The sequence below is a fragment of the Juglans microcarpa x Juglans regia genome, chromosome 3D (assembly GCF_004785595.1).
Source record: "Juglans microcarpa x Juglans regia isolate MS1-56 chromosome 3D, Jm3101_v1.0, whole genome shotgun sequence".
In the NCBI taxonomy this organism is placed as follows: Eukaryota; Viridiplantae; Streptophyta; class Magnoliopsida; order Fagales; family Juglandaceae; genus Juglans; species Juglans microcarpa x Juglans regia.
In genome coordinates this window covers 32,823,881-32,968,059 of record NC_054598.1, presented here as the reverse complement: position 1 = coordinate 32,968,059, position 144,179 = coordinate 32,823,881, and the positions used below count along the sequence as shown (strand labels likewise).

The window sequence follows — 144,179 nt, the reverse complement described above, 5'->3', positions numbered from 1 at the left end:
CGAAAAGGAAACCAGGGAGGAGAAAAAGAAAAAAAAAAGAAAAGAAAAGAAGAAAAGAAAAAGAAAAGGAAAAGAAAAATAGAGGGAAAAGAAATGAAGTCCAATCTTCATAACTTGGGACACGAAAATGATCCAACGGAAACGATTTTAAAACAGCTAGTGAAATAAAATATTTCAAACACAGTGATTAACATGAAAGTAAATAATTAAACCCAATAATAAGTTAATTTAATTCGAGAAGAAATTTAAACACATAACAATAATTAATTTAAAGAAAGCACTTCGAAAATAATTTTCGTAAACTAAAAATCATAAAAATAACCCAATTAAAAATCCAATAATTTTAAAATAAGATAATAAAATTTTGAATCCATAAAAATAATTCCTTCAGTAAAAATACACTAAAATACGGGGTGTTACATCAAAGCATTTTGCAATGAAGGATTTGGGAGCTGCAAAGCAAATCCTTCGCATGAGAATTGTCAGAGACAGAGTCAGAGACATATTGAGATTCTCACAGGCTGAGTATGTGAAAAAGGTACTTAGCAAGTTCAATATGGACAAGATCAAGCCAATTGGCACACCCTTGGGTAGTCACTTCAGACTCAGTAAGGATCAAGCACCAAAGTTAGAAGAGAACAAGACTATATGAGTAAGCCTCAACTATTAGTTCACTTATGTATGCTATGGTTTGCAATAGACTAGATATTGCCTCTGTAGTGGGAGTTGTGAGTAGATACATGAGTAATCTTGAAAAACAACATTGGAAAGCAGTGAAGTGGATTTTAAGGTACCTAAAAGGCTCCTCAGAAACATGTTTATGTTTCTCAGGAGAGGGCTTAGAGGTGCAGGGCTATGTTGATGCTGATTTAGCTGGAGATACTGATAGCAGAAAAAGTACCACAAGGTTTGTTTACACTTTGGGTGGTACTGCAGTTTCATGGGGTTCCAATCTATAGAAGACAGTTTCTTTATCTACTACAAAAGTGGAGTATATTGCAGTTTCAGAAGCTGCAAATGAGATGGTTTGGTTACATGGCTTCTTGGAGGAATTGGGTAAAAAGAATCAGAATGGCACTCTCTATAGTGATAGTCAGAGTGTCATATTCCTTGCCAAGAACCCAGCATTTCATTACAGGATTAAGTACATTCAGATCAAGTATCACTTTATATGATCATTGCTTGATGATGGACAGTTGTTACTTGAGAAAATTTGTGGAAGTAAGAACCCTGTTGATATGTTGACAAAGGGTGTTACACTTGAGAAACTGAAGTTGTGCACAACTTCGGTTGGTCTTCTAGCATGAAGATAGGGGCAATGAGTTGCAGAGATGGAGGATATCATGTTTGAGGCAGAGGGCGATATTGTAGGTGTACCAGTCTCCAAGTGGGAGAATTGTTGAGTATTATGGAGTCTGGTCCACACCGCTCGAGCGAAGTGTATAGCCGCTCAAGTGGCTACAAGTCAGAGAGTTTCACTCAAAGACAGCTCAACAGACCGCTCGAGCAAAGGCAAGTCAGAGAGTTTCGCTCGACATTGCTCGACATACAGCTCGAGCGGAGGGAAATCAGAAAACTTTGCTTGAAGAGACGCTCAACACATGGCTCGAGCGATTGTGGGAAACAGGTTCGTCGATGCGGGCTCGACATGGCGCTCGAGCGAACATCACTATTTTTGCTATGTATAGGGTTTCTACCGCATGACATATATATATGTTTTGCTTTTGGCTTGTGATTGTATCGGAGTGAACAGTAGTCGTCCCATACTATTGTATTGTGATTCCTCAAGAAATAAAAATCCTATGCAGCTCCCTGGACGTAGGTAATTTGCCGAACCACGTAAATACTGTGTCATGTGTGATTGCTTGTTTTCCTATGTTTGATTTTACTTTATTGTCATCGTTTTCACAATAGTATGGAAGACCATGATCATGTCCTAGCAAACAGAATGGTTGTAGTAGATATTTGGAGACGTGTATCTCTACAGTTGGGGATGTCGTATGACCCTAGTAGATCATGGAAAGAGGCTATGGAATTATGGTTTCGGTGAGCTACTCATTCGACTCAAAAAGGTACTTTGCTTGCTCTTGTTCCTATTATTGTGACTTGGTCTCTTTGGGTTTGGAGATGTAAAGCACGTATGGAAGGTAGAAGGATTTGTATGGGCTCTCTACGGGGTTCATTCAAGGCTACTATTGCCTAGGTGGGACTACGATTACATGCTATTAACAAGATGAATGATGGAGATGAACAAGTGCTGAATTTCTTTCTTCTATCCCTATTAAACCTGTTAAGAGACACCGATCTTGTCTTGTGAAATGGATGAAACCAGTCTCGGACTGGTTTAAATTAAATGTGGATGGGAGTTCTTTGCGAAATCCAGGTCATATGGGTGCAGGTGGTTTAATTAGAGATGAAAAGGGGAATCTTATTCGGGCTTTTGCTAAAGAACTGGGGCATGGCTCCAATAATGAAGCAGAGCTCATTGCACTTTTCTATGGTCTTCAATATTGTAAGGATTTGGCAATTCGAAGAGTGGAGATTGAATTAGATTCTTTGTTAGTGGTTCATTGAATAGAAAAAGGGAGATGCGGTATATGGTATCTTGAAAATTATTGGGAAGAGATACAAACTAGTCTTGCTACCTTAGAATTTAAGGTAAGACATATTTATAGAGAAGGCAATACAGGAGCAAATTTCTTGGCACGTTGGGCTTCTGAATAGAAAACTAGTACATGGAATACTTATAATGAAGTGCCGCATTTGCTCAAAGGGATTCTCAAAGTTGATAAAATTGATCTTCATGCTATTTGTCAATAAGAGCGTTAGATGTTTTTTATTCAGGTATTGGTTGGTTTTTTTCAGGCTTGTTAGTTTCTGGTTTTGTTATTTGTTTTTTTATTGGCTTGTTTTTTTGACACTTGGTTTTGGGTTAGTTTATAGAGTTATATCTTGTAAACCCCCAAGTGTAATAATGTTACCATGGTATTCATCTACTACAAGTGAGGGTTAACTAATAAACTTGGGAGGAGGCCGCTATGTGTGTGGCTACAGGCACTTCTTAAAAAAAAATCTAATTATATATGAAAAGCTTAGTAAGAAATATAGAAACAGCAAAAATCAAATTAAAAAGAAGGTCTTTAATAATTATCAACTTATTATATATTGATAATAGATTGCAAGATTTAATATCAAGTTCAACGTCCAAATTAAGAAACAATTAATTACCAATTATTGGGAAACTACTAATTGTCACACTTTTTTCCTCAGTCAATCATCTTATAGTTGCTTGTGGCTAACTCACTACAATAAATTATGCTTTTTCTTGCGAGTGATTTTGTTGCAATTAGTCAATATTCTTGTTGTAGCTGACTCTCCGGAAATCAATGGTAACATATAGTACTTAAACCTGTGAACTTACGACTCTTTAGAATTACTATTTTTTCTGGCAGGAGGTGATCATGAGAAAAATACTGTCATACTTTTTTCCTCTGTCAATCATCTTATAGCTGCTTGTGATATCTCGTATTTTAGTGTATTTTAATTGAATGAGTATTTTAATTAATTTAAATATTGGTTGTCTTGTTTTAAGTTTATTGGATTTCTCATTAGTTTACGTTTATGATTTTTAAGTTGTGAAATTTATTTTGATATGCTTTCTTAATATTAATTATTATTTTTCATTTAAGTTGCTCTTTAATTCAAATTAGTTTGTTTGTGGGCTTTAAAATTATTATGTTGTTGAATTTTTATTATTATTTTATTTTAGCTAGTCACTGCGTTTAAATTATTTTATTCAAGTTAATGTTTTGAAATATTTTTCGTTGGATCAATTTTGTGACCCAAGTTGTGAGGATTGGACCTCATTTCTTTTCCTCACTTTTTCTTTTTCCCCTTTTTCTTTCTCCTCTTCTTTTCTTCCTTATTTTCCTTTTTCTCCTTTCCATTGCTTCTTTCGTCTCCCGCGCACACGACAACCCCACCCCTCTCCCTGTCCGTTTCTTCGTCCTCCTAGATCGCTGATGTGCACCATCCATGGCCTCCGCCGCCCCTCACATTTTCTTCCCCTCCGACCGGCGACCATCCCTCTCCATTTTTAGCTCCTCCCTTGCCGCCGTTATCATCCACACGTGGCTTCAAGCCATGGCACCCATGAGCTCGTGTGCTACCGTCGCGCCACCATTGGCCACCATCTTTTCACCACACCACCATCGGCCCTTCAGATACCTAAACCACCCAACCTCAGCCTCGATCTGCCACCGTTGAAGCCCCTCTATCTCATTTTCCAATTTGGGTGTTTTGGCCTTCAACCGTTGCCCACGCTGCCACCCACGGCCAACCACTACCACCATTTGCTTCAGCAACGCCCTTAAGCCCTTCCCTAGCCATTCCAAGTCTTTATTTGTCCCATTCAAAAGTTGGGTTTTTTAGACCCACGACAATTGTTCATTTTGTATTGTTGCATTGCTGTGCCGCCACTTCTAGCACCTCCGTGATCCTTCAAAAATTATATTATAGCGCTGTAAGTATATTTCTAAAGACTTTTGAGATTTAAATGTATTTTTTCGCTAAATCATATTTATTGTGAATTTGTTGGTTATGACGAACTGAGTCTGAGGAGTAAAGGGGTCGGTTGGATTGGAGGATATAGTTGTTTGTGGGATTGGATTATGCTGGGATTTGTTGGCTGTGAATATTTGTGTCGTGTCATGTTTTTTACAATGCGGCTTTTATTTGTCGACTGTTTTTAAAGACTCTTTTAATTTTGTTAATTTTTGTGATCATTGTCAAAGGGTTGGCAACATTTCTAGGAAGCATGAGATACCCTTAAACAATATTTTAGTGATTGAATTATTTGATGTTTGGGATATAGATTTCATAGGTCATTTTCCATCCTCATACTCTTAACAAATTGATTTTCATTGTTGTAGATTATGTCTACAAATGAGTGGAAGCGGTTTGTTTTGCCAACAAATAATGCGAGGGTCGTAGTGAATTTCATGCGAAATAACATCTTTTCCCGATTCGGCTCTCAGAGGGCCATAATCAGTGATGGTGACAAGCATTTTTGTGATTAAACACCATTAGTTGAGTGAAAGTAGAGATACTTTACCGCGATTAGTATGATTTTCAAGAAAAATCCAAAGACTTAATGAGTCTCCAATTAATTAAATTCACATAGAGATATGGAGTTATTAGTTGGAGATATTTTTGGTATTGTTCGAGAGAAAATATTGAATAGTTAAGGGATTTTTATTATCAACTTGAGATAATTGGAATTCTATAACAAGGAAAAATAAATTGTGTTGAATTTACTAGGTGAAATCAAACGCTCTAGATCTATTCTTATTATCTTTAAAAATCTTAATTTTAATGCATTTGTCTTCAGTTTAATTTAGATAATCCATTCGTCAAATTTCGGTTTTCCAATTTCAATACTCAATAGCATAATTATTCTCTGTAGGTTCGACATCCATTTTCTTTAAAATACTTTACTACTTATTACGATTTTGTACACTTGTAAATATTTTCAGCACAACAAACACCTACCAAAACAACTTCTTCCAAGCCAAAATGAAACAAGGACCTGTACTTTCCAAAATCCATACACACTCATAACTATTACGCGTCAATCTCATGCATCTTTAGCCAAAACCAATACTCCTCCAAATGGACAAGTGATCAATCTCCAGAATAGATCAAGCGAGCGTACCAAGTCTACAAACTAAGAACTCAAATCTTATTATAACTTAGTCCTTCAAATCTGCAATTCTACAACCTTAAATTACATAAGAATCAATATCTGAAATATGCAAGCTCGAAGACCTTAAATCTAAAACAATTGCCTTAAAAAAAATTGTAGATTCCAAAGCCTCAAATGATACCAAATTGCTTATCCGAGTCGGTAAAATCTAAAACTTCTAATTTAATTAATCCGTCAAATGCTTGTTGAACCTACCACCTTATATCCCATAAACTTATTTCCTAAAAACTATAGGGCCTCAAACCTTAGATGAACTTCTCATAAATTTGTCCTTGAAGTTTATTGAACTTACAACCTCCTACTCCATAGACTCATTACGTAAATTCTACGGAACGTAAGACCTCAATTATCCTAAGCGATTTAAAGCTATTCCCTCCTCAGTTGCGACTTGAGTTCCTACTCCATAGAGTTCACCTAGACCATGTCGTTCCCTTCGAGCCTTGATGTTAAAAACAAACCAATCGCTAAGAGTTCAGGCCTACTGCACTAAATGTTCATGCCTAACAATGGCATTCACGGTCGTACCATCTTCCTGTCATAGCGTAACCCTTAACTGACTTTTCAACTATGGACAAAACAAACAAAATAAAACAAAACAAAATAAAATAAAATAAAATAAATTCCATAAATATAATAACAGACAACACAATGAATAAAACAAATGAAGTAGTACACAATAAAATAATTAAAACAAATAAAATAAAACCAATAAAAATAACATACTTTAAATGAAATAATTTCAATTTACAACTTTAAAAGTTTCAAGTACTTCACCTACTGGACATATGGTTTTAGCTTTAGCCAAACTGCTCTGATACCTCCTGTGATGCCCCGACTCCCACGTACCGAAATGCAAGAATCGGGATATCGGGATAATGACAACACGGGTTACGCATCCCAACGATAAGTGCTCAAGTCTGTGCAGCATGCAAAAAGTACACAATAAAAGTCGCAGCGGTTAATTAAAAGTAAGCCAACTAAGTACTAGAAATTTAAATACAGATTTCCAAAATAAAATATCTTTAAAAAGTTATACAATAATCCAATATAAATATAATACAAACCAAATACATAAACGAGTGGGAAACAAATCCCATAATCCAAAGTGACCACATGTCACTCCTCCGATGGAGTCGATTCATCAGGCTCGACATCCTCATCTGCATCAAAATCTAAGGTACCATAAAACGATACCGCAGGGTAAGGAATACCACATGAGATATGAATCTCAGTAAGTAACAACCCAAACAACCCAAACAACCCAAGAGATAAAAGTGCATTAATGCAACTAACAGATATGCATGCATATGATGGAATATGCATTATACCCAAAAACCTCATTTTCCCCAAAAATGAATATTTTCCAGCACATGCCAAAATCTCATTTTGGCCCAAAACATTCCATTAAAACATTTCCCGCCATTTTTCATGAAAATGACCCAAAACAATATTCCACTATTTTCCCAGAAAATGGTTCACACAGAATCCTTTTTATCCAAAACATGTCATTTTCCCAAAAAATAGCCCAATAATCCATTTTAACTATATGCACCATGATCTCCCTTAGGGACCATCCGCACACCCTGACTCCTTTCATCACACCACGGGTAACGACCGTACGAGTGACTTCATAAAGAGCGATGCCCAATTCCGCGCCCAGCACGTTCGTGGCCAAGCATCCTCTAACCCCCACCAGCAAGAGGGGCCACGGAGTCGGCACGAGAGCGTTACCATCCTGTCCGATCCCGTTGTCGCCCAGCGACAACTCAGGGGATATCACTCAGTATATTCCGCTCCCGAGTAACCAGATGAGCTCCATTGAGATAATACCCCATCTCGGCTTGGGGTCGTGATACACACGTACCCAAAAACCATTTCGCATATGAAAACCCAATTTTCAAATATGCACAAGAACATGTATGCAATTATGCGAAAACTCAATTTTCATTTACTAACATGAACATTCGTACAATTATGCAATGTACAAGACACGACACAAATATCCAATAGCCAACAAATCCCAGTATAATCCAATCACACAAACAGTTTCATCCTCCAATCCAACCGACTCCCTTACTCCTCAGACTCAGTCCAGCACAACCACCCAATTCACAGTAATATGAGTTAGCGCAAAAATACATTTAAATTTCAAAACTTACTTGGAAAAATATTTATAGCGTTATAATATCATTTTTGAAAGATCAAGGAGGTGCTAGAAGTGGCGGCACAGAAATGAAACAGTGCAATTCGGGCTAAAGCCGTGGTTCTCAAAATTCCCAATTTCGAATGGGGACAAACTAAGACTTGGGATGGCTAGGGAACAGCTTAAAGGTGTTGGTGAAATTACTGGTGGTGGTGTTGGTGGTTGGCCGTGGGTAGAGGCGTGGGAGGCTGTTGAAGGCCAAAACACCTAAATCGGAAATAGGGATAAAGGGACTTCACCGGTGGCAGATCGAAGCTGAGGATGAGTGGGTTAGATAACTGGGAGGCCGCCGGTGCAATGGTGAAAAGATGGTGGTCAACGGCGATGTTGGAACACAAAGACTGCGCAGCTTAAAGCCGTGCGTGGAGGAGATTGGCGGCGTGGGAAGGGCTAAAAACAAAGGGGGGTGGTCGTCGGCTGAAAGGGAAGAAAGTGGGATGGGCGGTGGCGGCCACAGAAGGCGAATGATAGCTCTGTGGGCAGACAAAGGAAACAGAAAGGGAGAGGGGAGGGGCTCGCATGCTGGAAGAGAAATGCAGGGGAAAAAGAAAGGAGAAAAAGAAAGGAGGAAAAAGAAAAATTAGGAGAAAAATAAAAAGGGAAAAAGAGAAAGTGAGGGAAAGAAATGAGATCCAGTCTTTCAACTCGGGGTCTCGAAACTGATCCAACGAAAATGATTTTAAAACGACAATTTAAATAAACTAATTTAAACATAGTGCCTAAGTAAAATAAGATAATAAAATCCAACAATAAACTAATTTAAAATAAAGAGCATTTTAAATAATGAAAAATAATTAATGACAATAAAACATATTGAATTAAATTTTTCAGTTAAAAGTCATAAAATAATAGCATGTAAATCATCTAAAATTCAAAACAAGAAAGCCCACTATCCTAAGAAATGCAATAATTACTTAGTCAAAAAACACGTAAATACGGGGTATCACACAAGGTGGTGGCGGAGGATATGGGCTCAAACTCACAGGTTGGGTGGTTTTGTGAGATGAGGACGATGAGTAAGGGAATGTGGGTGCTCGGGGATGGTCGCGCGGCCTTGAGAAGGTAGCTGGGTGCGGCTGAGCATGACTAAAACTCTCTTGAAGGCTTCGATAAGCAAATTAAAGGATGGGGTTTCACTAGATCTAGGCTTCAAGATGGAGAGAAGCTGGGTTGGGATGGGACATAAGGTGGAGATCTGACATATTTGTGGGTTGTGGAGCTCGAGCATGATGGATGCAACCCTAGCTGCAATAGGTGGCACGGGACGGTGGGGGAGGTGGCACTTGACACAAAGGGCTTGACGCGGCGGCGGGTGGCTATCGGCATCATTGAAGAGGGAGAAAGAACCAGAGAGGGGGGGGTTTTGCAGACGAGGATGGGAGGCAAAGCTGGACTGGCAAAGGTGGGTGGCGCTGCAAGAGTCATGGGTGTGTGAAGGGAGGAAGAAGAAAGAAAAGAAAGGAAGGTTGCGGCGCAAGGAAAAATGATGAAGCCCTAAGGGTTGTGCCAAAATGGCACCATTTCGAGGAGGTGAGGGCTGGGCTTCACACACACACGACTGGTCCCATTCACACACCTCATTCAACCCGCAAAACACAACACACAAAATAACTCCTTCACTTAACCCACCACACAAAAACAACTCAAACTAAAAAAGAAAAGACTAAAAATAAAATAAAAATAAAACAACCAATAATAATACATATAAATAATGAAAACACTCTAAACTTGGGATCTCACATAAAGAAGTCAAGAAAATGTGCACACCATAAGGAGATATGTGCCAAGCTATGCCTTACGGTGGGTGGACAACGGTGTATCACATTGTTGTGCAATGGAGGTGCTATTCTCGAGATGGAAGCATAAAGGTGGCTCGTGGAAGGATGATAGTGGTGGTGGTGTGAAACTTGACCCTCGTCAACGACTGCAACAACACTAGGACAACGACAGTTTTGTTTTGTTTTTTTTAGATCAAAAGCACAATACGTTAAAAAGACAACAATGTGGTGGTCATCTAAGAGCATACTGACGTTGATGGGCTGTTGTGGTTGATGGCAGTGGCATCTGTGGCGATTGAGAAAAATGCGCAAGTAAAGGATAAACCACATTCTAAGATTTTAGGGATTTTGAAATGTTTATTTTTAAATGGTATGGGGTCTTTGTATAAAGCTCTCCCCTTTTGTTTTAAAAAAATAAACAAAATGACATGGCAAGTTGATATTGCCTGCCATGTCAGCCGGTGTAAAAAAAATGCAAAACCCATCGTGTGATATCCCATATGATATGAATAAGAGTAGGTGATGTATGAGATCCCACATTGCTTGGGAATGAGAAGTTTTTGCTCTTTATAATGTTCCAATAGAGCTCCAGTTGTATCATTGACTAGTTCTTTTGGAGTATAGGCCATGTGGTTTGAGTCTTCCATTGAGGCGTTATAAATTGTATCGGAGCCTATTCTAACTAGAAATGTGGGACTTGAGCCATGCCACCTACAATGGACAGGCCCGATATCGTTTGTAACGTCCCAATGGAATGCCCAAACCACATTACCTATACTCTAAAATGACTAGCCAATGATAAAATTGGAGCTCCATTAGAACCTTATAAAGAGCAAGAACTTCTCATTCCCAAGCAATGTGGGATCCCGTACACCACCTACCCTTATCTATATCATATGGGATATCACACATCGTACGGGTATCACCACTCTATATTTAAATTTGTAATGATACCTACACAATAATACACTTCACAACATATTTCATAGCACATGTTATAAAATAAGGATTTTTTGATAAAATGATGTTACTTTTACAAGTTAGTTTACAAAATTAAAATAACCTTCCTTTTAAAATATTGTTGTGTAAATTGTTGTAAAAAGTACTGATGTGTGCTATCATTTTTCTATTTAAATTCATTACCTCTAGGTACATGGAGGCCTAGAGCGCTCAGGCAACTTTCTAAAAACGCACCCCAACACAAACCTTGGGGAAGAAGGGCATGAAAATCCCTGCAGGCTAGTAAAAGGTCCGAAAAATTCAAGTCTAATTGATTTAACTCGGGGAAAAAAGCAATGAAATAACAACTTGCAAACAAAAATCTATACGAACTTGAAATTAGGAAAAGAAGGGAGAAAAAATAAAAGAGAAAAAAAAAGATGGTACTTGATCGATACTTCTGGATCAAAAAAGAAGTGATGGTTAATAAAAGAGAAAAAAAGATGGTACTTGATCGATCTTCTGGATAAAAAAAGAAGTGATGGCTAATAAAAGCAGAGAGAAAAAAAGATGGTGCTTGATCGATACTTCTGGATCAAAAAAGAAGTGATGGTTAATAAAAGAGAGAGAAAAGATGGTACTCTATCGATAATTCTGGATCAAAAAAGAAGTGATGGTTATATTTTTGTTTTCGTGTGACTCACTTTATCGTACGTCAACTTTCATATTATTTGATCATGCCAATGGCTCCAACTTTCGTCAATTGGGCAAAGTTTCGACAACTCACATGATGAGTCAGTGTCAGGTCGTCGTATTGATGATCTTATCCTTGTCAACTTTGTGTTTTAATTTATTTTCATTTTGATAAAATCACACGTAAAAGTTTTTATTTATGTTTTTATTTGAATATAAATTCATTTATAGATCAGTTTCTTTTCTCAAATATTGAATTCTTTAATCAGACAAACACGCTTAACACTGGAGAAACTACAAAAACAAACAAGCTGTTAAGAATAATATATAACTGATCTGACCGGGACTATTATATTAATCCATATCCGCTAGAACATGCAACGTCAGATTTAGGTGAGACATATGCAATCTTCCAATTTCCATCTATTTGTTTTTCTTAAGCTTTCTCTCTAAATTTAAACTCTTCTACTCTATCAAATGCTCCCTACCAACTGCCTTTATCTCTTCATTAATGTTAATTACCATCACTTGCATTAATATGGTCCTCAAGAATTTTACGTAAACGATATTCTTTGCTACTCAGAAAATGTCCATTGCTAGGTTGCCAACAGTTTTAGGTCTGTCGAAGTATAATAGGGAAGTATTCATGGTCTAAATACCCAAAAGTTCCCTGCACCATTGACATTGACATGATCCATTGGTTTGTATTTGCTGAATATATGACTGGTTTGTATGTATTAATACAGATTGACATCCATTGGCCGTTTGCATGTGTTGAGTATTTGATTGGTTTGTATGGGAGTTAAATCACAGAGAGATTGTTAGGCTAAGGCTCCAAACTGGCTACAATGCAATCCACCATATCCACAATATCAGAAATATTCAGCTTATGGACATGCTTTGGCTGAACGTGCATGCATGCTTTATATGTTTGTAGACCAACCAGTTTGGGTACATTGGTACATTTGTGTAAGCGAAGGGCATCAACTGAATTTCGCGAGGGTGGGGGGAATATTTGTGATAGAGCTCTCTCAATTTGCATATGTAAGCTCTATTACACTTTGGTTCTGTTTAATTCAATGCTGTCTTTATCTTGGAAAATTTGCATGGATTGCGGTCCAGTTCTTTATTAAGGTGTGACATCAATAAGTTCGAAGGTTGAGGAATGTAATATGATTGCGTTATGTGTAATTGCTTAACTGTGATTTATTTAAGAAATGATAGAGATCCTGAAAATACCTCCCATGTCGTAGCGAAGGTGGTGTTCAAGGAGCTTCAAGAAGGTCGGGGTATGCAACAGAGAATTGGGCAACTCACTTATTCCTGAACCATCAATGCATGTCCTCCCATTTGTCTCTGAAAGTTTGCACAGATTAAGCACAAGACCAAAATGAAATGTACAAAGAGAAGTGTGCAGAATCAGAAGAATGAAAGTTTGACAGCAGGCCTGCAGCTTGCTATAATGAAGAATCAGAAGTTATATGAGGAAAGAATGGAGCTCAAGTTCTCAGAAATGGAGAAAACCTATTGCCAAGTTATATTTATATAATATATATATATAATATAAATAAAAGAAAGGGTAATATATAAATTAAGACTCTAACCAATATTGCTCACAAAAACAGAATGAAAGACAACACATGACTATATAAACCATTCTTCTGAAGAACATTTATTAATGGTAATGAAAGACTTTTACAGAAAAAGAAAAGGAAGCTATGCGGCATGCAAGAAGACTGATCAGACATGACACATGACGAATTCATCAATTGGTATAAATATATGTGTGTCTGTGTCATGTGTAGACCGTGGACTAATTCATCATCAGCTGCAATCGTCCAATGGTTTCAAGACTTGGTTCCTCATGCTTTCAAACCCAACAGCTGTGATTTTAGAAGAATAACCAAAATCGACGTCAATGCCAAAAGAGTGTGCAGGTGAACTGAGTAAGTATTTAGTGATCTCTTCCGCACAGAGCTCAACCTTTCGCTAATCACTTCCGCAAGATTAGCAACTTCATGTATCTCATTAATATTACCATTACCTACATTAATATAGTCCTCAAGAATTTGTCGTAAACAATCTTCTTTTACCGCAGAACTAAAGAACGTTGCCAAACTTCTATCGCTTTCAGGCCTATCAAAAGAAAGCATGCTTTCTTACCACTTAATAACTCAGCCACAACAACACCAAAGCTATAGAAATGGATCCAAATTAAACTCTACTAGATCAATTCTTCGATCCTAGAATTTACATTCTCTAACGCAATGGTAGTAGTACTTGATATTGATGAAGAGCCTGAAGGATTTACACAGCGACCCAAACCCCTCACGTAGCCCGAACGTTGACCCAGAACTTGTGTAAAAATTTCAACATTACTTGTTGATGAATTATGATTTGATGCAGCTTCAGCACGAAGGGCAACCATTTTATCCTACACACAACATATAAAATTAATATTGACAAAATAACTTAAATATGGTTAATTAAAATAAATTATAATACTTACATAATTCTCACCAGCATCTGGATGAGTCCACTCTCCATTACTATTAGTATGTGATGCAGCATATAATTTTGTCAGATCATAATTGGTGTTTGACTCTTGCTACAAGAGACATTGTTAAGATATAAAGTCTATATTAAAAACAAACTACATAGAATAAAAAATAAATAAATAAAAAGTACATTACCAGAATAAAAAATAAATAAATAAAAAGTACATTACCTATTTTTGAGATAGGCGATGGAAAGATCTTGAGCCTATATGATGATGAATCTTTAACTTTGATCTATTCGTTTTGTTTATAGAACTTCGCTCCTGCATAGAAGTTGTAAAAGTTAGTAAGTGAAAAATTACAAATATGACACATAAAGAATTCATTTAATTTATCTTATATGATGGATCCTCAAACATGTTGCAAAGTTTTTCCCATTCTTCAGCTCGGACATCCTGAAAAGGATGCTGGCGTGCATCTTCCTTGTTCTCGTACTTCTTGTAATGCTCGTGACATCTTGCCTTATACTTGCGTAATGCATTACACATAAGCTCTTCGACAGTCCTACGCTCCTCTCTCCGACCAAAATTTAGTTCGAAGTCATCATTGAAAAAGTATATACAAAAAGATATTATCATTTAGAGTATTAAATAATATGAAAAAAGAATATTTTTATTTAAATATTACGTACCAAACAACGCTTCTTTATAAGCTCTTTCACATCTTGTGGGACTTTATGTCATGAACTCGTAGCCAAATGTGCATAAGTCCTTGTAAGAGCACCCACATGCGAAGCAAACCAAACTGCTTGTTGTCCCTCACCTTCGGTATGTTCGTCAGGAATATTAACCTTAATCTTACCTACTTTACGATATTTCTCTAACGTCACGCCTTTAGTAATGCCTCGTCCGTGACGAGTACTATGTGTTATCTCTATAAAATAATATTAGTTATTTACCTTGTATCATTTATCATATATCTTAATTAAAAAAATGAGTATTAGCTATTTACCTTATTCCGTAGAGTCAGTCTCTAATGGTGAGTCAGACGGAGAGCTAGGAACAGGTGGAGATGGGATGCGAACTTCCTTCCTCTTTGGTGGCATAATTGCGAGATACTGTATAATGTGAACACAAAACCAATCAATCATCTATATCAGTTTCATCTATAGATTCGCTCTCATCATCTGTAGATACTTCAGATGAGTCAACACTTTGATCAACTGTCGCTTCAACTATTTCAGCCTCAATATCTTCCGTATGTAATGGGATCATCTCATACTGGCTCAAATCCACAAAAAAGTTAATGGCAGGTTGACTCTCTTGGTATGCTTCTTGAGTAGAGGGATCATCATCTTCTTCATCTTGTACCTCCGCCTCAGGGATAACGTCAAAAATATTTCGTGGAGAAAACTTTTGTACTACTTGCCATTGATTTCCTAATTAAGGATCGTCTAAATAGAATACTTGAGATGTTTGGGAAGCCAAAATAAAATGATCATCTTCATACCATTTTTTTGATGTATTAATACTCAAAAAATATTCATCCTGGCATTTTCCCCTTCGAGGATTGCTTAAATCCCACCAATCACACTTAAATATATAAACCACAAGCTCCCCTACATATCTCATTCCAATTATATCTATAATAACTCCGTAGAAATCAACATTCTCTCCATCATGACTCATTTCGACAAGGACACTACTATTTTGTGTTTTCCTATAAAATTCTCAATCAATTGTGTGATATCTACATCCTTGAGAAATACATGCAGAATATCGAGTAGCGCGCCTCGAAGGGCCACGCGCCAGTGCATATAGTTCGTTTGATATATCGTTCGGATTACTCGCATGCATTTGTACAATCTACATATTAAATAAAGTATAAACATTCAACCGTTAACAGTCATCTCTATTTAACTCTTTGATAGTAAAATATCATGATATATAATCTACTATAATAGTATATATATTATATTAATTTATAGGATTATAAATATAATATACATTTAATATTAAATTTTACAAAACTTAAAACAAATACCATTTGAATGTTAAATATTAACATTCGAACAATATTGTAAAACCATTCGAATGGTAAAATATAACGTTCGAACGGTTATGCACATATAAGTTATCACGGACAGATATTTCTCTCACGCCGCCGTCCCCACCGTTTGAAAACAAGAGAAAACATTTGAACGCCCATCAATCGTCGCCGTCTGCCGCCGTAATCAGCACCTACGTTAAACACACTTCCCACCCAAGTGAAGATATGCATTTTATAAGCCATTTTACCGTTTATTTTATGATTTTATGGTTTTATTCATTTTTTCTAGAAAAATTATATTTTTTCATCAATAGTCACCGTCAAACACCATAAATCTACCGTAGGATGTTTAGAAATGAAGACTAGTATGTGTTTCGTCAAAGAAATCACGGAATCGATGGATTTTTGGGTGTTTTTATGGCCGCTGAGTTGACTCAGCCATGGTCGAGCTCGATCTAGTTTCCATTCGAACGCGTTCGAACGATTTAACCCTTACGTTCAAACCCTATATTAAGCGTTCGAACGGTTTTCAGTTTCCGTTCAACTATATATTATATTCGTTCGAACGCTTTATATTAAATTTGAACCATTTGTTTATATTAGCTTATTAAATTGTTTTCATCGTTTCATTGAATTGTTCAATCAATTAATTTATTAAAGCATATAATTTTGTAAATCTTTTCGTCGTAATTAGATTTTATCACTAATATTGAATATATATTTTATTTTTATAATTTCAATTTTATAATAATGTCTTATAGGGGCCACAAACGTGGTAGATCAGGGGAACCTTTCATCCAAACAGTTTGAGAGCGAACTGTTTTACTTGAGCGACAGGTAAAACTATCTGATTTTGTGGCTCTAATATGGGAGGGTCATTCCCTCCCATCAGTAGTCAATGATCGTGGTTGGGCACCGATCTTAGATCAACGAGAAGAAGGAATGGAGCTCATTTCCTACATTGAGATCGTTATTGAGTTCTATAAAGAGCTCGGTGGTGCTAGCCCAGACGATGGAGGGGCATACAGGATCTATGTCCGAGGAGCTCCTATTATATTTTCAGCGGATAGACTTACTACATATCTGGGTATTCCTAGGCTTCTTGATGCCTATCCGAACCTGCAGCCTAGAGAGTCTGATCCTTCGAGTGATGCAGAGATGTCTCAAGATGAGGGACCAATTTATACAGATGAGATCGATACACTTGTTGATCATGAGGTCAGAGAATTGATTGTTGGTCTAGATGTTCCAGTATACGACGGGATGAAAAGTATTAGGCAGGCAGATTTATCTTCTTTTTTCAAGATCATAAATTTGATCATCACCAACAATATTGACCCTCTGCAGCACAAGACCGAGGTCGGCATGGATCGAGCGAGATTTATGATACGGGTCGCTCGTGGCGTCCCAATCGACCTCGTGGGCTATATATTTGATAGGATCTGATCAGAGGTACGGTTCATTACGACAGATATACTGCCGTTTGGGATCCTCATCACTCGATTTTTGCTACATGCCAGGGTCATGCTCGAACTTGCCGAGTGTTCCCGAGAGCCGATGGGACTGATCAACAACACCACCCTGTCACGGAGCACGGGACAGTCGAGATTCGTTTTCGTGGAGCTGTTCCTGACAGGGCTGAGATTCAGAGAGATGCACAGTCGGGAGATATTGGAGTACCGGCTGGTGAGACATCTGCACAGACCGAGACATCACGCACATCTACTCGTGAGGAGATGACCGACATATTGCGTGCTGAGATCGGCGTACACACATCAGCAGTGATTGATGCAGTGCATACTGCCATGTCTGAGTTGCGTACAGAGATTATGGCTACCGTCTCTGGGTTACGTATAGAGGTTAATGAGTTACGTATAGAGATTAATGACAATAATGCAACTCAGGTCATACTCAGTACTCGACTGGCACAAGTAGAGAGACAATTAGCAACAGTCGAGGATGTGTGTAGAGACCTCGCATCACAGTAGTTTCTATTTTTTATTTTTGTTATAGTTATGGACAGTATATATGGTGTTTTCATAATTTGTTGTATTTGTAAATTAAATATTTTGTCTTTTTTGGAGTAATTATTGATTTATATTACGTGGTGTATGGTTCATAATATTTATTTAACTAAAAATCTTATTTAAAATAAAAGAAATCATTAAAATATTTTTTAAATTAATTACATAAAATTAATTAATGAATTTGTTTATATGATATATATTTTTTATATTTTGAGTTTCGTACCAAGATTAATATTATACATTCGAATGTATAAATGTGGTGCTTGAATATGTTCTAACTAAGTATATTCCGTTCGAAAGGTTTAGAAACCTTCCCGCTATGTTTTGCCATCAAATATTTTCCGTCCGAACACAACAAATTTTCGTTCGAACGGTTGTGAACTTTCCTTGCCATAATAAGTTACTTCTCCGCGAAGATTTTAATGTTCGAACGTATTTTTTACCTTTCAAATGGGAAAAACTTTTTGAGACGATTTAATTCATCACATGAAATTTAAATTTCTTCCCAAAAGATGACTTTTAAGGACGAAATTTTTTTTCATCCCTAAATAATTTCGTCCCAAAAACTCAAATTTGTTGTAGTGCCTCTAAATATGGTACTTTATTATGTTATATGTAACGCCCGGTCCCGCAAGGGTCGGAGAGTTACTTCCTATTACTTAAATTCACATTTCAACAATATAATAATAGACTCCAAATTCCCAATATCATATAAAAATTTTGACTCAAACTAATTTCTTCAATAAAAGTAATTTTCCAAAATGCCAAGTCATCATATCACAATAAAATTTCCTAATAAAAATCGCCAATACTCGTAAAAACTTTCTATGCTTAATCTACTATACTTAAAACATCTAATGTCTCGTAATCTTGATCCTCAGTTGAACCATCAAAATATCTGAAAAATATTGTGGAGATAAGGGATGAGTTATCAATAACTCAGTAAGCAGAGAACATATACTAGAATGTAAACATGAGCATTTATAAAGTCTAGTATGCAGAATAAAACATTTACTTTCAGAATGCAGAAACAACATATTTACTTTCAGAATGCATAAACAAAACTTGTTACAAAACATCAGAGCAAAACTTTCAGAAAAACTTTCTTATTCAAAAATTGTTCGGCATATTATAAACTGAGACATCATCTTCATATCATATCAGAGGATTGCATAGGGACAAATACCATGTTTAACCCTCGTGGTAGGGTTATAAACCACCATTATACCCGTGGCTGGGCTGTATACCATATTTCACTCTGTGGTAGGGTTATAAACCACCATAATACCTGTGGTTGAGCCTTAACAAAAATAGAACAAAACACTATCAGAACCAGATCATATTCAGATACAGAATCCGAATTTCTTGCCAAGGTTTTCAGATAACATATCATATCAAAACAAATATTGAACATCTTCAAATCATTTCACATGTTTGAAATAAACAGAATCAAAATATCTTCATTTATTCACAGCAAAAACTTCAGATTTTCATATTCACTCTTTTTGCATAGTTCAAAAACAGAATGCACAAAATTAGCTCATGTCTACACCAGTAATGACAGAAAATATTTTCTATTATATAAAATTTATGCATATGTAGAACAAACATCTGAGGTCGTTTTCAGATATCTTTTCAAAAACAAACATGCTTATTTTCAAAATCAACCTCATTTCATTTCTTTTATGCAAAACTAGTATATGAACCTCGCTTACCTGGACTTCTTAAGTACTATTCTGCATGTTTCCGCAATCATACAGAATGAATGTCAATCGTCACCTATACAAAACACTAAGCGTTACTAAACTTCTAAAAGGACTTACTAAAACTCTCCGTTTACTTAAATTCATGTTACGGAAATATTATCGCTAATATCTTTATCCAAATAAGCTCATGCCTAATTTAACAATACTAAAAACAACCCAAATTTAAAAATTAAAAAAAAAATTAGTCCCTTAATACAATAAAATAAAGTTCAATAAAAATAAATAATGTAAAAATACAACAAATCTATTTTAAACATCAAGCTCATAAGAAGTTAGTTCATTTAAACAATATTTCAAGAGTTTCTAAATATAAAAGCCAATTTACACTTACAATTTGCAACTTATTAAAATATTTATTTCAAATTCAAATAATGTAAAAAGCGGAAAAATCATTTAGAAACATATACTCAAATCGATTTTAAAGCATTTAGAATAGAATAAAATCTTATTATTAATTTACTATTGAAAATAGTTATAACAATTATGACTATATAACTTAAATTTTAGATCTTTAAATACTATCTACATAAAATTATAATTTCACGCTAAACATAACTTATAAGAAACATCTCAAATAAATCAAACTCAATATCCAAATAAACATCAAAAGGCAAGAAAGCATATTGACTTATAAACTAGATGTTGTAATATAAATATACTTAAAACAAATGAAACCATCTAAATGAGAAGGGTGTTTTGGGAAAAATTCATAAACAGAACAAGGAAATAAAAAGAAATATGAGATTTTAACACTTCCAGACCAAAACCGTGCGCAGACTTATAGAGGAGAGTCTCTACTCCCCGAGAGAGAAGGAGAGGTGCGACGGGCAGTGTGGTGCGCGGAGGTCAAAGTTGATCGGCGCAGCAGCATGGCACTAAGAGAGGGAGATGGAAAGAAAACTGTCACTCGATCATGGTGGAGAGAGAGATAACGTAGTGAGAGAAAGAGAGTGAGAGAGGTTGTTACGTGTATAGAGAGAGAGAGAGAGTTTTACCAAGGCAACATCCAAGAGGGGTGGATACTGTGTGATGGCAGTTCACAGCGGCACGAGGTTGGGCATGGTTGCTCGGGATGGTGTAAAGGCACCGTGGACTTGCTGGCTTCTTAGTCATGGCGTTGGCGGAAGCTTTATTTTGAGTGCAGTAAAACAGGGGTGTTTTGGCTTGGCAAAACCGTGGGTTGCTGTTTGTCGTGGCTGTGGGAGGTGGTTTCCAGTGGTTGGCTTCTGTGAAGGAGCAAGGCACCTCACGTTAGGATAATGGTGCTTACTAGCTGTGGTGCAGTGTTCGCTGCACTTGGCCCCATGTTTCGGCATCATCTTAGGGAAGCCTCGGCAGACTGACCAACATGTAACGGTGTTGACGAGGGTCACTTGTGATGACGCCTTGGTGGTGATGATGCACAACAGGGTGGGAGGGTGATGCTGCTCTGCAAGGAAGGGCTTTGTGATGGTGGAAAAAAATGCAAACTACCAAAGAAATGAATGGGCACTAGTGAGAGGGATTTGAGTAACGGAAGAAGAGAAGAAAAATCCGAACCGTGTGGACGTGGGGAAGATGGAGATCGGGGTGGAGTGATTTTCGGTTTGAAGAAACTGACAGAGGGAGAGGGATTTTGGGCATGGGAACGGGCTATCTAAGAAAGGGAAAAAAAAAGAAAAAAAAGAAAAGAAAAAGAAACTAGAAAGGGGAAGACCACTCACCTCAAGGACACAGTATCCTGGGTCTTCAGAAGTCGTAAAAGTATAGAAAAAAAATAATAAAATAAAATAAAATTGTGGGCCTGGGCCTTGGGGCTGACTATTAAATTCTCCCATTCTTATAAAGAATTTCGTCCTCAAAATTTGCTGCACCTAACGTAATCTGTTTCCATGCCTAATTTAGTCCTCAATAATTATGTTGAAACTAACATCGCTTAAAAAATTACACACGTCCTTGGAATCTAAACCTCAAGGATGTAATTACAAACCTAATAATAAATTTCACGTTCTTCACGTAATATAATAACCTCATACAAAAGTAAAAATAAACTCTCAAACCTTCATATTATCAAAAATCACGCTTCTGCTACGCACTCTGACAGCTTATAGTCCTAAATACATTGTATCTCACTCATACATTTGAAATTAACTAAACCCCCCATCTAACCATTCTCTAGAAGTACGCCTACCAGAACCAAAATCTCAGATGTCATAAAAAAATCATTTCCTTAAAATATGCAAAATCTTAAACCTCAGATTTCGCGGAACTCATTCCATAGGTTCGAAAGTATTAAAACCTTACATATTATCAAAAATCATATCCTGGAGCCCGTAGAATTCTACGACCTTAAATCTCATCAAAATCACTTTTAAAGTATTTACCATCTCTAAACCTCAAATCTCCAAATATTCAATCCATAAAATCTAAAGAATCTCAAACCCTAATTATCCATATAACCATCTCTTAGTCCTAAAATTTCTACACCTCAAGTCCGAAGTTACTTCCTAAAACCATGGATATTTAAAACTTTATATGTTATAGTCTGCAAAACCTCAAACCTGGTTTCGGTCAAACTTAAGTCAACTTCAAAATCTTAAATCATATCCAAGTCGTATCCTACAACCTACAGAATAAGCCAGTTGAATCTAAAACCTCAAATTCCATCAAACTCCTCATTATAGGATGCAGAATCTCTAACCTGGCTCTGATACCAACTGTAACGCCCCGGTCCTGCAGGGATCAGAGAGTTACTTCCTATCACTTAAACTCACATTTCAACAATATAATAATAGACTCCAAATTCCCAATATCATATAGAAATTTCGATTCAAACTAATTTCTTCAAGATAACTAATTTTCCAAAATCCAAGTCATTATAACACAATAAAATTTCTTAATAAAAATCGCCAATACTCGTAAAAACTTTCTATGCATAATCCATTATACTTAAAACATCTCCCCTAATGTCTTATAATCTTGATCATCAGCTAAACCATCAAAATATCTGAAAAATATTGTGGAGATAAGGGGTGAGTTATCAACAACTCAGTAAGCAAAGAACATATACTAGCATGTAAATATGAGCATTTATAAAGTTTAGTTTGCAGAACAAAACATTTACTTTCAGAATGCAGAAACAACATATTTACTTTTAGAATGCATAAACAAAACTTGTTACAAAACATCAAGGCGAAACTGTCATAAAAACTTTCTTATTAAAAAATCGGCATATCATAAACTGAAACATCATCTTCATATCATATCAGAGCATTGCATAGGGACAAATACCATGTTTAATCCCCGTGGTAGGCTTATAATTCACCATTATACCCGTGGCTGCGCCGTATACCATGTTTCACCCCGTAGTAGGGTTATAAACCACCATTATAGCCTTGGCTGGACCATAATAGAAACAAAACAGAACATCATCGGAACGAGATCATATTCAGATACAGAATCAGAAATTCATGTCAAGATTTTCAGATGCCATATCATATCTAAACAAGTATTGAACATGTTCAAATCATTTCACATGTTCGAAACAAACAGAATCAAAACATCTTCATTTATTCACAGCAAAAACTTTTAGATTTTCATATTCGCTCTTTTTGCATAGTTTAGAAACAGAATGCATAAAATTAGCTCATGTCTACACCAGTCATGACAGAAAATATTTTCTCTTATATAGAATTTATGCATATGCAGAACAAACATCTGAGGTCGTTTTCAGATTTCTTTTAAAAAACAAACATGTTTATTTTCAAAATCAACCTCATTTCATTTCTTTTCTGCAAAACTAGTATATGAACCCCGCTTACCTGGACTTCTTAAGTACTATTCTGAATCTTTCCACAATCATACTGAATGAATGTCAATCGTCACCTATACAAAACACTAAGCGTTACTAAACTTCTAAAAGAACTTGCTAAAACTCTCCGTTCACTTAATTCATGCTATGGAAATAATTTTTAAAAAATAATTATTAGCTATCAGAAATCTGACAAAAATACTATCGTCATTCAAAGGATATTCTTAACTTATTATAATATAATTTTATCAAATATGGCAAAACATACTTAAATTCATTTCGAAAATTAACTTAATAATATTTAAAACTCATCTTTCTATAAATTATTATTAAAACGATAATTTAATACTACCAACATATAAAGTAGTAGGACATCATAAATTTTTTAAGCAATAGTAATACATAAAATATCCTTAATAATATTTATACTAAAATTCGTGTAAACTGCCAATCATATCTACATTAAACCGTCAAAGATTTATTTCTATATAATAGGTTTAAAGTATTTAATACTAAAAGATTGAACACTTACTATATGCTACCAAAGTAATTATAAAATTAATACTAGATAATTTTATTAAAGTCTTTAAATATTATCTGTAAAATCATGATTATGGCTAATATCTTTATCCGAATAAGCTCATGCCTAATTTAACAATACTAAATACAAGCCAACTTAAAAAAAAAATACATTAGTCCCTTAATACAATAAAATAAAGTTCAATAGAAATCATTAATGTGAAATACAACAAATCTATTTTAAACATCAAGCTCATAAGAAGTTAGCTTATTTAAACAATATTTCAACAGTCCCTAAAATACAAAAGCCAATTTACACTTACAATTTACAACTTATTAAAATATTTATGTCAAATTCAAATAATGTAAAAAGCGGAAAACTCATTTAGTAAGATATACTCAAATCGATTTTAAAGCATTTAGAATAGAATAAAATCTTATTATTAGTTTACTACAGAAAATAGTTATAACAATTATGACTATATAACTAAAATTTTAGATCTTTAAATACTATCTACAGAAAATTATAATTTCACGCTAAACATGACTTACAAGAAACATCTCAAATAAATCAAACTCAATATCAAAATAAACATCAAAAGGCAAGAAAGCATACTGACTTATAAACTAGATGTTGTAATATAAATATACTTAAAACAAAGGAAACCATCTAAATGAGATGGGCGTCTTGGGAAACGTTCATAAACAGAACAAGGAAATAAAAAGAAATATGAGATTTTAACACTTCCAGACCAAAACCATGCGACAGACTGCATAGGAGAGTCTCTACTCACCGAGAGAAAAGGAGAGGCGCGAGGGGCAGTGTGGTGGGCGGAGGTCGAAGTTGATCTGCAAGGTAGCATGGCACTGAGAGAGGGAGATGGAGAGAAAACTGTCGCTCGATCATGGTGGAGAGAGAGAATGTAGTGAGAGAAAGAGAGTGAGAGAAGGCATTCCGTGTATAGAGAGAGAGAGAGAGAGAGTTTTACCAAGGCACCGTGGAGATAATGTGTGACGGTAGTTCACAGTGGCATGAGGTTGGGCATGGTTGCTTGGGATGGTGTAAAGGCACCGTGGACTTGCTGGCTTCTCAAATCCACCATGAAGAAAGTCTGGAGGCTTGAATAGAGGGTTCGTTTTCGTGACTTAAGTTCTACCCTGTTTCTTGTTGACTTTGATGACCGAAAAGATAAAGAAAGGGTGGTTCGAGAGGGTCCATGGTCTTTTGACAAGCAGATTGTTCTGGTAAAGGAGATTGATGGTGGACACCAGGTCAAACAAATTCAATTTACCGAAGCCTTATTTTGGGTTCGTCTGCATGATCTTCCCCTTATGGCTAGAAATGAATATGTGGGGCAGTTAGTAGGGAATAAAGTTGGCCGTGTTGAGGAGGTTGATCTGGAGGAGGGCGAGATTGCATGGGGGAAGTATATGCGCGTTCGTGTTTCTGTTAATATTCTGGAGCCGCTGTTACGAGGGACAAAAATTTCCATTGGTGCTGGAAAGTCTTGTTGGATTAGATTCTCCTATGAAAAACTTCCTAATTTTTGTTATGGTTGTGGTCGTCTAGGACATGTTGATAAAGATTGCAGTGAATGGAAACAACTGTCTATGCTAGCTGGTGGTTTTGGTTTTCCATACGGTGCATGGCTCAGAGCTTCTGGGTTTGGGGATCGTAGGGTTGGCTTCAAGAAGAAGGAGCCTGCTTCTGTAAACCAGCTGAAAATTATGAGGGAATCTCATCGCCGGTGAGGGATAGCGGCGAAAGTCGAGGAGTAACGCCGAATGGCGAAACTACGACTGGAGGGGAACGTGGCGTAAATTGCAGCAAGGAAAATCACGATGTTTTCCTAACGGTTACGGAAACGTTAATAGCAGTTTCAAAAAACAAAGACACGCTGTTAGCGAGTATACTAGCAACAATTTCGGAGTAAGAGGTTGATGTGAGCAGAGAAGCGTCTAAACCATCAAATGGGCTGGAGATAGGGAGTGATGAATGCCTACTCAGCGAAAATGGGCTGGAGATAAGTGGGCTGGCTCATATGGATATCTCTAAGGGGAAGTTTGAGGTGGAAAACCAATGTGAGGGGCTTTCGGGGGCCCAAGGATTTGTAATGAGAGGCTTAGCCCAGAAGGGGAAGCCAGATGGACTTCATAGTCGAAGGTGGAAATGGGTCTCCTCCATCCACGAAACAGCAGAACACGTTAAGGGCACAATACAAAATGTCTCTAGTTCAAGGAAAAGGAAAGGCCAGGGGGATGATGAAGTGGGAAAGGAGTCTGAGTGTACTTCGGCAAAAAGACCTGCTCTCTCCTTGTCTACTGCAGAAAAGGATGAGTTTTCAACAATAGATGGAACGGTGGCCACTGGGATCAAGCACCGCCGGGATCAATGAAGATCATGAGCTAGAAAGCTCGTGGGCTTGGGAACCCACGTGGCATTTGTACCCTCTGCAACTTGATCAAGAGGGAAGGTGCTAATGTACTGTTCTTGCAAGAAACAAGGGTCACGGTTCGGGAGTTTGAAAACTGTAAGTTCAGGTTTGGTTTTTTAAATTGTTTTCCGATTGGTTCTATTGGAAGGAAAGGGGGTTTAGCAATGCTTTGGGGAAGGGATGTTGATTTATCTATCCTCAATTTTTCAAATTCTCATATTGATGTTGTGATAAACTGTGATTCTGGAAGACATAGCTGTCGGTTTTTAATAGGAATATATGGCAACCCAGAATGTAATTTACGATACAGAACATGGGGTTTGATTCGCTCCCTAAGCCGCAATAATGGGGATCCGTGGTTGTTATTAGGGGATTTAAATGAGGTTTTACATCATCATGAGTAGGGGTGGGCTCCGACTCCGACGGAGTCGGAGTTGTCATTTCCGACCTCCGACTCCGACAAAAGTCGGAGTCAGATTTTCCCTCCGACTCCGACTCCGAACGTAGTCGGAGTCCGATTCCGATCGGAGGTCGGAGCTCCGAACTCCGATCGGAGGTCGGAGCCCCGACTCCGATCGGAACTCCGAACGGAGGTCGGAGCCCCGAACTCCGATCGGAACTCCGAACGGATGTCGGAGCTCCGACTCCGAATAAAATTTCCGAACTCCGAACAAAATTTTGTTCTTTTTTATTATTATTATTTAAATTTTATTGTTCAATTTCGTTTCAGATAGTGAGCAACATATATATTTTTTTTAAAAGTGAAACGATCTACAAATATTTGGTTTATTCAAGAGTTTTCAATAATTTAAATATTCGTTCTGATTTTGTTACTGAATTTTGATTATATCTTTAATTTGTTTTATGTCCGCCTGAAATTTAGCATTAAAAGTGCTCATGACTCATGAGTTGAAAATTACATAAATTTAAAATTTTATAAAAAAGAATGATGGTACGAATTTCTATAATTCGATTAATTTCAGTTGGATAATAAATTCTAAACGTTTGAGAGAGGATGAATAAGTACTAATAGAAATTATAGAATAAAGAGTACTCATCTCACGTCTTTGCTCGGGATATAACTACATAAATATAACTATATAAATAGTTTAAAAAGTAAATAACATGTATGATGTAGCCATAAGTTATAACAGTCTCATTTATAACGTAATAACAATATGACTATAATTTGAAATATAACTACAATTTGATTAAACACGGATTTCAGTCAAATACTTTTTGTTCCATTGGTCATGCCTGAAATGAAGATAGAAAGTAGCAATCAATAGATGAAAAAAAATTGATAATAAAAAATTGAATACGGTAAAAGAATAATTTTATTCTTACCAAGAAAGGAGGTTCTCCCAACTCCATCCCAACTCTCAAGTAGCGTCCGTTACAGACTCTCAATCATCGGTAATTATGTTAGGGTTCACAATTAGATCTATAAAATCATAAAAATTAGAAGTTAGAAACATTAAAAATAATTAAATCATCATTTAAAAGCATATAAACTTACCCGATTCAAGCCTATAGCTCTCGGCATCAACGCCAACGGTATCTAGTCCAATAGGCGTTTCACTTATCCAATTCTGTGTGCAAACGAGGGCCTCCACGGTTGACGGTGACAATGAACTCCGATAAGCATCCAACACGTGACCTCCAGTGCTAAATGCCGACTCTGAGGCAACTGTAGTGACAGGAATGGCTAGCACATCTCGGGCCACACGGGAAAGGACTGGATACTTGGTGGAATTAACTTTCCACCAAGTTAATAACTGAAATACATCACTAGGTGCCTCGACAGCTTCTATAAAATATCGTTCAACCTCAGATATACAATGCATAATATTCCTTGTTGACATGAGTTGATGATACTGCTGTATAATACGATTGCCTCTAACCCCTACAGATGGGTCAGTATCACCTGAGGAAACTGTCAATCCTGTCGGCCTCAAATGTGAGGAGCTACCAACTGCGGATGAAGGCTGAGCACTAGTACTGTAGTGATGATATAAGTCATCAACATCACTTTTTAGCAATTTAATAAACTCTGCAGCCTTCACTACCCCGAGGACAGAATTTACCCAAAATTCTAGAACGGCCAACTTAACTCGGGGGTCAAGGATCACAGCCACAAATAGCAATCTATTTATCTTCTCAATATTCCCCCAATATTTATCATATTTGATCTTCATCCTCGTAGTCATAGCAGATAACAATCCAGCAGAGTCAGTACAACTATTTTCCAACTGGAAGTGAAGCTCCGAGAGCTCGTTGAAAAATGAGTTCGCAGTCGTATATTTGGATCCAGATAGCCGCATGGTTATCTCATAAAAAGTTCTTAAAAATTCAACAAAATAACTCACACTGGTCCAATCATGTGCGTCCGGCGCACCGAGCCCCTGTCCTGCTGGCTCCAACAAAGCATACCTCAGACCCCCATCCTCGACCTCCATCCGCTCGAATGCTTTTTGGTACTTCTGTGCCACATCCAACATCATGTATGTAGAATTCCATCGAGTCGGAACGTCCAAGCACAACATACTAGAACATTCAATCTTCAGATCTTCTGCTATTGCCTTAAACTTGGCAAGCCTTTGAGGGGAACCCCTCACATATCGTACAATGTTGTAGACTCGGGTTATGGAATCATGACCTCTTTTAATCCCTCAACAACTATGAGGTTAATGATATGAGCACAACATCGAACGTGAATAAACTCGTGGGCCCGAATGACATCATCTCTCACCGTCGTGTTCCGCTTAAACCAATCAATTGCTGTTTCATTCGCACTGGCATTGTCAACTGTAATACATAGCACTTTTCGAATTTCCCAGTCCTTTAAACAATCATCCATCTTCGCCCCAATGGATGCACCTTTATGATCCACAATTTCTTTAAAACCAATAATTTTTTTATGCAAAATCCACTCACTGTCAATGTAGTGTGCTGTGATACACATGTAGCAGACATTCTGTATGGAAGTCCATGTGTCAGTCGTAAAAGACACTCTCTGGCCAGTGGTAATAAACATCTTCCTCATCTCCTCCTTGTCCTTCGCATGCCTCTTCATACAATCTCGCATCACTGTATACCGTGATGGAATGGGAAATCGTGGCTCAACAAAATTTAGAAACTTTCGAAAGCCTCTTTTCTCGACTGTGGTAAATGGCATCTCATCAGTAATTATCATCTCTGCAAGCATGTCCCTCAACATCTTCTCACTGTATTGAGGGATGACCAATTTCTTAGTCTGTGTACCATCAGTGGCCGTAGAAGTTTGGTAACTGAGGTTGGTCTGATCAGTGGCTTGCAATCCCTTCGCTATCTTATATCGTTGACAACCATTTAGATGTGCTATTAACACACTGGTACCTTGCTTCTTCGAATGGCATCCACAAAGTGATCCACAGTAATGGCATCTTGCTACTGGGTTCGCAATTTCACCAGGAATTTTGGTGAAATGCTCCCATGTCCACGACCTCTTTTTAGAAGGTCGTGGTGGTTGATCTTGCTCAATGGGCATCTCCTCCTCTTCGTTGAACATATCCTCATCCTCTATATCAACTGGGAGTGGGAGTCGACTACTTGCATAAGATGTAGCTGCTCTAGATGTAGCTGCTCTAGATGTGGCTGCCCTAGATGTGGCTCTAGGGGTGGAAGTACCCACCGGTGTAGGAGTTGTAGCATTGGCACCCGCCACATTCCTTTGTGGACGATCATCTCCACTATGTCTAGGATCCATATCACAATCAATGAAGCTGAAAAATTAAATTAGAAGCAAAAAATTAGATTAAAAATAAACTAGGCTATTGTATTATACAATAGGACATGTATTATTGTATCATAATATATTATTGTATCGATGTATTATTACATCGAGGTTCGGTTGACTTGCGCTCGACTCAGCGGAACCCATCCAGAGAGATTCGCTCGACGTGCGCTCGACGTGGCGCTCGAACAGAATCCATCCAGAGAGGTTCGCTCGACTTGAGCTCGACGTGACGCTCGAGCAGAATCCATCGAGAGAGGTTCGCACGACTTGCGCTCGACGTGGCGCTTGAGCAGAATCCATCCAGAGAGGTTCGCTCGACTTGCGCTCGACATGGCGCTCGAGCAGAATCCATCCAGAGAGGTTCGCTCGACTTGCGCTCGACGTGGCGCTTGACCCAATGTTCAATACAACGTGAACGTGCCCTCGACTTGCGCTCGACACCTCGCTCGAGCAGAACCCATCCAGAGAGGTTCGCTCGACGTGCGCTCGACGTGACACTCGAGCAAAACCCATCCAGAGAGGTTCGCTCGAAATGCGCTCGACATGGCGCTTGAGCAGAATCCATCCAGAGAGGTTCGCTCGACGTGCGCTCGACATGGCGCTCGAGCAGAATCCATCCAGAGAGGTTCGCTCGACTTGCGCTCGACATGTCGCTCGAGCCAATGTTCAATACAACGTGCGCTCGACTTGCGCTCGACACCTCGCTCGAGCGCAAGTCTGCAATACATTGTAAAATTCAGGGTTTTGAGCGCCGTGTTGGGACTATATTGAATATTCAATACAACCAATTCACAAGAATCACAACTGCAGGCTCCAATTCATAAGAGACATGCTTGAATTAAATTTAGGGCTCATAAATTTAGGGCTCACCGTAGGTGGAAGCCGAGTAGAGGAGCAACGAGGAACGGCGGCACGGAGGAGCAACGACGAACGGCGGCACGCTGGCACTAGGACGGAAGACGCGAGAGAGAAGGGATGGTTCAGTCACTGGGAGTCTGGGACGGGAGACGCGAGAGAGAAGGGAGAAGGAAGAAGAAGAAGAACTGGAGAAGGAAGAAGAAGGGGAGGGAGGAGAAGGATACCTTAGGAAGACATATGAAACGACGCCGTTCCATATTAAGTGGAACGGTGTCGTTCAATAATTTTTTTTTAAACCCAGTTGTAAAACGACGTCGTTTTACAGTTGGGTTTAAAAAAAAAATTCGGAGTCGGAGTCGGAGCTCACTCCGACTCCGCTTCCGAATCACTAGTCTGAGTAGTTCCGAATTCCGACTCCGAATTCCGACAACTCCGACTCCATCGGAGTCGGCGTCGGAGCGGAGGTCGGACGGAGTCGGAATTCTCGAAATTTTGCACACCCCTAATCATGAGAAGAGGGGTGGGCGTCCTCGTCCTGAGAGGCAAATTACAGCTTTTCGGGAGATAGTGGATGAGTGTGGGTTAAGGGATTTGGGTTTTAATAGGTATCCTTTTACATGGTGTAATAGAAGAGAAGGGGTGCACTGTATAAGTGAGCGGCTAGATAGGGGTCTGGCTAATTCTGCTTGGTGTCATCATTTCCCTAATGCTATTGTCACTCACGGTTTGGTGGCATATTCAGACCATGTCCCTATATGGGTTGATGTGGAAGGTGTCCGGGAGTGTTCTAAGAGGAGGCATATGTTTAAGTTTGAGGCTATGTGGGTAGGCGAGCCAGCATGTGAGGAAATTATCAGCAGAACATGGGGAAGATGTACAGGTCAAAAAAATATGGATGAGGTGATGAAGCTCATTAAGTCGTGTGGTAATCAATTAGCTGTTTGGAACAGACACTCATTTGGCCACGTGCAAAAGAATCTGTCTCAAGCAAAACAGAATCTGCTAAAGCTTCATGAAAATGACCACTTGGGGAATAATAGAGAGGAATCTGAGGCAGCACGAGCAGAGGTACAGAAATGGCTTGAAAGGGATGAGGTTATGTGGAGACAACGATCAAAGGCTCTGTGGCTCAAAGAAGGCGACCAAAACTCCAAGTATTTTCACATGAAGGCTTCACAAAGGTGAAGTAAGAATAAGATCGGGAAACTCCAAGATGATAATGGGGTGTGGCATGAGTCAATTGGAAGAGACATGCTTGTTATTGAATATTTCATAAAGTTGTTTACCATTTCAAATCCGAGGGGCTCGTTGAATTTTCTAGAATCTCTTGCTGGTAGGTTGGATAACAATATGAATGAGGAGCTGAGTAAAGTTTATTCTGCTTACGAGGTGAAGGTAGCTTTACAACAAATGAACCCACCAAAGCCCTGGGTCCAGATGGAATGTCCCCAGTATTTTTTCAAAAATACTGGAATAGGGTGGGAGAACCTGTGACCTCAGGGGTCTTGGATGCATTAAATACAGGTTCTTTTCCAGCCTCCTTAAATCATACTTACATTACTCTTATTCCAAAAAATAAGTCCCCTTCAAAAGTTAGTGATTATAGACCAATTAGTCTTTGTAATGTGGTCTATAAATTGATTGCAAAGGTGCTTTCCAATAGGTTGAAGTCTGTTATAACCTGTGTTATTGGAGAGAGTCAAAGTGCTTTTGTCCCTGTCTGTTTAATAACTGATAATGTGTTGATAGCTTATGAGTTAGTCCATTTTCTTAAACAAAAAAAGAGAGGGAAAAAGGGATTTATGTCATTGAAGCTAGATATGAGTTAGGCATATGATAGAGTGGAGTGGAGTTTTATAAAATCAGTGATGGAGGTTATGGGGTTTAACCAGAATTTTATCAATATGATTCTGTTTTGTATCAGTTCAGTTTCTTTTTCTGTATTAATAAATGGTGATACAAAAGGGCCTATAGTTCCTAGTAGAGGATTGAGACAAAGGGACCATTTGTCTCCTTATCTCTTTCTTATCTGCACTGAAGGTTTGACTATGCTATTAAAATAAGCAGGGCTGCGAGGGGAGATTTCAGGGCTAAAGATTTGTAGGGGCGCTCCAAATATTAATCATCTGTTGTTTGCATATGATAGTATCATTTTCTGCAAAGCTGAGGTAGGGGAGAACAGAAGGGTGCAAGAAGCTCTAGAGAGATATGAAGCAGTGTCTGGTCAAAAAATTAATAAGGAAAAAACCGCCATGGTATTTAGTGGAAATGTAAGTAGGGAGGCCAGAGAAGAGATAAGATTGCTATGGGGGAATAGTGAGATACAACAATATGAAAAGTATCTAGGCCTCCCACCCATTGTGGGTAGGTCAAGACATCGAGCATTTCATTCCATTAAACAAAAAGTTTGGCAAAAGCTCCAATGTTGGAAAGAGAAACTGCTGTCACAAGGAGGGAAGGAAGTACTATTAAAAGCAGTGGCACTTTCTATTCCAACTTATTTGATGAGCTGCTTCCTATTACCTTCTAGTCTTTGTTCTGAATTAGAAAGTCTTATGTCAAAAGTTTTGGTGGGGACAAAGGGGTGAGGAGAGGAAAATTCATTGGCGCAGCTGGTCTAAAATGTGTCAGATGAAATCACGTGGAGGGCTGGGGTTTAAAGATCTTAGGGTCTTTAATTTGGCTCTATTGGCTAAACAAGGATGGAGGCTAATGAATGAAGATACTTTTCTGATTTTCAGATTGTTAAAAGCTAGATATTTCCCACATTCTAGTTTTCAGCAAGCTGGCTTGGGACGTATGCCATCATACACTTGGCGAAGCATATGCGAAACAAAAAAATGGATGTTTGCAGGTTGTAGATGGAGAATTGGAGACGGAGGAGCTGTAAGAATTTGGAGTGATCAGTGGATACCAGGGCACACTGAGCTTGCTTCCGAAGGGGTGTTTAGACGAGAAAAATGTTCCAGACGAGGTGGTGGCTACACTTATTGATAAAGATACAAGAATGTGGAATGTAAACAAGCTTGGAGCTCTCTTCAATCCAAGTGTAGTGGCCGACATTCTCAAAGTAGTGATTTGCCCAGGAGTTACAAGGGATATCAGAGTTTGGGCACATGAAAGAAGTGGCGTCTTTAGTGTAAGGAGTTGTTATAGATTTATAAAGGCAAGAATGGATTCGGGTAATGCAGAATCATCTACGGCTGGAACATATCAGGTTTTATGGAAACAACTTTGGAAGATGAAGGTACCAAGTAAGATAAAAATCTTTGCTTGGCGTGCGTGTAAAGAAGGGCTCCCTACTACAGAAAATTTGTTAAGACGACATGTTTCAGTTGAAAGAAAGTGTTGTTTTTGTGGACTTGAGGTAGAGGATACTCTTCATGCTTTGATTAGCTGTTTTTGTCTTCAAGGCGTATGGAAAGAACTGTTGCCAGAACTAGTGACACATGACAGAATGAGTTTTTCTGAGGTTGCATTGAAGTTTTTTGTGGGTGCATTAAAGGAGAAGTTGCCACTATATTTCTGCTTGACTTAGAGTTTCTGGTATAGATGAAACAAGATGGTACATGAGAAGTCGCTGTTGAACCCCAAGATAGTTGCAGAACATGCTGTCACGTTAATCAGAAATTTTAAAGAGGTCAGATTAATATCAAATGTTCAATTAAGTACCAATATCGATGAAGCCACCTCCAGTACGTGTGTTAAAGCTGAATGTTGATGGTGCCATTTTCGAAGATCAAAATAGATCTGGTTTGGGTGCAATTTTGAGGGATGATCAAGGCAATGTGTTGATGGCAGCTAGCAAGGCCAAGCATGAGGTGGAGGAAGTTGAAGCAATTGAGTTAACTGCTATATTTCGAGGCATGCAGATGTGTGTCAGTATGGGAATCCCAAAGCTTTTAGTGGAATCTGATTGCTTGTTGGTGGTGGAGGCTTTATAGCAAAATAAAATGGAGGGATCACTACTTGGGTTATTATACAGAGAAATACAAGTTCTATCATCCTATTTTGTTTAGTGCGAATTTGTGTATGTGCGTAGAGAGGGGAATATGGCAGCACATAGGTTAGCAAGAAATGCTAATTATGTGGAAAACATTGCTATGCGGTGGGATTATATTCTAAATTTTCTTTCTCAAGCCATATGGTTTGACAAAAGTCTGTAATGTTTCTAATGAAGTTTTCTTATCAAAACAAAAAAAAAAAAAAAAATTAATGCCCTTTATTTCTAATTATTTGTTTCATATTTTCTTTATTATGACAGCCAGTACAAAACATGCAATAAAATCTGTAACCGAATGTCTTGAACTGGAACATGACTTCCGCAAGTTCATCGAGATATCTTTGAGAACCATGAGAAGAGCATCTAATCTTGACATTTGGATTGAAACTGGAAATGAAAACATTCAAACTTAAAAAAAAATAATAATAATAAATAAATAAAAAGATAAGATAAGAAAGAATAACCGAGTTCCGGGTTGTAAACCCGAGTTCCGGATTTACAATCCGGTTTCAACCGGATTCTGACTCGAGTGAGAATCGGAATAAATAGCCCTACTTGAAAGGAAAAGAAATAAAAGAAAGAAATAAAAAAGATGGTACTATCTGGATCAAAAATGAAGTGATGGTTATATTTTTATTTTCTTGTGACTCACTTTATCGTACGTCAACTTTCATATAATTACTCGATCATGCCGATCGCTACAACTTTTGTCGGGCAAAGTTTCGACCACCCACATGAGTCAGTGTCAGGTCCTATTGATCTTATCAACTTTGTGTTTTAATTTACTTTCATTTTGATAAAATCACACGTAAAATTTTTATTTTTCTTTTTTCTTTTTTTTTTTTAATATGAAGTCATTTATAGATCGGATTCTTTTCTCAAATATTGAATTCTTTAATCAGAATAACGCTAATACCGGAGAAACTACAAAAACAAACAAGTTAGAATAATATAAACTATAAGAGAAATTGTTTTTTGGGACGAATCATTTCATCCCAAAAACTCTATTTTCTTCTCCAAAATTTTTTTGTGAAGAAAAATAAATTTATCTCTCAATTGTCTCAAAAAGCCCATCTCAAAATATCTTTTGAGATGAAATTTGATTTTCGTCTCAAAAAGTACTTTTAGGAATAAAATTGAGCGGAACTTGCCAAATTAGTTTGAACGGGAATTTTTTTCTGAGTCAAAACATTTTCGTCCCAAAAACCCATTCGAATGGAAATCATTCAGTTTGAACAAAACCAAATTGTTCAAACAAAACAGAAACTTGATTCGAATGACCGAATAGATTTGAATCTATTCAAACGGATAGAGTATTCGAATGGTAAAATTGTTGTTTGAAAACAATTAATATGAATGATTGCTGTCAATTCGAATATAAAATGACTGTTCGAACGAGAGTCTGTTCAAACTCTAGGTTTTGCAATTTGAACGGACTGGGTTTTTCTCAGGTTGTTCGAATCTAGTTTGGGGAGTGAGATGAGAATTTTTTGTTTTAGATGAAAGTTTAAAATATTATTTTTTAATATTAGTATTGTTTTGAGATTTGAAAAAATTGAATTGAGATTTAAAAAAGTTGAATTGTTTATTATATTTTGTGTGAAAATTTAAAAAAGTTATAATGATGAGATGAGAATTTTGTGTCTTGTTTTTGCCCCCAAATCTACCGTTTTCATGTTCGAACGCAAGGTAAAAAGATTTAACGTTCGAACTAGGTATTTTCTGTTCGAACGGTACTCATGATACGGAATTGATTTTAATTAAAAATACGATACGAATATTAAATAATATAATTTAAACATTACATTTGTTCAAATGTTCTGGGACAGAATAATAAAAAGAAAATTAAAGAAAAAAAAGTTCTAGGATTGTGATGGCGGCAGAGTTTTGGGACATCATTGATTGCCACTGTCCAAACATTTTTAGGGATTGAATCTCCAGCTTCTTCTGCTTGTTTTTTTCTAATCTTGCCTCTAAATCTGCGGCTTGATCTAATTGGATCAACAATTCTTTTTTCTTGAACCTCAAATGTTCTATCTCAAGCCTTGCTTCCTTTAATTCTTGAGTTTTGTCATTCTATCTGACTTCAAAAGAAGATGATGATGTTGAGGATGACTTCACGTAACGTCGTCCTAAGTCCTTCAAATATTCAGAATGTGGTCCAAGAACTTGAAAAAAGATCTGAGCATCGTTGACAGATGATTCATTAGATGGGTCCACAGCCGTTTCCTCAAGTGATATCATCTCAATTGAATTAAAAAAACTTCAACTTACATAATTTGCTTTTGCTTTGGGACTAGTCCAAACACCTTTATGATTTTTATTGTTTTAGCATACAATTAGGTCAGATTATAGTTAGTAGGACTTTCTTCTTGTTGCAAAAGAGAAATCTATATTAGAACTTAAATCAGAAGCGTATATATGTTAATATTTAACGGGGACTAGTATAATGTTACCATTTTTTAGATAAACGATGAAAAGATAGAGAACCCGCATGATGGTGTATCGTTAAATTTGATCTATTTGCTTTGTTCGCAATACCCCGTTGCTAAAAAAAACATTATGTCTATATGTTTAATACATCTATCAACTATAAAAAAAGATAACGGTGAAATTACCTGATGAGCAAGATCTTCAAACATAAAACAAACATTCTCTCATTCGTTTGGTGGCATTACTTTGAATGGATTTTGACGTGCCTCTGTTGCAGTATTGAACTCCTGATAGTGTGCATGGCATCGACCTTTGTACCTCTGGAATGCATTGGACATCAGCTCTTCAATTGTTAGTCGATCATCTCGCCAGCTAAAATTAAGTTCAAACTCGTCCTTCAAAAAATTATAAATAATTACTATAAATACAAACTAATATTAAATTAACATGTTATACTTAATTTTTTGCTAAGTTATTACGAGACAAAGATTTTTGATGTGGTCTTTCACATATTGGGGAACTTTGTTCTAGTAAGGGTACCAACATAAGAAGCAAGCCAAACTGTCGAATCCCTAGAGGCACTGGTGTGATCATCAGGAATATCAACTTTAATTTTTTTCTATTTCCTTACTTTCTCTATGTTGACACCCCTTATAGTGTCTCGACCTCGACGCTAACTTACAATAGGTATATAAACGTACAGTAATTAAAGTACATTTTAATTAAATGCTAATATCTTGAAAATGTATATTACTTAAATCGAGCAATAAATGTAGTGTTTAATTTGGTAAAATACCTTCTTTTATGGTGATATTGGCCCATAATTCATGGCAGGTGAACCAATTGGGAGTCGGTAATGAATGGAGATGGCACACGAGTTGCTTTGCGTTTGGGAGATATATTTGTTTGAAACTGTAATAAATTATTAATCTAAAAAGAGTTACAGATATTTATAACAATGAAACTTACACAAATATTAATTTCATTCACTATCAGTTTTGCTGGACTAGTCGCCCTCATTCTCACTAGACACTTCAGTTGATTCATGTTCTTTTGACATTCCACCCTCAATTAGTTCTGGTTGAACATCTTTGCTACACAATGAGATCTTGTCATATTGGCTTAGATCAACAAATAAATTGATGTCTGATTTGTTTTCTTGATATCATTCTTCATTTGTTGGACTATCAAATTCTTTATATTTTTCGTTTGCCTCTGGAATGTAATCATATATATTTCTTTGTGCAAACTTCTCCAGTACTCGTCATGGGTTACCATACTCCAGATCATCTAACTAAAAAAACTTGATTCGCTTGGCAAGCAAGAACGAAGGGATCGTCCTCATATCATGTGCGATATGTATTGATACTGACAAAATATTCATCGTTACGCACTCTCAACCTAGGATTTGAGACATCCCATCAATTACATTTAAACAACCAGACCATATATCCCCCCACGTAGTTTAATGCTATGATATCTTCTACAACTTTATATAAGTCAATGTTATCCTCCCCATGGCTTCATTCGACTACGATCCCACAATTTTAAATTTTTCTATATCGTTTTATATTAGCCGTGTGAAATCTATATCCACGTACAAAACATTCTGAGTATTGGATGACGCACCTAGATGGACCACATGCCAGTGCATACAGTTTTGGTGAGATTTCTTCAGAATTTTCACCATATTTGGATACAACCTACATCAATAAATATTATTATAGTTATATCAATATTAGATAGAAAAAAGTGGAGTTTAGTGGTATGAAGTTCAAAGACAATAAGATATTTTTACAGTAATACCGTATGTTCAAACCATGAGGCGAATTCCTCTTTGTGCTTCTTTTCTACTTTAGTTACACCATCCAGACAAAGTAGCTTTATATGTTCGCTGCTCATGTTCAAGTTAACTATTAGTTTGCATCAAGTTATATTATATTATATTCCATGAACTTAAATTTATATTGATACGGAGATTCATCATTAACCTCCAGTAGTGGTCAATCTCTATGCAGTTATTCAAGACATACTATCGAGTTCTATCAAACTCTCATCCACATAGGTCATAGCCCCCTTGTGCGCCTATGGGAAGTACAGTTAGAGAAAATACGAAAAATGATGATGTGACTCCCATTTGTCCACTTTCATAATTTTGGTCCAGTCTCGTAAATCTGGTATCAACCCCACGAAAATACATTAAATAAAATGTATGCTATTCATTATCAATGTATGACTCTGCAATCGAATCTTCTGGACGAGCCTTATTCACCACAGATCGGTTAAGTTTTCCCAAAAATCATTCAATAGGATTCATCCATCTATACTGAACTGGCCCAGCGACTAAAACCTTACGAGGTAGGTGCACAGCCAAATGGACCATTGGATCAAAGAATGAAAGTGGGTATAAACTCTCTAATTTGCACAATATCGCTGTGATGTCTTCCATTTTTATTAATGCATGAACTTTCAAAGTTCTAGTGCAAATATCCCTAAAAAATCTCCCTAATTTTGTCAGAGCTGTACGAACATCCCGACTAAGCTTTCCATGCACACCAACTGGCAACAAATACTGCAGAAATACATGGCAGTCGTGACTTTTAAGACCAGTTATCTTCTAATCGTGACTTCACACACATCTTGACATGTTTGAAGCATAGTCATCGGGTAATTTTATTGTCATGAACTAGTAACAAAATTTCTCTCTCATCATTTGAAAGTATATACTATCCAAGTGACATATAAGCTGACGACCTATTGTCTTGCAAATGCAACTCCGGTCTTATTCCCAACACCTTCATAATATGTGTGTTTGTGTCATGTGTAGACCGCAGACCAATTCATCAGCTACAATCGTCCAATGGTTTCAAGACTTGCTTCCTCATGCTTTCAAACCCAACAACTGTGCTTTTAGAAGAAAAACCATAATCGACATCAATGCCAAAAGAGTTTGCAGGTGCACTGAGTAAGTATTTAGTCATCTCCTCTTAAGCTTAAGCAAGATTAGCAACTTCATTTATCTCATTAATATTACAATTACCCTCATTAATATAGTCCTCAAGAATTTTTCATAAACAATCTTCTTTTACTGCAGAACTAAAGAACGTTGTCAAACTTCTATCGCTTTTAGGCCTATCAAAAGAAAGTGCTTTCTTAGCAGTTAATAACTCAGCCACAACAACACCAAAGCTATAGAAATGGATCCAAATTAAACTCTACTAGATCAACAGGGGGTTCGATAATAGAGTTAGAAACATTAATATATCATGAAAATAAATCATTCGTGGGTAATGATTTTAAATATAACTGTGTCTTGGGGGCTTCAGCCTCCATGTCAAAAAAACCCTCAAAAATTTAAGTTTTTTTAGATTCATTTTGTAGAATATACTTTATAAAAATTAGTTTGTCCCGGCCCCCCAGTACCCTACTTGTAATACCCTGCTCCTTCCTTCTTACGTACGCTTCTCTCTTTCTGACGTGCGTTCTGTCTTTATGACATAAGTAAATCTCGTGGGTAGAGATTATGTGATCGTCTGCCCTTCTCACTAATGACTGCCAATCTCATCATGCGTGCCAAATCTTGATGTCATGTCTCTCAAGAAATTAGGTGACTTCTAACGCACGCCCAGTGTTTTAAATGTACTGGAAATATTTATAAGGAGTATTTCCAGTGTTATTGAACTAAGCTTGATTTTTAAATACGACAATTACGATATTCTTGAAGAGCTCCAAAAATATTATAATTGTTAGAAATCATTTTAATATCATTATTAAAATGATTTCAACTATTTAAAATATTATGAGATTTAAATTATATTGAAAGCTTTAATTAATTAAATGGTTTTATCCTTTTAAATATGTTAAATACGACTTCATCATTTATTAATTATGAAGAAATATTATTTTATAAACTAAAGTTAGTTTAAATAATATTCTACCTTAATTCCTCTAAGTGCTTTTAATTAAGTTAATGTTTACACATTTTCAAATCAGTGTTTTAATCTCTCATCGTTAGATCGTTTTGATGATCCCCAGATGAAAGGACTGAATTAAATACCCAGACCCCCTCTCTTTCTCCCTCACTTTTTCTCCCAGCCCTTTCTCTCTCTTCCCTCTCTCCTTTGGCGTACATTGTACGCAGCCCCTTTTCCCCGAAGCCTCCACCTCACAGCCCGACGCCGCCGTGCGCCGGCAGGTCTCACCTCCACCATTGTCCACCTCCTCTCACGCCGGCGACCCCTCACTGGCAAAGCCAGCCCCCGTTGTGTGGCCACCTTCCCCACACATGCACACAGCTCTCATGCACGGTTTCACCATGCGCGACGCCCAACACCACCGTTGCAGCCCGCCACTGGCCACCAGCACACTTCCAGCCACCACCGGCAACAACCCCACCAAACCTAACCCCTCACGGCAGCTCTCTCCCTCTCTTCCCGAAATGGGTCTAACACACGGGTTTTAACCCATTTCCCCACTGTTCACCACCGTGCGCGACACCCACGGCCACCAGGCACCACCATGGACCTCCCCTCCCCTTTCCCTTCCTCCTCCACGTGACTCGAGGCCTATAGCCTCTCCTCCACGCACGGGCTTTCCTTTCTCTCACGCCCGGGTTGCACGTCCCCCACCGCCGTGCGCCGCAACCCACGGTAGATGACCACCATCTCCAGCCTCCTCAGGCCACCATCGAGCTATCCCAACCGCCCATAGCCCTGATCTGCCACCCATGCACGCACACTCTCTCTCACTCTCCCACGGCTTCTCCTCCACTATACGGCCAGATCTGCTGCCGTGAGTCACAGTGGCGCCACCTCGACGCCACCACGAGTTCCACCGCACCTCCCTTAGCTGAGCCCCAGGTCCAAACCACCACTTTATGTGGTGGGCAGCCACTGCACGTGATGGACAGCCATTGCGCATGGCTGACCGCCATTGTACACGGCTAAATCCGTCGTGTTACGCTCCTTGCCACCATCACATGGCCACCACGAGCCCTTTCAAGACCACACCTAGCTATCCAAATGCCCAAACAGTCACTGTATGTGAGTTAGCCGCCACGTACGACACTCCCGACATCATTGGCTGTGACGATCAACGAGTAATGCACGGGTTATCCCGTCATTGGTATAACCCTCTATCCCTCGTTATTTATGTTAGATATTGATTAGTGGATTAGGTTGTGGACTGTGCTGTTAGTATTTGTGGAGTTCGCGGTGTTGTGATGTTCTGTGTAATGAAGTGTTGGGCATTTTGTGTAGTGAAGTGTTGGGCTTATTTGTGTAGTGCGCTGTGATGTGTGGAGCATAGTTGGGAATTATGCTGTGCAGTGTTGTGGATTGTGCCGTGTAGTGTGGTTGTGGAGTATGTGTTGTATTGGTGACGTGGCAGTTGGAATGGGAACAATACACGCTGAGTGTATTCTGTGTGTGGCGTAGAGTGAGATAAGGAGAGTATATGTAAAATATACCCTCCTAGCGTATTGTGGAACGGGACAAGTACATGTGTAGTGTACCATGTGGTGTAGTGCGTGTAAAATGGAGTACACATGGAATGTACTCCATGTGGTGGAGTAATGTACCATATGGCGTGTACGCCATAATGATGATGTGGAGTATGTGAAGGGAGTACATATGGAATGTACTCTATGTGGTGGAGTAATGCACCATATGGCAGGTATACCATAGTGGTGATATGGCGTAGAATGTGTGAAGGGAGTACACGTGAAGTATACTCCATGTGGTGGAGTGATGCACCATATGGCAGATATGCCATAATGGTGATGTGGTGTAGTGCATGTGAATGGAGTACACGTGAAGTGTACTCCATGTGGTGGAGTAATGCACCATATGGCGTGTACGCCATAGTGGTGATGTGGCGTATGTAAAGGGGGTACATGTGGAATGTACTCCATGTGGTAGAGTGATGCACCGTATGGTGGGTATGCCATAATGATGTTGTAGCATGGTGTGTATGAGGGGAGTATATGTTGAATGTACTCCATGTAGTAGAGTGATGGACCGTATGGCGGGTATACCATAGTGGTGATGTGGCATATGTGGAGGGGGTACATGTGGAATGTACTCCATGTGGTAAAGTGATGCACTGTATGGCGGGTATGCCATAGTGGTGATGTGGTGTAGTGTGTATGAAGAGAGTACACGAGCAGTGTACTCCATGTGGTGGAGTGATGCACCATATAGCGGGTATGCCATAATGGTGATGTGGCGTAACGTATGTGAAAGGAGTACACGAGAAGTGTACTCCATATAGTAGAGCAATCCACCATGTAGCGCGTATGCCAAAATGGTGATGGGTCATATTGTGTGAAAATGGAGCATACGTAGTGTGTACTCCATATGGTGGAGCAATGCACCATATGGCGGGTACGCCATAGTGGTGATGTGGCGGAGTATGTGTGAAGGGAGTATACGTGGAGTGTACTCCACCAATCAACGACACTCCATGTGGCGTGTCGCAGAGATAAGGATGGTTGTGATTTTTGGGCATGGAACGTGATGAGTAGTGTTGGGAACTGTGAAACAATGTCCCGAAGTGGTTATGGTGTAGCCTGTAGTCTGAGGTGACAAGTGTCATCATAATGGACTTATGGCTAAGAGTATGCGTGAAGTAGTAGAACAAGTGTAAGAGTACGCAGCGGAAGCATGACTGGGCAACGTCATGAAGTGACGTGGTTACTGACAGTCATGCTTATGATGGGTGAGGAGTTAGTGCATAAATGTTGTGGCAGGGTCGTGACAAGATGTCACGATGAGACAGGAGTACGTGAGGAACCGTACTCATGATGAGTTAGGAGTTGGCGTAAGAATGGTATAGTGAGATGTCAGGTGATGTGACAAGGCCACGGTGTAGCTTGGGAGTAGTCTTGAGCTATATGACTTGACATAAGACGTAGTTGTGAATGGAGTCTTGTCATGTCAAGTGTTGGGATGAACTGTCAAAAGAGAAGGGTAGCATGGAGAGTCATGCTAGTTGGGTTAAGGGAAGGTTGGTATCGGAGTATGGTGCTTCTTTACACAAGCAGGTGATCAACGTGTTAGATGTTGATCTTAGGTGATAAAGGGGTAAGGTACATGTGTACTCTGGTTAGACACATGTGCCGGGCGGATTCACCATATGTAATGGGTAATCTGTCCTTGGCACAGGTACACCGTGCTTAAGCCTCAGAGTTGGCTTAGAGCCGTGTGGCTTGTATGGATGGGAAAGAGGATTTAGTATGGGCTGAGGTACATGGAGGTAGTGATGGGTGTATTTTCTAGGATTGAGATGCGTGATTCCATCAGTCGGAATCATGCGTCGAATGTGGTTAGTAAGAAGAGTAAGACGAAGGTCTTAGTGTCTTAATCCTAAGGTGAATCATGGGTTCACTTTAGTGGATGAGCACTTGAGGCAAGACATTGAGTTGGAAGATATGGTGACCGTAAGTGGTCCCTGATGGTCTTAGCATAGGAAATGGCACGTAAGTGCACGGAATAGAAGGAGAGTGTTCCAAGTATAGCATAGTTCTATTTGTAGTTTAAGTTGCTTATGCATTAGATAGAGAATGATGCTAAGGTATGTGTATGCATGTAGGTTGCCATCTGACAAGCACATGAATGGACTGCATGATATGCAAGTAGCATGGAGTCCAGGTAAGTGTTACGTTCATACTCTTCTAAAGTTTTCTAAAATATAAAGAAACGAAAACAAAACAATTTTCTTTAGAAGCATTACTAAACGACATGAAAGACGTTTTACTGAAAAAAAAATGCTAAGTGTTCAAAGGTATACATATGTACGGCCCCTCCTTGGCAGCCCATGTTTACGCAACCAAAAGTATTAATTGTACGCATGTGAATGGATGACTATACACTGTATCTATTGTATGTTTTCTAAAAAAATCCACGAACTAAAGGAAATGCATGAACATCATGAAAATGGATGCTTTTATGGATCCTACGAACCGGCGCTTTCATGTGCACCATGAGGTGATGCTCATGGATGTCATGAAAGACGACGTTTAAGGTGATGCCTATGGATGCCACGAAAGCTGACGTTTAAGCCCATGTATGTTTTAAATGACATTTTCCATGAATGAACTATTAAACGAATGATAGAACTGAAATGAACTGAAAAATGAAAGACGATTTTCGGGCTTACGCCTCAAATGATGTTTTTCTCATGAAAAGAAATGCTTTCTCATGAAAGGACTGTTAAATGAAAGAAAGAACTAAATGAAAGCTCCAGCTCTTTAGAGCTGACATGAATGAATAAATGAAAAGCAAAGTGTGGCGCCCCCAATCCCACTTATATAAATACACAGGGATCGAGACGCCAGGATGGTGACAACCCGGTCACACATCCCAACGAAGTGCCAGTGTGTGTACATGCGACAGTGTTCAAATAAAATAACGCAGCGGATAGTCAACTAAGTACAGAATTTATTTACAATCAAACATCAGTAAAGATTTAAATAGCAGTTATACAGTCATCCATAAAATAATTTACAATAGTTTTGAATGTACAAACGAGTGATCCCAGATCACTCCTCAGGCGGAGCCGTCTCCTCAGGCTCGCCCTCCTCGTCCTCATCTGCATTAAAATCTGCGATACCACAAAATGGTCTCGCAGGTAAGTATAACCCAAACAACAACGTAATATAAAATGCATTAAACGCAACTAACATGCATGCACATGAAAACATGCATTTTTCCACAAAACATCATTTTCCCCGAAAATGATAAATTTTCCAACACACACCAAAATTTCATTTTGGTCTAAATTATCCGTAAAACATTTTCCCAGAAAATGATTTACCCAAAAATCAACTCGCACTATTTTCCCAGAAAATAGTGCATTAATCCCAAATGCACCATGCATTATTTCCATATGCACCATGGTCTCCCCTATGGACCATCCGCACGTCCTGGCTTCGCAGCGGTGCTCAGTTCCGCGCCCAGCGCGTACATGGCCAAGCACTCACACTACACAACGAGCGATGCCCAGTTCCGCGCCCAGCGCGTACGTGGCCAGACATCCTCTAGTCCCCGCCAGCAGAAGGACCACGGAGTCGGCACGAGACCATCTCGTCCGATCCCATTGTCGCCCGGCGACAATCCAGGGGACGTTACTCAGTATATTCCGCTCCCGAGTAACCAGAGGAGCTCCACCGAGTTAATGCCCCATCTCGGCTTGGGGTCGTGATACACACGCACCAAAAATATTAACACATAAAATCATAGCTATTCAAAGCACATGAACACGAATGCAATACACGAAAACCCAGTTTTCTTTTACAAACATGATCATGCATGAAATAATGAAATGCACATGTACCAACACAATGTCCAAACCAACAGATACCAATCCAATCAAATCCAACCAAACAACTCCAATCACAAATCCATCCGACCCCCGAACTCCTCGGACTCAGTCCGGCATGCCAAAAACACAGTGAAATGGGTTAGTGCAAAAATACATTTAAATTACGAAAGTTCTTTGGAGAAATACTTACAGTGCAATATAATAATTTTCCGAGGATCACGAAGTTGAAAAAGGCGACGTTTGAGCAACACCACAGTGTAAAATACACTGTGACCGTGGGTCACAAATACCAACTTTCAAACGGAGGCAAACGAAGACCCAAGATTGATAGGGTAGGGCCTAGGGAGGTCGGTGAAGCTAGTGGTGGTAGTGGTTTGCCGTGGGTGGCGGCGCAAGGGGTGGTTTTAGGCCAAAAATGTGCAAATCGGAGATGGACTTGGTGGGGCTTCACCGGTGACGGATCGGAGCTGGGGTTGGGTCCAATGGGTTGCTAAGAGGTCGAGGATGAAGTGGTAGGAAGATGGTGGCCGGAGGTGGCGCGGCGGCGGCGCTGGAACGAAAGTGACGCCGCGGCTTGAATGGGCTCGTGGTGGCTAACGGCTGCGCGAATGGAGCTGGAAACGGAGGTGTGGCGTCGCCGGTGGCTGGGGAAGCTGGGGAGCCGGGCGGTGTCGACCACCGCCGGCGCACGGCGGCGGGCTGGGGGAGAGATGAATGCACGGCGAGAGAGAGAGAGTGAGGGGGAGCTGGGTCCACGCGCGGGGAGGGGAAATAAGGAGGAAAAAAAGAAGAAAAAAAAAAGAAAAGAAAGAAAAGAAAAGAAAAGGAAAAGAAAAAATAGAGGGAAAAGAAATGAGGTCCAATCCTCATAACTTGGGTCACAAAAATGATCCAACGGAAACGATTTCAAAACCTCAAGTTAAATAAAATAATTTAAACGTAATGGTAAAATCAAATTGAAATAATTAAATCCCACGGTAATTAATTAAATATGAAAAACAATTTAAATGCACAACAATAAATAAATATTAAGAAAGCACATAAAAATTAATTTCCACCAATTAAAATCATAGAAATAAACTCATTAAAAATCCAACCAATTTTAAAATACGAGAATAAAATTTAAATAAATAAAAATAATCCTTTAGTAAAAATACACTAAAATGCGGGGTGTTACATCCTCCTCCCCTTAAATAAAATTTCGTCCTCGAAATTGGCAAGGTCAACATTAAGACTAAGACAGGAATAAAATTCAACTAAGAGCAGACTAAGAACATACCGCCAAAATAGTTCGGCAAGGCCACTCTATAAGCAACAAGCGCAACCTTCTCTACGATCTGAAAATGGCCAACATATCTTGGACATCAACAATCGCCCAAATTGAGTTCTTCCCACTAGGAGTCCTCGGCAACCCTACCACAAAATCCATAGAAATATCATCCCACTTCCACTCTGGAATAGGGAGAGGTTGAAGTCTACCTTGATGCTCAACCTTAACTAGACGGCACGTGGTACATTTCTCAATGAACATGGCAATATCCAATATACTCGTTTTAGTCCCCCAATGACACATCACGACCAGTATTCCTAGAGTGACTGCTATCCAAAAATCTCATTTCCTCGAGAACCTTAATACAACATCCAATAAATTCCAATGATCAAAAGCCCTTACAATAATATGTGCCAACTGCAATCAACTCCTATGCTCCAACTTCTAAACCTTTATTGAATTCTACTATTGGAAACCTAATAGCCACTTCCAATGTTAACCATCACAAATTGCACAACCAAATGATTAATCTCCAATTACAAATATCTTCTCAAAATTCAAGTCACCATTAATTCTTCAAATCAGCACAATTTGAACTCCTGACTACAACAAAAATACCACGCTCCTGCTGCGCACTCTGATATTCGCCACATGCATAAAACATTACGTTCTCATGAAACTAACACCATCGAGTACAAGGTGGCTCCATTCCTACTAACCAAAACTCTTATCACAATTTGGTAGAAAAACACTCTCTCTCCCAAAACCACGAGTTATAACTCAAATTCCTCAATTAACTTCTGCTGCCTTGATCAAAATCAAATTCTATAAAATATAACCATGATCAAAGACAGAAACCCAATATCAAACAACCTCAGCATCCCAAATTGAAAATAAACAACCTCAACCCAAAATACACTCATCTCCTCTAAGATAAGAAACATCCTTTAAAAGACTCAATTCCAACCTAGCGAATCAAAAAGAGTGCCTAGAGACTTCTACCTAACAACCTAAACCCGAAAGCTCACCATCTACATTCTAAACATCATCTAATCTAACGGTGACTAAACTCACAGCGAACCACCATTGACTTCACCAAAACATTAACAAAACTTCCTTGGTAACTCGCCCACCTATTTCTACTCCAATAAGCTAGTATTAACACAACTAGTTCCTTCAATAGCACATCACTATTAAACCTCAGGGCAAACCATACTGATCAAATCTTCAATCTACCAAAAGCCATTGCAAAGCACCCAAGGATCCTAATGCTTTATTAACTCACATACTTGATCATATCATTCATCGCTAACGTCTAAACTTCAACTTCCAAGATCTTATCATATACCGTACGTGACATCCCATCAATCTCTCTTCAAGTTAAATAACAATGTCCTTCATTCAACCAACTAGATGCTCAAACTCCAAAAGAAAGTATAACCTTAAAATTTAAATTCCTAGGTAACCTCGAGTCACAATTAATTCCTGAAGATAATCACAATAACTATTCCCAACCATGATTCATTGAGTAACCCACTTCAATTGCACACTTCGATCAACTCCCCAAAAACTCCAAGCCAAAGTCTCTTGAATTACTACTATTGTGTCGACTCCTCTTCCACACCTACCAAAACCACTTCTTTCAAACCAAAATGAGACTAGGACCTATACTCTCCGAAATCCATAACCACTCACCACTACTATACATCAATCTTACGCACCCTTAGCCAAAACCAATAATCCTCCAAACGTGCAGGTGGTCATCATTACCATTTCCATCACTAAACCTATATCCTCGAAATCAATAAGAATCATTTCTTTAATCGTCACCATCTATTATCCTTAAAATTGATATGGATTAAATCCTCAACCTGACACTGTAACCTCATGCTAAAAATAATTATTAACCGAACTAGATCAATCCTATTTTAATTTAGCCGTTCAACTCTGCAATTCTAAAACCTTAACCCAGATATAAATCATTTCCTGAAATCCTCAAGATCGATGAACTCAAATCTAAAACATTCTCCTTATAAAACTTGTAAATTCTAAAACCCCAAATATTATCAATTTGCTTATCGAGGATGGCAAAATCAAAAACTCCTAGTCTAAGTAATCTCTTAATTGCTTGTTGAACCTATCAGCTTAAATCCCATTAACTTATTTTCAAAAACTATGGGGCCACAAACCTTAGATGAACTTCTCATAAATCTAACATTGACATTCGTTGAACTTACAACCTCCTACCCCAAAGACTCATTACCTAAATTCTACGGAACCTAAATCCTCAATTATCCTAAGCAATTAAAAACTATTCCCCTCCTTAGCAGCAACTTGAGTACCTAATCCAAAGAGTTCACCCAGACCTTGATGTTCAAGCCTTGATATTAAAACAACCAATCACCAAGAGTTCAGGCCTACTATACCAATGTTTAAGCCTAACAATGGCCTTCTCAGTCGTACCATCTTCCTATCATAACATAACCCTTAACCCGCCTTTCAATTTCGAACAAAACAAAATAAAATAAAATTTCATAAATAAAATAACATACGACAAAATGCATAAAACCAATGAAGTAGTTCACCATAAAATAAAACAATTAAATTAAAATGACATACAAATAAATAAATAAATAACAAAATTATTATACAATAAAATAAATAAACACCAAAATTATTATACATTAAAATAAATAAACAACAGAATTATTATACAATAAAATAAATAAAGCCGATAAAACCATACTCAACCAAAGGTAAACACTAATTAAAGCAATAAAATCAAATAAATCAAATAACATCAATTAACATAAAATAAAATAGCAATAAACTCATAATATAAAATAAATAACTTAACTTACACCACTTAAACAAAAATTTTATTATTTTAAAATAATAATAAAAATAATTTTCTGGTACCATCCTAAGGGACATGTGGTTTTACCCAGAGCCGAACTGCTCTGATACCACCTGTGGCGCCCCCAATCCCCCTTATATAAATACACAGGGATCGAGACGCCAGGATGGTGACAACCCGGTCACACATCCCAACGAAGTGCCAGTGTGTGTACATGCGACAGTGTTCAAATAAAATAACGCAGCGGATAGTCAACTAAGTACCAGAATTTATTTACAATCAAACATCAGTAAAGATTTAAATAGCAGTTATACAGTCATCCATAAAATAATTTACAATAGTTTTGAATGTACAAACGAGTGATCCCAGATCACTCCTCAGGCGGAGCCGTCTCCTCAGGCTCGCCCTCCTCGTCCTCATCTGCATCAAAATCTGCGATACCACAAAATGGTCTCGCAGGTAAGTATAACCCAAACAACAACGTAATATAAAATGCATTAAACGCAACTAACATGCATGCACATGAAAACATGCATTTTTCCACAAAACATCATTTTCCCCGAAAATGATAAATTTTCCAACACACACCAAAATCTCATTTTGGTCCAAATTATCCGTAAAACATTTTCCCAGAAAATGATTTACCCAAAAATCAACTCGCACTATTTTCCCAGAAAATAGTGCATTAATCCCAAATGCACCATGCATTATTTCCATATGCACCATGGTCTCCCCTATGGACCATCCGCACGTCCTGGCTTCGCAGCGGTGCTCAGTTCCGCGCCCAGCGCGTACATGGCCAAGCACTCACACTACACAACGAGCGATGCCCAGTTCCGCGCCCAGCGCGTACGTGGCCAGACATCCTCTAGTCCCCGCCAGCAGAAGGACCACGGAGTCGGCACGAGACCATCTCGTCCGATCCCATTGTCGCCCGGCGACAATCCAGGGGACGTTACTCAGTATATTCCGCTCCCGAGTAACCAGAGAAGTTCCACCGAGTTAATGCCCCATCTCGGCTTGGGGTCGTGATACACACGCACCAAAAATATTAACACATAAAATCATAGCTTTTCAAAGCACGTGAACATGAATGCAATACACGAAAACCCAGTTTTCTTTTACAAACATGATCATGCATGAAATAATGAAATGCACATGTACCAACACAATGTCCAAACCAACAGATTCCAATCCAATCAAATCCAACCAAACAACTCCAATCACATATCCATCCGACCCCCGAACTCCTCGGACTCAGTCCGGCATGCCAAAAACACAGTGAAATGGGTTAGTGCAAAAATACATTTAAATTACGAAAGTTCTTTGGAGAAATACTTACAGTGCAATACAATAATTTTTCGAGGATCACGAAGTTGAAAAAGGCGACGTTTGAGCAACACCACAGTGTAAAATACACTGTGACCGTGGGTCACAAATACCAACTTTCAAACGGAGGCAAACGAAGACCCAAGATTGATAGGGTAGGGCCTAGGGAGGTCGGTGAAGCTAGTGGTGGTGGTGGTTTGCCGTGGGTGGCGGCGCAAGGGGTGGTTTTAGGCCAAAAATGTGCAAATCGGAGATGGACTTGGTGGGGCTTCACCGGTGACGGATCGGAGCTGGGGTTGGGTCCAATGGGTTGCTAAGAGGTCGAGGATGAAGTGGTAGGAAGATGGTGGCTGGAGGTGGCGCGACGGCGGCGCTGGAACGAAAGTGACGCCGAGGCTTGAATGGGCTCGTGGTGGCTAACGGCTGCACGAATGGAGCTGGAAACGGAGGTGTGGCGTCGCCGGTGGCTGGGGAAGCTGGGGAGCCGAGCGGTGTCGACCACCGCCGGCGCACGGCGGCGGGCTGGGGGAGAGATGAATGCACGGCGAGAGAGAGAGAGAGAGTGAGAGGGAGCTGGGTCCGCGCGCGGGAGGGGAAATAAGGAGGAAAAAAAGAAGAAAAAAAAAAGAAAAGAAAGAAAAGAAAAGAAAAGGAAAAGAAAAAATAGAGGGAAAAGAAATGAGGTCCAATCCTCATAACTTGGGTCACAAAAATGATCCAACGGAAACGATTTCAAAACCTCAAGTTAAATAAAATAATTTAAACGTAATGGTAAAGTCAAATTGAAATAATTAAATCCCACGGTAATTAATTAAATATGGAAAACAATTTAAATGCACAACAATAAATAAATATTAAGAAAGCACATAAAAATTAATTTCCACCAATTAAAATCATAGAAATAAACTCATTAAAAATCCAACCAATTTTAAAATACGAGAATAAAATTTAAATAAATAAAAATAATCCTTTAGTAAAAATACACTAAAATGCGGGGTGTTATACAAAGAATGACATGAAAGCATAAAATGTATGAAAATACATAACGGCCACATGAATGAATGAAAAGGGTACCAATGAATGGGCAGATTGCAATGCTGGGTAAGTAGTACTTGTAGTGCACCATGAAAGGGATTCCCAACCCGTGGCCATGGGCGGGATCCGGGTCCAAAGGAAGACCGCTAACCCTAACACACGGGGCGTAACAGTGTGTGCTGGCCTATGAAACTGATAAGAAAGAATGTATGTATGCATGAACGTATGAATGGACGTATTCTTTAAGAAATGAAGGCACTGATGGGGGACATGTTCTAAAGAAAGGAAAGCTATTTTAAAAAAAAAGACCCCGTCCAATGATGTTTTTAAAAGAACGCACGTACGCACACAAGCATGCACGTATAGTATGTATGAATGATGAATGCATGAATGAAAACCTATGTTGCTATATTTTAACTATATGAAATATTGTTTACGAGTCTTCGACTCATTTTAGTTTTTATGCATGTCCCTCCCCCTCACAGGGACGGAATGAGAAGTATGCGTGAGGACGGACACGGCCCATGGGGAAGAGCATGGAAGTCTAGGCATGGGTTTTAACAGCACGAGAGACCTTTTTATTGTTAGATTAATGTTTTCCGCTGTAAATCCCTTTTATTCTAAAGCACATTTTATTTTATAAACGTAGAGTCTTGCACCCTGAGTATGCAAGTGAAAAGTTTTAAATCGAACGGTAATTCCCGTCGTCCTTTCTAAAAACATTTTATAAAAAGTCCCACCACAAGGACGGGCATTACACTACTCCTCTCTATAACTTGTTTTCTTAATTTGCCTCGTTTCTCAAACACAAGCACAACAATCGTGACATCGGGATGATGACAACACGGGTCACGTAACCCAACAATAAGTGCTCAAGTGTGTGCAACATGCAAAAAGTGTAGAACAAAAGTCGCAGCAGTTAATTAAAAGTTAGCCAACTATGTACCAGAAATTTAAATACAGATTTCCAAAATAAAATGCATTCAAAAGTTATACAGTTGTCCAATATAAATATAGTACAAACCAAGTACATAGGCAAAAAGGGGGAGACAAATCCCAATACACGAGCAAGTGATCCCAAATCACTCCTCCGGCGGAGCCAAAGCCTTAGGCTCGACGTCCTCATCTGCATCAAAGTCTACGGTAGGGTGTCGAATACCATGAGATTGTGAATGTCAGTAAGTAATCATCCAAACAAACCAAGAGATAAAAATACATTAACGCATCCAACAAACATGTGTGTACATGATGAAACACAAATGTGACCCAAAACCCTCATTTTTCCTGAAAATGATTATTGTCCAACGTACACCAAAAATCCCATTTAACCCAAAACATGCCATGAATAATATTCTCCATTTTCCTAGAAAATGGCCCAAACATAATCAACCATTTCCCAGAAAATGGTACTCGTAACCATTAAATCATAAACTGACATTTTCTTAGAAAATGGCCCAACATAATCATTTATCGGACACTGTAGGCGGGAATCACAGGCGGGACTCTACCACTATCCCTACTTACCACCATCCCTACCGCGTGCACCGTAGACGAGAATCATAGGCAGGACTCTACCACCGTCCCTGCTTACCACTATTCCTACAGTTCCTTTCCACACAAGGGGTACCTATCAGAGCACTATAGGCGGAAATCACAGGCGGGACTCTACCACCATCCCTACCACGTGCACCGTAGTCGGGAATTACAGGTGGGACTACCACCATCCCTACAGCTCGCGCTGTAGGCGTGACTACCACCATCCCTACTGTCTCTTTTTTCTCTCTCTCAAACCGTTCAATGCATTCATTTCAAACATACCCAAAATCAACTCACATGAAAATCCAATTTTCATTCACAACGAATGAGCATGGATGCAATAAATGCCAAACACAACATAAAAGCATGCGAGCATAATTCAATTAAATAAACAACTCATCCTCACATCTAATGGACCCTCATACTCCTCGGATTCAATGTCTGGCACAACCAACCAAATTGCAAAAGATTTGTTAATGCAAAAATATATTTATATTTCAAGAAATTCTTCGAAAAATTACTTACAATGCTAAAATATAATTTTCGAAGGATCAAGGAGGTGCAAGAGGTGGAAGCGCAGCCACGCAACAGTGCAAATTGGGCTATGGCCGTGGGTCTAAAAAATCCAACTTTTGGATGGGGACAAATGTAGACTTGGGATGGCTAGGGAATGACTTAGGGGTGTTGATGAAGCTACTGGTGGTGGTGGTTGGCAGTGGGTGGCGGTTGGAGGCTAAAACACCCAAATCGGAAATAGGGATGGAAGGGCTTCAAGGGTGGCAGATTGGAGCTGAGGATAGGTGGGTTAGGTAGCTGGGAGGTCACCAGTGATGTGGTGAAAAGCTGGAGGCTAACGGTGGCGCGACGGCGACGCTGGAGCACAAAAGCCGTGCAGCTTGAAGCCTTGTGTGGAGGCTCATGGTGGCATGGGAGAGGTTGGGACCTTAAGGGGAGGGTCGCCGATCGATGGGGAAGAAGATGGGAGGGGCAGTGACGGCCACGACGGTGCACGGCGGCGCAGTGAATTTATAGCCCGTTCGGGCTCTACATGGCTAGGAGAGAGGAGGGGGCGCGAGGGGTGGTGGCTGGGGTGGGTGAACTCGCTGAAGGGTGGGGGAGGTCGTGGGCTAGGCGGTGTCGCCAGATGGTGGCGCACGGCGAAGCTGGGTGGAGGTGAAGAAATATACACAGGAGGGAAAGTGAGGGAGAGGGTGTCGCGCGGGAGAGCAGAGGAAAAAGGAGAAAAAGAAAGAGAAGAAAGAAAAGATAAGAGAGAAAAGAAAAAGTGAGGGAAAGAAATTAGGTCTAATCCTCACCACTTGGGTCACAAAATTGATCTAATAAAAAGAATTTCAAAACAGTAAGTTGAATAAAATAATTTAAACGCAATGACTAATTAAATAAAATAATAATAAAAATCCAACAACACCATAATTTTTAAAGCCCACAAACAAACTAATTTAAATTGAAGAGCAATTTAAATGCAAAACAAAAATTAATATTAATAAAGCATATCAAAATAAATTTCACAACTTGAATATCATAAAAATAAACCTATGAGAAATCCTATAAATTTAAAACAAGAGAACCAATATTTGAATTAATTAAAATAATCCTTTAATTAAAATACACTGAAATTTGGGTATCACATTCAAAGCTTCAAGAAATACTATATATATATATATATACACGTACGTACTACAAGAAAACTACTTATTTGCAACCAGTTAATTCTAGCGAAATGATTATTTACAACTAAAATTGGTTGCGAATAGTCTTTTGATTGCAATAAATTTATCACAGAAGCCTATTTTTCTTGTAGTATATGGAGGCATAGTAACTGTAAGGGCTTCGCTAAAGCCGATAAGCACAAAACCTAGAGGAAAAGCAAGTTTTTGTGTTTTCTTTTGTTAACTTTTTTTAATAAAACAAGTCGCCACGTTAGTTAGGGTGCGCAAATTCGTGCAGCAATTCGTCTGTATGTAGCAGAATTGAAAATGAATATCATTAATTACTCAATGTCCAATAAACTACAAAGATCTCTTGTTGAATGGTGACTTTATCTATCCTAGTCTCCAAGATGTGTGACGTCACAACCTAAATTAGTATTTTAAGAAAATCTAGTTGTGTGCATCTACAATTCCATGGTAACTTTTGTAAAATCACAACTTATCCAAAAAATGTAAGCTAATGGAAAGAAGTAGATTTTATTATTTATTCTATATCTTAACAACTTTGATTTGATGTTCAAGCTGATACAAAGTGTATTTGGCATATTTTAAATTACAATGGGAGGAAAAATACAAAGACTAGCTTGAATCCCTCACTACAAGGAATTAGGTCTTTTCCAGCGTTCAAAATCGTCGTAAATACCTCTATTAATCGCTGCATTTGAGTATTTTCAACGATTTTTAATCTGCTGCATGTTCAACGAAATTAAAGTGTCTTTTTTGATCAATTTCAGCAATAGTACAAAATGGTCACAAAAAACTACTATTTTCGACGATTTTTGTGCGTCGCAACTGTCTAAAAAATTGACAGAAATGACATTTCCGTTCACCATTAAATCTTTGAGAAAAATCAATTGCGGCGATATATATATCGTCACAAAAGGTTGTTAAATCACCACAAAAGACTCGTTATTTTTTATAGCAATTAATATGTAGTCCCAGCAGTGACTGTCGCCGAAATATATTATTTCCAGCGATTAAAGTCGCCGGAAATAAGTTAAATCGATGAAAAAAGTATTTGCGGCGTTATTTAGTCGCCGGAAATGGTTTTCAAAAAAGAAAAAAAAATACACAAAAATAGAGATTGACGTATAGTTTGGGTATAGTTCACCTAAATAGTGCATATCTAATGATTGAACCTTGTTACATTCTGCATTATGTTTTAGTAATAACTAAGTTATGGTTTATGGGGAATTGATATTTATGGATCTCTTATTACCCTATAATATGTAATGATATATAATGTAGCATTCCTAACCCTATGGGACTTGAGCACTACAGAACTTCTACCCACCTTTTAGGCTTCTCTCTACCTCTCATGTCAACTTGAAATTATATCACTCTTGCTCATGGATGCATTTATAAATTTGAATTTCACTTGAACTCATCTAAAGCACAAGTCAATCATCTTAGGGGATGAGAAAATAAAGAGAGAGAATACAGAATACTTATGGACATGCAAGTCATAAACTCTCTTCAAGGAGGGGAGAAATGACACTTTTACCACACAAATATCTCTCAATAGAGGGTGCAATCAAGATAAAGAGAACTAATTTGGATTATCCACCAATTCATCAATGTTACCTACAAAATAAAAAGAAAGAACTGTTCAAAAAATTCATCTATCTGATTAATGACTCATAAGACAAGATAATTCAAGGTTCAGGTGGTTATTTAGACTAGGAAAGTCTAAGTTAAAGATTCAAACATGAAAATGAAAATAAGAACATTTACACAAGACAATAACATAAAAAGAAATTATATGGGAAGAAACCATAAACATAAAATCATACAAAATTAAATCACAACACAGTACTCACAATTGTATTTAGTCCATCCAATCGCTAGCTCTACAAGATCATATAAAACTAGCTTATTTGAAGGCACCGAATCTGCAATTTGAAACAATGGGATAAGTTGTTTAATATAATCTTAATGCATACGACACAATATAATTTGATTCTATTTCATTTTATGATTTATTATATAGGGAACCATTAATCATGAACCATTCCATTATTTGTTAATGAAGCTCCACAGAATAAAATTAAGTGTCTAAAGAGAATAGATATCAGCTTTTGTACAGAGTTACAGCTGATTGCAAACTAGGGGAATTATTTGTTGAGACAACAGTATAATTTCAAAATATATCTCATGACAATGACAGACAAAGAAGTGTGTCTGGAAAGCTTTTTGGATCTCTGGTTATTTTCTAATAAGAAGATAATGATATAATCATTATCTATATGATTGTGATCCTCATTCTCTCGATTTCTAGTAGAAACTGAAAATCAGAAGAACTCTTCACCGAAAAGAACTACATATTTATCAACTTAATCCAAGATAACTAGAAACATTAACCAATTGATTTATAAGTAAATGTAATTCTAGACTGCACCTCCCAAAAGAGTCATTTGGCTTCTATCCTTGGATTGTATCCCACTATTTTGCCATCCATTTAATACCGCTGCAACCATTTGATCCATTTAATACCACTACCATAGACATGCAAACATCAATCTACCAATTGTATATAAAATGCATCTGTATACACAATATGTTATAGATAAAACGCATGTTCCTACCATTAGTTCCCATAACAGCAAATAGCATTGGAATTTAAAAAGTAATGTTCAATTATCACCGAATATGCTGCATATATGACTTTATGCATTGATTAGCATCAACTATCACATATAAATTGACAAATGAAGTTTCAAATTTATCTTGCAACAAGTTTACATGTAAATGGTAATGTCATGTACAATATGACATTACAAAGCTATTAGTCCAGTTTATATATTAAACTTTTTGGCATGGTTACTTAGTATTTAACATCTGATTTTAGTTACTTCTCTACTGGGGTTATTTGAGTTGTTCCTCAAATAAAAACTTTTGATCAAAGACAAAATTTCTGTATCAGTAAGTCTGCTTCTACAAGAAACACACAATGGGATCACAGAATCTGAAACAACAAACAAAAAGTTTCTTTGAGCTGAGTAGAGGAAGAGAAAAAAATGAATTGCTACTTGTCCTTACCAAATTCATCCTGCAACTTTCTTTTATGATGCTCATCCAGGAAAAATGTTTCATCATAAAGAAGCCTTTTCACCTGAGATTTAAAAAGTTTGATTAAGAAACATATAACAAAACAAGCCAAATACAATCAAATATGTTCATTCAATCCAAATAAAGGAGAAATTTCTCTATGAGATTGAGTACAGAACTTGGCGTGGAGTGGTGGCTCGGGAGGGAGGGAGAGCTGGTGGCCGTGGGTTAAAATCATTCAATCCAACCAGACAGGATTAAAAAAAATCATTCATCTGAAAATAAATGTATATGTAGTCAACAAAATCAAGAAAAATGAGGATGTAGTAGACAAACTCTAGCTGGAATCTATGCTATCTTTAAACCATACCCTATCATATATTTATACAAGAGACTAAAGATGAATAATCACACATAGCAAAAACTTCATTAGATAACCAGAGGGCTTTTTTACAACATGTAGATAGTCTACACATTATGAACCAGAACCTAGTCAAGCTATAAATAGACACAAGTGCATGTAGAAGATACATATTCATTCTTCTACTACCCTTTCCTGCAACCAAGTAAGAAGGCAGCAAAATAAAAGTTTTCTCACTTAGTTGGACTCCCAGCCTTCTGCACCCCATATCTGAAGAATCTGAAACCAAAATGAATTGGAAACAAATACCATGATCACTTATTTGATTTCTTCATCTACTAATCAAGAACCATTAGGGAATGAAAAAGAATCTCTCCAAACAAGAAGCAGGTAAAGTCTATCAATGCATAGACATATAAAAAATAAAAAATTGTTATTGCATATTGATTCAATAAAAAAAGAGCAACCATGTGAAGAAAATATGCTTATTTATGAAAATCACAATATATAACTCAACATACCTAAGTAGTGTGCAAGCGTTTTAAGTTCTAAAAAATGCAAACTATTACAAACTGTGTATAAGCCAACATGAAAGATGAGTAAAAATCTCTTGGTCATGTCCAATCGATTGTAAATGAAGCCAAACATACAAAAGTTTAACATTTATCGTTGACCTTTGATGTGCATATATTATTACTTAAACAAGAAGCTGAGTTTTATGCAATTGTCAATTAAATTTCAAATATCTTTTGTTTAGTAATAACTTTCTCTGGTATTATTGCTTTCTTTTCCTTTCTATAATTAATTTTTTCTTAAAAAAAGGCACTAGTTGAAATGGAGGTAGTGAAGGTGAAAATGTGAATAGAAAATGGAGTGCATAAAGGAGTGGAGAAAATTTATAGAAAGAAACCATGCATATATGATTAGTATCATCCAAAATGAATGTGTAAGGTTTTGCACAAGTGGGAAACACAAAAGAAATAGATGTTTTAGATTTTCTATTTGGCATCAATTAATTAAAAGAGCACGAAGAATAAGTGTATAAGGTAAAGACATGAACACGCTTAAAATAAAATTATATAAGCATTCATGGATAAATATAGATGAGAAATATCAGCTTTTTTTGTAATCACTCATTGTAAAGATTATGTGATTACAAAAAAAGAAAAGCCTTAATTACCAACTAGAAAAATATGAAACAATAAAAGAATATTTATACCATTTAATCACCTAACCTTTGAATTTAGAAACTTATGCTCGTAATCAATAGAATCTTTGTACTCTTATGTATTTTGTTCCTAATTAATTCAGACAAATAAATTATGACATTGAGTTTTATGCAGATAAAATTGCCCCCCCAGCTTCTGCCACTGCATGTGTGAATGGTGGGAGAGATTTTCATACTTGAAAAAGTATTGATATATATCACTATTATTGATCTGTCAAGTTTTAATTATTTTTTGTTTTTTAAATTATTGGTAAAAAAAATCTCAAATTAGATCATTTTTATAACCCTAGTGGCACCTCATGCATATAGTCTTTCGATGGTGCATGTCCAGAGTGAGGTTTAAATTCCCCTTTAACCAAAGCTGTTTGAGAAGTATGTTCTTGTGAGGTTTAAATAGTATATAGTATGGAAATTGCCAAATAAAAGAAAATGTTATATATTGTGTTAGAGAATCCAATTGTCTACAAACACATGGACAAAAATGAGAAAAATATACAAATTCAGTCAACATCACAGTAAAACAAATTTCAAACGCCCTTACCTATTTTTCCCAACTCACAGCAGGATGTGCTGGTGCTGCTGCGATGCGCTGCTGCTACTACGGGCTACTGCTGTGAAGAAACCCAATTTCAAAGTGAAATGGGACGATTTTATTTCCAAGCAAGAAATAGAGCCTAACTAATAATTTATTAATAAACCAGATGAAAAATGAGTTTTCTAATCCATACAATCAGTCTGAGGTTTATGAAAAATTAATTACAAACCAATTAGAGAATCCGAAAAAAAAGAAGCTAAAACACACAAAGGGGGTCACGATTTGGTCAAATTAGATGGGTAGGTGAGGAGGAGGGACCTTGAGTTGGGCCTTGGCTGCATTAAGGCGCCTCCGTCTCTGAGCTGCTTCAATGGCTTCTCTTTGTCTGCCTTAAGTGGTGCTGCGTCGACGAGAAACAACCTATACAACTTTTGTGCGAAGGAAACAGACACTCTAGGGCGGAAAAATGGGAGCAAATGGCTTGAGTGGCTTTCGTGCGAAGGAAACGAGTGAAGTGATCTCCGATTTTGGGCTGGAAACAATGGCCACTGATGAGAGGGTGGGTATCAAAGCGATTGTAGGTACACGGGGATGGGGAAGAACAGAGTAAAAAGAAAAGAGAGTGGGAATGTGTTTACATTTCGAGGGGAAAATTAAACAATCTGTAAGTTATGGCGCCCCAGAGATGAATTGCAACGATTGTTTGCCCGTCGCAAGAATTTTTTAACTTTTTAGCGAAATAAATTACCACAATATCTACAAAAATTGTTGCAAATGAGATGCACCGTGATCCACTCCTAGTAAATCGAAAGGCGTTGTTTACTCTATGTGACGAAAAATAAAATCGCCACTAAAAATGACCAATTGCGGTGATTTTATTTGCAACAGATGAAAAATCGCCGCAATTGACCCTTCTTCTTGTAGTGCCTTTTCTTTCTTCATATTTGTTATTTATTTAAAATCTAAATGTTGGTGTGATATGAATATTTATTATTCAAATTAGATATGGCTTGAGTTTAATTCCTAGCTATTACTCGTCAGATGTGTATTCGAATTTGTTTCTCACATGGAGTCCAATAATAGAGTTAGAAAGATTAATATAACATGTTAAGCCATAGCTGGGTAATGAATTTAAATATAATTGTTTCTTGGAGTTGGGAAAATTAACTTTGTCCCCCACCCACCCCAAAGTTAGAAATTCTAGTTCCACCCCTAGCCAGCTTCCATGCATCCTTTTAAAAGTCTATATATCATCTGCAAGAAGTCTTACAAGGGAGAACTACTTGTCCTCTTACTTCTCTGAAACAAAGGGGCAATGGCTTTCCGTAGGATGCTCTTGCAAGTGACATGTACTGTTGTTGTGATGTTATCAGAAATTGCAGCTGTAGCTGTAGCACGTCAATTAGCCAAGCCAAACTGCCAGCACCAGTGTGGAGATGTCGAGATTCCTTATCCATTCGGTACAACGGAAGATTGCTACCTTAACAACCATTATTTTATCAATTGTAGCGATTCGTCCGGCCGATCCCAAGCACTGGCCGGAAGTTTGACTGCCACCAACATATCCATCGACGGCGAGATTGAAATCTTGATGTTTATAGGCAAACAGTGTTTCAACAGTAGTGGTGCGCTTTGGTTTCGGAACAAACCCTGGATCAACTACCCGTATTTCACAATTTCCAACACCAAAAACAAGTTCGTGACCGTCGGCTGCGACACTTACGCGTACCTCTATGCTTTCCGAAACAATGAACGCTTCACCATAGGCTGCATGTCTATATGTCAAAGTCCCAAGAATGTCGTCAATGGATCTTGCTCTGGGATTGGGTGTTGCCAGGTTGACATCCCAACAGGATTGAAGGACTTTACTTTGGATGCTCGTAGCTATAACAATCATACAAATGTCTCTGATTTCAATCCATGCAGCTTTGGTTTTGTGGCTAAACAGGACGAGTTTAATTTCTCCACTAGCTATCTTGATAGCCTGCAAGAGAATGAGACCTATCCGATGGTTCTTGATTGGGCAATCGGTAATGAAAAGTGTGAAACTGCTCGGAACAAACCAGATTTCGTATGTGGAGGGAACAGCGAATGTTATGATCCCAAGAATGGGGATGGGTACCGTTGCAAGTGCAAAGAAGGTTATGAAGGAAACCCATACCTCCATGATGGTTGCCAAGGTACGTACGTATATACGAGTTTCACATCTGACAAAAGATTCTCATAAATTGTAAGGAGAGATGTTTCATGTAGAATATTGAAAAATATAGAAACTTTGCAGCTTAATCTCAGTTATGCGCGCTCATATCGTCATGATTGATTATATGAAAAAAGATTCCTTTAAGGTTTCGCCTTATAAACTTGAGGTCCTCAATTTGGAGCAAGAATTTGAGTGAACCTTGATCTTGACCGTCGAATCATGCATCAAAATAAGATGATTCTTTTTTCATGATAACTAATATAAAATGATAGAAGAGCTAAGCAGTAGTAAAACCAAAGAAAAAAGAAATGGAAAATCTATTAATACTGCTATATGATGAAAAAGTTTTAAAATCTTATAACGACGTCGTTAAAGAATTGAGTGGGTTTATTCTGGTAGCAAAGAGGATACAATGTAAGATCTTTTTAATTAATATATGGATGGTTGGAATAGTTTAGCTAAACAAAATGAACTGATGAGGCGATTTAATATATATTAGAATATTATAAAGAAATGTATAAAAAGTTATATTGGCGTAATTACTGATATATTGAAATAATATAGTACCTCGTTCAAGTCAGTTTTTTTTTTTTTTTTTTTTTTTTTTGGTCATGAATTCATACTCATGTGTTTCAGATATTAATGAGTGCCAAGTTCGGAAACGAGCTTGCAAAGCTCCCGCGAAATGCACCAACATTGAAGGGAGTTTCACATGTACTTGTCCCGACGGATACGAAGGCGATGGAAATATTAACGGAACAGGTTGCAATCCTAAAGCCAGCGGCAGCCATGCGAAGATCATTATTATTGCACTAATTGGTACGTATCAATTAATAACAGTAATATTTTTTTTTTGCTTGGTAATTAATTTGTTCACTCACATGAGTTGATTGAATTAAACTAACAGAAATGTCTGGTCTTTCATAAATAAATCCTATAAACTGATTTACAGGCAAATTACTTTTGTAAGATATATTAATTATAAACCTAACATTTATCTTGAATTAATCTTTCATATACCAATTCCTAGCTAGGGTATGTATTCAATCTCATACAGTGCTTAACTTTTATTTGGTTGGGGATTTTTCATGTTGGCACTTTTTTCTTTCTATTATCCAATACTTATAATCATGATCTACTTAGTATTTATGATTGATATATCTATGATTGATATCATGATAAAATCTTATCAACTGATCTTATGATTGAGATTTAAACAATTCTAAATTTTCTTGATCTAATTAGTTTGAAGTCAATGACTTTAAAATTCCAAAAAAAAATAATATTAAATGTAAATTAAATTAGGTATGTATATCATGTACTCGCGATGCGATGAATATACAATATTAGGTAGCTAGAAATGCATACCTATGTAAATTTGAGGGGAGAAAAACTTTGAAAAAAGAGTCGCGAGTTTTGAAAGAAAAAGTGGTAAAACTTTAAAGTTCTTTTTTATTGTTTTATTACAGGGTGGCTCTACAGCCACCGCTCCCAGTCCCGCTGGGAGCCACCGATCGATAGTGTAAAATATTATTATTTTTTTTTATTTTTTTATACATGTATTTTTTAATACTGTAAAATATTTTTTTAAAAAATAAAAAAATTATAATATCATTAAAAAAATACTTACTTAATCACTAAATAAAAAAAATTAAAAAAATATATAACGGGATCGCGAACAGTGAGAGTAGCTTTTCTCTTTATTAAAAGCAATGCCTTAAATATATTTAATTCAACATTATTTTTAAACTTCAATCATAGCTTCTTCGTCGTTGGCCTTCTGGGTCGACAATGATTGTCCCACGTACCACTTTTGGGATATATGCCATTGGCCTGCTTGGGCAACATGAGCTGGAAGGACCCCTACTATTCTATGCTCATTTCGAGACATGATGGATGGTGCTTTTTCATCACTCTCGTATGATCAGAGAGATCCGTGATTTTTCAAAAGGAATGGCTCATCTCCCACTTTCTACCCTACTTTTGCTGGCTTAGTGCTCTCTGTGGGTCTTCCCTGTTTCATGCATGCATTATTAAAGCTAGGGCAAGATTATGTTCACCCTGATTTCAGCCTTTGTCGTGAATATCTCTATTATTTTCAATTCCATATATATTTGTTTATTTGTCGGAGTGATAATCTCGTGCAAGTTATATATATCATCGTCCTGTTAGGAAAAAGCACGACCTTTAGTTGTGGTGTATATATGTTTATCAAAGGAAATGATTTATGCAATTTAATTTAAGTTGTGTAAGTCTCGTACATTCATTTATAACAAAATAGACAAAATATGGTATCTATGTGAAAAAACTCATTTTTTTTAATGAAAAAAATTATTTGTATAATCTTAGGTATTGAATAGGCCGCCTCCCACACTCTCTTTGAAAAAAGTCAGCAAATGATCATAAACCCATATGAAAAAAATAATTTTTTAACAGTGAGCTCTACCTTTTTTAAAGGGAGTACGTGAGATTTACACACTATAGAATTATATCTCATATATCTTTTAATAATGAGCCTCATTCTTTTTAAAAATAATACGTAGGCATGCATTCACACCCTCATATTGCAACTAGCATTACTCATTTATATAATATGCTCTCTAAACTAATTGGCATGCATAAATTTCTTTGTGTGTGTGTGTGTGTGTGTATATATATATATTCTATATATGATGCTTCTGTGATAGATACCAACTATGCTTTAACTGAATTCTTGAATGAGCTAGTCTTCATATAGTACATATATATGTTACTTGCTTGTTGATTCACAAATTTCTCAAACCATTTCTGAAAACAAAAATAGCATGTTAACTAGAAAACTTCGATCACAATGCATGTTTGAACATGATGTGCAGCTATAAGCATTGGCCTCATAGTATTGTTTGTGGGAGGTTCTTCACTATATTGTGGACTAAAAAGAAGAAAACTCTTCAAGCTGAAAGAGAAATTCTTTCAACAAAATGGCGGCTTGTTTCTACAACAAAAACTCTCGAATGATAGAACTTCCATGCAGACAGTCAAAATCTTTAAAGCAGAAGAACTTGAAAAAGCTACAAACAATTATGATGAGAGTAGAGTCCTTGGCCAAGGAAGCTATGGAACTGTCTATAGAGGAGTCTTACCAGATAATAAACTGGTCGCCATTAAGAAATCAAAATTTTGTGATCAGAGCCAAATTGAACAATTTATTAATGAGGTGATTGTGCTTACCCAAATTAACCATAGAAATGTGGTTAAACTATTAGGTTGTTGTCTAGAAACAGAAGTGCCATTACTAGTTTATGAATTCATCACAAATGGGACTCTATCGAAACACATTCATGATAAAGTCCTATCATCCTCACTCTCATGGGAAAAGCGTTTGAAGATAGCAACAGATACTGCAGGGGCACTTGCATACATGCATTTCTCAGCTTCCATACCAATTATACATAGGGATGTGAAACCTGCCAATATACTTTTAGATGATAATTATTCAGCAAAGGTTTCCGACTTTGGAACTTCAAGATTGGTCCCACTTGATCAAACACAATTAACTACTTTGGTACAAGGAACTTTGGGGTACTTAGACCCAGAATACTTTCATAGTAGTCAACTTACAGAAAAAAGTGATGTCTACAGCTTTGGTGTTGTTGTGGCTGAGTTATTGACGGGTAAGAAAGCACTTTCTTTTGATGGACCTGAAATTGATAGAAATCTAGCTATGTACTTTAGTTCTGCGGTAAAAGAGGATCGCTTACATCAAATTCTTGAGGTCCATCTTGTAAGTGATGGTAATATTAATTATGGGATAGATGAAGTTGCCAATCTTGTAAAACGGTGCTTAAGTGTTAGAGGGGAAGATAGGCCTACAATGAAGGAAGTGGCAATGGAGCTAGACAGGTTGAGAAGTATGGAAAAACATCAATTCGGAAAAGCAAATCTCTGTACAGAAGAGACTGACTATTGTGTCACAACACCCGCAGTACACTGTTTCAACATTGGTGTCGATGATGGATGTTCTTCTACCAGTACAACGGTTGGATACGAGGTCAGTATGAGAACTCAAGTCTTGAAACCATTGGATGATGGCAGATGATCGTGAGTTAGTCCCGGTCAATATATATATATTTTCATGTGTTATATCTCAATCTTCATGCTGCCTTCCTTTTCTTTTCTGTCACTAGGCTTCAATATTTCTATTAGATATTGTTCCTTTGTTTAAAATGATGTCGTGATGTTATCTTTCATTTTATTTTTTCTCAGATATTTGTGTGTGTGTGTGTGTATATATATATATATATATATATAACCATGTGCTTTATGTTATGTTATTTTATCACATATTATAACTAGCTAGTTTTCTTACCAACCCACTATATAGCTTGTCGTTTCTCCTTTTTTCAGTACATTTTATTGTCCTGGCCAGTCTTGCCCCATAAATTAGGTCGATTTTCCTCCTAATTAATTACCTAGCTAGCTACTTTCTTCTAACCTGGCATCCATGCACCATGCTGGTTAAGTTAAAAGAATATTGATTCTAAAATATGAAATTCATTGCATGCACCAGATGTAGTCATGTTTACAAAATAAAGTGATTTTTGCATCAATTGAGATTGCCGCTAAAAATCGCAAAAAGCGCCGCAAATATTTTTTGGCTTCGATGGATAGGGGCCGCTAAGTGTGGAGGCAAAGGTTGCGATAGATTTTTTAGTCGCAAATACAGAAGAATTTTGCAGAGATAATAGTCGCCCAAAATGTGAATATATATGATTGCCACAAAACCAAAGATGGGAAGCAAAAACCAACCATTTTTGACAACTTATAGTCGTCGTAATAATATTCGCGGCGTGCGTGAGTTTGTCGCAAATAGCTATGGGAGATGCAATGAATGATAGTTTTTGCGGCATTGGATGGATTGTCGCAGATAAATGGCTTCTCACCACAAATTGTAGTTAAATTACGACGAAGTTACTAGCGTCGCAAATATGGAGGATGAGTGGATATGGCGGAAATTGCAATTGGTTTTTTTGGCCAATATTGGACTGTCGCAAATACTCCTAAATGTTGCAAAAGGTGCTCCAGTACATGATTTTAGATTGTTTGACCCACTCATGAATTGCTCTTTAACTGATCAAGCCATTCCTTAAATAGATGGCTTTTTTGGCAAAAGTTTTTCCAGCAAGCTTACAGAACGTTTTTTTCCATAAACATGACTACACCTGAATTGCTTGACTCGAGAACCCCAGGTAACGCTACGGAGTTTTTTCCCTCTACCAACTCACCAATTGGGTAAAGATCTATACGAAAATAAGCGTGACATATACATAGATTCCATATCAAATGAGCAATACTATCATTTGTATGTTAATGGCCCATATAGAGTAGCTTCCATACAGAGATCACAGAGCTAGTTTCTTTCTTTACATTCAGCTCGCTATGGTGGCAGACAACCTAGAATGTAGCAGGATAAATACATGGTGGAATATATCAAACGACATATATTGTGTTTTTGACTGAATTTTAGCATCATATATGATAGATATTGAAATAAGTGGTGCCATATAAATGACTTCTCCAGTACCAGACAACACTTGTTTCTTCAGTGATTGGGTAATCAAATTTTAACACTCCATGGTTGGAGTCCATCTCTCGAAATCACCCAATCAAAGCGATATGATCTTTCCATGTTTCTGCATCGATGCACATGTTCTTAGGTTTGATGCTAATGCTTTGGCTAACAATAAAAGAAACTAGAGACTAGTAACAACCACCACATAATGTCCAGTTAAATCAAAGCATATATGCATGCAAGAAACTGGATATAAGCTTCTGTACCAACCATCTATACTACTCCAAATCACCACTACTCCTTACAAATAAAACTTCTGTCACAAAATTTGGTAGAAAGGATCTTGTAGTATATAATTTGCAAAAACCCAATCAAAGTCTACCCATCTGGTGCTATGTAATTCATACAGATAGCTACATATCTTATTGAACATTAAATGTCCAGATGCGAAAGCATGTCTAGATGAGAGTATATACATGCACGGCAAGATTATATCCCAAAACATTAGAGTGAAAATGGTTACCTGTTAAATTGTCCTTCTTGTTCCACCGTTAAAGCAGTTGATAAATCGAATCCAATCCTAGTGCATGTCCAGCACCATGTTTTGCAAAACCCAATTTGTACACCAACTCCCTATCGATACCAGTCCATTTTACAACATCACAATGTGAGAATGAGTACATCAAGCTAGATTGCCTGTAGCCCATTTTACCCAGTACCATGTTTTGCAATCTTATAGTAACCTCCCCTAACAAAAATCTTATAGTAATTAACCCAGCACCATTTTACCTAGCACCAGCTTTTACAAAAATCTGACAGCAACCCACTCATCGATCTCTATACTATTGCTACCAACATGACTCCCAGCATGAACTCTTAGGCCCCAAAAATCCATAGTCCATTGCAAAATTAGACAGCTACCCATGTCTCCCGCCCTGGGATTGTTGTTGTGACATTGAATATGTCATAAACATGTCAAATTCAGCTTGCTTCCTAATACTAGGGCCAAGGCCCAGGCCCACAAAGAAATTCAATTTCTGAAGATCCCAGAAAACGGCGTCGTTTAGGTGAGTTGTTTTTCTTTCCCTCTTCAGTTTTTCTTTCCTCCGATATCCCCTCCCCCACACCCAGAATTCTTCCTCTATGGGTTTTTGCTAAACGAAAACAACTCCACTCCAAAGTAACTGCCCCCACGTACCCAGTCTCTGATTTTCTCACATAATATTCCACTCTACAGACCACTCTATTTGTGCAGATCATTCTCCCCCTCCCTCTTATACGAAATTGTTTGATTGTGGGTGTTTTTTGTAGTGCGATAGCTTGTGGGTGTTTAAAGATAGTGTTGCCATCGAGTTCTTCTCATTGGAAGTGTTGAACGGCGATAAGATTTTCTTTTATTCACTCTTAGTTTTTACTCACACACACACCCACGGCGATTGTTTCACTCATGAACCTCTTCACAGATCACTCCTCTAACCCGCGTCGTGCCATTGCAGCAGCTCGCGTCATCGCAAGTGGATCCTCTGCACACTGGTAAGCCCAAGTTCCTCTCCCTCTCCATGTTCATTTTTCCACCTAAAATTTTGGTTTGTGATTTTATGTGCATTTTTAATTGGGTTTATTTTAATTTTTTTTCCCTTTGCCAATCGAATAGTCGCGTGATACCCTTTTTGTCCGAGTGCATTCTATTGCTATCAAACCCTCATATAGTAATAGTGTAGAACAACGGTAAGACTCACTCCTTCACTCTCTGTTTCTACTCACACGTTGTTAGAGGAGAAAAACGGATATTCTATTCTAGAGGGAGAGATGAGAGACTATTTCTGAAATTTTTCTATGTGAATTACTTCTCAAGTGGCTTGCTTTGTGCCAATGCATACATGGGTATTTATAGGCTTGCAGATTCACCTAGCATTTACTCTAATACATGAACTTCCCTAGTACACAAATACCCAAGTATATGAATACCCCAAATACATGAATCTCCAAATACATGAATTACTTCTTTCAAGATGAACCTAGACTTTAGTTCATGAATATACTAAAAACAACTTTATTTAAGTTTATTATTCAACACATGTCCACTTTGATTTTTCACTCACGAATATCTTCACAATGATGCTGTTCATGGTTGTATGTTAGTAGTTCATTGGTTTTTCTTTTCAAACTCTCTTTGCTGTGGAGTTAGTGCGCTGACCGAAAGCGGTAACTCCACCTCCCTCACACACCTTGTTTTCTCACACCGCTGGAAGTGTATATATTGAATCCTTTAGAAAATATATTAGCATTGTGAAATTGATTATCAGGTGACTAGAGTTAACTCTTTGGACCTCCAGGGTCGAAGCGCTACAGTTGGTATCAGAAACAGGTTTAAGGTTTTGCAGACTATAAACATATGAAGTTTAGATATATGTGGGTTCTTAGGAAGTAAATTTCAAATTGGAAGTGTAGGAACTTGAGGACTATAAGGATGATCATGTGGATATTTAAGTTTGAGCTTCTACAAACTTTATGACTGATTTTGATCGATGGGATCTGAGATTTTGGATTTGGCAGATGTTAGGAGTTGAATTCATAACTTCGAGGTTTTAGATTCTAAAGATGTCTGTGAGTTTTAAGCGATGTTAGGTTTACGATTATAGATGGTAAGAAGAGTGATATGAGTTGATTGGAGATATGGTTAGGAATGGGTAAAACAAGAAAAAAAATTTGAACTTGTTTTAAATAGTTATCTGATATATATATTTTTGTTTATACATATATTTTGTTTTATTTATTTATTTAATTTATTTATTTATTTTTAGAACGTTTCGCCAAGTTTAAGCTTTCAGGATGGTGTCTCATTGTCGAGTCTGAAGTCTTGAAGATTTGAAATAAAACAACAATGATGGGGCTGCACGTTTGAGCAATTTAATCGAATGCATCCTCCCAATTTTGATGGAAGAAGTGATCCAAAAGCAGTGGAGGATTGGATTCAAGACATTGAAGAAATATTTAGGGCTTTGGAATGTACCGATCAACAGAAACTTTGGTTCATAGCTTTTAAACTAACTGGAGAAGCGAAGAGATGGTGGAATTCTGAAAAAGCCATCAGGGAAGCTGAGGGGACAAGAATGATTAAAGTGCCTCAATTCAAGTAGAATTTATTTGACCAATTTTTCCCTAAAGCGGATATGAAAACTAGAGTTCGAGAGTTCACTAACTTGGTACAGGAGACCATGACTGTGCGCCAGTATGCTGCAAGGTTTGCAGAATTATCACACTTTGCACATACCCGATTCCTAATGAGGAGAAGAAGGCCCAGAAGTTTGAGGAGGGTTTAAACCACAAGATATATGAACGGGTGATAGTCCAACAAATTCATAATTTTTCGGAGTTAGTGCATCAGGCAATGTTGGTTGAGCAAAACCTCAAGAAAGGTGCTGAATTGCAAGAATAGAGGAAGATAGCTACTCCACAAGGATCCTCTAGTATGGATCAAGGGCCATGGAAGAAGAGAAATGAGGGTAGCAGCTCAAGTCGGAGACAGATTCTGGGAAATCATACAACTAACCCCTGTAAGTTTTGTAATCGCGTACATGCTAGGGAGTGCAGAAAGGAAGTGGGGTCATGGTTCCATTGCGGTAAGGTTGGTCACTTCATTAGAAAATGCTCATTGCTCGTGGAGGACAACAAAAAGCCCAACCCACCTCAAAGTTTTAGGCCGAACAACCAAGGCAACAACCAGTGGAGGACGGTGCCAGCACGAGTGTTTGCTTTGACGCTAGGAGAAGCTAAGGACAAGAATGATATAATCACAGGTATAATCCCTCCGATTCTCCAATTAAGTTACTATTTTGTTAAAAATTTAGAACTACTTATCTATTTATCTCTATGTATTATATGACGTAATTACAGGAATTATTCCCCTTTTCTCAATAAAGCTACTGTTTTATTTGACTTGGGGGCTACCCACTCTTTTATCTCAATGGATTATGTCAAGTTTTGTCTAGTTGAAACTGAAAGGATGGATTACAATTTGATAGTCTCAACCCCAGCAGGAGATTCAATGACCTGCAACAAAATTTTGCTTTGATGTCCATTAACAATTAGTGGGAGAGAAATGCCAGCTAACTTGATAGTTTTTCCTATGATTGAGTTTGATGTGATATTGGGGATGGATTGGTTAGCTTCCAAGTATGCCAGTATTGACTGTTTTAAGAAGGAGGCGGTGTTCAAACTTCCAGAGGGAGAGGAGTTTCACTTTATGGGATTTAAAGTGCGTGCCCTTCTACCAGTTATATCTGCTTTTTAGGTTGGTTAGTTAATACGGGATGGGTCTCAAGGGTACTTGGCCTATTGTGAGAGAATATCTGGAGGTATTTCCTGAGCATTTGTCCGAACTACCACTCGAGCAGGAAGTAAAGTTTGCCATTGAACTAGCCCCAAGCACGGCACCTCTTTCTAAAACCCCTTACCGAAGGGAACCATCTGAGTTAGCCAAACTCAAAGAACAATTGCACGATTTATTAGACAAGGGTTTTATTAGGCCCAGCGTGTTACCATGGGGGAGTTCCAGTCTTGTTTGTGAAAAAGAGTAATGGATCAATGAGAATGTGTATTGATTACAGAGAGCTTAACCGAGTGACCAAAAAGAATAAATATCCGCTGCCCCTCCCAGAAGATTTATTTGATCGGCTGCAAGATGCTCAAGTATTTTCCAAGATTGATCTCAGATCAGGCTACCATCAATTGAAGATCAAGACAAAGGATGTGCCTAAGACAACTTTTAGAACCAGGTATGATTATTATGAGTTCTTGGTAATGCATTTTGGCCTAACTAACGCCTTAGCGTATTTATGGATTTGATGAATTGGGTATTTCACAAATTCTTGGATAAATTTGTAGTGTTGTTCATTGACGATATATTGATATACTCCAAGAACAAAACTGAACATGAAGAGCGTTTGAGACAGGTACTTGGGACACTCAAGAATAAGAAGTTATTTGCTAAATTGAAGAAGTGTAAATTTTGGCTTGAGTCTATTTCATTTTTGGGACATGTACCTGGTATAGTAAAACTAGGCTTCAAGAACTTGAGTAACTCCCAACTTCTATTCCTCTTCGAAGTAATTGGATGGCCATAACAACTAGTAGGCATCCAAGGTGTGCCAATATTCTTCTCTTTTATTATGGCACTGATGTGCCATCTTGCAAAATGAAAGAGCACCACTTCAATGTTGTTCCTCCACATCATAGCCAACCCCCACTGCTACCTTTACTATCAACTACCAAACAACTATCAAATTTTAGCTGCCTCCTAACATCTTCAATTTGAGCCTTTGAGCATTTGGTTTCCATAAGGAACCCCAAGTTGGAAAACTCAATCTCCTTTGTCAAGAGACTAAGGATAACGATTGTTCGAGGGTTCCCAAGCCCTCAACAGTTCCAGTTGAGTAGACTCATTGGAATTGGCAGGACTGGTGACTAGCCTCTACCATTACATTAGTTTGCTGCTCCTCATTGAGCAAAGAGAACTTACCTCTTTTCTTAACAAACATATCTTCAACTAGTGTCCACTTCTTAGTACTCTGACAAAAGTTGCTTTGTGAAAGTGATATTTTCTGGGCTCCACTCCAAGTGGCGAGGTTCTTGTTAGTATCGACCTATTTCTTTCTTGCCCTTTTCCATTTTGCACTTTGGATGGGTTTTGAAATATTCTTATCTACCACATTATTCAATTGGACTTTTCTCAACTGAAACCTTTCAGAAATTTAGTCACTTTGTAAAGAGGCCTTACTTCTATATTTTCCATAGCATCCCCAGCTAGATCGAGAGTAGAAAGTGTGTGTATGTCTGACACGTTATAAGCTTCTTTGGAACCAATTGTGTCCATCAAAACCTCCTCTGATTTGTATCCATGACACAGAATGTGATATTCAACTTCCTTTGATTGTGCCTCGATATGAGGCCTTGTTTCCATTTCTGACCTTGGATCTTTCTTTTCCTCAATCTTCGCCGAAAGGAAACATTCTTGATATTCTTCTAGAATCTTGGGATTTCCCCAAGATTCTACCACCTCATATGATTTACTTGACTACTTTCCAATTAAATAATTTAATCTCTCCATGTCATCATCTTCAACCTTGTGTGCTGAGAAATGACCATTCAAACCTGCTCTCCATTGTCATTTTTATGAGTCCTGTCCATCTCTCTCTGGTTAGATGCACGAAGCCATGCACCATACTGTGACTCATTGCTAACATGCATGGATCTCATAACTGAATCTTCAAAACATCCTTTTGCACCATGTTTAATAATACCACATCGAAAATAGAAAGTTGAAAGTCTTTCGTATAAAAGAGAGATCCAAACTTTGCTGCCATTCATCGTAAGAAGGACGCCTCTCATGAGTGCTTCAGTAATGTTTACAGTAACTTTGGCTCTTAAATAAGGCCTGTGACGCCCCGACTCCCACGTACAAAAAAAACAAGGGAATCGTGACGTCAGGATGGTGACAACACGGTCACACATCCCAACAAAGTGCCAGTGTGTGTACATGCAACAGTGTACAAATAAAATAACGCAGCGGATAGTCAAATAAGTACCAGAATTTAAATACAAATATTTAACACAATTTATCTTTAAAAAATAAATATACAGTCATCCCAAATATAATACAAAAGGTAAATACATAAATTGATAAAAACACATAACTCACTAAACAGGAGCAATCCCAGATCACTCCTCCAACGGAGCCAAGCTAAGGCTCGTCATCATCATCTGCATCAAAATCTGCGATACCATAAAATGGTACCACAGGTAAGTATAAACCAAACAACTCTCGGGATAAAAATACATTAATGCAACCAACAATATAGCAAAATACATTTAGCCATAAAATATCATTTTTTTTCCAGAAAAATGATTATTTCCAACACACGCCAAAAATCCCATTTTGGCCCAAAATAACCGTAAAACATTTTCTCATAAAATGATTCACACAAACAATCCATTTATCGGACACTGTAGGCGGGAATCGCAGGCGGGACTCTACCACCGTCCCTGCTTACCACCATCCCTACCGCGTGCACCGTAGGCGGGAATCACAGGCGGGACACAACCACCATCCCTGCTTACCACCATCCCTATCGCGTGCACCGTAGGCGGGAATCACAGGCGGGACTCTACCACCATCCCTGCTTACCACCATCCCTACAGTTCCTTTACACACAATGAATACTTAACAGAGCACTGTAGGCGGGAATCCCAGGCGGGACACAACCACCATCCCTGCTTACCACCATCCCTACAGTCTCTTTTCCTTTTACTCATATGAAAATCCAATTTCCAATAAACACATGAACATGTATGCAATCATGCGAAAACCCAGTTTTCTTTACAAACATGATCATGCATGCAATATGCGATGTACGTGAACAAGTCATAACCAACAACCAACAACCACAATTCATAATGCAAACAAACACACAACTCCGTCCACAATCCATCCGACCCCCGAAACTCCTCGGACTCAGTCCGGCAATACAAACCAATTCACAGATAATATGTGTTAGTGCAAAAATATATTTAAATCACGAAAGTTCTTTAAGGAAAATACTTACAGTGCAATATAATAATTTCCGGAGGATCTCGAAGTTGCAAGTGGTGATTTCTGAGCAACACCACAGTGTAAAATACACTGTGGCCGTGGGTCACAGATACCCACTTTTCAACGAGGACAAACGAAGACCCAAAAATGGTAGGGTAGGGCCAAGAGAGGTCGGTGAAGCCAATGGTGGCGGTGGTTTGCCGTGAGTGGCGGCGAAATGGGCGGTAGAAGACCACAATGCCCAAATCGGAAATGTAGATGGTGGAGCTTCACCGGTGACGGATCGGAGGTGGGGTTGGGTCCAATGGGTTGCCAAGAGGTCGGGGATGAAGTGGTAGGAAGATGGTGGCCAATGGCGGTGCGACGGCGGCGCAACGGCGGAAAGAGTGCCGCAGCTTTGAAGAGCTACTGGTGGTTAACGGCGGCACGGATGGAGGTGAGGTTGGTGGGGTGAGGTCGCCGGCGGCTGGGGAAGCTAGCGGGCTGGGCGGTGTGGGCCACCGCCGGCTCACGGCGGCGCTGGCGTGAAGGTGGCCCGCGGCTTCGTGGGGGGCGTGTGGGCTACCGGCGGCGAGGTAGGGGCTGAGATTTGGGAGGTGAGGTCGCCGGAGGGAGGGGAGCTGGTCGGCTGGGCGGTGTCGACCACCGCCGGCGGACGGCGGCGCTGGGAGGGGACGATGGAAACGGGTGGAGGAGAGGAGAGAGAGAGATCGCGTGGGAGAGGAGAGAAAATAAAGAAGAAAAAGAAAAGAAAGAAAAGAAAAAGGAAGGAAAGAAAAATGGAGGGAAAAGAAATGAGGTCCAATCCTCATAACTTGGGTCACAAAAATGATCCAACGGAGATGATTTTAAAACCACAAGTTAAATAAAATAATTTAAACGTAATGGTAAAGTCAACTTGAAATAATTAAATCCCACGGTAATTAATTTAAATATTAAAAGCAATTTAAATGCATAACAATAAATAAATATTTGGAAAGCACATAAAAATAATTTTCACCAAATTAAAATCATAGAAATAAACTTACTAAAAATCCAACCAATTTTAAAATAAGAGGATAAATTTTTGAACAATCAAAAATAATCCTTCAGTAAAAATACACTGAAATACGGGGTGTTACAAGGCCCCATCCAATTCCTTCTTTATCAACATCAATTTCCACCACCTCACCAATCATCCTCCCTATCTTCTCACCAATGCCTCTGGTCATGCCAGCAAGAGGGATATTGTGGAGTTGGATCCACATATATTCCTTGTCAGAACTGATATCTTTTGGTGCAGAGAAACCATCAAACATGTTAATACATAGCAGGTTCCAATCAAAGGTCCACGGCCTTCCTCCCTTCACCTTCTCTATGTCTTGATAATTTTAAAGTTCGATCAAGAAAATATTGTCCCCAACTCCTGTGAACTGCACCCCTCCCTTAGGTTTCCAAACCTTCAGCATTGTGGCCTTGAAGGCTTCTCTGTTGATGAGTTTGTCAACCACAATGAGGCCTCTTAGAAAAAGTCTCCCATGACTGGTCACCGTGTCATCCGTAGAGATATTAATCTGAATCTCCTATTGCTTTGCCTTAGGGCAGGTTTGGATGTTGAGACGAGATGAAAATTTTGAGAATTTTGTGAATAATGTAAAGATGATATGAGTTAAAATTTTCGGTTGTTTTAAGAAATTTTTGTGGGTCCCATAGTGAGATGTGTTTGGAAGTAAAGTTGAGATGAGAATTTCACGTTTTTGGAATACAGGGCCCACTCGTTGTGCATTTATGGCTTGTCACCCGAGACGTTCCCTTTTCCTACTCCCTCTTCGTCTTCTTCCCCTCAAAAAGTTCATCTCGCGATTCATATCTATGCATCCGAATGAAAACCCTCACTTCGGATTTTACTTTCCGTTTGAATATTTCTTCAATTGGTGGTGAGAGCTGCGTTTGAAGACCCACATCTCCTCGTTTCAACATTTCTTCAAGACCCGTGAGACTTGCGTTTCAACCCAACATCGCCTGCGTATCAACACCCTCCCTCTCCAGCCGCAACGACAGACTTTTGCACACGTTTCGTCTTGCCATTTTTTATTTCCATTTTTCCGGCACAAACCAGAGGAGGACAACCAGGTAAGTTCCCGTATTTTTATTGTTGAGCTAAACGAAATTGAAGTTAGTTAGATTAGGGTTTCCTTCATGGCTTTGCATCTCCATTTCATTGAGATCAGTGTCTTCAATTTATAGTGACAATGGTTGGGATCTGAGTTTCTGTTGAAAGATTTTGCTAAATGTTGCTGTTGTACATATGAAGTTTTACTTGTGCCTACTTTTGGAACAAATCAATAAGGGTGTTTGCAACCGCAAGCATCCGAAGGCAATCCATAAAGTTCTGTTCAATAACGTGCGCAATGGTTACTGAGCAGTTTGAACATGAAACGACCCCGTCATTCATATCCTGATGTCTTGGTTTTGGTTGTTATGGTTGATGATAAATTTATCTGAAGGTTATCTCCCACCATTTCCCTAAATTGATTGTAACATGTATTTTGTTCGGGCGATTTGGCACTTTTTGAAATTCCCTTTGACATGGCACTGCATTACAGTTCATCGATTTTACCTTTGTCAGTTTGGTTATGTATTTTGGGGGTTTATTGGATTCTCGCACGGGGTCGAGACGGGCGTATCTGCTATTTTGTCAAAACATTCCCGACAAAATTAGATGAATAATTTTAGCCCTCGTGTGTTTTGATCTCATCTCTTGTGACTGCTTCCACTTCACATAACCACATTTTCATGGTTGAACTGAATACTTTGTTTTGGCCTTCTATCATTCTCCATTCTCAAGTACAGTACTCTCATACCCTTGGGGTCAAACATTTGTTGTTGCAACACCAACGTGCATTAAGGGGGCAGGGAGGTTGACATATTTAAATTCCTCTCAGAGTCAGTCATACGTTAACAAGTTTGAATCACTTTCCAAAACCTAATTCTATATTGGAGTCTGTTCAGTTTAGTTCCATTACTGTCTTTGAATTCCATTAGTGACCATGTCAATGAGCTGCTATTATTAATCACTCTGTTGAGGTTAATGAGCATGTTGTTTGGTTGGGAAAGGGGGCAAGGCCGTTTATCGTAGTAACTACATTTTAGTAGCTACAAATCAAATAGACACAGATATCCTGACCATGGCAAACAAAGCCACTCGTCAACCCGTGGAACTGCTCAAAGTTTTTGTCATTCATTTGATATTTTTATACTTTCCAATTTATGTTGGTGTTATAATCTTTTGACCTCCATCCACTCAAACCAACCTATATTATGCTGTTATATTTTCTGATGATGCATTTCCCTGTATAAAATCAACATTATAAATTCTGGTGGGCAGTGTGAAAGGCCAGCTTCTTGTGAGCTGTCTGCCTTTATTCTCTTTCGCAGTGATGTGAGAAACTTGACCCTAGCTATTTCTTTCTTTGTGGTTTATATTTTGTGTGCAAGAATTATGGCAATGAGTAGCTGTGTGTCCATAAACTGCCCTCATCCTATGATGCCAGAAGATGAGCTGGTATACTGACGAAAACCTCTATGTTATTGTGGGATTCCCTCCAAACTGCGGACGTAAGCCAAGGCCAACAGTTTTGGGAGGCGTTTTTTTAATTGTCGAAGTTCCAATCAATGAAGATGAAGTACAAATGTGCGTTGATCACATCTTGGGTATTATTGCTTACATGATTATGTACTATTAAATTTTCTAAACTTAATGATAATGTAAATCATTTATTTCTACGATTTACATGTCACACATTAGTTTTACGGTACAATGAACTGTTGTTACCATCAACAGTTAACTGTTGTTAGAAGTGCACCTTTTTTTTGTGAACTGTTGTATTTATTACACTATTGTACAATCGTATGGTACCTTACAGATATGCTTGACCCTACTCATTATTGTACAATCGTATGGTATCTTACATGCTTGACCCTACTCATTATTGTACAATCGTATGCTATTACACATTATAAAAGAAGATTAGAAACACAAATCCTTTCCCAAACGAGGCAGGATTGGGATCTTATTATTAATTATTTCATTTAATTAAAAATCTCATCTGTGAGTTCGAGACGTTGTAATTTTCCTTTATAAATTGCATTCAGCTTTATGAACTTAGGCGCACTTGCATCCTAATATCACGGACTAAAATGGCTGGGTTATATTTCATTTAATTAAAAATTAGATAGATAAAAAAAATATTAAAAAAAAAATAATCGCCTAAAATTTTCTCTAAAAAAGGATAATATTATTCAAAGAATAATATTAGATAAAGACTTTAATTATGATGTACAAATCTTGCATATTCCATTTGAAAACAAAAATGAATCCACCATAAAAAAGAAAAAGAAAAAAATTCAACATCCTAAGTTGAAAATTATTTTTTATAAATATTTCGCTTACTTTATCTTATAAATATTATTTCTCTTTATTCTAATTATAAAGAGGCAGGATTGGAATCTCTTTTCAAGTAGGCACGATTGACAAATGATGGTCAATAATGTGTCCGTTACTCATAGACATGTACGGGGTGGTAGGTAGTTTTGCACACGGGTCCGTTCATTAAAGACAAAGTATTAAAAACATAAGTTAACTCATACATACCGGTTAAGAGCGACGTTCACAAACAAATAGAGCTACATATCAATCCTTACAAAACACTTATACCAAATAGTATTAATTATTTAAATACTAAAAAACCATCAAGAGTTTTTCAAAGACTAATCATGCAATCATTCCCCAAACCTATCTTCCCACATAGGGATTGCAATCCCATCTCTCTGTGCTGCCAAAGCTCCAGCTGACTCATGGGACATGTCAACCACTTTAGAGGTTTCGCTTGCGTGGTCGGCCGCATCCATATTTTCTTCACTAAACTGAAGCGCCAATGCAGCCTGAATGAACTCATCATTCGGCGTTACTGTTTTAATAAGGTTGTGCAGTGTACAACATGTGGTAACGAGCATCCCTTCCCTGGTAGGCCGATATCGAGGCATCGCATTCAATATTAGAAACCGATTTTTCAGTAACGCGAATGTACGCTCAATAATGTTGCGTAGCAATGAATGACGGAAGTTAAAATAATCTTTACAGCCTCGGAATTGACGACCGGTATAACGATCAGATCTATGATACCTCTCTCGTGGATACGGAGGCATAAACTTCTCAATGCATGGAAATGCAGAATCGACAAGATAATAATATCCTACACAATTAGAAAAATTACCAACTCAATTGGAGCTAATTACGCTCAAATTAGTATTTAATTAGCAACTTGGTCAAAGGCATGTCAAATGAATTGTTTTAAAAAATACAAATATTTACCTTGTGGTGGCCAAGGAAATTGATTCCGAGATCGACTCAAAGCATCCAAGAATACTCAAGCATCATGGGCTGTTCCCTCCCAGCCAGTATATACATACGTGAACTTCATATCGAAGTCATATAAGCACAACACATTTTGTTCGATTCGACCACGATGATTTCTATATGCGTTACTCAGTCTAGATGGTGCAGCAGCGTCAATCATGGTGCCGTCCATCGCACCAAGACATTTCTACAAAACCATTATCATATAACGTAGTCCAACAGTATAAATATTTTAATATCATGAAAACTTAAATTAATATAACAATAATATAATACAAAAGTAAAAAAAAAAAAAAAAAAAACCCCACAACAAATAAAAACCAATGGCCAGATATAGCAAAGTTCATACCTCAAACCATGGATAATTGTGGGGGGTTCCCCGCAATGTAAGGATGGACTCCATCTGTGTTTGTGGGCCTAATGACAGTTCTCCCTAGCTGATTTAGCGCCCGCATGACTGTCTTAACATGCCAGTTAATAGTCTCGCTCGAATGTTGGAATCGGTCTCCAACGATATGTTGACCTTGTGCATGGCCAGCAAAAAGGCAAAACATCCCTAATGATTCCTCCACAGACACCCTCTCTGTAGGGTCCATTATTAAGGACTGTCGTAAAAGGTCACAGACATAACGGAAGGCCAGCACTTCCATTCGAAACATTATTTTGCACGTCCTGGGGTTCCCATTCAAGACTGCTTCAATATATTGATTCCCCCGTAGGCCAATATTGTGTTCGGGCATTCGAACTCGACCTCCACTCAATTGTGATGCCATCCACATCATGTAGACGATGTTCACCTCCTGCGTTGCGGCTTCATCTCCACTCGAATGATATGTGGGCATAGGGTCGTCCGACTCGCTGGTAGGAGTCCTACTTGAGCATGAATCCTCAATTTCGCTGTTTGTCTCCATCAATGGGGGTTCTTCCGAACTACTCTGATTCTCCATTATGAATATTGGAATGCTTGGACACACAAAAAAAAAAAAAAAAAACAAAATAAGAACCAAATTATAGATTCATCTTTAAATTGAAGTGGAGGACGATGGGTTTTGGAATAAATAAACAAAATTGTGGGGAAATTTTTTTTCCCCTAATCATCATAATCATAATATTTAGGTCAAATGTTTGATATGCATAAGGTGAATAATGTCATAAATTCATGAAACAAATTAGCAGTGTGAAAATGTTAACAGGCATCACAAACTCAAATACAATGCAAAGAAGAAAACATAAACATCCCGGAAATAAGTGGCTGTTCAATGTCGGAAAAAACGGAAACATGCTGCAAATAAGTAGTTGTTCATGAAATGAAAAAACAACAGACAATGAGTAGAAAGATAGGCGTAACAGCCGAGAGAATAAAGAGGAGCCTCTAACACTTTCACCGATCACTGCAAACTCCAAGTCCACTGGCTTTTGCGGGTATCCGAGATCAAGACAAATGACCTCTGCACTTTTGTGCTCAAAAATCAGTCGAACGCCTTGTTAAAGAGCTCGGTCGGTAGGGGAGATTGTACTTCTTCAAGCAGCTTCATACAATGCATCTACAGATCAAACGCACCAGATGACTCCATGCTAGTGTCCCCTTTGCTGCGCTTCCTCGACCTGCTGTACTCCATCGATTCCATCACTGCCTTCTCTCTAGCTTCGGCGTTAAGTTTAATAGCATCTAGGGTCTCGCTCATTTGCGCTTGAATGGCTGGGTTACACATAGGCCCCCCCCTTTGTCGTGTACGAGATCCGCTAGCATAGGAGGCGGAGAAGGGTCTAGGTGGGATGTGGGGATCGCCTGAGGGGGCCGCGTCATGATCAGTAAATGGTCGGCCATGATTTTGCTGCTCCTCATCAAGCAAGCGCTCATCATCACTGTCTAGGGCCGGATCTGTCGACTCTCGATGCATTGTACCAGCCGCAACTGAACAACCAAATATTGTACAAAGTTGTTCATATTTAGGGCATCCCATCGTCTTGAAATGCTTCCATGATGGTCTCACCTAACAGCAAAAGGGAGTGATTAGATAGAAAGATGGAATGTTGATCTTATTAATTATTTAATATATAGATTTTAAAAACAAGAGCCAAATTTATAGGTAGTACCCGAAGGGCATTCACCCAGTGTTCCTCATTAGCAATTGGTACCTTCCTCTCTGAGTCCCACCCCAAGCCAGTTTGCTTCATGAGATTGGTAAATTCCCACTGTCTTCGCTTGAGACGAGCAACTTTGCCTTTAACTTGATCAGAATTAAAATTTCTTGGCCCAACGGCAGACAACTTCTCAGCAAGTCTTACATGATCACCGTTTGTGATCCTCCCTCCCCTCAATCTATCCATGATGGTGTCTTCATACAACATCTCTATGAGCAGATCCTCAAACCCATTTGCCCATAAGCTTCCATCCCGGGTTGAGTCGATGGTATCATTCTCCATGTGGTTATAATATATGCTCAAATTGAAACTCATCGTTTGCACATGCAGTGGGATGATAAACCAGATTGGGATTGTTTGAAACCACCATAAGATTGTGATGACACAATGACATGAAATAGATGGAAGTTGGTACATAATGACAACAATTGTAACTAATATCAAAGCTAGAATGAAGTAAGTAGGTAAAAAGGTTAGATGGAAGAAGTTAAGAAGTTGAAAACCAGTAAATTTAAAAATAAACAAAAGTTTCATACCTGCGTAGATGATGACCTGGATGTTGAGTGTAAGTTGTAACGCTACAACAAGAAATAGTATAAATTAGGCCTCCAACAAAGCAGATAAAGGGACAATTTCTGTGGCTTCCAAGAGTGTGGATGATATAGAGATTACGGTGAAACAAAAGCATCTTTCAGATTATAGATATAACCAATCCTGGTTATTTTCATTTCCTTTTCCAACCATACCATGGTTGGAAATAGTCCAACATACCAAATAGATTGGTATGTGTAGGACTAATTATTAGAAATTAAATAAAATATAAGATTGGGGAGATGGGTTATATTAGGTTATACTTGGCTCCAAAGCTAGAAGAGGAGGAGGACGAGACAAGGCCCTAAAGTTTAGGTTTTATGTAGCACTCGACTGAATCTCCCCCCCATGCACGCAATTTGTCCTATTTTAAAACCCAGTTGAGAATGTTTCTTATACATTTGGCTTCAAGTTTCACTGTACATCATTACTTCAGTTTCGGGAAAGTCATGGATTTACTGTTTAATGTTCCAACTTCCAACCAGCTATTCATTATTCGAGAACCAAACATTTTGAAACATAATGTCACAACACCTCTGAGGAAACTTAGGAGAGGAGCACGTTCAGCCAGCAGGACACGAGAATTATGGGCAGCCAGTTACATGGACCTTACCTCGTATAAATTACAATCCTCATAGCCAAATAGTTAACAGTCCACTCAATCTATTCTAGTTCATTCTGAGTTTTCCAAAACTTGAGATCAATTTTTAGGATCCATAAATACTACAAACCAGCAATTGGTGCCTACGACAGCTCATCCTAATCTAAATCACAAAACATAAACAGATCCATCGGATTTGTAGAATTCTTCTAAACCGCCAATCGATTGCCCACAAAGATATAAAAACCAATTATAAATGTACTTAAGTTTTTTAGGTTGTTGAAAGAACTCAATTTAAAAGTTCACAAGTCTCCTGCTCATTTCAATTTGGTACCCCCTGGTCACCATGCTATCGCAGTAGCAGCCTAGCAGGGCACCAATAAATAGAAAGACTGCTCAATAACTTTTGCATAGCACGTTGTAGTAGGCAATCGCCAATGGGTTTTGGATGGTGCAAATAAGAGTATTATTTGCATACATACTTATAAGAGTATTAAAGTTGAAGTTGGAAATGGGGGAGAGAGTTGGGTTGAAGTGCTAGTTGGCAACTAGAAGTGAGTTGAGGTTGATCCATAAACATTGTGGGGATATGGGTATGGTGCGTACATCATGTGAGGCCAGCTACATTATTTGTGATCAACATTCACGGGTGGATGAGTGTGATATATGGCCTTCAGCGTCCAGCTTGCCAAGACTAAGATTGGCATCCAATCTGTCTTAACAGATTCTTTAGGGATGGTTCGATTTATGCATGGCCCAAGTGTTTAGTCATACGTTAACATTTTCCAAACCATTTGAAGGCCTCAAAACATACTGATCAAAAATACCAAACCATTTGAACGCCTCAAAACATACTAATCAAAAATACAAAACCATTTGAAGGCCTCAAAACATACTAATCATTGACAATACAGACATCAATACAAAAACTACCATTCCAAATTTAATGAATATAACCTGTATAAATGAAGCCTAATCATGTGAACGACAGACAAATACACCAACATCTATTTAATACCAACTCCAACTACTGAAGATTTTTCCACACGCAGCACGGATTGACAATATTGATCCATATTTTTCTTAGCTTGCAACACCTTCTCATCCAACTTGAGGAAATTGAAATATGATGGAGAAATACCTGGTAGGAGCGTGTCTTCGGACTCGTGGTGGTGGAGTTATGGACGGCCAGCCATCTATTGTGACATTTCGGGATGTCGTTGCGAGACTTACACCTGTTAATTGGGGTGCCTTTGGTTCGAGTGGTTCCCGTATTTTTATAGACCATTTGTTTGGGGCAATGAGACAGCCAAAGTCAACAAATAAGCACAGTGTGTTGGTACAATTTGCCAGCCACGCGAGCCCACAGGTCTGCTCTAGAGGTCACTTCTCTTCCTGAGGAGGACGAAGAACAGAGGCAGAGAAAGAGGGGTAGAGATTCGAGTGGGTGGGGGTAAATAATGTTTACACTGCCAATGCACAGGTTAGGGCAGAGATTCCCCTTGACAGAATGATTTGAGGTTGGAAAAGGGTTGGAGCACAGTGCCTGAAAGGGAACGAGAATTGAAACGGCATCACTCCAGAGGTTGCGGAGATGCGATTCGAAGATGGGAACTGGGTTTCGCTGGTTAGGGCATGAAGGAGAAATCACGCTGCAAAATTCTGGGCCGCAACTCTGATCAAAGCTTCTCGTAGGACTGCGCTTTCGATTTACCTTGCCACCATAAAATTTTCTCTGAATGGGTCGACTCCTAGATGAACAGCAGCTTCATTACAAACGGAGGGTAGTTTGAAAGAGGGAAGAAAGAAGTAATGTGTAGGAAAAAGTACAAACCAGAGGAGGGACAACAGCTAATACCTGTCAGAGTATTGTCATGTCTATAAATAGTAAATAAATTCCAAAACACAGATATCTCGCTTCTGGTTGTTATGAATAGTACGTTTGGATATATGATCTCATCTCAAGTTGAGACAAGTTTGAAAATTCTGGGTTTCGTCCCAGCTCCCAAACTAGCCCTTAGTCAATTTGAGGTTTCCTCTCTTTTCTATAATCTCTTCTGACGTACCAGCGTCCACTAAACTTAAAAAATAAAAAATAAAAAATCTGTGACTATACTTCCTTCCCAGTTTGAGAACTAGGAGACCTACCTTGCCCAGAGCAAGAGATCCTCCTCAGCGAATGCTAGGAGACCCCTCACCAATCCTCACCTTTTTTTTTTTTTTTTCCCCCTCTACTCTTAAAAATTTAGATTTTATTTCTCAAGGAGCATTAGTCTATTGGTTAGTCTTTGTTTTTATCTTTATCGTATTATTCTAGGTTCTTATCATGTAAGGCTATTTAAGCCGCAAGTAATTATGGGAATAAAGCAGAGGTATTATCATATTGATGTGTGTTTTCATGTTTAGTATATGACTCTACGTTAAGCTCTAAGGAAATACTTGGACCTTAACATATATATTCATCGAGAACCACTTGATATAATGATGTAGAATTAATATGACCAAACGTATGATCATTAATCGAATTAACACTTGAAACTCTATGATGGTATTTTCATTTGATTAATTACATTAGAATATTTTCCGCTTTGCATATTTCAAACAATTAATTTGGTTGCGACTAGGACACGTACAACTTGGCCATAGTAAGCTTTCAAGGTCATGATCATATGGGGTCCTCGTTGAACAGATAGTTTCATACCGCAAGTCCATATATAATGTATAATGTAAGATCGTGGCTGTATATGACCGCAACATATTGGAGACTAGATCAAAGCTGCCGGATGTATTATATCATGCTGATCGATCGGTACGTAAGTGGCTCATGACCATGTAATATTATTTATTTAAATTTCCCATCCCTTCGTACGTATTGCATGCATGGATGTATGCATGTGCATGTGTATATAATATTCAGAATCCGATTGCTTGTGTACGTACGTAATATATATCATATTTCAAATATTACGATTTACGGATGATTGAATCCGGCCGTATCACACCAGGAGAAGGAAATTCAACAGTTTGCAGGTAATGTTCCAAATCATCATGCATGTGACAGAACATTAATCCTTTTAGAAGTCGAGTGAACGTAGCGCGTGCAATATTCAATAATTAGGTAGGTGTTCTTAATAATTAGGCCACGATCAATGATATATATAGTAATTAATACATTGGGCCCACTTGTATGCTTATTTCCTTACTTCAATGGAGTAATGGGTACCAAGTATCGTCTCTTTTTTTCTTTTCACAAGCTTATAATTAACTGTAAATAGCTTACTGCATCTAGGATGGATCTTCTATTTCAAATCTGCAAGTATTATTTATATATGCTTGAAAACGATTCAAACCTCAAAAGCAAGTATGTAACTAGGGAGGAAACCTGCCTAATCCATGCATGCGGCAAGATCATGGACAATAAAATTGATGGAAAAACAACAATGCGAACCTGTTGGCTAATTGGTAAGAAAACTTGCCAATTAAATTAGTATGTGTATATATATACACACAGCTGAAAATATATACATATAAATAATATATATAATATATGTAACAAAGTAACGTCCATAAAAGAAAGGATTATATACAAAATATCTATATAAGTAATATTGATAACAAAAAAAGAATGAAAGATAACATCATTTAAAAGATTTCTTTAAGGTATATCTATTGATAATGGAGCCTTATTACAAAAAGGAAAATGAAGGTGTGCGGCAAGAAAATTGAGACATCAAACACGAAAAACTAGGAGAGATACACACAAATGTACGTAAAAGTAATAAATTTGATCACTTGGTGAAGATCATGATGTATGTATTGGCCATGGACTTAGCTCATCATCTGCCGTCATGATCTAATGGTTTCACGACTTGGGTCCTCATACTTTCAAGCCCAGCTGTTGTGATGGTAGAGGAAGAACCATTGTAGACATCAATGTTGAACGAGTGTATAGGTGGCCCAAGCAAGTTTTCAGTCTCCTCTGTATAAAGATCAGCCTTTACCCATGGATGTTTTCCCATAATTCTCAATCCTTCTAGCTCCATTGCCACTTCCTTCATAGTTGGCCTATCCTCCCCTCTTACACTTAAGCACCATTTTGCAATATTAGCAACTTCATCTATTGCATTAATATTGACATCATTGACAATTTGATCATCAAGAATTTGATGCAAGCGATCCTCTTTTACAGCAGAGTTAAAGTACATTGCCAAACTTCTATCATTTTCAGGCCTATCAAAAGAAAGCGCTTTCTTACCTGTTAGTAACTCTGCCACAACAACACCAAAACTGTAGACATCACTTTTTTCTGTAAGTTGGTTACTATAAAAGTATTCTGGATCTAAATATCCAAAAGTTCCTTTCACCAATGTAGATAATTCTGTTTGATCAAGAGGGACCAAAATTGAAGTTCCAAAGTCAGCCACTTTTGCTGAATAGTTATCATCTAAAAGTATATTTGCAGGTTTCACATCTCTGTGTATAATTGGCACGGAAGTTGAAGAATGCAAGTATGCAAGCGCCCCTGCAGTTTCTGATGCTATCTTCAAACGTTTTTCCCATGAGAGTGAGGATGATAGGTTTTTATCATGAATATGGCTAGAAAGAGTCCCATTTGTGATGAATTCATAGACTAGTAACGGGACCTCTGTTTCTAGACAACAACCTAACATCTTAACCACATTTCTATGGTTAATTTGGGTAAGCACAATAACTTCATTTATGAATTGCTCAATTTGAGTCCTATCACAAATTTTTGATTTCTTAATGGCAACAATTTTGTTGTCCGGTAAGACTCCTCTATAAACAGTTCCGAAGCTACCTTGGCCAAGAACTCTACTTTCATCGTAATTATTGGTAGCATTTTGAAGTTCTTCCGCACTAAAGATTTTGGCAGTCTCCATTGAAGCTCTATAATTTGAGAGTTTTTGTTGTAACAACAATCCACCATTTTGTTGGAAGAACTTCTCTTTTAGCTTGATAAGTTTTCTTCTTTCTAGTCCACAATATATTGAAGAACCTCCCACAAACAATCCTACGAGGCCAATGCTGATAGCTGCGGATATTCAAACATGTTATCTTTGTTTGCACCAACAATTCAACAAAGGTACTGCAAATCCAATAGGCAATTAAGTAGCTCATTCAAGACTTTGAGTTAAAACATAGTATGTGATTATCACAACATAAAATGGAAATGATTACTGTGAGAATTTCATTTCTTAAAACCTTTTAAGTTTTTAAGGGACTTTTAATATCCACCTTTTATTTCTTAATAGAAAGTAAATTTTTATTAGTTATAAATGCCCGACGAAATATATATACTACTGAAAGAAGACTAGTTGAAATTAAAATCATTAGCCTTACTAAAAAATTAGTAGTCTTTTAGTTTTGGGATTCTATAGAGTCATCATTTATATAAACTGGGGAATATAATAAATTTTATTGCGTTCAATTGTCTATGACATCATATTGCAAAAAAGAAAGAAAAAAGCTATAAAAAAAAAGGTATAAAACTGGCCTGGATTGATTTTTTTTGTCTAAATTATATAATACAAAGTAGATTTTATAATATTTATTGTGTTTTTAATACTGTTTGAGAGATTTAAACATGAGTACGAATGAAGATTATCCTTTAATTTATCATTAGTTTCCAGATTGTGCTAGCTCTTGCATTCAATATATATTATCAAATCTCAACAGTAAAAAAGCTTGAAGATATAAAATAAAAATACTCAATGGAGTTTTATTGGTGCTTTACATATAAGAATAGAATAAGAAAATATGTGCTCAATGTCCAGCCGGCAACGTTGACCAAGGAGGCCGGCCAGTTCGGCCGTTGACACAACCATTGACCAAGTAGCTAGGGATCCAAAGCCATAAGAATATTAGGTATTATATATGTACTAATTATTGGGTTAAAAAATAATTATAATATATTATATATATACTTACCGAGCGGAATAATGATATTAATGCTAGATTTGTTGGCCCGTGCTGTAGGTCTGCAACCTATTCCACTTGTGATCTTCCCATCACCTTCGTATCCGTCGTGGCAAATACAGGTAAAATTTCCATCAGTGTTCTTGCATGTTGACGTAGTGGTATTGCAGGAGTTCGGGTCTGCTTCGCACTCATTTATATCTGAATTATCGGAGCAATAATACAAACGATTGAACTATTTCGAACCGGCCATTAAATACATTAATATTTTATAAGGAAATTGATTATACTATATATACACGTATATGTGACATATACAATCAAAACCAAGAACGTCATATGAATAAATTCAAAATTCAGGCATACATTGATCTTTGGAGTTTCATTTCATTTGAACGTGTTCATTAATTTGTTAAAATATTATTGGAGAAGCTTTGAAACTCGTACCTTGGCAACCATCCTCTAGGTATGGATTTCCTTCGTAACCTTCATTAATGCACTTGCAAAGATATCCATCACCGTTTGGGGGATTATAACATTGGCTGTTCCTTCCACATACGTAACCCGGCTGGTTTTTGGCAAATTCACATGTTGTATCACCGATTGCCCAATCAAGAACCATTGGATAGGTCTTATTCCCTCGCAGGCTTACAAGATAATCAGGGGAGAAGTTGAACCCGTCTTGTTTAGCCACAAAAGCATAGCTGCATGGATTGAATTGAATGACATATGTGTGATTGTTATAGCTGCGTGCATCTAAGGTAAAGTTCTTCAATCCTTTCGGAATGTCAACCTGGCAACACCCAATTCCAGAGCAAGATCCGCTGAAGACATTTCTAGGACTTTGACATGTAGAGGTGCAGCCAATGGAGAAGGGTTCATTGTATTGGAAAGCATTGAGGAAGGCGTAAGTGTCACAGCCGACGGCCACGAACTTATTTTTGGTGTTGGAAATTGTGAAATCTCTGACACGGAGAGAGGGTTCATTGTCATACTCAAGCACATCGCTTGAGTTTTCAAAACACTCGAAGGATATAAAATTCATGATATCAAGCTGACCATCTATGGAAATGTTGGTGACAACTATATTTCCCAACAGTAGTTGGGGTGGGCTAGAGGAATCGTTACAATCTAGCCAAAATTCTTCATTTAGGGAGCAATCTGTTGTTGTACCAAATGGATAACGAATTTCGACATCTCCGCACCGATCTAGGCAGTTAGGCTTGGGTAATGGAGCTGCTACTGCTGCAGCTGCCAGTTCTGACAATATCAGAACAACACATGTAATTTGCAAGAACATCCTTCGAAAACCGATTGATATTGCTCACTGTGTTTCCTTGAGGATACAAGTTCTTATGTTAAATTCAAAGGAAGACTTCTGAGAGATTCTGGATTTTTAATTTAAAGGATGGAGGCATATATATATAGATCAGGAGGAAGACCCACTCCGCGCATGACTATGATATTGGACTTTTATTGCATTAAACCGCTGTAGAAGTGGGGCCTGCACGAGGTAGCTGTGATTCGGAGGACCTCGAGTGAAAAAACTATAACACAATTATATATATTTACGTCAAGCCTTTCAGTTTTTATATCATGACAACTAAAACAATTGCCTCAAAAAGTTGTTCCGGCTACAATTGCCTCAACTAAATGATGTTAATGACCCTATTGAAATAGAGATGCTAGCAATTTTGAGAGGCGTCCAGTTTTGCTTTCCCCTTGGAATCTCTCATTTGGTTATAGAAAGTGACTCCTTACTAATGGTGAATGCAGTGCAAAGTGACTCCATATCAAGATCCCTCCACGGCAATCTGGTGCAACAGATTAAGCTACTAATGTTACGATTTCCTTGTTGCTCTATCCAACACAACAGCCGTTTAGGCAATGGTGCAGCCCATGAGTTGGCTAAACTTGCATGGAATACAGATGATCTGATAACTTGGTGGGCTTCTTATAATCCCAAATGTATTGAACAAGTTGTTTGGTCAGATTCTATGTTGTAATCTTTTCTTATTAATGAAAGCAGTTTCTATTATCAAAAAAATAAAAAAAACCATCGTTTAACATATTTTTGCGCCAAAAATTGGTCTGTTTCCAGCGACCAGTAATCGCTGGAAAAAACTCAATACTTTGCCACTATCACAAAAAATGCCAGAAATTCGTTTACTTGGTTCAACAATTGGACGTTCCGGCAATAGAAAATTGACGTCAATAATTTTTTGCACTGACTTTCTGTCGCTGGAAAAAGACTTTTTTTCGTAGTGTCTAAAAATATCTCATCTCATCTCACTATCAAACTTGAGGCCGGCCTAGCCAGACAACTTTGTCTAAGACCCCATGCATGCAGTGCTCGATCCAAAATTAATGACCCTGAATATATAAAGAAGGCTATAGCTAAAGAAGTCATTTCGTATGGATAGGAAATTAGGAAAGCGAAAAAAAAAAAAAACTCTGTCTCTCTAGGTCTTCCGCCCAGAGGATGGCCTCCGCCGGGGCCCCCTGCCTCCGCATGGGAGGCCAAAGTCCTTTGAGAACATGGTTTCCCAGCCCTCTCTACCTCTTCCTGAGGTGGAGATCCCCCTCCGACCACCGAAAATCATTGATGGGGAAATGTGTATTGTTTTCTCTAAGGAAGAATTAGAGAAGTCGGCTCTGCCTTTTCGATTTTCTTTGGTCCTGAAGTTCCTTCGGCAACGGCCAAGTCTTGATGCCATTCGTTCCTTCATCCAAAGCAACTGGGGCTTGATAAACAACCGATTGTCTCTCGCATGCGTAAACCACACCTGGTGTTTACTCGATTTGCGCAGGAGGAAGATTTTTTGAAAGCTTTTGCTAGGGAGGCCTGTGATGTCAATGGGGTTCCTTACCGAATGTTCCAATAGAGTACTTATTTCATTGAAGAGATGGAACCGTCCTTGGTCCCTGTTTGGGTGGTTTTCTCGGGATTACCCCTAAATTTCTACCATGAATCTGTTCTTTAGAATCTGTCTTTGCCGATTGGGAGGTTTATTAAGCGTGATAACAGTACGAGATGTGCTACGCGTACTAACGGGGCTCGTGTGTGTATCTAGATGAATGCAGCTCTGAAGCCTATGGATGGCTTCTGAATTGGGAGGCCGCGAATGCCAGGAAGCCGCTATCAAGAGGTAATTTATGAAACGCTTCTTGAATTTGTATTTCCTGTAATATGCAAGGTCATAATCTAATTACGTGTAAAAAGGAAGAAGTGATGACAAATAAAAAAGACGGAGGTCAGCAGGGAAATGGGAGAGAAGTGAAGAGATGGGTGAAAAGAATAAATAATGGTGGGGGACCTAGTGGAGAAGAGGAAGGATCTATGTATCATAGTGAGGACCAGAAGTTGGCACTGGGAGCTGAGGTAGTTGAGGAAATATTTGTTTCTAAGGATAAGGTTATGGCACAGAAAGGTAGGGGAAGAGCGGGAGCAGGCAGGAATGGACCCTCTTTTATTGCTAGACAGGGTGTTTGTCTTAGACCAACCGAAGGAAGTGGAAAGGGGTCCTGGTATTGCTATTACAGTAGTGGAGATTGAGAAGAGTGGAGTTGCCATTTGTGAGCTGGAAGATTTGCAACAATGTGAGGGGCTTCAGGATGCGGTTGGCAGATGGGTGCCTTTCTTTCTGATTCGGAAGTCTTGATTAGCCTAAACCACTTACAAAGGGAGAAGATGTTCTTTCAGATCCTGATGATAGAGGAAATAAGAGGGAAAGGTGGGAAATAGAGTTCGAAGTTCGGTTAAGGCCAAGAGCAGGCCTCAAAGACTTGATTTATGAATCTAGTTTTATATTGGAATCTTATAGGGCTAGGCACCTCTCAGAGAAGGCTGTTGAAATTGGTAAGGAAGCTACAACCTAGCATTGTGGCTATTGCTGAACCATTTGGTAATGATAGCCGCATGAAGGTTCTACAACAAAGGCTCTTGTTTGAGGGTTGTGTTTTTAATGAGGAGGTCGGAGGTAAGTTATGGGTGCCATGGAAAAAAGGGGTATGTGTTTCCATAGATAGTTTAACTAATCAAAGTGTTTTTGTGGTAGTTCAGGAGAATAATGTTAAGTTTGTTAGTACCTTTATTTATACAAAGTGTACGTATTTGGGAAGAAGGAAGCTTTGGGAAGATTTATCACAGATGAGGCATGGATCCATTCCTTGGATTGTGTTGGGTGACTTCAATGTCATGAGTAGTGATGGTCAGAGGATAGGTGGTAGGCCGAGACCAATTATTGCTTTGAAGGAGTTTAATGATTTTATAGATGTGGTGGGGCTGGCCCAGTTGAAGTTTGAAGGTAATTCCATGTCCTGGTGTAATGGTCACCATGGAAGTGATAGGAGTTGGGCAAGATTGGATAGGGCTCTGGTAAACTCATCGTGGTTACTGAAGTTTCATGAAACTAGTTTAAATTATCTTCCAAGACTTATGTCTGATCATTCTCCTATGGTGGTCTTTTTGAAAATCCAATACCAGGGCTATGGTTTTCATCCTTTTAAATTTCATAATATGTGGCTCTCACATGACAATTTTCAAGATTGTGTGAAGGGGGCTTGGAGGAATCCACAGTTTGGCTCGGGTATGGTCTGGCTGGCTAAAAAATTCAAATTCCTTAAAGGAGTGTTGAAGCGGTGGAACAAGGAAGTTTTTGGGTGGACAGGTTCACATATTCACCAGTTGGAAGAAAGGGTTCATGTTTTGGAATTACAACTTCAGAATGGGCCCTCGGAAGATACAAAATTTGATTTGGTAGCTACTAAGGTGGAGCTAGCTACATGGGTTGGTCGGGAAAAAACTAGGTTGGGGTAGCAAGCTAAACAAACATGGATTGAGCAGGGCGAGACTAATGCTAGTTTCTTTCGTGCTGTTTCTTCTAGGTCCCATAAGGTGGTTAAAGAGATGAAGTTGAGTAATGGTGTATGGCTACAATCCCCTGAGGTAGTGCATTTTGGTGCAGTGGAGTTTTTTAAAAAATATTGGAGTCTTCTCACTCAGGGTCATTACTAGATTTATCCTTTTTGGTGGACAAAGTGGTAAGTGATTTTGATAATACTCAATTTTTAGAGTTTCCTTCAATCCAAGAAGTTAAGGATGTTGTTTTTTATGTTCTTATTGATAGTAGCCCAGACCCAGATGAGTTTGGGTTTGGTCTCTATAAGTCCTGTTGGGATATTGTTGGTGGTGAGGTTGTGGAAGCGGTTCATGATCTGTTCAAGGGTTCACCATTTCCTAGATTTTTTTTCTTCTTCCTTTTTGGTGCTTATTCCTAAAGTGAAAAATCCTCATTGTTCTGAGAAATTTTGACCTATTAGTCTTTGTTCAGTTTTTTACAAAATTTGTTCAAGGATTCTAGTGGGTCGGTTGTCACCTTTTCTTCTTAGAATTTTTTCACAGGAGCAGGGAGCGTTTATTCTAGGGAGGAGTATTTTTGAGAATATCAGTTTGACACATGAATTGATTCAAAGCATCAATAAGCCAAGTAGGGGAGGCAATGTGGTTTCAAAAATTGATATGGCAAAGGCGTATGATAGTGTTGATTGGAACTTTCTGATTCATGTTCTTTCGGCATATGGGTTTTCGGAGCCTATTTGTTGTATGTGTCTCAAATGTATTTCCTCTCCTTAGTTTTCTGTTGTTATGAATGGTATCCTCAAGGGTTTTTTTCAAGCAGAAAGGGGACTGAGACAAGGAGATCCTATTTCGCCTTATCTTTTTATAGTTGTAGAGGAGATACTGTCAAGGCTATTGAGGCAAAATTTTCTAGATGGATCTATTGGTGCTTATTATCACCCAAGAGGGACTCTGCTTGTTTCCCATCTTTTATTTGTAGATGATATAGTGATCTTTGCGAATGGAAGCAAGCCTTCTTTAAAAGCTTTATCTATTACCATGGGAAAGTATGAAGATAGGTCTGGCCAAAGGGTGAGTAAAGAAAAATCCTCTATTATTTTTTCAAGAGACATCATTGCTTCACAGCATAGGTTTTTTTTTGTAGGCTACTAGTTTTTTTGAAGGCTCTTTGCCATTTAAATATTTGGGAGTTCCTATAGTTGCAGGTAGGCTCAAAGCCTCCCATTTTGATGAGATGGTTGGCAAGATTCGTGACAAAGTTGGAGGGTGGAAAGCTCGATGCTATCTAGTGGGGCTAGGCTTCTTCTTCTTAAGCACGTGCTTGGAAGTCTCCCTATTCATATTCTATCCATTTTGCAAGTCCCTAAAACTGTCTTGACAATGCATAACAGATGTTTCAATAATTTTTTTTTGGGGCTTTCTTGAAGGAAAACCAAAGAAACATTGGAAAGCTTGGGAGATGATGTGTAAGCCGGTCCATGAAGGTGGGATTGGGGTGAGGGATTTGAATGATATGCAGAAGGCTCTCCACATGAAATTTGCGTGGAGGATCCTATTTGAAGATTCTTTCTGGTCACATTTTTTTATGGCAAAGTATGTGAAACAGGAGCATGTCTCTCTCTTGAATCCAAACAAAGGTAGCAGATTTTGGAGGATGGTGTTCCAAGGTATTATAGATGTTATTGCTCATTCTAAATGGAAAGTAAAGGAAGGGGAGGTTTCCTTTTGGTATGACAAATGGCTTGGTGATGAACCTATAAGTGCAACAAGGGATGTGGTGGAGCTTCCAAGGCTTAAAGTAAGGGAATGTAAGTTGGAGGAGGGGTGGGATATGGAGCTTCTTCTAAGGCTGGTTGGGTCACAAAAATCGGAAGAAATTGTGAATTTTTGGGGTAGGCAAAAACAAGGGAATGATTTGTTAATATGGGTAGGGAAAGAGGATGGAAGTTTTTCCATAAAAAGTGTGTGGAAATGTGTTAGAGTGAGAGCTCCTACGATAATGTAGGCGGGATTGGATTTTGCATCCTTGTATGACGAAATTTATTTCGACAACTATGTAGAAAAGTATAAATAATGCTCTTAGTGTGGATAATAGATTACGTCGAATTGTTATCTCTATTATTTCAAGATGTGATTGTTGTGACAAAGGAGGATATGAGGATATTAATCATGTGCTAGCATTTGGGGAGGTGGCAAAGGGGATTTGGGATAAATATGCAACCCAAGTGGGGTTGGCAAGGCATTCTTATCACACCTAGAGAGAAACAGTGCAGTACTGGTTTAATAAAGCCTCTAATACAATGATCAAGGGCCAACTTCTTGGTATCATCCCATCACTTGTTACTCGGCGTTTATGGACTCGAAGGTGCAATGTTAGAATGGATAATAAGTATGAATCAGTGGAGGAAGTTCTGAGGAGTATTAAATTCTAGATAGTGAATATTAGTGAGAAATTAAAAGCTGTCAAACCTATGTCTAGACAAGATGAAATGTTGTTGGCTGGTTTAGACCTCCCTTATAAACCGTGTCGTACAAAGCCGGTCCATGTAGTGCAATGGAAAAGGCTTCAACCCGGATGGTTGAGGCTTAATGTAGATGGAAGCAGTAGGGGAAACCCGGGTGCAGCAGGTGCAGGGGGTGTGATTCGAGACGACAAAGGCAAGATGATTTCCTTTTTTTCCCATTCTCTTGGCAATGGTACTAACAAATTTGCAGAGTTTTTGGCATTTCTAAATGGGGTAAAAATGGTTCGGTGATGTAGAATTTTAAGAATTGAGTTGGAAATAGATTCAAAGATTGTAGTAGATTGGGTTCTCTCTTCTAAATGCGGTGTTTGGTACCTAGAAGATTATTGGGAGGAATTCATGTCCCTTTTAGAGGAGATCACATTCACTATAAAGCATATTTATAGATAAGGGAATGCACCTGTTGATTTGCTTGCCAGAATGGGATTGGAAGGTATTTCGAGTAGTTGGGACTCGTTGACTAGAATTCCACCCTTTGCGCCGCCACCCACGGCCAACCACCACCACCACTAGCTTCACCGACCTCTCTAGGCCCTACCCTATCAATTTCGGATATTAGTTTGTCTCCGTTGAAAAGTGAGTTTTTGAGACCCACGGCCACAGTATATTTTATACTATTTCGTTGCTGAGCTGCCACATTTTGCACCACCATGATCCTTCGGAAATTATTATATAGCACTGTAAGTATTTTTCCAAAGAACTATTGTGATTTAAATATAATTTTGCACTAACTCATATTATTGTGAACTGGTTGGACATACCGGACTGAGTCCAAGGAGTTCGGAGGTTGGATGAATTGTGGACGGAGTTGTGTGTTTGGTTGGTATTGTGAATTGTTGGTTGTTGGTTTTAGTGTTGTTCATGTACATGGCATATTGCACGCATGATCATGTTTGTAAAGGAAACTGGGTTTTCGTTTACGTGCATGCATGTTCATGTGTTTCATGAAAACTGGGTTTTCATGTGTTAAAGGATTTTCGGTGCGTGTGTATCATGACCCCAAGCCGGGATGGGGCATTATCTCGGTGGAGCTCCTCTGGTCACTCGGGAGCGGAATATACTGAGTGACGTCCCCTGGATTGTTGCTGGGCGACGATGGGATCGGACGAGATGGTCTCGTGCCGACTCTGTGGCCCCTCTGCTGGCGGGGGCTAGAGGATGCTTGGCCACGAATGCACTGGGCGCGGAACTGGGCATCGCTCGTTGCGTAGTGGGTGCTTGGCCACGAACGCGCTGGGTGCGGAACTGAGCATCGCTACGAAGCCAGGACGTGCGGATGATCCCTAGGGGAGATCATGGTGCATTGGTTAATGGAATAATGGGCTGTTTTCTGGAAAAATAGCGTGTGTTGATTAAAAGGATTTTATGTGATTCATTTTCTGGGAAAATGAGGTTTTATTGATTTGAGTCATTTTCTGGGAAAATGACGGAATATTATTTTTGGGCCAAAATGAAATTTTGGCTTGTGTTGGAAAATATCTATTTTCGGGGAAAATAGTATTTTTGAATTTAATGCATATTTCATCATATGCATGCATGTTGGTCGCATTAATGTATTTTTATCGCGGAGTTGTTTAGTTTATATTTACCTGCGGTACCATTTTGTGGTAACGCAGATTTCGATGCAGATGAGGCTGAGGGTGAGCCTAAGGATTCGGCTCCGCCCGAGGAGTGATCTGGGATCACTCGTTTTGGTTTGAGACTTGTAAAATATTTATTTTGGATGACTGTATAATTTTTAAACCTTTTACTGATTGTTTAAATTGTATTAACCTTTCTGGTACTTAGTTGACTTAATTATCCACTGCATTGTTTATTATACACTGTTGCATGTACACACACTTGGCACTATCGTTGGGATGTGTGACCCTGTTGTCACCATCCTGGCGTCTCGATTCTCGTGTCTCATTTCATAGGGGTCGGAGGCGCTATAGGTGGTATCAGAGCAGTTCGGCTCTATGTAAAACCACATGTCCAATAACATAATTCATAGTAAAACCATTAAAATAACATACTTCAAACCAAATAATTTCAAATCACAACTTTAAAACTTTCTGGTACTCCACCAAATGACAGGGAATGTCACTATGAATCATCAGTGGGCTAGACTGACATCACACTTTTGCAAAGTCGAATATGATTCAATGTATATAATTAGATGAGTTATTCTATTTTTAGGTCGGTATGTAGAATATATCATCCGTATTACTTAAATGTTAATATTTGATTCTTAAGATTCAAATTTTAAATTTTATCTTTCAATTCAAATTATGTTATGTAGGCATGAAGTTACTAGATTTGACCTATATATCGGCTTGTTAATAGGCTTTTTCATAAGGAGACTGTTAGGGCCACCAAAAGGTGGTACCAAGATTTTTAATCGAGAAGTGTAAAATGCATTTTTTTAAGCATATTTTAAATCTTTTTAAAGAATTCAAAAAATCACAAACTTATTAAAAAATACTTCCTACCATTAAGTAAAAAAAAAAAAAAACGCACACACACACACAATAGATATCCTTTCTCGATGGCTTTTCCATGTGGGATAAGCATTTCCCTCTTCATAATTAGACATTAGTTTAGTTTCGAGTACAAACATATATAAATATATATATATAAATATATATATATATATATATTATATGTATGTATATTGAGATTAAATAGTAATTAATTAATTAATATCTTGATTCTTGAAGTAATTGACGAATAATGTAAACGGAGTAATTGATCACTTTGAATGCATGCAATCACACCCTAATATTCTTACCTCTCTTCCATCTTGATTTCTAAATTGACTAATTTTCTTGTTTTTTTTCTATTTCGTTTTTAAAATTAATAAATTTCTAAATTGACTAGTTTTCTTGTTTGCTTTGTATTAATTATATATAATGACTTCATATAGAAATTTCAACAAACTAATTTTCGTGTAGATGACCATTCAAAACAAAGTTTTTTCTCCATGTGAATGCTCGGCAAGGACGACTCCCATACTTCCATAGAATCTCCTTCTAAGAGCATTAGTCACTTGTAAAGGGAGAAAATTAACTGCGAGTCATGCCCCATTTGCTTCAAACACTACAGGGTCCATTATATAAGCTTTTCATGCGTATTTATATATGTTATTATGTTAAGGTTAAAAGGTTTATCCAATCCAAAGTTTGAAAAATCAGAATTGGGTAAGGACTGATTTAATTAATTGAGTGATTTATAACAATTTTGAATCGGTTATTTCAATGTTTGAAAAAAATATTAAAAATCAATATAATGCAATTCAAATTGTTTCGTCAACAAATGAAGAATAGTAAGAAAGCCAAATATGAAATGAAAAATTTTTGTGAACAATTTAGCCTTCCTCATATTGCTACTTCTAGACAGAAGTACAAATACCATGATAAATTTTGTAAACCTCACGCCAAGAAAAGTAGTAACCGTGATGATTTTTATAAAAAACTATATAATTTTTACAAGAAAAAATCTTTTGGTAAGAAAACGAGTTTTCACAATCCTTCAAAAGTAAAATGATTTAATTGTGGCAAGTCTGAATATTTTGCCAATAAATGTACCAAAAATCCCAATAAGTTCAAAAATAAACTTGATCAATTAAACATTAATGATAATGAAAAAAAAAGATCTGTTTCGACTCTTAGAAACAAAATCCTCTGCACATCCGGCATTAATGAATTCAGTTCAAGTAATTCTGAATATCACTTAGAAATTGGCGATTATATTAAAGATTTTTCTAAGAATATCATTCCCTAATATGTTTCTCCAAAATCCCTAATATGAGTTTCTCAGTCATATTTTTAACAAGTACAAAGGAAATCTTAAAACAAACATTATTCTGATATATATGTATATATATTAATCGAGAACCACTTAATATCATGTAGAATGAATATGTAATAGATTAAGGTGCGCCATATTCACCCTCCCAATTAACATCTTCTGATCACTTCTTTTAAGCTTTCTTCTCTCACTCGTAGTATATATCGTAGGTTCCTGCCTCCTTGAAAATAATTCACCAGTGATAATGTAAAAAAAATTTGTTGGTATATCCTAATGAATAAACTTCGGGCCGGATTAATCTTGGCGTTTTAACTTGTTCAAAATTAGTTTAAGTTCCAGCATTATTCGGAACGTATTAATTTGGAATGATCAAACGTATAATGATCATTGATCGAAATGATCAAACGTATGATCATTGATCGAATTAACACTTGAAATTCTTTGACGTTATCTTCACTTAATTAATTACAATATTGGAACATTTTCCACTTTGCATAACTCAAACAATTAATTTAATTTGGTTGCGACTAGGACATAAACTTGGATAGTAAGTCAAGGTCATGATCATATGGGGTTGTCATTGTTGAACAGATACTTTCATATATACCGCGAGTCCATATATATTACTGTAATATATATAAGATCGTGGCTGAATATGACCGCAACAAGCATATTGTAGACTTGATCAAAGCTGCCGGATGTATTATATCATGCTGATCGATCGTTACGTAAGTGGCTCATGACCATGTAATATTATTTATTTCAATTTCCCATCGATCCCTTCGTGCATGTGTGTAATATTTTATTCAGAATCCGTACGTAATATCATATTTCAAATATTACGATTTACGTATCACAGCAGGAGAAGGAAATTCACCAGTTTGCAGGTAATGTTCCAAATCATCATGCATGTGACAGAACAATATTCCTTTTAGACGTTGAGTGAACGTAGCGTGCAATATTCAATAATTAGGTAGGTGTTCTTAAATAGGCCACGATCAATGATATATATAGTAATTAATACATTGGACCCACTTGTATGCTTAAAGTCCTTACTTCAATGCCGGAGTAATGGGTACCAAGTATCGTCTCTTTTTTTCTTTTCACAAGCTTATAATTAACTATAAATAGCATACTGCATCTAGGATGGATCTTCTATTTCAAATCTTCAAGTATTATATATGCTTAATTGAAAACGATTCAAACCTCAAAAGCAAGTATGTAACTAGGAAGGAAACCTGCCTAATCCATGCATGGGGCACTACAACATAATTGCTTTTTAGAGACAGTTGGGAAATTGTGACAGTCTCCAAATTGTCACTAAAAAATATTTTCTATGACGGTTTCTAGAAACCGTCACTAAAGACAAATGAAATTTTTTTTAACATTCGAACGTAGGGGAAATTGACATTCGAACGTCACATTAACGTTTGAATATTGAGGCTACCTATGTGCGAACGTGAAATGTTTTAACGCCAACGTTCAAACGTTAATTATAAATTTAAATTATTATATGCTTCTAGTTTAAAAATTATGTGGTTTTTCTAGTGCATAATTTGTGAATAAGTCTAAAAAAATTGTAATATATATTTATATATACAAAATTTGTAAAATATAATTATATATTTTTATATATAAATACATATTGATGTTTATATATATTTGAAGTGTAGTGATTTAGTATTAAAGTTGAAAAATATAACATTAAAGAAGATTGAGAATTGAAATTAAAAAATAATAGATATATTAAATAATATTGGTCCTTACATAGATTAAAAGCAAAATACAAAATATGATAGAATTTCGTAAACAATACTCATACGAATGCAATGTTCACGAAATTCATACCCATATCTCCTCAGCCAAGGTATCAACCTTCTCATTGAGGATATCTACACGATGGGCTATCTTGGTGACAAATTCCTCTACAGCCACGATCTGTCGATTGATATGTGCAATTAGCTATGAGATCACTGCATCAACCTAAGTAGGCCGCGCATCTCCTGCAAATGTACTCGTCGGCTGCGTCGAAGGAACTAGATCCGCTATAGGGGTGGCTGAAGTCAAGGATACTCCATCGCCTGTCCAATGCTACGTCAATGCGTGCTCATGTCGAGGGAGCTCATCTGATCTATGACTCGCTCCTCCAGTTGGAGTGGCACTCTCCGAGCAAGTAATAGCTAGCTGATTATGACATTGTGTGGGAGGTTGGCCGTGGAGACGATGCTTGCCTTCTAATGAATCCTCTCAAAGATGCGTAGTGACAAATCGATGGGATCTCCACGTGCCACTCGTATAAAAAACTGTGCCTGAATCCTACTAAATGTGGTCTTATGTGCCACAAGATCCAAGTTTGTTTCAACAATAAGCTGCAACATAAGGAAGAAAGGTAGCAGATGCATTTGGTTGAAGGTGTTTTTCCTCTCGATTTACATGCGGTCTCTCTCGGTAAGGATGTAGAAATCCTCGCCTCGGTCATCATCCCGAGCCTCACAGTCAGTACCCTTGGCCTCTTACCGGTTTGCATCTCTATCTGATGATTGCTCAATTGGGCTAGTAGATGATGCAGAAGTGCCTACATTTGCATCAAGTCTACCTTGTGCAAATGTAGATGTGTGAACCACGGCTGTGTCGCCAGTCTGAGAGTCAGTTGTAGTCAATGTCTCAACTACTTAACGAATCCCAAGGAGCTCAGCCATGACATCTGGTGAAATCTCAAACAAAACACAACGTACAGACATAGTGTGAGAGAATGCATCCTGAGACATGGAGCACATCCCCATATATAACTCTTGAACCATTGAGGGGTATACATTCTCCCTTAATGTGCAGATATTTCCTCAGTCTCTACTGATGAAGACATCTCTGAGGCTCATCTGCTCCCATCTAAGCTCGTGGAACTCATTCATCAGGATCTCTCGTTCCACCATAATAGTACGAGTTCCGATTCGAGTAGTGTGTTGAGTGGCTCTTTCCCTCCCCCGTTTCCTGGTATGCAAAGGATGAACCATATCCTTAAAATAGAAAAGGAAAAAAAAATTATTAGTACTATTGATGCATCTTTCGTATTAATTTTAAACTCCTCTGCATTAACGTTCGAACATAATATAACATATGTTCGAATGTTCAGATAAAACAATTAACGTTCAAACATAACAATTAACGTTCAAATGTATAATATACACATTCGAACATTAAGGGCATAATGACTAAGAATTTGGAAATTTGGTATGTTTGAACATTATGCCTTCCACGTTCGAACATAAAGATTTACGTTAGAGCGTAAAATATACACGTTCGATCGTGGAAGACAAAACAGCGAATAAATTGAAAAGTAGTACATTCGACCGTTAACATTCAACGTTCAAAAGTAAATGTTATGAAAAGTAATGTTCAAATATACAAAATATACGTTCGAATGTGTAAGGCATAACGACTATGCACTTGAAAAGTCATATGTTTGATCTTTCTGTCAAAATGTTCAAACGTTATGATACAGAATAGTCATTCTTGTAAATCACATATGACGGTTCTAAGTGGCCAAATGCCACCATAGAAATGAAGTATAAACTTCAAGAAACTTTTATACGGTAACTATTTGGCCAATGGCAACCTGTGGTGGCCGAAAAATTGACTTGAAAATTCGGCTACCACTAACATTCGGTTTTGACCATTTTCCTACTAAATCTTAAAAACAAAACATTTAAGAGGACAAAAGAAGGATAACTACCTTTTTGTGACGGCTGTGGCAGTGTTTGACAATGGCGGTGACGGTTTGTGGCAGCATGCAATGGTGGAGAGATAACGGTAACAATGGGAAAATGACGTTTCCTATTTCAGTTTTGGGCTTATATACATGAAACGTTCGAACATCATTCTGTGCCACGTTCAAACGTTTTGCGACTAAATTTAATTTATAACTTTAGGAACCTAATTTAAGTTAAAATTTAAAACATTTAATATGGGAATAAATATTTAATATTTAATAAGTATATATAATATATTCATACTTGTTTAATTAGAATATGATTATTATGCAACTTATATGTAAATAACTTAACTATATATAAAGTATAATGTACATATAATAACTATAATTAATAATAACTTAGTAAATATTCCTACCATTGTGAGGTTCCAAATCATTATATTATTAAATATAATAATATATAAAAAAAAACAAAGAAAGTAAAATACTATTCAAGAAAGAAGTCTTAAACCCATCAAATAAATAGAGAGTTGGAATAAATAAATATACTTATTTAAAATAAAATAGAGAGTAAATAAATAATGCTTAATTAGAAATGATATACTTATTTTCTATATAAATAAATAACTCACTCAATTAAGTATATAAATAATAGTAAACATTTTAGACATAATAACTAATTATAACTAATATGTGCTTATTTTTTTAAGTAATTAAAATAAATCAACTTATAACTTTTGTTATAATATAAATAATAAGAAATAAATAAGTATCAATTATAATAATAATTATATAATAACAATTAAAATTACATAGGTAGCATTTAATAAGTAACTAAGATATATAATACCAATAGTACTTATAATTTAGGAATAATAATCTGAGATCAATCATTATAGTATTTCGCATAGGATAGCTTCAGCCAATCCAAGATTACTATAAAATACTTTGTTGCCTGTTGAATAATCTGAAATTTCTTTTCCATAACTAATAATTTTTATTTTTCTAAATTAACAATGTCAAACTAATAGTAATGTTATATTGTTAAACTAGATAGAGATGAAAGAATATGCTCACAAGCTTCCTGTCTTGTAGACAACGTGTGAGAATTATCTTGAAAAAATGTCAATCAAATTGCTTGACTGTCAAAGTCTCTCAGGCATTTAGAGTTGTCAAGGCCGGAGAGTTTATGACAATTAAGTAATTAGACTAAAATTTAGATATTTCTTTAAAATCATTCTCCCTCGTTGTCTACTGATAGGAAACTTATGAACATAGTCTTCCATCACTCTCTAGTTTAACAATATAATACTACTATTTGTTTGACATTGTTAATTCAAAAAACATGGAAATATTATTTGTAGTGTTTTTTGATAGATATTGTGTGACATTGCATAAATAATAAGATCCATTTGAGAATTAGTGTACATTTAGGTGTCCACTAATTCCTGAATTATCCAGTGTGGACAGTTTGAGATTATATTATTTGTATTGTACATTCTTGTTACTCCTACTGAAAACGTTTAGGATGAAGTTTCAGTGTCTTCCTCTACTGTTCTTTGGATATACTGTTTGTATGGTCACAATCCCTCTATGTGAACATGTATACTTGAAAAACTATGGGGAGGTGCTGCTGAAATTTCTACTTACTTGAAAAGTAGTAGAGTGACAGAATATGTGCAATATGGATAAAATAATCTCGAATGGAATATGACCAATTACCTTATAAAAAAAGCAATGAGAATTGGAGCATAACATGTATATGAATTTTCTATGTACATGTTACTAATAGATAGATGTTTTTAGAAATAGTCAAAAGTTGGATGCATCTGGGCAATAAACTTAGAAAGGATTACACACCCTATACGCGTGGAGTAAGAATCTTCATTGATTTTGCTCGAACCTCTGCTGATAGTCGTGGTTACATTAAGTGTCCATATTGAGGGTATAAAAATTTGTGCGCGATAGAGTTGGCTGAAGTTGAAAGTCATATTTGTGAACGGTATGGATCTGCGTATACCTGTTGGGTATTGCATGGTGAGCCGTATGAACGGTTATCCAAATTATTTGCGGCAGCTTTATCCAGGATGCTGATTATGAGCGAGATGAGATGGAGGAGATGTTTGGTGACATTGAAGCTATGATGTTTATGGATAAGGTTGACGACAATGCCTCAAGTGGCCGAGGGACTGATTTTGAAAATTTCACTGTAATGTGGGAAGATGCAAAGTGCGGGCTTTATCCAGGTTGTACAAAACATTCTAAAATGTCATTTATTGTGTGGTTGCTTCACATTAAGTCATTGTGTGGGATGTCGATGAAAGCAATAGATATGGTATTGGACTTATTTAATGAGGTGTTTCCCGAAGGGTTTGCATTACCAAAGAACTTTTACGAAATGAAACAGTTGAGAAAGGGATTAGGTTTTGAGTACAAATCCATACTTGAATGCAAGAATAATTGTGTTTTGTTTTGGAAGGAGAACGAGGAGAAACAAGCATATCTTGTATGCGGAGAGTCGAGGTGGAAGGGTAAGAAAAACATATCGGTCAAGGTATTGCGATATTTTCCCTTGAGAACTAGGTTGCAAAGACTATATAGGTGTAAAAAAACAGCTCATGAGGCACCCAGCTGACTCACTTGCGTGGCAATCTTTTGATGATGAATATCCCGACTTTGGGATAGAAGCTCAAAATGTGCGCCTGGGACTCACAACCGATGGATTCAACCATTTTAAGAATATGAGTACAAGTTATAGCACTTGGGTTGATTTCATACAATCTTCCACCATGGAGGTGCATCAAGGCACCCAACTTTGTTAACTTTACTTATCCCCGGCCTGAGATTACCTGGGAATGATATTGACGTATTCATGTAGTCGATGATTGAAGTGCTGAAAGAGTTATGGGAAACAAGTGTCAGAACTTATGATGCATCCACGTCGACATCTTTTCATATGCATGTTGCGGTAATGTATACGATAAATGACTTTTCGACAATGAGAATCTTTCTGGTTAGAGTACTAAAAGGATGTTAGTGTGTCTGACGTGTAATAAACAAACTGCCAGTGAGTGGTTAAAATATTATCAGAAGTTGTGTTTCATAGGTCATCGACGTTATCTACCAGCAAATCATGCATGGAGAAGAGAATGTGCCAAGTTTGATGGGAGAGTAGAGGACAGAATTGCACCAAATGAGTTGTCTAGAGAAGAGATAGTGGAACAACTAGTACATGTTAGAGCGAATAATTTTGGCAAAGGTCAGGAAAAGAACAAGAGAAAACATGGTGCAGCAGAATTGAATTGGACAAAGCGTAGTATTTTTTTGACTTGTCGTATTGGTCGTTCTGCATGTTATGACGTAGTGTGGATGTATCGCATATAGAGAATAATATATGTGATAATATACTGGGTGCATTGATGAGCATCAACAAAAAGATGAAGGACACGATCAAGACGATGAAAGAGTTTGAGAGAATGGGAATCAAACATAATCTACATTTGCAGGTGGAAGGCAACAGGGTGGTCATGCCGCATGCATGTTTTACAATGATGAGAGAGAAGATGATGGACTTCTGCAAATGGTTGCAAGGTGTGAAGTTACCATATGGTTATGCTTCAAATATCGGTAGATGTGTGAGCCCTGATGACTAGAAAATTAGTGGATTGAAAAGTCATGATTGTCACGTATTTTTACAGAAGTTATTACCGGTGGGAATTTGTGGGAAGCTGACATCTAATGTACGTGTATTCATATCTAAACTTCGTTTATTTTTGAAGGACTTGTGCACTTGGGTAGTAAATCAAGATATCTTGTGGAAGATGAAAAAAGACATTGCTACTATACTATGTAAATTCGATCAGATCTTTCCACCATCATTTTTTGATCTCATGGTCCATTTAGCAATACATTTAGCTCGAGAGGTACTATTGGGAGGACCGGTGTAGTTTCGTTAGATGTATCCAATTGAAAGATATTTGGGTCGACTGAAATACAATGTTGGGAATAAAGCCAAAGCTTAGGATTCAATAGCATAGACTTATATACACGATGAATTGTTAACATTTTGCTCTATTTATCTTCATGATGCTGAGACACAATTTAATCTTCAAGAGTGAAATGCTAATCTTGCTGCTCTACCTCCTCGTGAGCTATCAGTGTTTTCTCAGAATGTACGACCACTGGGTATACAAACGGGTTATGATTTAATTGATGGAGAATTGGGTAAAGTTTGGTGGTATGTGCTAAATAATTACCAAGAGATTGATGACTATCTCAGGCAGGTCGTTGCATGCTTCAAAATTCTAGTTAAAAAAGTTTAACTATAACTTTTATGCTCAAAATAATATTATTTTGCACTTATATACAGTGAGTACATGGGCAAACTTAGGATGGAAGGCGTAGAGAATATATAGGCAAGACACGAGGAAGAATTTTCCAGATATTTTGAACAACGTGTATGAACTAAAATTATATATATGTTAGATTTTAAAACTTTTAACTCTGGATAACTTTTAATAAGTATATACTATTTCAATTGATAGATTTTGGAACAACGTGCTCGTGATCCCAGATTAGTTTCTCCTGAATTGTATGCATTGGCCCGTGGTTCCTCAAATAGAGCACTTTGATACACTGCATGCACGGTTTGAGGTTATAGATTCTGTACTCTGGACAGTGAATGAAATAGAAAGACTCAAAACTATGGTGTGTTGGTCAAGGGTAGTCATGGAACAGATAATATTAACTATTATCGGATTAAAATATCTAGGTGGATCTGAAACATATGTCTTTAAAAGTGATTGGTGGGATCTAAGCGGTGGTCAGGTTTCGATATATAGGGATATTCACTTTATAAGTGTCAATAATACATCTAAATGGTACGAAGATGCATTCGTATTGGCTTGTCAAGCTACCCAAATCTATTATTCGATTGATCTAATGAAAAACGCTAATGAAGATAGTGGAGAGATAACTTGGCAAGTCATACAAAAATTCGTCTCTCGAAATATATATGAAGTAGGAATGAGTGCGGATTACGAAAATAGTGGAGATGAATCTAACACTCCGATAGTAGAGGCCTACCAAGAAAATGGAAAGGGCATTAACCTGTTTGTTGACCTCGGTGCACTCGAGTTGCTCCCCTTGTGTAGAAATGACGTCCCACCTATATATCTTGACCCGTCCATATTAAATGATCATTCAATTCAAGTAAGTGAAGAACGAGAAGAAGAAGACAAAAAAGAATCCGGGGAGGAAGTGGATAAAGAGGACGAAGAAGAGGTTGATGATGATGTCGAAGATGTTATTAAGGGAGATTCTGAAACAAGCATGGAAAATACATCCAGAGATAAAGAATAAAAGTACGAAATATTTTATTCATGTAGGTGACTATAGAATATTATACTTTTCCATAATTTTTTATAATTAATTTTCTTTATCATATTAATCATTTTCAAGAATACCGCCAAAATGACAACGAAGAAATGTGCCTCCTCCGCCAAGTCCAAGTCCCAAACCCATTGAAGACTCCCCACCCGAGAAATTTGCTCCTGAAGATTAAGTTAACACACAAGAGAATGACAACCAGTCGACACCTACCGGTAAGAAAATGTTGTTGAAAATTAATTATATATTAATATTTTTGTCTTAATAACTATAATTATATTATTATCTATTAGTTGATGCATCCGCTCTTCGCAGTCGTGGCTATACGCGGCATTTCTCTTGAGAAAAATAGAAGGCACGAAAAACTCAACATCACCATTCCTAATAATTCCGCTGCAGGAGTGGATGGTAGTGTAGCAGCTCTTTCCTCCTGTTCTGACATAGTAGTTCGAGCTTATGCTTCATCTTATTTGCGATCATGGTGAGATGTTCCAAATGAGATTACGGAGCACATTCGGAGTCGTGTTCTGGTGAGTTTACTTTGAGAGTACATTTTTTTCACCTATATTACTATATTATATTTTTGACGTAATTCACTTGTTAGGATGAATTCGACCTCGACTTTGGCCGTAGCGAGGATTCTAGAACTTTGAATGAGTTGATGGCTACACTATTCTGACGTCACAGATGTCATGACCACTTCAAGAAATTTGAGACATTGGAAGAGGCCGCGCAGTCCCTTTCCAGTCGATATAGTTAGACGATTGGAGAAAGTGTAATGATCTATTCGCAACTCTAGATTATCAGGTATTCTAAATTTATATTCTTTAATTATTTACATTTATATTCGTTCAATATATTATATGTATATATATTACAACGTTTCTTAATTAATTTTGTAGCACTTGAGTTCTACAAATGCATAGAATAGATTCACTCTGAATGTCTACCATCATGCCGGTTCAAGGTCATTCCACCGTCTTACTGATAAAATGGTAATTGATAAATTATAGAATTTATTTATTTTTCTAATATTCTTTTATTTAAGTACTAACATTATCTTTTTAAAATTGCTAATTTTACTTTGTTAAAAACGTGATGATCCTTAAAACTTTTTCCTCATTCATGTCTATGTTGTTGCTCACACTAAGGAGCGTAGCGAGTGGATGGATCCTGCCACTACAGATTATTATGTAAGCTGTATCAATTTTGTTAAATAAATTATAAAATATGTGAATAATTTTTTTTATTTGTATTTCGTTTAATACGTTACTTATTGTGTGTTTTCTTTCAAATTGCAAGAAACAATGATGGAAATACAGTCAACTTCTGGGGAATCCTCTCCAAGTGACATAAACATATTCATACAAATGCTCGTGCCCAACTCTAGTATGGCAAGAGGTTTGAAATGATCTTTCAAGCATTCCGGTTTATCCTCCTCAATCTCATTGACTTCACAAATTAATAATCTTACCAAAGATTTAGAAGTTGCACGGCGAGAGAATGAATATATGAGGTCGAGACAGCAAGAGTTGGAGTCCCTCTTAGAGCAATAGTGTAACACCCCATATTTTAGTATATTTTTAATTGAATGATTATTTTTATTAATTTAAAAATTGATTCTCTTGTTTTAAATTTGTCAGATTTTTAATGGGTTTATTTTTATGATTTTTAATTTATGAAAATTAAATTTGATATGTTTCCTTAATATTAATTATTGTTATGCATTTAAATTTTTCATTATTTTAAATTAGTTTCTTGTTGGGTTTAATTATTTTATTTTCATTTAATCACTACGTTTAAATTATTTTATTTAACTTGCTGTTTTGAAATTATTTTCGTTTGATCATTTTTGTGACCCAAGATGTGAGGATTGGACCTCATTTCTTTCCCCTCACTTTTCTTTTTTTCCTTTTTCTTTTCTTCTTCTTTTCTTTCTCCCCATTTCTTTTCCCCTGCTCTTCCCGCGCCCGACGTCCCTTTCCCTAATCCCCGTGCGTTTTCTTCTTCTCCGCCCAGCTACCACCGTGCGCCGCCGTGTGCCTCACCGGCCCTTTCCTTCGCTTCCCCACCAGCCAGCGATCACCTCCCCCCATTCCCAACTCCTCTCGCGCCACCGTTAGCTCCAGTGCGTGGCCTCTAGCCACGACATTCCTTGCACCGTTGCACAGCCGTCGCACCACCTCCGACCACCATTTTCTCATCACATCATCATCGACCTCTTAGCAACCTAATGCACCATTCCTCAGCTCCGATCTGCCACCGTTGAAGTCCCACCATCAACATTTCCATTTTGAACATTTTGGCCTTAAACCGTCCGCTACGCGCCACCCATGGCCAACCACCACCACCACTAGCTTCACCGACATCCCTAAGTCATTCCCTAGCAATCTCGGGTCTTAGTTTGTCCCCGTTCAAAAGTGGGTTTTGGATACCCATGGCCACAGTGCATTTTGCGCTATTCCATTGTTGTGCTGCCACTTCTAGCACCTCTGTGATCTTTCAAAAATTATATTATAGGATTGTAAGTTTTTTTCCAAAGAACTTTTGAGATTTAAATCTATTTTTATGCTAACTCATATTTACTGTGAATTTGTTGGTTGTGCCAGACTGAGTCCGAGGAGTAAGGGGGTCGGTTGGATTGGATGATGGAGTTGTTTGTGTGATTGGTTTATACTATGAGATTTGTTGGCTGTTTCTGGTTTAAATATTGGTGTTTTGAGTTTAAAGTTGGTTATGGTGGATATTGGTGATTTTAGGAAGTGATGATATATTTTGGGATTATGAGGGATTTAAGTTTTGAGAAATTAAAATAGGTTATTTTAGAAGCTTAGGCTTAAATATCGAAATCCATGAATGATTGAAAACTTACGAAAATTACGTGATTATTTTTATAGGTGACGATTTACAGTCGACTCGACAATTTTTAGAAAAATTCTGAAAAGCTAAGTCGTCCGGGTAAGCGGGGTTCCTATGCTAGATTTGCATAAAAATAAAACGGGCTGAGATTGATTTTGGAAAATATGCATATTTTGTTATGAAAAGAGATTTGAACTGCCTCAGTTATTTGTTCTGCATTACTCATGAGATTCTATTTAAGAATAAAGTATTTTCTGGCATGACTGGTATAGACATGAGCTATTTTGCATTTTACTTCTGAACTGTGCAAAAGAGAGCGAATATGAAAGTTTGTGCATAAAATTATGTTTTGTTATTTCTGAAAACTTTGTTCTGTTCTGAAGATGTTCTGTACTCTGATATGATGTGATTTTTGAAAACTTTGTTATGTTATGAAGATGTTCTGTACTTTGATATGATGTGATTTCTGAAAACTTTTGGCATGACATTCTGAATCGGGATGTGGTTTGTGGATGGTGATCTATTTGACCTACCACGGGTGCTAATAGTGGCTTCTAGTGCACCCACTTTGGAAACAAAGTGATTTTTCTAGTGGTCTTTCTTGTGTGCACACTCGGGACTCCGAGAATAAATAAGGGAAAGATTCACATTCTGTTTCTACTCATTTAGCTACCTGGGTTTGCACAACCCTACCACGGGGGTTAAACATGGCCTCTGATGTGATATGATACTCTGGTATGATGGTGATAAGTTATGCTATGCCAAAAGACTTTGGATAAGAATATTTTCTGAAATCTTCACTCTAATATTTTTAATAACATATTCTGACTCTGCCTTCTGAAAATAAAAAGTGTTTTGTTCTGCATTCTGAAATCTGTAAATGCTCATGTTTGCATACTAGTATATGTTCTCTGCTTACTAAATTGTTGATAACTCACCCCTTCTTATCTCCAATATTTTCATATGATTTTTGGATATTTCAGCTGAGGATCAAGACTACGAAGAATTGGGTGAGATGACTTAAGAATAGAAAGCTTTCAATGAGTATTGGTGATTTTGATAATTATATTGTTGAAATGTGAGTTTAAGTGACATGTAGAGAAGTTGGTAAATTTTGGGGTTACTGTATTGAGGATTTTATATATGAGTATGTGTGGTTAATTAAATTTGAAGTATTTACATTTGAGTTTGAGCTTTTGGAAGAATATTAGCAATGTTGGAGTTGATTATCAGGTAACATGTGTTAACTCTCCGGACTTTCTGGGACGGGGCATTAGATAGTCTCCTTTAAAGATGTGTTTGCAGGACTAACAAAGAAACCAGGAGGAAAGAATACGCAGTGAAGTCCAAGAGCAAATGCAGCGGGCGATGATGGTGCGTATGAAGCGTGCTATGTCATTGCAACATAATCGCGTTGGGCGATAAAAGAAGGAGAAATAAGTTTTATCAATTTTATTAGTATATATATGTAATGCCCTGGTTTCGGATAGGTCGGAGAGTTGTTACTTGTCACTCAAAATCATGTCTCAATCATATAGTCATAGACCCAAAGTTTTCAATGACACATACAACTCACTATTTCAAATCAACTACTCCAAAATGAATAATCTAAAATACTCGAAAATCTCAAAATAAACCTCTACCTTCCAAAATACCCAATCTCCAACGCAAAACAGAACTACTAAATAAAATGCTCAATGTCTTATACATGATTTCTAGTCTTGCTTCTCAGTTGTAGCATCACAATTATCTGAAAAAGGTTATGAAGATAAGGGATGAGTTATCAATAACTCAGTAAGCAGAGGACATATACTAGTATGTAAACTTTCATTTTAATATGCAAATCTCATAAATGTGTTATTAGAAAATCAGAGCGACTTTTCAATTTTTTTCGTACTCAAAAACCAACTATTCATATTCAAAGATCATTTTCATACTCAAAGACAACTTTCATATTCAAAAACCATTTTCATATTAAAAAATGCTTTGGCATAACATAACTGAGCATCTTCATCTTATCATATCATATCGTATCGTATCATATCAAATCATATTATATACCATATTTTACCCCCGTGGTAGGGTTGTACTGTCCCAGATGGCCAAACCAGACAGTATCATATTGTGAAAATTTCCCTTATTCACTCTTAGAGCTCCGAGTGTGCACACAAGAAAGAACACATAAAAGACCATTTTGTTTCCAAAGTGGGTGCACTCATATCATATCATATCATGTTAGTACCAACCATATCACGTGAACCAGTATCATCATATCAGAACCATATTTAGAATCAGAATCAAAACAGATAAGTATGCCAAATATTTTTCATATCGATATCATATTAAACCATGTGCCGAACATATTCATATCATTTCCATTTGATAAAAAACAGATGCAAATCATTTTCATATCACATGTAAAAAAATTCACAAATATCATATTCACTCTTACACATTTCATAAATATATCAAATATTACTCATGTTTATACTATTCATGTCAAAAGTGTAACACCCCGTATTTTAGTATTTTTTAATTGAAAGATTATTTTTATTAATATAAAAATTGATTCTCTTGTTTGAAGTTTATCAGATTTTTAGTTGGTTTATTTTTATGATTTTTAATTTGTGAAAATTATATTGATATGCTTTCTTAATATTAAATATTGTTTTGCATTTAAATTGTTCTTTAATTTAAATTAGTTGTTTGTGGGTTTTAAAATTACTATTTTGTTGGATTTAATTATTTTATTTTCATTTAATCACTACGTCTAAATAATTTTATTTAACTTGCTGTTTTGAAATTTTTTTCATTAGATCATTTTTGTGACCCAAGATGTGAGGATTGGACCTCATTTATTTCCCTCACTTTTTCTTTTTCCTTTTTCCTTTCCGCTTTTTCTTTTCCTCATCTTTTATTTTTCCCCTCATTTTCTTTTCTCCTCTCTCTCTCTTCTCCCCTGAGCGCGAAGTCCCTCTCTTCCCCGTCTGTGCATCGTTCTCCACCCTACGCCGCCATGCACCGCTCGTGTCCATCACTGCCCCTCTCCTTCCCATCCCCTTCAGCCGGCGGCCTTAGCCCTCCATTGCCAGCCCCTCTCACGCCGCCATTCTCCTCCACGGCCTTCTTTGGGTTCCTGTGTGGTCGTCGCACCACCACCGGCCACCATCTCTTCACCGCATCATTCTTGACCTCCCAACAACTAAACCACCCATCCCCAGCTCCGATCCGCCACCGGTGAAGCTTCACCATCCACATTTTCGTTTTGAGCATTTTGACCTCCAAGCACCTCCCACGTCTCCACCCATGGCCAACCACCACCACCATTAGCTTCACCGACATCCCTAAGCCCTTCCCTAGTAATCTCAAGTCTTAGTTTGTCCCTATTCAAAAGTGAATTTTTGAGACCCACGGTCTAGTACATTTTGCACTGTTATGTTGCTGTGTCGCCACCTTTTGCACCTCCGTGATCCTTAAAAAATTATATTATAGCGCTGTAAGTATTTTTCCAAAGAACTTTTTTTATTTAAATGTCTTTTTGCACTAATTCATTTTTATTGTGATCTGGTTGGTTGTGCCGGACTAAGTCCGAGGAGTAAGGAGGTCGTACGGATTGGAGAATGCAGTTGTTGTGTGTTGTGAATTGTTGGTTGTTGGATATTGTGTCGGTTCATGTACATTGCATATTTGCACACATGTTCATGTTTGTAAATGAAAATTGGGTTTTCACATGATTGCATACATGTTCATGTGTATTTTATGAAAACAGGATTTTCATGTGAGAAATGGTTTTTGGGTGCGTGTGTATCGCAACCCTAAGTCGAGATTGGGCATTATATCAGTGGAGCTCCTCTTGTCACTCGGGAGCGGAATATACTGAGGGACGTCCCCTAGGTTGTCGCTGGGCGACAACAGGATCGAACGGGATGGTAACGCTCTCGTGCCGACTCTGTGGCCCCTCTACTAGCGTGGGTTAGAGGATGCTTGGCCACGAATGAGCTGGACGCGGAACTGGGCATTACTCGTTACGAAGTCACTAGCACGGTAGTTACCTGTGGTGTGATAAAGGAAGCCAGGGTGTGCGGATGGTCCCTAGGGAGATCATGGTGCATACGGTAAAAATGGATTAATGGGCCGTTTTCTGGGAAAAAAAAAAACGCGTGTTGGATAAAATGATTTTTATGTAAATCATTTTCTGGAAAAATGATGAATTATTGATTTGGGCCATTTTATGGGAAAATAGCGGGAAAATGTTTTTATGGAAATATTTTGGGCCAAATGGGATTTGGCGTGCGTTGGAAAACATCCATTTTTGGGAAAAATGATGGTTTGGGCATAATGTATATTTCATCATATGCGTGCATAATTGTTGGTTGCATTAATGCATTTTTATTCTCGTGGGTTGTTTGGATTATACTTACCAGTGGTACCGTTTATGGTAATACAGATTTCGATGCAGATGATGCTGAGGGCAAGCTTGAGGATTACCCTCCGTTGGAGGAGTGATATTGGATCACTCGTAATTGTATTTGGACTTGTATTATATTTTGTTTTGGGAAAACTGTATAACTCTCTTTAATCATTTTACTTATATAAATTTGTATTAAACAATTTTGGTACTTAGTCGACTTACTTAAATTATCTGCTACGTTGTTCATTATACACTGTTGCATGTACACACACTTGGCACTATCGTTGGGATGTATGACCGTGTTGTCATCATCCGGGTGTCTCGATTCTCGAGTTTCTGTACATGGGGGTCGAGGGCGCCATAGGTGGTATCAGATCAGTTCGACTCTGGGTAAAACCACATGTCCCTTAGGTGAGGTACCAAAAATTCTAAAATGTGTAAATTGAAATTATTTAATTTAAACTATGTTGTTTTTAGTGGTTTTATTTATTTTATTGTATACTACTTTTTTTGTTTATTTATTTTATTGTACATTATTTTAATTGTTTTATTTTATGGTAGGTTATTTTATTTGTTTTAATTATTTTATTGCGTACTACTTCATTTGTTTTATTCATTTTGTCATATATTATTTATTTATGGAATTTTATTTTATTATGTTTTGTTTTGTGTGTTTTGTTTGGAGTCAAAAAGTGGGTTAAGGGTTGTGCAATGGCAAGAAGATGGTACGACTGTGAATGCCATTGTTAGGCTTGAACATTTAGTGTAGTAGGCCTAAACTCTTAGTGATTGGTTGCTTTTAATATCGAGGCTCAAATGACATGGTCTGGGTGAACTCTATGGAGTAGGAACTCAAGTCGCAACTGAGGAGGGGAATAGTTTTAAATCGCTTAGGATAATTTAGGTCTTAGGTTCCACAGAATTTATGTATTGAGTCTATGCAGTAGGAGGTTGTAAGTTCAACGAACTTTGAGGTTCGATTTATGAGAAGTTCATCTAAGGTTTGAGGCCTTATAGCTTTTAGGAAATAAGTTTATGGGATTAAGGTGGTAGGTTCAACAAGCATTTGAAGGATTGCTTAGATTAGAAGTTTTCGATCTCTTTGATAAGCAGTTTGATAACATTTGGGGCTTTAGAATTTACAAGCTTTATATGGTGAACGTTTTAGATTTAAGGTCATCGATCTTGAGGATTTCGAGAAATGATTCTTATTTGCTTTAAGGTTTTAGAATTGCAGAGTTGAAGGGCTGAATTATAATAGGATTTGAGTTCTTAGTTTTGTTGACTTGGTATGTTAGCTTGATCTATTCTATCTAGCGATTGAATAGTTAGTAACCATTAAAATAGGATTTATCAGGGTTGAGTTACTGATATGAGAATTTTTCAGGAGAGAATTTCTTTGGAGATGAAAGGTAATGATCTAGTTCATGTATTTTCTGACAATTGAAGATGTTGAACTAGTTCAGAAAATAATTATTTTTTGCTCGAGATTACAGTGATAGGTTAAAGATTTAATCCATATCAATTTTAAGGATAATAGATGGTGCGGATTTAGGAAATGATTCTTGTTGATTTCGATGATACAGGTCCAGATGATGGAAATGGTAGTGATAGATCACTTGCACGTAGATTATTGGTTTTGGCTAAGGGTGCTTGAGATCGACAAGAAGTAGTGGTGAGTGTGTATGCATTTCGGAGAGTACAGGTCCTAGTCTTATTTTTTGGCTTGGAAGAAGTGGCTTTCGTAGGTGTTGAAGAGGAGTAAATACAATAGTATTAAATTCAAGAGACCTTGGCTTTGATTTTTTGATGAGTTGATTGAAGTGTATAGTCGAAGCGGGTTACTCAACAGAATGATGGTTGGCAATAATTATTGTGATTATCTACAGAAATTAATTGTGACTTAAGGTTACCTAGGAATTTAAATTTTGAGGCTATACTTTTCTTTGGAGATTGAGCGTCCAGTTGGCTGAATTAAGGACATTGTTATTTAACTTGAAGAGAGATTGATGATTCGTCATGTATGGTGTATGATATGATCTTGGAAGTTGAAGATTAGGCATCAGTGGTGCATAATATGATCAAGTATGTGAGTTAATAAAGCTTTAGGATCCATGGGTGCTTTGCAATGGCTTTTGGTGGATTGAAGATTTGAGCAGTATGGCTTGCCTTGAGGTTTAATAGTGATGTGCTATGGAAGGAATTAGCCGTGCTAATACTAGCTTATAGGAGTAAAAGTAGATGGGCGAGTTACCAAGAAGGTTTTGGTAATGTTTTGGTGAAGTCAATGGTAGTTTGTAGTGAGTTTAGTCACTGCTAGATTAGGTGTTATTCAGAATGTAGGTTATGAGCTTTTGGGTTTAGGTTGTCAGGTAGAAGTTTATCGGCGCTCTTATTGGCTGGCCGGGTTGGAATTGAGCCTTTTAGAGTATATTCCTTATCTTAGAAGAGACGGGTGTATTTTGGGGCGATGTTACTTGTTTTCAATTTGGGAAGCTGAGGTTGATTGATATTGGGTTTCTGTCTATGATAATGGATGTATTTTGTAGAATATTGATTTTGATCAAGGCAACTGAAGTTAATTCAGGAATATGAATGATAACTCATGGTTTTGGGAAAGAGAGTGTATTCTACCAAAATGTGATAAGAGTTTTTGGTTAGTAGGTATGGAACCACCTTGTACTCGATGGTGTTAGTTTTATGAGGACATAAATTTTATGCATGTGGCGAATATCAGAGTGCGCAACAGAAGCGTGATATTTTTTGTTGTAGTTAAGAGTTTGAATTTTGTGCTGATTTTGAGGAATTAATGGTGACTTGAAATTTTGAGACGATACTTGTAGATGGAGATTAATCACTCAGTTTGACCAATTATGTTATTGATGGTTAGCTTTGGAAGTGGTTGTTAGGTTACCAAATGTAGAATTCAATAGAGGTTTGGAAGTTATAGCAAAGGAGTCGATTGAGGTTAGCATAGATTATTGTTTGGAGCTATTAATCATTGGAATTTATTGGATAACATAGCCACCCTAGGAACACTGAGCGTGATGTGCCCTAGGGGACTAATGCAAATATTATGGATATCGCCATGTTTATTGAGAAATGTGTCACATGCCGTCAAGTTAAGACTGAGCATCAAAGACCTGCTGGTAAACTTCAACCTCTCCCTATTCCTGAGTGGAAGTGTAATGACATTTCTATGGATTTTGTAGTGGGATTGCCGAGGACCCCTAGTGGGAAGAATTCAGTTTGGGTGATTGTTGATCAATTGGCCAAGTGTGCTCATCTCTTGCCTATCAATAACACTTGACTCTTTGGAAAAGCTAACTCAATTGTATGTCAAAGAGATAATGCGTTTACATGAAGTAACTAAGAGTATCGTGTTAGATCAGGACCCACGGTTCACGTCCCATTTTTGAAAAAGTTTGCAGGCAGCTTTAGGCACTAAGTTGAAGTTTTGTACTGCAAATTACCCTCAAATTGACTGTCAATCATAGCGCACTATTCAGACTCTTGGGGATATGTTGCGAGCTTGTGTCATGGAATTTCAGGGGAGTTGAGAGAATCATCTGCCGCTAATAGAGTTTGCTTATAATAACAATTTTCAAGCTTCCATTCAGATGGCCTCGTATGAAACTTTGTATGGAAGGAAGTGTATATAACCTATTTGTTGAGATGAAGTTGGCGAGAGTAACTTAATTGGGCCTGAGATAATTCAGGAAATGAAAGATCAAGTTCGGTTTATAAGGACTAAAATGGTGAAAGCACAAAGTCGCCAAAAGAGTTATGTAGATACAAGGAGAAGAGACTTATCCTTTGAGGTAGGTGATTGGGTTTACCTCAAAGTCTCTCCTATGAAAGGCGTTAAGCGCTTTGGTAAGAAGGGAAAGTTTAGTCCGAGGTATGTTGACCCTTTTCAGATTGTAAAGAATGTTGGGCTTGTTGCTTATAGAGTTGCATTGCCGGACTATTTTGGAGAAGTTCATGACGTGTTCCATGTGTCGTATTGCAGAAGAGTTTTGGACAACAAGAACCACGCTTTGTTGACCCTAAACACATTCAACTTCAGCCTAACTTTATTTATGAAGTTTCCCCGACGCAGATCGTGGATTGGAAAGAGCAAATGTTAAGGTCCAAGACAATACCTTTGGTGAAAGTGGCATGGGGCGATCCGTTGGCTGAAGATTTCTCTTGGGAGAGAGAAGCCGACATGAAGGAGCAATATCTGTATTTGTTTGATTGACCCTGGCAGTATGTTTCTTTCAAAAGGGCTTCTGCTTCCTCAGTAAATGTCTTGGTAGAAGATATGCTCTTAGTCAAATCTTATTTCTATTCTAACTTTAATGTTTGACCTTGCCAATTTCGATGACGAAATTTTATTTAAGTGGGGGAGGATGTAACACCGTCTTTTAGTGTATTTTTAATTGAAGAATTCTTTTTATTAATTTAAAAATTAATTCTCTTGTTTTAAGTTTATCGAATTTTTAGTTGGTTTATTTTTATAATTTTTAATTTGTGAAAATTATATTGATATGCTTTCTTAATATTAAATATTGTTTTGCATTTAAATTGTTCTTTAATTTAAATTAGTTGTTTGTGGGTTTTAAAATTACTGTGTTGTTGCATTTAATTATTTTATTTTTATTTAATCACTACGTTTAAATTATTTTATTTAACTTGTTGTTTTGAAATTTTTTTCGTTGGATCATTTTTGTGACCCAAAATGTGAGGATTGTACCTCATTTCTTTCTCTCACTTTTTTTTTCCTTTTTTTTTTTCTTTTCTTCTTCTTTTCTTTTTCCCCTCATTTTCTTTTCTCCTCTCTCTCTCTTCTCTCCCGCGCGCGAAGTCCCTCTCTCCCCCGTCCGTGCGTCGTTCTCCGCCTTGTGCCGCTCATGTCCGTCATCGCCCTTCTCCTTCTCTTCCCCTTCTGCCAACGACCTCACCTCTCCATTTCCAACCCCTCTCGCACCGCCATTCTCCTCCACGCACGGCATCAAGTCGCAGCCTTCTTTGTGTTCTCGCGCCGCCGTCGCACCACCACAAGCCACCATCTCTTCATCGCATCATCCTTGACCTCCCAGCAACCTAAACCACCCATCCCTAGCTCTGATCCGCCACCGGTGAAGCTCCACCTTCCACATTTCCGTTTTGAGCATTTTTGCCTCCAAACACCTTCCATGCCGCCACCTACGGCCAATCACCACCACCATCAGCTTCACCGACATTCCTAAGCTCTTTCCTGTTATGTTGTTGTGTCGCCACCTCTTGCACTTCTGTGATCATTTGAAAATTATACTATAGCGCAGTAAGTTTTTTTTCAAAGAACTTTCATGATTTAAATGTATTTTTGTACTAATCCATTTTTATTGTGATCTGGTTGGTTATACCGGACTGAGTCAGAGGAGTAAGAGGGTTGGATGGATTGGAGAATGGAGTTGTGTGTTGTGAATTGTTGGTTGTTTGATATTGGATGTTGTGTTGTTTCATGTACATTGCATATTTGCACGTATGTTCTTGTTTGTTAATAAAAACTGAGTTTTCACATGATTGCATACATTTTCATATGTATTTTATCAAAACTGAGTTTTCATGAGAGAAATGATTTTTGGATGCGTTTGTATCACGATCCCAACCCTAGATGAGGCATTATCTGGGTGGAGCTCCTCTGGTCATTTGGAAGCGGAATATACTGAGTAACGTTCCCTGGGTTGTCGTTGGGCGACAACGGGATGGTAACGCTCTCGTACCGACTCCGTGACCCCTCTGCTAGTGGGGGTTAGATGATGCTTGGCCATGAATGCGCTGGGCGCAGAACTGGACATTGCTCGTTACGAAGTCACTCGTACAATCATTACCCATGGTGTGACGAAGGGAGACAGGGTGTGCGGATGGTCCCTAGGGGAGATCATGGTGCATACGATAAAAATGGATTAATGGGCCGTCTTCTGGAAAAATGGCGTGTGTTGGATAAAATGACTTTTATGTGAATCATTTTCTGGAAAAATGATGGATTATTGATTTAGGCCATTTTCCAGGTAAATGGTGGGAAAATATTTTTATGGAAATATTTTGGGCCAAATGGGATTTTGGCGTGCATTGAAAAACATCCATTTTCGGGAAAATGATGTTTTGGGCATAATGCGTATTTCATCATGTGCAGGCATAATTGTTAATTGCGTTAATGCATTTTTATTCTCGAGGGTAGTTTGGATTATATTTACCTATGGTACCGTTTATGGTAACGCATATTTCGATGCTGATAATGCTGAGGGCGAGCTTGAAGATTCAGCTCAGCCGGATGAGTGATATGAGATCACTCGTAATTGTATTTGGACTTATATCATATTTTATTTTGGGATAACTATATAACTCTTTTTAAACATTTTACTTATGTACATTTGTATTAAACAATTCTGGTACATAGTCGACTTACTTAAATTATTTGTTGCATTTTAGTGCACACTGTTGCATCTACACACACTTAGCACAATCGTTGGGATGTGTGACCATTTTGTCATCATCCGAACGTCTCGATTTCTGAGTTTCCGTAGATGGGGGTCGGGGGTGCCACAAAAAGCATTTATTTTCTCTTTCATACATATCTCATGAGTGAATGCAAAACATATACTTAGGTTATTTTTCACATTTTCTTTTTATAACAACATGCACATTTTTACAAACCAACATCAGTTCCTTTCTTTTTATGCAAATTTAGCTTAGCAACCCCGCTTACCTGGATTTTTTAGCTTTTCTCAATCTTTCCACAATCGTACCGAATGAATACCAATCGTCACCTATATGGAATACTAAATGTTACTAAACTTCTAAAAGAACTGATAAAACTCTCTATCTACTCAAATTTATATTACGGAAATGGCTTTGATAACTGTATAGTTATTAGAAATCTAATAAATATATGATCATTAAAAAATAATCTTAAATTTTTATAATATAATTTTATCAAATATTGCAAAAGAACTTAAATTCATTTCGAAAATTAACATAATCATAATTAAAACTCATCTCTCTATAAACTATTATTAAAACACTAATTTAATACTACCAACATATAATCTAGTAGGAAGTCATAAATTTCTTAAACAATATTAATTCATAAAATATTCTTAATAATACTTATATTAAAAATCATCATAAATTACTAATCATATCTAATTTAAAACTACCCAAGATTTATTTCATATAATTGGCTTGAAGTGTTTAAAATAATACACTTACAATTTTCTACCAAAACCAAACCTAAAATTAATACCAGGTAATATAATTAAAATCTTTAAATATTTTCTATGAAATCAAGTTTAAGACAAAAATATGCCATATGGACCATCTGATGACAAGGGTATTTAGGGAAACAAAAATATATACATGGGCTCTTTGGGTAAGGCATGCATGGTCACAACAAAGAAAGAACTATGAGATTATAACTTCCAGATTCAAACCGTGCGTAAGGATCAGTCCATACTCACCAAGAGGGTTGGCCAGGGACATCGGAAGCGGCGGCTAGACTAGATCTACGGTGTACAGCTTGGCTGAAGAGCACTGAGAGAGAGAGAGAGAGAGAGAGAGAGAGAGAGAGAGAATCCGAGAGAAAGAGGGAGAGGGAGTTACGGACCGTGCAACGTGGGGGCTGTAGTCAGACCATGGAGCTTGCCCGTTGCAGTCAGACCATTGAGTCTTGCCCATGATCTGTGGTGGCTCCACTTGCTGGTTCACGGCTCGGCAACAGCGCACAGACGGCAAGTGACCATGCTGCTAGCATGGAAGCTGTGTTTAACGGAACCATGCTCTTTTTTTTTTTTTTTTTTTTTTTTGTGGTGTAGGTCAAGGGTTGTTGCGGTAGTTGGGTGATGGGCGGCAGCTTGGTGGTTGAGCAACGACGGCGATCTGCAGTCATCTGGCGTGTAAGGGCAACGACAGTAGAGAGATGAGGAGACAGAAACCAAAAGGAACCAAACACAAAGGGGGAAAAGTTTGAGAGAGTGGGTGCTCTGTTTCGGCGTTACCAAAGTGGAGGTCCTTGTGCGGGCATTGAGCCGTGCACCTGGCTGTTTCCATGGTGGTCAACGGCGGAGGGAGAAGCTTTGGTTGGGGTATAAAGCAGAGGGCAGGCGACCACAGCGTGAAGGGAAGAGAAGATGGCAGCTTGCGGCCGTGACGGATGGCACAAAACAGAGAGGAAAAAAAATAGAAAGAGTGGCGAAAGAGAGGGGAAACTGAAGATAATCTGTGGGGGTTGAGAGATTGTGTGTAATTATGCGAGGTTCGAATGAGGCATCGTGGATGGAAACAGTTGGTGGTATATCTGCATAAACATGTGGGATTGGTTCGGGTTTTTATTTTCTAAACGTGGAGGAAGGCGCGGCTAGAGATATAGAGATATGCTTGTACGAGGGCATTTTTCCATTCGGTTTGCTGCTGCGAGATGGGGGCTGGGTGTATGCATTTTGCGAAACTTACATGCATAGAGGGCAGAGGTTGTTGCTGTTGCCGCTTGATGGGCGTTAGTCGCGTTACTGAACTGGGGGAGGGAAAGAAAATAAGGTGCATGTGTGGCGAAGAGTAATTAGCTAGAGATTAACTGGGATTTGAAAAATAAAAAGGATGGTGCATGCGGCTGATTAATTATATATATATATATATATAACAGACGTGGATTTAAGAATTTTAATGAGAAAAAGTGATTCTAAAGTTATAACATAATCCGTTTGAAATTGATAACAAACAGTTTTTTTAAAAAAATAAAAAGGGACAGTCCTCGTAAATAAAATGGGCCAATAGCTGAAACCCAAATTTACTCATTAAAACCCAAGTGAGCCTTTCATCTATAAAAAAAATTCAAACTTGAGTTTCGTGTTGGGCCAAGATGTTACAATATAACTTTTAATATCTAATTTTGAAACTTTATAACACATTGTTAGTTGTTATATGATGGTGTGTAATATGATACAATTGGTATGTTTTTTAAATTTATAAAATTAGTATTTCTGATCGGTATATTTGAATGTAAATAAAAAACGTTCGAACGTTATGTTGTAATTACACAAAATTATAACATAACATTCGAACGTACTCACCCTCAAACAAACAAAACGTTTGAATGTTTAAACGATTAACATTTGAACAAACCTCCAAACGTACCACTTGTGTTCAAACGCTTTTTTGTTAACATTCGAACTAACATCCGAATGTTATACCCATTACGTTTGAACATTGGTCTGTTAACGTTTGAACAGAAATTTCAACGTTTATTGCAATTAATGTTCGGACGTATAAACGTTCGAATGCAAATATGATACGTTTGAACTATAATCAATGAACGTCAACTTTTGTCATTCGAATGCCAATTGGTTGGGTTGATGTTCGAACGTTCGATTGGACATCCGAACTTTACTTTCTGTGACAGATCTTAACCGTCACAAAAAGGAAATGTTCGAACGTTACACCAAACAGAACACCTCCACCAAACAGAAAACCATCACCAATTATTTTCTTTGATGCACATTAGGTGACGGTCATGGTGACGGTTGTCTTTAGTGACGTTTTGGTTAATTTTTGTGACGGTTTTCTCTGTCACAAAAGACAAATTGTGTTGTAGTGGGGCAAGATCAGGGGCAATAAAATGCGTGGAAAAACAACAATGCGAACCTATTGGGTTAGTCAGAAAACTTGCCAATTAAATTAGTATGTGTATATATATACACACAACTTAAAATATATGTATATATAAATATAATATATCATGTAACAAAGTAACATCCATAAAAGAAAGGGTACGTAATATATAAAATATCTAAGTAAAAAAAAAAGACGAAAAAATAACATGATCATTTAAAAGATTTCTTTAAGGTATATATATCTATTGATAATGGAGCCTTATTACAAAAAAGAAAATGAAGGTGTGCGGCAAGAAAATTGAGACATTAAACACGAAAAAATAGAACTTATCCCAAAGAAGAAATCTCCAATGAAAGTCACAGATTTCAGGCCAATATCTCTTTGTAATGTCCTCTACAAACTCATTTCCAAAGTCATAGCAAATAGATTAAAAAAGGTGTTGCATAGCATTATTTCTCCCTCACAATTTGCCTTTGTTCCAAACAGACTAATTACTGATAATGTTGTTGTAGCTTTCGAGGCTTTACACACGCGAAAGCCGTTGCGCGTTAGCAACGCGCATCCGTTTTCTTGCTGCAACGGCTTTGCCCTTGCTTGTTGCTTGAACACTGGAGGATTCGATGCGGGTCCCCTCATTTTATATTTATAGGCACTTGGGCTGGGCCTCCTGGTAGTAAGGTTTGATTCTCTTCTTTCTCTTTCTCGAGGGGCCTTCGACCGGCCAAGAATTAAGATTCCTTTCATTCAATGGATCGATCCCCTTTTCTTTACGACACTTCATTTGAAGGCAGTTCTCCGTGCACCGGACACGTAGCTTACCGAATCAGTTGCGACACGGATGGGAATGCATGCTACGAAAGATAGGATCGAGTCTGATACATCAACCGTCTACTCAATATCCTTGTACGAGTATTAGATTTGTTTGGGCAAGATCAATTTAGTTCAATTTTTTTTAACAAAAAAATGGGATAAAGTCGAATAGAAAAAGGCTAGGAAAGCAGACACAAGCGGATAGAAGAAGAAGAAAGAAGAATCGATGAAGTCTGATTTATTATATGAGAATAATAAGTCTAAATTCTCATAAGAAATGTAAAATGACAGGGAAAGAAGGCTACATGGCTTTAAAATTGGACATGAGTAAGGCATACGATAGAGTGGAATGGAGCTTCCTAAGGGCAGTCCTCTATAAGCTGGGATTTTGCAGTCAATGGGTGGAATTGGTGATGAAGTGCATTGAAACTGTTTCCAATGCTATCTTGGTGAATGGTGTCCCTCAAACTGAATTCTACCCCACAAGAGGACAAAGACAAGGTGACCCATTATCACCTTATCTATTTATCCTATGTGCTGAGGCATTGAGCAACTTAATATACAAAGCTGAAGAAAACAGGTTGCTACATGGGGTTCCTGTTGCAAGAAGGTAGCTTAGAATATCTCACCTTTTCTTTGCAAATGATAGCCTTATGTTTTGCAAGGCCAATGCTGTTGAGTGGGGAAGGCTGGTTAATTTGCTTAGAACCTATGAGATGGCATCTGGACAAAGACTCAATCTAGAGAAAACTTCTATCATGTTTAGTAAAAACACAGCAAAGCCCACTCAAGATTATATTCTGTCAATAGCTGGAATGAGGTCAGCTATGCCTTATGAAAAGTACTTAGGCTTGCCCTCTGTAGTGGGGAAACATAGACTGAGATCCTTTAAAGGCATTCTGGACAATATCAGATCAAGACTCAGCAACTTCAAAGTTCGAACATTATCACAGGCTGGGAAAGAAATCTTTATAAAAGCAGTCATACAATCCCTCCCTACCTACACCATGAGTGTATTCAAGCTACCAAAAACTCTTCTTCAAGCCATAAACAGTGTAATACAAAACTTCTGGTGGGGCCAACAAGATAAAGAGCACAAAATTCACTGGATTTCATGGAAGAGAATGGGACAAGCTAAATCAGAATGGGGCTTGGGATTTAGGGACCTGGAATGTTTCAACATTGCAATGCTTTCTAAGCAATGTTGGAGACTAATCCAAGATCCCAACTCCCTAGTTGCTAGAGTGTTAAAAGCCAAATACTTCCCCTCTTTGACTCTTCAAACAGCAAAGGTTGGATTTAAATCCTCCTTTGTATGGAGGAGTCTAATGGCTGCAAGGCATGTTCTCGAGGCTGGATCGTTTTTGAGGGTAGGCACTGGGTTAGATATCAGTATATGGGGAGACAAATGACTGGACCTAACTAATCCAAGGAAGGTCACCAGTCCAGTTAAGAACCTAGATGGGAATGCTAAAGTTGCTGCCTTAATTGATCCTGAGATAAAGAGGTGGAAGCAAGACCTGATTCAAGCCACCTTTGAGGAAAGGGAAGCTCAGTTGATCTTGGAGACCCCTATCAGTGCCATGACTACTAGGGACAGAATCATTTGGCATGGTACAAAGGTGGCTCATTCTTAGTGAAGAGTGCTTATCACATGGAAAAGGCTAGGGAGGTGGCTGCACATGGTCAAGCATCAACCAGCAATGGTCACAAGGAGGTTTGGAAAAAAATCTGGCAGATGGAAGTTACTCCTGGAGACAAAACCTTCCTATGGAGAGCCTGTCAAGAGGCACTTCCCACTCAGTCCAACTTGTTTAAGAAGAAAGTTGTGAGTGATCCTATATGCCCAATTTGCAATAGAGAAGAGGAAAGCGTGCAACATGTTCTGTGGAGCTGTGAAGCGGCTAAGGATGTGTGGAGTCAATGCTCAAAAAAGCTACAGAAATGCTCCATCTCTAGCTACTCTATGATACAACTATTTGATACATTGACTAAGGCATTGAATCCAGAGGAACTTCAAGAGTTTGTGATTACAGCAAGGAAGATCTGGTGGAGAAAGAACTCTTTCATTTTCAAGAAAGGGTTCTCACATCCGAATCTTATTGTGAGAGAGGCAAGAGCAGTCCTAAACTTGATGCAGAAAAGAACTTAGATCAGTGCAATAACCAAGCCTCCCCCCCCCCCCCCCCACCAGTGGTGTCTTGGCAAGCACCTCCAGTGGACTGGTTCAAGATTAATTGGGATGGGGCAGTAGACAAAGCCAAGGGACTGATTGGTATAGGAGTGGTTATAAGGGACAACTCTGGGCAGGTTACTGCAACAATGAGGCAGAGGAAAAAGCTCTACCCTGACCCCCTATTAGCTGAATCATACAGGGCTCTACAAGCTGTTAAAGTGGCATGGGAGATTGGTTTGAATCAGATTATACTCAAAGGTGATTCCCTGCAAGTCACAAAGGCCTTGGTAGAAGACAGTGAATCACTGAGTAGCTCTAGTATGTTCCGGAGTGAGGCCAGATTTTATCTTAAGTTGTTTGCAAAATGGGAGGTTTCTCATGTTAGGAGAAATGGCAATCACATAGCCCATTTATTTGCAAAAGATGCTCTTTCCATTTCTGATCATATTGTAACCATGGAGGATTCTCCTTCTTGTATTGCTGGCTTTCTTTAATGGAATGGATTAAGGGTTTTACTTCAAAAAAAAATAAACACGAAAAAATAGGAGAGATACACATATTATATGTGCATACAAGTAATAAATTTGATCAACTGGTGAAGATCATGATGTATGTATTGGCCATGGACTAGCTAGCTCGATCATCATCTGCCGTCATATAATCGTTTCATGACTTGGTTCCTCATACTTTCAAGCCCAACTGTTGTGATGGTAGAGGAAGAACTATTGTAGACATCAATGTTGAACGAGTGTGTAGGTGGCCCAAGCAAGTTTTCAGTCTCCTTTGCATAAAGATCAGACTTTACCTAAGGATGTTTTCCCATATTTCTCAATCCTTCTAGTTCCATTGCCACTTCCTTTATAGTTGGCCTATCCTCCCCTTTTACACTTAAGCACAATTTTGCAATATTAGCAACTTCATTTATCGCATTAATATTGCCATCATTAACAATTTGATTGTCAAGAATTTGATGTAAGCGATCCTCTTTTACTGCAGAGTTAAAGTACATTGCCAAATTTCTATCCTTTTCCGGCCTATCAAAACAAAGTGCTTTTTCACCTATCAGTAACTCTGCCACAACAACACCAAAGCTGTAGACATCACTTTTTTCTGTAAGCTAGTTACTAAAAAAGTATTCTGAGTCTAAATATCCAAAAATCCCCTTCACCAATGTAGATAATTGTGTTTGATCAACAGGGACCAAAATTGAAGTTCCAAAGTCAGCCACTTTTGCTAAATAGCTATCATCTAAAAGTATATTTGCACTTTTCACATCCCTGTGTAAAATCGGCACCGAAGTTGAAGAATGCAAGTATGCAAGTGCCCCTGCAGTTTCTGATGCTATCTTCAAACGTTTTTTTCATGAGAATGAGGATGACAGGTTTCCATCATGAATGTGACTAGAAAGAGTCCCATTTGTGATGTATTGATAAACTAGTAATGGAACTTCTGTTTCTAGACAACAACCTAACATCTTAACCACATTTCTATGGTTAATTTGTGTAAGCACAATTGCCTCATTTATGAATTGCTCAATTTGGCTCTGGTCACAAATCTTTGATTTCTTAAAGCAGTAACTTCAAATAGAGTGGATCATATATATTAATATTTAGAGTTATGGAAAAAAATTTAGAATATCAATTAATATTATTTTATGTTTAGATGATGTGGAAGCTGGAGCGGATGTACCAAGGCCCCCCAAAAATTTTTAAAAATTTGATTAAAAAATTAAATTTTGAAAGACCTTTTCATAAGGAACTAGACTATATAAGATTCAGAATTTTCACAACACTTAAATTTTGAAATACTATTTTTTTTATAAGATAGATTACATAAAAATTAATATTTGAACCTCTAACTTTTATTTTTTTTTAATTTGACCCCTCAAACCAGATTTTCTGGTTCACCCGTGTGGAAGGGATCATGCCGCGTGTTGAATACATATATTATTTCTAGAAGAAGACCAAGTCCGCGCCCCAATGATCATTGATACTTTTGTTGCATTAAAACTTATTGGCTGCAGAAGGGGGCCTGTACGAGCCGTGATTGATGTGGACTTCAGTGAAAAAAGTATGGTCAATATTCTGTTGATGAAAAATATGAAATAAATTTAAAAATTAATATTATTTGATATAATACATTATATTATAAAATTATTTTTATTATAAAATAAATTTAACGAATTTCATAAATTTATATTAATTTGTAAGTTTATTTTATGTAATATTTTTATATCTGTAATAATTCTCATGTAAGAATGATAAAGCTTAATAAATTGGTGCTTTCTCACTTTTTTATATCATTATTTAGGTACTCAAAAATTCGTTAATTGAATAATTAACAGTACCTTGCAATTCTAATTTTATTTTAATTTCATATATATATATATATATATATATATATATATAATTACATTGGAAGATTTTATATCCCCTTTGTATAATAACTCAAATTAACAAGTAATTTGGTTGGTGATCACTACGCATACGCAGTAGTCAAAGTCATGTGATATTGGTAGAACAAATTAAATTTAAATACTAATTTCATACCGCACAGTACTATGAAATTACCATAGTATGAAATTACCATAGTATTAGCCACTAATTACTAGCTATAATTTAAGGATGCAAGGCATGAAAGAATGTTTAAGCTTAATAAATTATAACAATTAATGGTGCTTTCGCACTTTTTTTATTACTATTATTTACGTACTCAAAAATCCGATCGTTAATTGAATAATTAACAGTACCTTGAAATTATAATTTTATTTTAATTTCATATATATATATATATATAATTAATTACATTGGAAGATTTTATATCCCCTTTGTATAATAACTCAAACAAGTAATTTGGTTGGTGATGATCAGTACTACACATACGCGGTAGTCAAAGTCATGTGCTCTTGGTACAAGAAAATTTAAATACTAATTTCATACCGCACACTATGAAATTACTATAGTATTAGCCAATTTTTTGTTGAGAAAAATCAATTGCAACGATTTTTCGTCGCTAGTCAGTCATCGAAATTGTCTCGATCGCCGAATGGCAACGAAATATTTTTTCCTTGCTAGCTAATAGTCTATTTTTTATAGGAGTTTTATTATTGCTATTTGAATTTATAGTCCTCGCTAATGTCTTCCTATTAATATGCTAGGCGGTTTGCTATCACTTATTTTATTTTCAGCAGATACATTATCATAATGTCGCTAAAGACCGTATTTGTGGTGGCAAGTTCATACATAATATATATATATATATATATATATATATAATTTTGACAATACAATACATACAACTAAATTTTGTTAAGATTAATAATTTAGTTTGTGATGACAGCAACACATCTTGGAGACTAGATCAAAGTAATTAATATGACTTTTCAATTGTGGAATATGTTTGAAGTGGAATTTAATTTGGATTATTTGTTGCATGTTGGAATGGAACTCGCTAAATGTAAAATACGTATATCATGATGGCTAGGATATATACAATGAACACGTATCCCACATCATGTGATCTAACGAGTAATAGTAGAATATATAGCTCGTCGCATGGACCACCCTAGCAACTTCCTAAAAGCCCACGCCAATACAAACCACGGGGAAGAAGGGGATGATAAAAGCTGCACGCTAACGTATAAGGTCTATTCGAATTGATTTTAGCTCGAAAGAAAATAAAGATATTAAATGATCACAACTTTGTAAGCAAAAATCTATACGAACTTGCTCGATACGTGATCTGGATTGAAAAATAAGTGATGATGGTTATATTTTTGTTTTTATGTGACGACTCACAACCTTACGCGCGTCAACTTTCATATATATTACTTAATGCCAACCTTACGTCTGGATTGGATAATGATGACTCGGCCATCTGGCCTAATTAAGTTTCGACCACCAATATTGCATGCATCCGGATCACTAGTGTCGATCACGTACGTCCTCTTCTTATCCAATTAAGCAAGACTTTTTATTTTAATATAAACGTCCATTTATAGGGTTTCTTTTCTCAAATATTTAATTTCTAATATAATCTAAACTAAATATATATGAAAAGCTTAAGAATAGAAACTAGAAAAATCTCGAAAACAAAGCATAAGAATGTTACGTTCCTACTCAATGAGAAGTACTAATTATAAGTAATTAATTATCTCGGATCAAACTAACAGTTTATCACAGGAGACATTTGAATTGTATAAAATACTATTATATACGTGTGGCGCCCTCGACCCACGTGTGATTTGGTGGAAGTCGTGACACCAGGATGATGACCACACAGATCACTCACCCCAATGACAAGTACTCAGAGTGTGTGCAACATGCGATAAGTGTACAAATATAATATTTGCAGCGAAATAAATGAAAGAGACATTCATACTAAGTACTAGAAAATTTTAAACCATACAACCTAAAAATTATATCCTCCATGAGGTTAATACAGTCATCCAACTAAAAACATAAAGCGATACTAAATCCTACGACAAAAATGGGAGAAGCAAACTCCAACAATCACTACTCCAACGGAGCCAGTCCTTCTGACTCAAACTCTCCCTCTACATCAAACACTACAGTTCTATAAAACGGAACCCTAGGTGGAAACACCACAGTGAAATTATGAAATCTCAGCAAGTAAGCAACCAAGCAACATTCAAGAGATTAAAACATATTAATATAACCAACACGTCCACAACCACACAGTAAAACATACAGAAACAAATCCACCCATTTTTCCTAAAAAGACACATTTTAGCCACACACACCAAAAATCTCATTTTGGCCCAACCATAACATTTATTTTAGTGTACACCGTGGTCTCCCCTAGGGACCATCCGTACATCCTGGCTTTCTTTGCCACATCACCGATAACGATCGTGAGTATGACTACATAACGAGCGATGCTCAGCTCCGCGCCCTGCATGTACCATGGCCAAGCATCCTCCAGCCCACACCAGTTAGGGGCCATGGAGTCGGCACGAGAGTGTTACCATCTTGTCCGATCTCGTTATTGCCAGGCGACAATCCAGGGGACGTCATATCATTTTATTACGCTCCCGAGTGACCAGAGGAGCTCTACCGAGATAATGCTCCATCTCGGCTTGGGGTCGTGATACACACGCACCCACCAAAAATATTACTAAGACATGAAAACTCATTTTTCATGTCACACGACATAGCAGAACATAGCATAGTTAAATAGTCAGGACATATTTTAATAAAGGTAAATATGTAGATGCATGACAAACAAATATTGGATGACATGGCAAAATGCTCATCAAACAACACAACAACATACAATATCACTGCAATCACAAGTTCACAGTTTCACAAACCAACTACACGCGTAATCCCAACCTCTATTTCCGGCCCAAGGCCCAATTCCATCCTAACTACAATTTAATTCCCAACGCTCCACTAGGTCAAAGGCCTAGTTCAACACAACCAGATTGTAGAAAAGTGTTAGCAGTAAAAATATTATTCTAAACTCAAGGGTCGCATTGGAAGATTACTTATAATGCGGTCGGGCAATTTCTGGAAGATCGCACGTACGTAGGTCAACGGGTCCCGTGTTATGACAGGGCGCAATTTGCTACGCAGACGGACCCCAAAGCATTTGTGGCGCCCCAATCCCCCTTATAAAAAAACACAGGGATCGAGACGCCAGGATGGTGACAACACGGTCACGCATCCCAACGAAGTGCCAGTGTGTGTACATGCAACAGTGTTCAAATAAAATAATGCAGCGGATAGTCAACTAAGTACCAGAATTTAATTGCAATCAAACATCAGTAAAGATTTAAATAGCAGTTATACAGTCATCCATAAAATAATTTACAATAGTTTTAAATGTTCAAACGAGTGATCCCAGATCACTCGTCAGGCGGAGCCGTCTCCTCAGGCTCGCCCTCCTCCTCCTCATCAGCATCAAAATCTGCGACACCACAAAATGGTCTCGCAGGTAAGTATAACCCAAACAACGACGTAATACAAAATGCATTAAATGCAACTAACATGCATGCACATGAAAACATGCATTTTTCCACAAAACATCATTTTTCCGAAAATGATAAATTTTCCAACACACACCAAAATCTCATTTTGGTCCGAATTATCCGTAAAACATTTTCCCAGAAAATGATTTACCCAAAAATCAACTCGCACTATTTTCCCAGAAAATAGTGCATTAATCCCAAATGCACCATGCATTATTTCCATATGCACCATGGTCTCCCCTATGGACCATCCGCACGTCCTGGCTTCGCAGCGGTGCTCAGTTCCGCGCCCAGCGCGTACATGGCCAAGCACCCACGCTACGCAACGAGCGATGCCCAGTTCCGCGCCCAGCGCGTACGTGGCCAAACATCCTCTAGTCCCCGCCAGCAGAAGGACCACGGAGTCAGCACGAGACCATCTCGTCCGATCCCATTGTTGCCCGGCGACAATCCAGGGGACGTTACTCAGTATATTCCGCTCCCGAGTAACCAGAGGAGCTCCACCGAGTTAATGCCCCATCTCGGCTTGGGGTCGTGATACACACGCACCAAAAATATTAACACATAAAATCATAGCTTTTCAAAGCACATGAACATGAATGCAATACACGAAAATCCAGTTTTCTTTTACAAACATGATCATGCATGAAATAATGAAATGCACATGTACCAACACAAAGTCCAAACCAACAGATACCAATCCAATCAAATCCAACCAAACAACTCCAATCACAAATCCATCCGACCCCCGAACTCCTCGGACTCAGTCCGGCATGCCAAAAAAACACAGTGAAATGGGTTAGTGCAAAAATACATTTAAATTACGAAAATTCTTTGGAGAAATACTTACAGTGCAATATAATAATTTTCCGAGGATCGCGAAGTTGAAAAAGGCGACGTTTGAGCAACACCACAGTGTAAAATACACTGTGGCCGTGGGTCACAATTACCAACTTTTCAACGAGGACAAACGAAGACCCAAGATTGATAGGGTAGGGCCTAGGGAGGTCGGTGAAGCTAGTGGTGGTGGTGGTTTGCCGTGGGTGGCGGCGCAAGGGGTGGTTTTAGGCCAAAAAAGTGCAAATCGGAGATGGACTTGGTGGGGCTTCACCGGTGACGGATCGGAGCTGGGGTTGGGTCCAATGGGTTGCCAAGAGGCTGGGGATGAAGTGGTAGGAAGATGGTGGCCGGAGGTGGCGCGACGGCGGCGCAATGGAGGAAAATGTGCCGCGGCGTCGTGGGTTTCGTGGGCTTCGTGGAGGCTAACGGCGCCACGAACGGCGGTGATACTGGTGGGGTAGGACGGCCGGCGGCTGGGGAGTCTAATGGGCTGGGCGGTGACGACCACCGCCGGCGGACGGCGGCGCTGGGAGTGGACGAGGGAAACGGGCGGAGGAGAGGAGAGGAGAGAGAGAGATCGCGCGGGAGAGGAAAAAGAATAAGGAGAAAAAGAAAAAAGAGGAAAAGAAAAGGAGAGGAAAGAAAAAGAAGGAAAAAGAAATGAGGTCCAATCCTCATAACTTGGGTCACAAAAATGATCCAACGGAAACGATTTTAAAACCACAAGTTAAATAAAATAATTTAAACGTAATGGTAAAGTCAAATTGAAATAATTAAATCCCACGGTAATTAATTTAAATATTAAAAGCAATTTAAATGCATAATAATAAATAAATATTTGGAAAGCACATAAAAATAATTTTTACCAAATAAAAATCATAGAAATAAACTCACTAAAATCCAACCAATTTTAAAATAAGAGAAATTATTTTAATTACATAAAAATAATTCCTTCAGTAAAAATACACTAAAATACGGGGTGTTACAGCATTAGCCAAATAAACATGCAACAGATTACCATATAAAGAGAAGCAGACAGATCGCTCACCGAGGTGTTGCCAAAAGTGGTGGCGCAGTGGCAGACAGCGGCTGTCAAGGGCAGAACAGAGGCCAAAGGTGAGTTTCTGCAAAGGGGACTACAGATCTAAATGCCAGTGGGTGGAGGACAAGGTTGCTGCGGCAGGGCGTGGTGGAGCATAGCTGCGCCGTGGGTTTCAAGGGGTTGGGTCGTGGGCCTCGTACTGGGGAAAGGGAGAGGGAAGCTAGGTTGGGCTAGGCGGTGGCTAGTGGAGGAAGGCATGGCCAAAGGGTGGAGGTCTGACGTGCATGTCGGCGGCAACGCGTGGCTGTAGGCGGCAGATCTGGGCCACGATGTGGGGAAACCACAAGAGAGAGAGAGAGAGCTGCGTGAGGGGCAGATCAAGGAGATAAATGGCTGGGTTTGGTAGAGGGGAGGGTCGCCGGCGTGAGGGGCTCGGTGCGGTAGCGTGAGAGGATGCGTACGACGACGCTAGGATGAGGAGAGTGAACCCATGAGAGAAGGAAAATCATTTCGAGTGTCGTGGGTTGGCTCCAGTGGGCTAGTCACCAACATGAGGGGAGGCTGCTGGTGCCTGACGGCGTGGGCTGCGACGACGGTAAGGGCTAGGCTGCCGAAGGAGAGAATTGGGTGAGGGGGAGGGGGCTGCATGCGTGACTGAAGGGAGAGGGGCTACGAGGTTGGGTTCGGTGGGGGTGCTTGCCAAAGGACAGGGGAGCTTGTTGGTGGTCGGCGGTGAGGATGGGTGGCGACGCTGCAAGTGCTGGGCTGAAGGGAGAAGAAATCGCATGGCGGGGTGTTGTGCAGCGCGCAGGAGGGAGAAAGAAGAAGGCTCTAATTTTCTTCTACAACCCAAAACAACACCGTTTAAGGAGGAGAGGGCTGGGCTCCCTCACACACATGGGCTGGGCCCCTTTTCACACATCAAATTCGGCCCAACAGAAATTAAAATACACCCAAACACCAAAGCCCAATCTGGAAATATCAAAATAAAATAAGCAAAGACACATTAAAAATAAAATATACCATAACCTTAACAATTAATAAAATAAAGTAATAAAAACCAATATAATAATAATAAACAGAAATAAAAGTCCTAATAATAAATGAACAATAATAGTAATAAAGGCTCAAAATTAGGGATCTCACAAAACCTAAACCAAAGAGCATGATCAACAAAATCAAGGACATTTCCCCACCACATTTGAACATCAAAAACATTCCATGCATATCTAGCTAATGTGTGTGCAACTCCATTACCCATTCGGTTAACATGCTCAATGCTAGCTTCCTGTAAATATTTTAAGTACTCTACCATACTATGGTTCCACAATATCAGTCTCCTCTCTATTTTCCCACAAAAACAGAGGTGGTGAAGAAAACTCTTGAGCCTTTGAGAAGGACAAGCGGTTGAGACACTGTGGAAGGTGGGAGGAGGGAAGAGGGAATGGAAGATCTAGAAGAGTTATGTGGGAACCTATGTCTAACGAAGGAAGAGAAAGTGGGAAGATTAGCAAGAGAGAAAGGTGACATAAGTTTAATTGGGAGGGTGTGTATGGAGAGGGTGATTGGGAAAGAGGTGATAGCCTCAACAATGGGTAAAATCTGGAGAGTAAGCTATCCGACAATAGACATGGAGGAGAAGGATTCCGTGGGTAGCGTTGCCACCAGAAATTTTTTTCTATGGATAGCGTAGAAGAAGGTGAAAGAAGAAGGTGCTTAGCTAAGTGAAAGAGATGAATGAAATAGAAGAGAAATGGGGGAGGCTTTACCTAATGGAGGAGGAGGGTGTGGCCATAGAAATTGACGAGAGAGTTATGGAAGAAATCCTATATAAATGTGAGTGTAGTCTAGTAGGGAAGGTTTGCATGGAAAGGAGTATTAGTAAGGAAGTGATAGAGTCCACAATGATGAAAGTATGGAGGGTAAGTAAGCCAACGAAATTTGTAGAACTTGGTATGAATGTTTTCACAATAACCTTTGCTAATCAAGCTGATAAGCAACGTGTATGGAGTGGGAGGCCATGGCTATTTGACTCACACTTGATTGCTTTGAAACTGTTCGACGAATATACACCACCACAGAAGTTGAGGTTTGGTCAGGAGCGGTTTTGGGTTCAGATGCATAACATGCTTCTTTCATGTATGAATGAAGAACGTGGGAAGCAAATAGGGAAGACCATAGGCATGGTAGAGGTGGTAGATGTGAAGGAGGATGGTAGTGATGGGGAAAATATCTAAGGGTTCTTATTAATATGAATCTAACTAAACCATTGGCCAGAGGCAGAACCATTACTGTGAAAGGTGAAAGGCTCTGGATTCCTTTAAGGTACGAGAAGCAGCCTAGGCTATGTTTTTTCTATGGCTGTTAAGCTGCCTAGGCTATGTTTTTTCTATGGCTGTTTAACTCATGGTTTCAAAGGATGTGAAGGGAAAGTGGAATTGAATGTTCAGTATGGGATGTGGCTCAGGGTTGCTTCAAAAATAGGCACTAGAATGAAGAAAAAAAGGGCTCTATTGATACAAATAGGGATGTAGATAGTTACCCTACAAATATAGAAAAAGGGGGGTGGATATCTCAAGCTGGGGTAGTAACAGAGGGTAATAAAAAGGGTGAGAGAAAGAAAAGCATTGAAGAGGTGCTTACTGATCTGGTGAGGGTGGACATTGAAAATGGGGGTTTGGATAAGAGTAGTAATGGGAGAGGCAGGAGTGTTGAAAAGCCAGTTATGATTTGTAAGCAATCAGTTATTGTGGAAGAAAAAAAAATAATAGAGTAAAGGAGAGGAAGGAAAGAAGAAGGGGAAGTGGCATGAAGTAAGGGAATTATGGCTATTGAGATAGAGAAGTTAATGGAAGTCCCAGGTTCAACTGTTAAGGGAGTAAAACAAAAAGGACTCAAGCCAATGGTGAATGGAAGAGAAGAGCTAGAGATAAGGGGAGGGGTACAGACAGATCTTATGGTTGTATCACTCGAAAAAGAATGCAAGTTGAGGAGGAGGATGAAGAGGCGGAGAGTTTGAAGTATAGAAAAGTTAGGTCGAGCAAGTATGAAAGTTTGGAAGGTTTACATCAAGTCTTGGCGGCGGTGGTTCAACATCCCCCCCAACTACAATGAAAACATTGAGTTGGAACTGCTGAGAGCTTGGGAACCCTCAGACAGTTCAAGACCTCTGTCATATGGTGAAGGAGAAGAAACCCGATTTAGTCTTCTTAATGGAGACTAAGTTAAGAGCTGAAAAGTGTACCAGATTGAAGAAGAGGCTTAATTATGAAGGATGCTTTGTGGTTGAGCCCGTTGGGAAAAGGGGTGGATTATCACTATTTTGGAATAGTAAGGCTAAGGTTGAAGTTCTAAATTACACTCAGAGGCACGTAAGTGTCTGGATCAAAGAGGGAGAAGGGAATGAAAGGTGGTTGCTGATAGGTTTCTATGGTCAGCCTGAAACTAGCAAAAGGGCAGAAGTTTGGGATTTGCTTTTATCACTAAGGCCAAGAGGCAATCAAGGGTGGTGTGTGATAGGGGATTTTAATGAAATCCTAGCTCATGATGAGAAGGTGGGTTGCAAGTCAAGACATGAAAAACAAATGGAGAGGCTCAGATTAGTACTTGAGAAGGGGAAACTTTCAGACTTAGGGTGGAGAGAGAATAAATACGAATGGAATAACAAACATGAAGATAAAACTTTCACAAAAGAAAGGCTGGACAAAGTAGTGGCTAACCCATGTTGGTCACCAATGTTCAAAGTGTATTGGGTGGAAGTATTGACTAGAAGAAGTTCAGATCATAGGCCAATCATGTTAATCATGAATAAGGAAGGAAGGAAAGCATAGAGGGGAAGGAAAGTGTTTAGGTATGAAGCTAGCTAGGCTAAAGGCGAGGATTGTAAAAAAATAATTAAAGGGGCCTGGCATAGTTATGTGGAAAGGGGAAAGTCAGCTCAAAACATTCAAAACCTGTTGGAGAAGTGCAAAAGAGCTCTCACCTGATGGAGTGATCAGATTAGTGTGAATAGAGTGAAAGAAATAAAGCAAAAGACTAAGATTCTAAAAAAGCTACAAGATGAAGAGAGTAGTAATTCTGCAGAGATCAAAAGAATGCAAAGGGATATTGGGGTCATGCTTGAAAAGGAAGATGTGAAGTGGAAACAAAGAGCTAAAAGGAACTGGTATGCATTATGGGACAGAAACACAAAGTTCTTTCATGCATGTGCAAATCAGAGAAGAATGAAAAACAACATAAAACAATTTATGGATGGGCAAGGAAGGGTGTTTAAAAGCCATGAAGAGATTGATGGAGCTTTTAGACTCAAAGTGATAGTAAATAGACTTGAAAGAGTGTTGACAG

The 144,179-nt window shown here is 37.9% G+C and overlaps 2 protein-coding genes and 1 pseudogene across 2 annotated transcripts; 2 read left to right on the top strand and 1 right to left on the bottom strand.

Moving 5' to 3' along the window:
- The first annotated feature begins 62,954 nt into the window (after nt 1-62,954).
- On the top strand, nt 62,955-68,329 carry LOC121256288 (wall-associated receptor kinase 2-like). Its single transcript, XM_041157033.1, has 3 exons — nt 62,955-63,963; nt 64,620-64,802; nt 66,839-68,329. The coding sequence occupies exons 1-3, from the start codon at nt 63,099-63,101 to the stop codon at nt 68,059-68,061; spliced, it is 2,271 nt and encodes a 756-aa protein (XP_041012967.1). The 5' UTR covers nt 62,955-63,098; the 3' UTR covers nt 68,062-68,329.
- Nucleotides 68,330-72,452: 4,123 nt separating this feature from the next.
- On the top strand, nt 72,453-72,973 carry LOC121255235. Its single transcript, XM_041155511.1, has 2 exons — nt 72,453-72,670; nt 72,787-72,973. Exons 1-2 carry the CDS (start codon nt 72,453-72,455, stop codon nt 72,971-72,973), a joined length of 405 nt encoding a protein of 134 aa, XP_041011445.1.
- Nucleotides 72,974-89,696: 16,723 nt separating this feature from the next.
- LOC121255234 lies at nt 89,697-136,926 on the bottom strand (annotated as a pseudogene).
- Nucleotides 136,927-144,179: the final 7,253 nt, after the last annotated feature.

Bases quoted from the DNA above. Each gene is read 5' to 3' on its own strand.
- LOC121256288 (XM_041157033.1), top strand. From the start codon at position 63,099: ATGGCTTTCCGTAGGATGCTCTTGCAAGTGACATGTACTGTTGTTGTG. The intron at 63,964-64,619 runs GTACGTACGTAT...CATGTGTTTCAG, and splicing joins CCTCCATGATGGTTGCCAAG to ATATTAATGAGTGCCAAGTT. The intron at 64,803-66,838 runs GTACGTATCAAT...CATGATGTGCAG, and splicing joins CATTATTATTGCACTAATTG to CTATAAGCATTGGCCTCATA.
- LOC121255235 (XM_041155511.1), top strand. From the start codon at position 72,453: ATGCATCCTCCCAATTTTGATGGAAGAAGTGATCCAAAAGCAGTGGAG. The intron at 72,671-72,786 runs GTAGAATTTATT...CAAGGTTTGCAG, and splicing joins ATTAAAGTGCCTCAATTCAA to AATTATCACACTTTGCACAT.